This window comes from Engystomops pustulosus, chromosome 6, assembly GCF_040894005.1.
Source record: "Engystomops pustulosus chromosome 6, aEngPut4.maternal, whole genome shotgun sequence".
In the NCBI taxonomy this organism is placed as follows: Eukaryota; Metazoa; Chordata; class Amphibia; order Anura; family Leptodactylidae; genus Engystomops; species Engystomops pustulosus.
Window position 1 is genome coordinate 84,102,798 of NC_092416.1, and position 144,179 is coordinate 84,246,976.

Here is a 144,179-nt window from a genome sequence, read left to right on the forward strand (position 1 = left end):
AAGACATTTTAAGACAAGGATAAATTTTAAGACAAAACTTCTGCATGGGGGCCCTTTCCCATTAAAAAAATATACATATTTGTAAAATCACACACATTTATATACTTATATACGCACACAAAGTTCTATACTCATAAACATATTACAAACACTTTTACACATACATACATGTATAAACTCATACCCACACATTTATGTACTCATATATACACTCACCGGCCACTTTATTAGGTACACCATGCTAGTAACGGGTTGGACCCCCTTTTGCCTTCAGAACTGCCTCAATTCTTCGTGGCATAGATTCAACAAGGTGCTGGAAGCATTCCTCAGAGATTTTGGTCCATATTGACATGATGGCATCACACAGTTGCCGCAGATTTGTCGGCTGCACATCCATGATGCGAATCTCCCGTTCCACCACATCGCAAAGATGCTCTATTGGATTGAGATCTGGTGACTGTGGAGGCCATTTGAGTACATTGAACTCATTGTCATGTTCAAGAAACCAGTCTGAGATGATTCCAGCTTTATGACATTGGGCATTATCCTGCTGAAAGTAGCCATCAGATGTTGGGTACATTGTGGTCATAAATGGATGGACATGGTCAGCAACAATACTCAGGTAGGCTGTGGCGTTGCAACAATGCTCAATTGGTACCAAGAGGCCCAAAGAGTGCAAAGAAAATATTCCCCACACCATGACACCACCACCACCAGCCTCAACCGTTGATACAAGGCAAAATGGATCAATGCTTTCATGTTGTTGACGCCAAATTCTGACCCTACCATCCGAATGTCGCAGCAGAAATCGAGACTCATCACACCAGGCAACGTTTTTCCAATCTTCTACTGTCCAATTTCGATGAGCTTGTGCAAATTGTAGCCTCAGTTTCCTGTTCTTAGCTGAAAGGAGTGGCACCCGGTGTGGTCTTCTGCTGCTGTAGCCCATCTGCCTCAAAGTTCGACGTACTGTGCGTTCAGAGATGCTCTTCTGCCTACCTTGGTACCTTGGGTGGTGATTTGAGTCACTGTTGCCTTTCTATCAGCTCAAACCAGTCTGCCCATTCTCCTCTGACCTCTGGCATCAACAAGGCATTTCCGCCCACAGAACTGCCGCTCACTGGATGTTTTTTCTTTTTCGGACCATTCTCTGTAAACCCCGGAGATGGTTGTACGTGAAAATCCCAGTAGATCAGCAGTTTCTGAAATACTCAGACCAGCCCTTCTGGCACCAACTACCATGCCACGTTCAAAGGCACTCAAATCACCTTTCTTCCCCATACTGATGCTCAGTTTGAACTGCAGGAGATTGTCTTGACCATGTCTACATGCCTAAATGCATTGAGTTGCCGCCATGTGATTGGCTGATTAGAAATGAAGTGTTAACGAGCAGTTGGACAGGTGTACCTAATAAAGTGGCCGGTGAGTGTACATTTATGCATACATTTTATACAAACTGATAAAGTAAATACAAACACAGTGGCCCAGATTTATAAAACTAGCTGCAAGAGGTTTTTGGACATAGTTTACACATAAATACATGTGCAAACTGCTTGCAAGTGTATTTATGAAGTGTTTGCACCAGTTTTGTGTCAGGGTTAGAGATGAGCGAGCACTAAAATGCTTGGGTACTCGTTATTCGAGACGAACTTTTCCCGATGCTCGAGTGCTCGTCTCGAATAACGAGCCCCATTGAAGTCAATGGGAGACTCGAGCATTTTTCAAGGGGACCAAGGCTCTGCACAGGGAAGCTTGGCCAAACACCTGGGAACCTCAGAAAAGGATGGAAACACCACGGAAATGGACAGGAAACAGCAGGGGCAGCATGCATGGATGCCTCTGAGGCTGCTTAATCGCACCATTATGCCAAAACTATGGGCAACAGCATGGCCATGACAGAGTGACAGAATGAAGCTAGATAGCATCTAAAACATCCAATAATTGACACTGACACTATAGGGGACGGCATGCAGAGGCAGCGGCAGCAGCGGCAGGCTAGAGAGTGGCATGGCGACATACCCTAAATGGACTCAGGCTTCAAACCAATGGGTGGCAGAGAGGAACCAAAGGAGGTGAGCAAGAAGCGCTCAAATAATATCGGTACATGATAAAAGTTTGCCAGTATATTTTGTGGATTACACAGCAGGGTGGCGACAAAGTTAACATGGAAGCCATGAAAACAACCCAAAATTCTGCCTGACACAGCTCGTTTGATAAGGGGACCATGTATGGAGGCAGTGAACTAGTAGTAGATTAAAGGTGCTGCAGTTAAAACTATGTTAGTTGGATCTTGGCATGGAGCTGGCGCTCCGCTGCCAGGCGAGCTTTCGCCAATCCAAGCCCGTGTCTCTAGGCTACTCCCCAAACAGCACTTCTAAGAACCTTTTGTATAAGATCAAGTGTAGTAGCGTTCTTATAAGTTTAGGATATGGCGGGTGAGGGGAATGTAAACAGAAGCGCAAGAAGCGCTGAAATAATATTGGTAAATGATAAAAGTTTGCCAGTATATTTTGTGGATAACACAGCTGGGTGGCGACAAAGTTAACAACTTTGATGTGGAATCCATGAAAACAACCCAAATTTCTGCCTGACACACCTCGTTTGATAAAGGGACGATGTATGGAGGCAGCTATATGGACGACTTTTGGAGGTAGCAATGGAGACAACGTGTGGAGGCTGCTATGGAGACAATTTAATTTGGATAGTGCCTGTATGTGGCAGTCCAAAAAAGTTTTCAAACCAGAGGAGCAGGTAGGTGGCCCTCCAGAAAAATGAAATAGATTGAGTGCCTGTATGTGGCAGTCCAAAAAAGTTTTCAAACCAGAGGAGCAGGTAGGTGGCCCTCCAGAAAAATGGAATAGATTGAGTGCCTGTATGTGGCAGTCCAAAAAAGTTTTCAAACCAGAGGAGCAGGTAGGTGGCCCTCCAGAAAAATGGAATAGATTGAGTGCCTGTATGTGGCAGTCCAAAAAAGTTTTCAAACCAGAGGAGCAGGTAGGTGGCCCTCCAGAAAAATGGAATAGATTGAGTGCCTGTATGTGGCAGTCCAAAAAAGTTTTCAAACCAGAGGAGCAGGTAGGTGGCCCTCCAGAAAAATTGAATAGATTGAGTGCCTGTATGTGGCAGTCCAAAAAAGTTTTCAAACCAGAGGAGCAGGTAGGTGGCCCTCCAGAAAAATGAAATAGATTGAGTGCCTGTATGTGGCAGTCCAAAAAAGTTTTCAAACCAGAGGAGCAGGTAGGTGGCCCTCCAGAAAAATTGAATAGATTGAGTGCCTGTATGTGGCACTCCCAAAAATTGTTTAAAACAGAGGACCGGGTCGGTGGCCCTCCAGAAAAATTAAATGCATAAAGTACTATAGCTAGAGCCAGTGGGCCCTGTCAAAAAATAGCCAGTTTCCTCTGCTTTACTGTACAAAGAGGAGGAGAAGGAGGAAAATGAGGAGGAGGAGGAGTGGATAAATTATTCAGGTTGAGCTTCCTTCACCTGGTGGAGATTGGAAATTATGAGAAATCCAGGCTTTATTCATCTTAATAAGCGTCAGCCTGTCAGCGCTGTCAGTCGACAGGCGTGTACGCTTATCGGTGATGATGCCACCAGCTGCACTGAAAACCCGCTCGGACAAGACGCTAGCGGCAGGGCAGGCAAGAACCTCCAAGGCGTACAGCGCCAGTTCGTGCCACATGTCCAGCTTTGAAACCCAGTAGTTGTAGGGAGCTGTATGATCATTTAGGACGATGGTATGGTCAGCTACGTACTCCCTCACCATCTTTCTGTAAAGATCAGCCCTACTCTGCCGAGACTGGGGACAGGTGACAGTGTCTTGCTGGGGTGACATAAAGCTGGCAAAAGCCTTGTAAAGCGTACCCTTGCCAGTGCTGGACAAGCTGCCTGCTCGCCTACTCTCCCTCGCTACTTGTCCCGCAGAACTACGCACTCTGCCGCTAGCGCTGTCAGAAGGGAAATACTGTTTCAGCTTGTGCACCAGGGCCTGCTGGTATTCTTGCATTCTCACACTCCTTTCCTCTCCAGGGATGAGAGTGGAAAGATTTTGCTTGTACCGTGGGTCCAGGAGAGTGAACACCCAGTAATCGGTGCTGGAATAAATTCTTTGAACGCGAGGGTCACGGGATAGGCAGCCTAGCATGAAATCTGCCATATGCGCCAGAGTACCAACGCGTAAGAATTCACTCCCCTCACTGGCCTGACTGTCCATTTCCTCCTCCTCCAACTCCTCCAACTCCTCTTCTTCTGCCCATACACGCTGAACAGTGAAGGACTCAACAATGGTCCCCTCTTGTGTCTCGCCAACATTCTCCTCCTCTTCCTCCTCATCCTCCTCCACCTCCACCTCCTCCGATATGCGCTGAGAAACAGACCTAAGGGTGCTTTTGGAATCTTCTTCCCCCGTCTCTTGTGACGAGCGCAAAGCTTCCGACTTCATGCTGATCAGAGAGTTTTTCAACAGGCCAAGCAGCGGGATGGTGAGGCTGATGATGGCGGCATCGCCACTGACCATCTGTGTTGACTCCTCAAAGTTACTCAGCACCTGACAGATATCAGACATCCACGTCCACTCCTCATTGTAGACTTGAGGAAGCTGACTGACCTGACTACCAGTTCTGGTGGAAGTTGACATCTGGCAGTCTACAATCGCTCGGCGCTGCTGGTAAACTCTGGATAACATGGTCAGTGTTGAATTCCACCTCGTGGGCACGTCGCACAACAGTCGGTGAGCGGGCAGTTGGAGGCGGCGCTGCGCTGCCCTGAGAGTGGCAGCATCTGTGCTGGACTTCCTGAAATGCGCACAGATGCGGCGCACCTTCGTGAGCAAATCAGACAGATTGGGGTATGTCTTGAGGAAACGCTGAACTATCAGATTTAACACATGGGCCAGGCATGGCTCATGTGTCAGTCTGCCGAGTTGCAGAATCGCCACCAGGTTACGGCCGTTGTCACACACAACCATGCCTGGCTTCAGGTTCAGCGGTGCCAGCCACAGATCAGTCTGCGCCGTGATGCCCTGTAATAGTTCTTGGGCGGTGTGCCTTTTATCGCCTAGGCTCAGCAGTTTGAGCACCACCTGCTGTCGCTTAGCGACGGCACTGCTGCTGTGCCTAGAGCTACCGACTGATGGCGCCATGCCCACGGATGGTAGTTCGGAGGAGGAGGTGGAGGAGGGGTGGGAGGAGGAGGAGGCATAGTAGGCCTGAAACACCTGGACTGAGGTAGGCCCCGCAATCCTCGGCGTCGGCAGTATATGACCAGCCGCAGGGTCAGACTCGGTCCCAGCCTCCACCAAGTTAACCCAATGTGCCGTCAGCAATATATAGTGGCCCTGCCCGGCATCACTCGTCCACGTGTCCGTGGTCAGGTGGACCTTGTCAGAAACGGCGTTGGTCAGGGCACGGATGATGTTGTCTGACACGTGCTGGTGCAGGGCTGGGACGGCACATCGGGAAAAGTAGTGGCGGCTGGGGACCGAATACCGAGGGGCGGCCGCCGCCATGAGGTTGCGAAAGGCCTCGGTCTCTACTAGCCTATAGGGCAGCATCTCCAGGCTAAGCAATCTGGAGATGTGGACATTAAGGGCTTGGGCGTGCGGGTGGGTTGCACTATATTTGCGTTTCCGCTCCAGCGTCTGGGGTATGGAGAGCTGAACGCTGGTGGATGCTGTGGAGGATCGTGGAGGCGACAATGGGGTTTTTGTGGCAGGGTCCTGGGCAGGGGGCTGACTATCAGCTGACACAGGGGAAGGAGCAGTGGTGTGCACGGCCGGAGGTGAACGGGCTTGTTGCCACTGAGTGGGGTGTTTAGCATTCATATGCCTGCGCATACTGGTGGTAGTTAAGCTATTAGTGGTGGAACCCCTGCTGATCCTGGTTTGGCAAATGTTGCACACCACAGTCCGTCGGTCATCCGGTGTTTCCTTAAAGAACCTCCAGACTTCTGAAAATCTAGCCCTCGCCGCAGGAGCCCTCGCCACGGGAGCTTCACTAGTTGACACATTTGGCGCTGATGCACCAGCTCTGGCCCTGCCTCTCCGTCTGGCCCCACCACTGCCTCTTCCAACCTGTTCTGGTCGAGGACTCTCCTCCGTCTCAGAAGCACTGTGTTCACCCGGCCTCTCAACCCAGCTTGGGTCTGTCACCTCATCATCCTCCGATCCCTCAGTCTGCTCCCCCCTCGGACTTCCTGCCCTGACAACAACTTCCCCACTGTCTGACAACCGTGTCTCCTCATCGTCGGACACCTCTTTACACACTTCTTCCACTACGTCAAGAAGGTCATCATCACCCACAGACTGCGACTGGTGGAAAACCTGGGCATCGGAAAATTGCTCAGCAGCAACCGGACAAGTGGTTTGTGACTGTGGGAAGGGTCCAGAAAACAGTTCCTCAGAGTATGCCGGTTCAAATGCCAAATTTTCCTGGGAGGGGGCAGACTGGGGGGGAGGAGGCTGAGGTGCAGGAGCTGGAGGAGTGCCGATTTCGGTGACATGGGTGGACTGCGTGGAAGACTGACTGGGGGACAAATTGCTCGAAGCATTGTCGGCAATCCACGACATCACCTGTTCTCACTGTTCTGGCCTCAACAGTGCTCTACCACGAGTCCCAGTAACTTCAGACATGAACCTAGGGAGTGTAGCTCTGCGGCGTTCCCCTGCTCCCTCATAAGCAGGTGGTGTCTCACCCCGCCCAGGACCACGGCCTCTGACCCCTGCAGTAGTTGGACGCCCACGTCCCCGCCCTCGTCCTCTACCCCTAGCCCTCGGGTTAAACATTTTGAAAATGAGAGTTATAACTTTAATTTTTTTTTAACTTTTTTTTGTGTTTTTTGTTTTTTTTTGTGTTTTTTAGTTTTTAAAACCAAACGATGCTATCCTATTGCTATGGCTATTTTCTAGCCAAGTATGAAAGCACACTGCTATGCCAGATGAGATGACGCTGAGTTATTAAAAAAATAAACGTAAAATAAAAAAGGAAATGGCAGACTGTGCCTAATTGAAATCCAACCCCTAATAAATTTTCCCACTTCGGTCTTTGCGATGGATATGTGCGTCACTAAGCGCAAAACACAGCGGTCGCAAGTCTCACTACAAATTGCTCACAATTTGCTAGTAGATGCACTGCAGCAAGGACAGCCACCAGCAGATCAACCAGAAATCAAATATATATAACGCTACTGTAGGCGTAAGTAAGCCGTTTGGATTCTCCGATGGCTATTTTCTAGCCAAGTATGAAAGCACACTGCTATGCCAGATGAGATGACGCTGAGTTATTAAAAAAATAAACGTAAAATAAAAAAGGAAATGGCAGACTGTGCCTAATTGAAATCCAACCCCTAATAAATTTTCCCACTTCGGTCTTTGCGATGGATATGTGCGTCACTAAGCGCAAAACACAGTGGTCGCAAGTCTCACTACAAATTGCTCACAATTTGCTAGTAGATGCACTGCAGCAAGTACAGCCACCAGCAGATCAACCAGAAATCAAATATATATAACGCTACTGTAGGCGTAAGTAAGCCGTTTGGATTCTCCTATGGCTATTTTCTAGCCAAGTATGAAAGCACACTGCTATGCCAGATGAGATGACACTGAGTTATTAAAAAAATAAACGTAAAATAAAAAGTAAATGGCAGACTGTGCCTAATTGAAATCAAACCACTAATTAATTTTCCCACTTTGGTGTTTGAGGTGGATATGTGTGTCACTAAGAGCTAAACACAACGGTAGCAAGTCCCCCTGCAAATTCCTCACAATATGGTACTAGCTGCACTACTAGTGCCAGCAAGCCCAGCCACAAGCAAACAAAAAAAAAAAAGTATAACGTTATTGTAGCCCTAAGAAGGGCTGTTGGGTTCTTGTTAAATCACTCCTGCCTAACACTATTCTAATAGAACACCCTAACGCTTTCCCTGACCAGCAGCAGCTCTCTCCCTAGCGGCATCCAGACACAGAATGATCCGAGCAGCGCGGGCAGCGGCTAGTCTATCCCAGGGTCACCTGATCTGGCCAGCCAACCACTGCTATCGACGTGTAAGGGTACCACGTCATGCTGGGTGGAGTGCAGAGTCTCCTGGCTTGTGATTGGCTCTGTTTCTGGCCGCCAAAAAGCAAAACGGCGGGAGCTGCCATTTTCTCGAGCGGGCGAAGTATTCGTCCGAGCAACGAGCAGTTTCGAGTACGCTAATGCTCGAACGAGCATCAAGCTCGGACGAGTATGTTCGCTCATCTCTAGTCAGGGTTGCATTATATGCATAAACACACATATACAGCATATACAAAACACATGTACACACTGATAACACCATAACTTGCCAGAACATGTGTCCTTTCTGGCTCTGCATTGGTGCTCTTCGTCTGCCCAGTGCTCCACATGTCATCACTGATGTTGTGTCCATGGGTTGAGCCTCGTGACCAGATGGCAGGCGGACGAGTTGGGCGCGGACGGGGGAGAATGAGGTGAATGAGAAAGTGGGCCATGACACTGGGGCAGTGATATACAAAGGCAGGGCAGGACAATATTAATAATAGAATGCTCCCACTTTTCTCTGGGGGAGTGCTGCCAGGCCTGCTATTCACTAGGGCAGGGCCCAAGCGCATTCTCCTCTTTGCCGGGCAGTGGGCATGTAATGAAGTTGCACCGCAGCCCAGCACATGAAAATAATTTGCCTGTGTGCCACAGGGCCCTGGACCTTGCGGGCCCCATAGCACTGCTACGGCTGTAGTTACATGCTCTTTTAAAAAGCATATACCTTTCTTCACCAGATCTCAATAATAATTTTTAAAAATTCCTTTTGTGTGTGGTATGGTTATTGAGAGCTAGATTATTCATGCAATGCTGTTGTATTGTGTGCCCTTCAAGTATGCCTATGTATACAGAGATAGGGGCACCTCGCAAGAACAGTTCTTATTAAAAGCATAAGGGAATAGGCCAAACTTAATATTTTAATTTCCAAATGTTGACCTAAGGGAAATGTTTTATGAAGTACTATTGTCATTGCAGAATTAAAAATGATTTGGTTGAGATTTATCTTTAAAAACAAGTATGATTAAAATGCTTAAAAAAGGTTAAAAGAAGGAGAAGAAAAAAAATCACGTTGAAAATCCCCTCCGTCTGTTTTCCATTTTGGTGCTTAGCCAGGGGCGAGAAGCTGGCCCCATTCCAACCCTCTGGAAGCTGACATACAATCACACTACGAGAAAATCTCTTTCTTAGTACTGGTAACTAACATTATGAATGTTCATAGATCTTTGGAGTATTTTTTTGTTTAGTTTTATAACAGGATTGAGCAATTTGTTTTGGTTACATAATTTGGATTTAAACTCTCTGTTATAACAATAATATAACAAAGAGGTTGCTGGGTCATGTGTTTTATCTTAAAGAAACCAGCACCAATAATAAAGTAAATGTTTTTGTGGTATATACATCAATTTCAGTTTCACATACATTACCTTGTGTCAATTATGGTATATTAAATATACTCTACATTATATATGCTGCTTCATACAATAGTCATCTTCTGTTATCAAAGTATGTCTAAAAGGCTGCTGTAAAGAATTTCAGAATTTGCAGGGCATCTATTCTGAGCTTAAATCTTACAGCATTCCCTGCTTGTTCAGTATTGCACATTTACTAAGAACAGTGCAAAGTGTGCAGGGTGCACCAGATTCATGATTTGTGTCTCACATTCTTCATGAATCTGGCACCCCCTGCACTGCTCCGACAGAGGGGCACCATTTTATTTTCTGGTGCACCTTTAACATGGGCCGTGCAACACATTTCTGTCAGACTTTTCATGTTAAATGAGGTGCATGGTCTGACTGAGCACCGGAACGCCCCCTTCACTGCAGAAATTTATGTTGCATGAAGAGTAGTGAAGCTGCGCCATAAAGTGACGCAATTGTGTCATATGCGCCACAAATGTGTCTCAGACACTTCTTAACTACCTGTTCAAGCAGTTTGCACTGAAAAAAACATGCAAAGTCTGATATTAGTAAATGTGGGCCAGTGTCTCTATAAATCTTATATTTCTAAATTTGCATTTTGGAAGGAGTATTGCAATAATCATTTCAGAAACAAAGAAACAGCGCTTTATTGCAGCTATACTGTTAGGTGATTAATCTGTCAATAATTTTTTTTCCAGGAGCCAGCCATAGAGTATATGAAGTTCTGGTAATGCATCACTGTATTGAGTTTCTGTACTAGGTAAAAAATAAAATGTATTTAAAAGTTGATGCAGATGTATTTTTACCTACAGCTGTAAATGGGACGAATCCGTCTCATTTGCAGACCATGTAGTTACCATGAAGTATGCTTTATGGATTCAAAATGCAGCTCCTTGTAAAACACCGCCTCAGATATGCAGATATTTTTTTTGCTTGATGGGTGTTCAACCACAAAAAGTCATCATGTCTGCCAATCACCAAAACTCATGAGGGGTAGTCTGCTTTTTCCCTCTATTTCATATGCCCCCTGATATCATAACCGTCATATCAAATATTATACTGAAAATCCTATACCACTAAAATAAGCAGTGCATAAACAAGATAAATAACTCCCATCCACAGTGCTACTTGACCAACAAAGAAAAAGCAACATCCATGGAGCAGGCTACTAACTAAAGCCTGCCTGTTGTAGGTTAGTAAGGGTACACCCCACATTATTGATACAGATGCTGTACAGTTCTACTACTAGAGGCATTGCAAATGCAAATGGATTAAGCATTAAGCATGCTTCTGCTGCCTGCACCTAAAAAAGATTTCTAGAATCCGTCCTTTCTTGACCATGGTCCATGGACTTTTCTTGACCTCTAAAACTCTAATTGTCACACTGATTCACTCTTGTTTTGATTACTGTAACTCTCTACTAATCAGTCTTGAACTTATTAAACTCTCTCCTCTACAATCTATTCTTAATGCAGCAGCCAGAATGGTCTATCAATCCTGATGGTACAAGGATCACCTTCTATATTAAATTAAAATTAATTACCCTCATCCACAAAGCTCTGTACAGTGCTACACCTCCCTACCTTTCTGCCCTCATCTTAGTCTTTCTCCCGTGCTCTCCAGGGTCCCTCCTGGCGTCCAGTGCTGCTATCTCTTTGGTTTGTGCCCCATGTAAACAAACAGGGGCATGGAAGCTTCGGCCGGCCTGTTTGTTTACATGGGGCACGGACTGGAGAGATAGCACCACTGGATGCTGTTATTTTTATATATTTGTTATTTCTTTAAACCCACCCCATCAGGGCCACCCAAGGGGTTTTTTGTAGACAACCCCTTTAACTGAATATTATCAGAATGTTAACATTCTGATAACATTGCCCTTATCCCTCAATGGTTCCATCACCATCAGTGAATCCTGTATATTAAATTTTACTTGCATTGCCCGGTCTCCTAGTTTTTATTGACATGTCTCACTACTAGTACATATTGTTGTGTGGAAAACTCGAGACAATTTGCATTGACTCGAACAGTCCTCGAGCAGGCGAAATACTCCTCCAAGAAACAAACCGCTTCGAGTACGCTAATACTCGTCCGAGCTTGATGCTCGTTCGAGTATTAGCGTACTCGAAGCGGTTCGTTGCTCGGACGAGTATTTCGCCCGCTCGAGGACTGCTCGAGTCACTGCAAATTGTCTTTTGATAAGTTAGCAAATATTGCCAATGGAAACATCTGCAATGTGTTCTTCACTGAAGAACACATCGCAGATGTTTCCGTACATCTTCTAACTTATCAGAAGACACGAGTGCAGAACGGTGTTCTTCACAATACTGTGTGAAGAACAATATATGTGAAGAATCTTATGTGTGAAGAATCTTCACACATATTGTTCTTCACATACAATTGTGAAGAACACCGTTCTGCACTCGTGTATTCTCATAAGTTAGCAGATGTACGGAAACATCTGCTACGTGTTCTTCAGTGATGTTTCCATACATCTGCTAACTTATCAGAAGACATTATTTCTCAATAAAATGACACATTGAAAAATGCTCGAGTCTCGCATTGACTTCAATGGGGCTCGTTATTCGAAACGAGCAATCGAGCATCGGCAAAAGTTTGTCTCGAATAACGAGCACTCGAGCATTTTAGTGCTCGCTCACTTCTATTCTTTACATCTTTGGGGACTTCATGTCACGTGACTAAGGTGAGGTAATTTATGTTCCTTTAACCCAGTTACATTTGCAACATCTACCCCATGTATGTATGTATATGATCACATGAAATTACAGCATGGAGAATGAGGAGGAGAAAAAGTCAATGGAGACATACTGCAATTTCATATGATCAGATACATATTGCATATTATGGGATAGGACCTAGTTGACATCACCCTGGTCACATGACATGGACCAGTGCTGAATTTTCAGGGGAAGGGTAAGGGAAAAAAATTGATTTATGGGGATATAAGGGAAACAATTGTTATAAAAAGAAATGATGGTGAAAGGTTTCCTTTAACCTTGTAACAAACGCAATAGTAAAAGAGCTATTACCAAAGATCTGCTATGTTCTGTCAACTAATTTCATCTAGCCTCATGTATTGAAATGTATCAATGTTTCACCAATAGGGCCCCTTTTGTAAAACTTGTATTCTGCATACATTCTTTTTTTTGGTGGTGCACTTCTGTATTTAGGGCCCATGTATAGCAGCCAAAGGATCACTATTTTCTCAGACCCAGCATGTGCACTTAACCCAATACACTATTATACACAATACCCAATACATTAGTATTTTTTCTGTTATAAATGTGTAACATGTTGCTGCTCTTTAATACATAGAAAAGTATAAAATAATGTGTATGTCTTAAATGTGTTATTACGTAAAGCTTTGTTGATATTGGCATCAATTAAAGTGTTACTGAGGCCCTCTGCTGGCTAGTTTGTTTATTCAGAAGAAAGACCTTCCACATAATCAGCATTCATAAATCAATACTATCGGACATCCATCAGTAATCTGTCAGTCTACAGCAACCCAGATATAATAATCATATTTTAAAATCTCCTACTCGACAGCATATTTTAAATTACTGCCTAGAAATCATCCAATAAATAAGTTGGAGCAGCTTCAGACCTGTTTTATTAGATCATCTAGAAAGAGACATAATATACAACTAGATGCAGACAGTGATTACAATATGCTGACTTGCATTATATATGTATAGTAATGTTCCTAGAGATATACACTCTTAGTACTTGAGACTCGAAACAATGAATTCAGGAAAGTATTTCATCATAAATCATAAAATCTATGTGAAATTGAGCTTATTATAACATAAAAGGTTAAACCTTTATGAACTTTAGTTGAGAATTATAACTTTTTTTGTTTCATGCAGACTACAAATAGAATTGAGCGGACCCAATGTTGCTGTTCAGGTTCAGCCTCGTGACCCCGACATATTGGCCAGGGTCTTCCCTGGCCAATCATAGCCATGGCTAGTTGTTAGAGGAGTCAATTTGCCAGATTAGCTGTTTTGCCGTTAATCCGGCAATATGTCTGGGTTGCATGTCCAGTTCCGCTTATCTCTAAACCTTTGTGGTCTTATCCTTCAGTATAATCTTGTTGCTCCATAGCGTGACTATGGAACTGATGGAGAGTGGTCTTATTGTCATTTAAGCTTTTTCTAGTTACATTTCTCACCTGCTCTGGTTTGGGATAAGCATCAAGTGCCAGAGGTTTATTTATATTTTATTGATTTTTTTTTATTTGTACACATAAATTCTGAAGTTAATCAAAAGTACAGTATTCTTTACACTCTCTACAATCATTTATCTCAAGTGAAGTCAGCAGTGTATGACTTTTTTAAAAAGAAGACTGCATTCTCACAGCTTCTGTTCCTAGTAGGAAAACTCCTATGGGAATCCATCAGATATCCAACACTCTTCAAGAGTCTCTTTTAAGATTAAGTAGAATTCTTTAACGTAATTGTTCTTTCTAAATGAGGTTTGTACTTTGGATTTGGATATAAAATCTAAGGTATTGTGCATTTGTCCAGTGGAGGTGGATGTCAGTGCAGAGAGACATATTTTATTACATGTTCGCCCTCTCTATCAGTCCGCCATTAAGAAGTTCTATTGTTTATTATATATAGTTGTACAATGGAGAGTTTGCCAATTAAGGTTGCCTTATAGCTTGGCAGTTTTAATATTCCATTAGTTGCAGCACATCATATAAAGTCATCAGCTGCCTGAAAAATCTTGTCTCCGGCAGTATCTGTCACTGTGCATGTCAGCCTATACATCTGCATAACCCCTATCAAGCTTCCATAGAAGAGCACACATATAGACCTCAATCGATAAATAAATCAAAATCTTTATTATAATTACAATCGACAGTATATTACAGCACATACATAAATATTAAAAACCCCATTAAAAAAGGACATCTAAAAACAAACGCAAATACGGACTCTGTGGGAAAACTGGAGGGGTACACTATTACATGTATATACAACGCTGGTGTTGGCCAAACACTATCCAGGCCAATGTAACACTATATCACAGGTACTGCTATTGCGACATAACCCAATTCAGAAAAATAAAATTGTGCAACGTACTAACACATATTCAAACATATGTCACAACCACAAAAGTATTAACCAGTACCCACCAGACGCCATGACAACCCTACCAGTACACACTGTCCGACAACCCAATGCACGTTTCGCACCCTGCTTTGTCAGGGGGTGTGTGGTCAGTGTGTAACGCTCAACCTTAAATCTAAAGTGGACAGATGAAATACATACCGCAATTAGTGCTAAATCGGCACATGTATGGAGACCGCGGGCGTCCCACCTCCAGCCGTCAGCATCACAGAACCTGCGACCCCAGGAAGGTATTGCGAGGTCTGCGAGGTTATTTCGATGTTTTTGGGGCTTTCCTACTTTTTTGAGTGGAGATATTTGATTAGATAGTGATTTATTCTTGCAGTTAAAGATTTTTCGGTTTTCATATACATCTGCATAGGCTGCCATAGTGTATTCATTATAATCAAGCGATCAGATAATCGCTTGTTCAAGTCCCAAAGTGGGGCACTAAAAAGTGTGAAACAATTATAGATTCTCTCCAGGGTCTCTCTGTAGAGGAAGAATGGTGGGTCCAGCAGGATGACCTCCAAAGATATTGCAGTTCTGTCAAAAACTTCTCAACTTTTCCGCAGTTCCAAACAGCCAATGAATTGTCGCTTTAAAATAGCACTGAGAGCAGCATCTCTTAAGCTCCCTGGGACTGCAGGAAGTTTTGGTGGATTTGGTCCTATTTGTTGAACTCTGTCCTGGGACAATGGTCTGAGTGCCCACAGAAATAGCTCTGAGTGCCACTTCTGGCGCCCATGCAATAGGTTTGACACCACTGCTATAGGGAATATTTTCTTCTTTAACCCATTCTATAAGTAAAAATTTGAGAGACAAAGCAACATTTTTTTATTATGAGGAAATGTTAATACTTTCTTGATAAAACATTATGGTGGGAGCATGAATTCACGCCTCTTACATGACATCACCTCCCTCTCCTTGCATGTGAAAGGAAGCTGCAGGGGTGTGCATCATTAGCAGCCTGGAGAGGTGGACCTCTTGTCCCTGTGCTGTGTGCTGCTAATTATAACTTTCTTTTCTAGGTGTTCCCGGTATATAAAGAATAGTGACAGACAGTGCCGGGATCAAGGTGAAGAGGAGTGGAGATGAGTATTTCTTGACTTTTTTGGTTTTGTCTGTTTTTTTTTCTGCAGACTGTAACTGAACTGCTGGTTGCTGTACTGAAATTGCCTGGTAACTCCTCAGGACTATTGGAAGGCTTCCCTTATATAAATTAATGCTTTTCTACTGTCTAGTGAATTCATACAAGACAATTTACGAACATTTAACCAAACATAAAACATCACATAAGGGGCTCAAAAGTAGTGATCCAAAATGGCTCCATGGTAGGCGGCTGCCTGTACTTGTGCTCCAGCATTTACCCCGAAATCAAGTCCGCAATCCCCATGTGTATGTGTGTTTTTTGTATTCCCCTCTTGCATGACACCCAAATGTAATGTAACTAGTAAAAGACTGATTTGGCAAGCTCTATGCAGTGCTGCGTAATCTGTGTGCGCTATATAAATTATTATAAATATATAGGAATTATTATTATTACAGGCAGTCCCCGGGTTACATACAAGATAGGGTCTGTAGGTTTGTTCTTAATTTGAGTTTGTATGTAAGTCGGAACTGTATATTTTATCATTGTAATCCCAGCCAGAACTTTTTTGGTCTCTGTGACAATTGGATTTTAAAAATGTTGGGTTGTCATAAGAATCAATATTAACACTAAAGCTTCATTACAGACACATTTGATAACTGTTACAGCTGATTATTGTAGCCTAGGACTAAAGTACAATAAATTACCTATATCCAGAGGTCCGTTTGTAACTATGGGTTGTATGTAAGTCGAGTGTTCTTAAGTAGGGGACCGCCTGTATTACAGTACGTGTCACTTCCAAATGCATGTAATGTAAGCCTGCAACATATGACCGGACACTATGTACAAAGTAATTTCCCCATGGGATTTATTGTATCCTAATTCTGAAGGGTATTGGAACACTGTACTTAATTCAATTGATAGAAGCATTACAGCAGGATTGTAGAGCCGGCAACCCTAAAGCTGCATGTACATGTCTGCACTGCCACAACCTTGTGACAAGCAGCATTGCTAATACTAATCATTGATTGCTTCTATTAGTGATGGAAATACTTGTTGATACCGGAGTCTGTGGTAGTACCGAGTATGCCTAGCAAAATAAGCAGGGGACCTGTCAGCAGAAATTGACCTAATAGTCCACTACCAGTATGTTTTCAGGCAGCCGAACACCTTCCAGATCATGTTTCTTTCTTGACCCAGTATGGTGGCATCATCCAGATAATCTTCTTTAAAGTGTGATGTAAATTGATTGTTTAATGTCAAGGCAGAGATATTGATGCTAAAGTCAAGCTCTTTTTTCCTCAGAAAACTCCCTTCACTGTTGATGATTCTGCATCAAACCACATCACTAACCAGATCTCCTGAAGTCCAATGCATGATGTCAATCACAGAGGAGGAGGCGTTCAGCACTCCCCACCTTGACTTTAGTGTTAAACTCTCCGCCAACTTGACTTAACACAACAAATTTACAGCTCACTTCAGAGTTAATTTTCTGGATGATGCCACCACACTGGGCCAGGAAAGAAACAATAACTAGAGATTGTTGCGCTGCTTGACAATATTCTGGTAGTGGTTTATAAGGTCAATTGCTGATGGGAGGTTTGCTTTAAACATACAAACGCTATCAGGTTGCACCACTAATTGTAAAGCAATGGTGGAGGCTGGATCCAAGGAGGGGTGAGTATTAATTTTATTTTTGTGTCTAAGTTTTTTTAATATAATGAACTGTTAATGTGTTGTTTGTTATTATGCATTGGATATTGTATGAAATAGTATTATTTTCCAAACCTGGAATCTGTATTATTATTAAATGTTTGATCTGGGATCCAGGGAAATGTGCAAGTATGTTTTCCAGGATGGAATAAATAAAACATTGCCTCTAGCTACCTTCAAAGGTCTGCATCACTATTTATTTGGTTTACTGTATGGATTATATTTTGTCTACATTGAGGTTCTTCTGTGGTATTCAGCAATTATAGGGTGATATTAAGTGCTGCTAGTATTTGTCTTTTTGGGATGTATTTTGTATCCAAATGTGGCTGTTGATGTTTCTAGATTGCACTTATCACCCCCAATCACTTGCATATAAATGACAATATAGACCAAAAGTTAGTTGTGCACCTCTGTGTTGGAGGAATAGAAAAAAATAGTGGTGCTGTTGTATGTTCTCTTTAAATAGATGGAGCCATTAGTCTGTACTTTGGAACTAGTTTTCATAGAAATGGTTCCAATATTACAACATTTTATATACATCACTCAGGTAATGCTTACATTTACATAAGTTGAAAAAAGATCCAAATCCATCAATGCAGCTGGTTATATTCCTGTGATTTAATTGCCAATTTGTCCTCTCTGTAGGTGGGAATATTCCTGGACCAGCCATCCATGTAAATGTGATCTTAATCTTTTAACTGGCAAATGTATCACTTGACAGAAGGAATTCAAAGCCATTTATGTTATTTTCATGATTTTTATATCACACCCTCTAGTAACAGATCGTTCCATAGCATTACCTGCATGTACCCCTTCATGTTGCATTGTAAAAAAACTGTTTGTCTTCCCTTTTGTTATGGTAACAGAGATAAATCAAAAAACATACCTAGAATGTTCAAGTATTAACTTGGAATATCTTTATTTGTGGTATATAGTATATGTCATGTACTCAGTTATATGGCCAGCTTTGTAGCTGTTTTGTTGTGCCGCTTTCTCAGCAGGAGAGTTTCTCTGCCTCTAGATGCTGACGTTGTCTTCTTGCTGCTCTGGCTTCAATACCTGACATTATTAGCATCTAGAGGCAGGGCAACTCTCCTGCTGAGAGCACGGCACAGTGCCTTTCACTAACAGATGTGAGATAGCTGATGTTCACACCATACTCTCTACAGCAGAGTTGACCATCTTTTGGATGCTGACGCTGTCTGATTGCTGCTGTGTCTTCACTACCTGACAGCATCAGCATTCAGAGGCAGGGCAACTCTCCTGCTGAGAGCACGGAACAGTGCCCTTCACTAACAGAGGTAAGATAACTGCTGTTCACACTGTACTGCTGACGCTGTCTGCTTGCTGCTCTGGCTTCACTACTTGAGACTATCAGCATCCGCATGCGAGGAAACTCTCCTTCTTTATACGGGTATGTGAACGATGGCCGTCTTACCTGTTAGGCCCCGATAACATTAACTTTTTTGCAGTCTGTTTTCTCATACCAGTTTTTGCAGGTAACTTGGTAAGTTAGGTCTCTATTTTATATAATGGATTCATTATAGTTTTTTCCCTAGTGCTGTGTTTGGTTTTCTGTAATCTCAGGTCCTGTACTATTTTACCTTTTTTATAGCACCTTCCCATTGAAGTCTATGGGTCTCACATTTTAAGGTTTGCATGTTTTTGAGAGCTGTATTTGCGTTCTGTTGATTAAATGCAACACACGTGTCCAAAAAAATCATTATATGACCAAGTTTATATAGATTCGATAGGGGATATCTATCATATCATACGAGGACATGAACACCCCACACCGGCCCACTGGAACATCTGGCCACGCTCCTTTCCCATGGCGGAAAAGGGAAAATAATCACAAGTGCTAGGGATAGACTAGCATTTGCAAACATTTCTGGACTTAAAGTGGCGTAGAAGTCCCGACAATTACCCCACAAAAAGTCTAAGACTTTATTTAAGCCAGACTCCCATTTTGCATATCAAAACAAGAAAAGAGAACAAAATGTCAGGTGTCTGTTTAGGAGAATCCCTGAAGACCCTGTGCGATACGCTACTTGCACAGTATCCCTATGTATTAGACTCCACATAATTTGTAGCAGCATAATGGTGGATGACACATCACAAGCCTAAGCTACTACTTAATAAGTGCCATCCCCAACATCAGTAAGCTTGCATCATGGCCTCGATAACCCCAATAATTGCTTACCACTCTACTGACTATTCTTCTCTATTTAGTGATACTTACACCATGCAGGTAGAAGGCAGTGTATACTCAAACAGTGTGGAGACCTTAACACTATGACATGGCATGACCTTACCGCTCTAAATAGCTTAGGACAAAATGCAGACCTGAGATGTGTTTATACATATTTTGCTGACATATTTGTTGCCATTATGTTCCAATGTTATGACCATTATTGGTGGCCAAGGTCATAACCTCCAAGCAGTAAATCCCCTCTACTATTTAACTTGTCAATCTAAATCTCCCCACTCCTATTACTGATAGCCTCCAGGCATTCTTTATAGGGAACAGAAAAAGTAAAGTTCTTCATTGTTTGAAAAGTTTTACAAAGTCACATAATATACAGACTCTGATAGTCTGATAACTGCATGAATACAATGGCCCACATTTATCAAGCAATGGATCAATGCACATGTATTTATGACGTTTTTGCACCAGTATTGAGTCACGGGTGCACTATGAACACCACAACACAATACTGTACACATAAAGGGGCGTTCCGGTACTTATTCTGTGAACTCAGTCCATGCACTTTGGGCGCCCGCTGGAGCGCCAGATTTGTGAAGACCATGCTCCTAGTGCTGTTTGCCTTACTGATAATAAATATGGCCAATATATATTGCCTCATGAAAGACTCTGCATTAAATCTGGGACACATAGGGGCATATGTATCGTAGTTTGGTCTCTCTGAATTTTAGAGACTTTTGGCGGCTAGCTTTTGCACCTTATGTATGATCCTGTCTTTTTACTTGTGATACACATGTGTATATGAGTGTAGAACTTTATGTAAATATATATAAGTATATAAATGAGTGTGATTTTACAAATATTTATATATTTTTTTAAGAGGAAGGGGGGCCCCATGCAGAATTCTGTTATGGGGTCCAGCCTCCCCTAATTACGCCCCTGGCCATACTGAAATGCTAGATTTCATGAAAATTAAAGTGACCAATCATGCAGCACTCAATGCGGAGAATAATATAGCTGGACAAAACTGCAACAAGTTGCTACTCGGGAGTTCAAGTCCAGAGACTTACATATACATAATGCAGAATGCATTTACCCAGCTTTATCTGCCTTCTTGTCACTGCGGATCATGCAGATATCTCTATGGTTACTTAATTTCCTTCCTATAAGTACAGTATATGTTATTTGTGTGACATTCCCCAATAGTGAGTGTGTATAGGATGCAGCTGTTCCCTACATAACATATCCAAATTGTAAATATGATGCATTAATATAATTCCAACTATTTATAAACATACATTTCTAGGATGCCGTGGGAAAATACAGAATTGTGTCCTATACCTTAGAGCAGGGATCTCCAACCTCAAGCTCTCCAGCAGCCAATAACATAGCTATATGGTTTGCACTTCTAAACTCCTCATGCTCAGGCAGTCTTTGCTTCAGTGGGTGATTCTTCCATCCTCATCCTCCTTGTCACCATACAGAGCAAACATCCACACTGGTACCACTGCCACATGCCACACTGGACTGGGCAATTACAACTTGAGCATGTTATGCTGTGGGAATTGATATTTTGGCAGGAGGACACTGTCTCTTATAGGAATCGAAAGACATTGTTACATATGGTAGCAAACAGGAGGGCTATTACCTATTTGGGACTGAAAACACAGACCTTGGGTAGATAGAGGGACTTTAATGCGGTGATTCCATTGGGAAAAATATAGGGGTTTTCCTGTCTTTTGTTATTTTTCCCTTGGCCTCCTTCTGCTTATTCGAAAACCCTAGTGGTTTTGCTGTACCTTTAAAGAGAACCCGTCATGCAAAATAACCCCTCTAATCTAAATAGATTTTCATAAACTACCATTACCAACTCTATCCCTTCATTGTCCCTCTATCTGCCTGTAAACCTAAGCAATGAGGTTCTAAAGCTGTATGCAAATGTGACCAGCCTCATTTACATAATAAAGAAATGATGATTTTACAATGATTAATGTATGAAGTGACTAGATAAAGGCTGGGATGGATCCTTGTGAACTGCTCCAACAGGTAGTAGTGACAGAAATAGTGACAGAGACCTGATGACAAGTGTCCTTTAAGTACCATTGATAGGAACCAATGACCTGGCCATAACAAACACATAGGTCACTGATGTTTGTAGAGTTACATAGAAATGAAGTGAGAACATTAACAACCAATCATTCTTCCCCATGCAGTTTATAGATGAGGGGGTGAGTGCTGCAGTGTTTTTCCTGCCTGCATAAAGGAGATCAAAGTCAGACAAATGACCAAGACCCAGAGAGTTGATCAGAGATGGATCTGTCTCTGGTTTGGCTGGGTGTATGGATGAGAACTAATTTACCCACGCAAAGCTCTTTTTGAGACATACTGAGCCAAAATGGTTTCTTTATGCCTAAATTTACTTCAAAGACCTTCATTTAAGGAATTTTATTATTCCTGTATGTCTTAAAATTTCTTTTTTTTAAAAATGCATATCTCTAAATATCCTGGAAAGTTTGTCTACAGGATATATATTGACCTTCTATGTGCTCTTGTTCCCAGATGTACAGTCTCTTTCATTTGATATCCTATTCACTTCCTCTTGAGTCATGTTTTTTTAACAGAAAGCTATCTCTTCACATCTGGGAAAGTTCTCCCTGGATATTAAGAGTTTCTCCAGGCAAACCTTAAGGTCTTTAATCACCACCTACACAAAATCTTAATTTTAATATATCTTTGGGAATTAATTTCCATAGACAGGAAAGAGAAACAAATAGATAAAAGTACTATGTTAGCATTATTATGAATGGGCCTGGTGAGCTGGCCAGTTTATTTTGGGTACCCTGTTGGTACTACTGTTTTGTAAGACACCTTCTATTAAATGAGAAATATGGTGGAATTCAAAGGTAAACTTTAAAGTAGTCTGAGATTTGGCATAGATCTACCAAATAGTTATATATTTGCAACTTCCCAACAACTCCCTTTTTCCATTGTTGCATCTATATTTTTTACTCCTCATAACATTTTTATTTTTCACAGGTGAATGAGGACTGTTTTTCTGTGGGACAAATTGTACTATCTAGTGCCAATGTGACTATGATTTTGTACTTACTTTGCATTATTGCACTAGTATGAATGCATCTCTATTTCACTCCAGGCTGTCTAAATGGAATTCACCTCAGTAGTTTGAAGTACCCGTTGCTCTACACATCATTGATGAAGTAACAGGAGCGAGAAGGTCCTCCTACCTTCCACCTGATTGGACAAAACAGAGGACAGGAGTTTCCTCTCAGGTCCGACCAGCGTTTTTTGCCTGGATGGGTGTGATCGTAAATGACATACCCAGCTTTTTGTTCTTTATTTATCTTCCTTTTAGAAGAATTTGTTTATGTGTGTTGTATAGAAATGCCTTAGGGCACCACCATATCACTTAAAGAGGACCTGTCACCCATAATTTCGGCACTATAAGCTGGTTACTAAAGTCAGCAGCTCCTAGTTCTTATACAAACGCCGGAGTGTTAGAAGGATAGCGTTACCGGAAACCTCCGGTAACACTATCTAACACTGCGACAGAGTACAATGTAATCGTCGGAGCATTCGCAAAGCGGTCCGATGTATTCATGAGGGTGCGGGGTTGGGGCGTGGTTAGGGGTGGTGGCTGCCGCATGACGCGTGGAAGTCACCGCCACCCTATGGAGCTACTTACTTTAGTAAGCAGCTCCTAGTGCCGAAATTATGGGTGACAGGTCCTCTTTAAGGTACACACCTGTAAGCGATATGAGGCAAGAAGAAGTGCTCAGTGTAGAGCTAAACGAGTCGTTCTGCATACAATATATTTCCCGGCTCTTTATATCCCTCCGTGTGTTGCATGAATGTTTTTTTATGAAGACTTAAATAAAGACAAGTTTTTACTAATGGTAAGTGCCAACTTTGTCTCTCTAAATCATTATATCACCTCACCAGTCTGTTTCTTGCTGCTTTTCTCTAGATTGCCTTTTAAGAGAGTTGTGATGGGAAGATGCTTTCCCCATTCACATTTCTACCCTACTGGTCTGTTTTCTGTTTGGGTTAGATTTTAGGGAGGATCACATCTGGAGTGGCACTCTGATATCTCATAAGAAGTTCATTTGTGCTTTTCCTAGTGCTTGCTATAAGTCTTCTCTGAAGCTTGCTAGCATATTGTTTACTGTTTAGTTCAGGTTTTTTGATCTTTGATTACTTCTTTACTGTCCATTTGATTCTTTTCTTGTTCTGCTTAGTCTTTATGTTTCACCATTTTGTTTGATCATCCTTATGTATTTAGTTTTTTCCTTTTTTGTCTGGGTGTTACACTTTTGCACAGGAATGGAATGTCACTGTTACGGGTGCTCCCGCAACCCATGTCTTGGGTCGCAGGCTCACCCGTCCTCGCTACTGCTTCAAGTCCCAGAAGGTTTAAAGGGCCAGCACGCCGTTAAATGGCACTGGCCTTACACAGAATCTTATTTAACTCAGCCTCTCCTGCCGGATCTTTGTGCTCTATGCCGTTGAGAAAGCTTATGTCCATGCCTTGCACTTGTTTATCGATTTCCAATTGTGACCCCGGTTCCGTGTTTCACCTCAATCCTGTTCCGCCTGCTCTGCCCTCCCCTGCTACATCCCGACTCTGATTCTGTGCTGCCCGTCCTGACCTCCTGCCTGTCCCCGACTACAATTCTGTTTGACATCTATGTACCCTGCCTTGGTGGACACCGCTGACATAGTCGCACCTGTGGAACGACCTGGTGGTACCTTGCTTTAGCAAGTCCAACCCGGCAGGCTCTTGTGAAAACCGGGTACCACTTTGATTTCGGTCCCAGGTGTTGGCATCATCGTCCGCGTGGTCCATGGGAGCCCTGGAGCCTGAGTGACTGTCAGGCTCCACAACCCCTGTAGTCTGACAGTCACCCAGTTATCGCCTACCGTCTAGGTTTGGATCACAAAGTAGTTAGGGACAGCTAGATTGGTTTCAATCTCTGTGTTTTCCCCTAATTTTTCCCTTGATTCTGGGTCCCCTATCAGCTGCTTCACAGTGGTCCAAATTATACTTAAAATTTTCTATTCTTTGAGTCAGTATGATCACATAGATACCTAATTTATATAGCTTTTGTTATGTTTTAATGCTTTTCTAATATGTAAATGTTATGAAAAAACATTTCTAAACAGATCATCATTGGTGATCTGATAACAGATGAAATATGTCCCGTACAACTATTGTTAGTGTCAATATATTTTTTGTTTAACAAAATTTTATAAACAAATATTGCATTTTTATGTAAAACCTAATAAATCTGTTCAAGTAAATGTCAGTGAAGTAGAAACATATCAGCTTGGCTAATCCTACTTAGAATAAAACGTTATGGAAAGCAGTTTATATAGTAGATTCTGTCACATGTTTAAAGCCAGAGAAGCCATGTTGGAAACATCTGCGATTGTGCTGCCTGGCAACATTTTATCTGTAAACATTCAGATAAACATAATTTTTATTTATGCTTTTATTTACGCTCCTACAAGATGTACAGTAAAACTGTAGCTTAAAGAAAATCTACCATCAAAATCCATCATGATTTTACTTACTCTTCACTATTTCCCATCACCATGACTGTGGTAATCTTCTTATATTTGTTATCTATTGCCTCTTTCCCTATAAGATCAACTTTTAAATTATGCTAATCAGTTAGAAGGGTTCTAGGAGCATTAAGAGAGACCCTTCATGCTGTAGCTTCACAGGCTGTTATGCTGTACTGGAGCACTTCCCCCCTACCACTGTGTGAAATTAACGCAGCTAGATGGAGGAGAGGTGCTGAGGGAGCAGGGGGAGGGTGAAATAGTTTAACAGTCTATGAAGCTACAACTTGGAAAGACTTTGGTAAAACCACCAGAGCCCTTAAGGCTCATTAGCATAACCTTACAAGTAGGAAGCAAGGAGGGCGTGGATAATAAATAATAGAAGATTACCAAAGTCACTGTATCGGAATATATGAGTAAGTGGTTTATCATGCTTAATTTTGATGGTTGCTTTCATTTAAACCCCTCTTATCTCTGGGGTCTTATTACCTATTATTGAACACTTGCTCATAGTAACAGTAAGTTGTAGACGGTAGATGATAAAGTACACAGGTACACCTCACTCTTTCAGAGTGAGACAGAGAAATTATATGTACTTTAGAGTACACAGGTAAGGAACCAGACTTTTCAGAGCCATTGAGTCATTGTATAGACAGTGAGTATGTACTTTTTGTCCTGGGTCACTGAAAAGTTATTAGTCTCCTCCTGGGTAATCATAGGTAACACCAAACTACTGTAAAGAAACAATAAACAACCTTTAGTATTATAATACATTGGGGATCATTCACTAAGGGTCATGCGCTGCACTTTTGTCTGACTGTTCCCCTTTTTCGGGGCTAAAACGGCTTGCACAGGTATTTAATCAGTGTGTGCGCTGGGATTGTGGTGCACGGGACCCTTTTGTGGCGCAGCTGCACTGGCTTCCATGTGACACAAATTAATGGACGTGCCGTTGTATGGTCCGACTGAGCACAGTATTTAACTTTTAAATTGTGTTGCAAGCCCAAAAACTTAGATGCACTACTAAAAAGATGGTGAACTCTGCCGGACCTGAGCAGGAAGCGACACATTGATGATTTCTAGCTCGCAAGCTGCATTATAGTCGGACGATGCACTTTCTGTGAACTCCAGTGACCGGGTATGTAAATGCCCCTTTTTGTTATTTATATAGCAATGTGGACATTAAGATCAAAGTTTGAGTTTCTAGTCATGTCTCTTCAAAGTTTGGTAAAGTAATAAAACAGTAAAGCAGAAACAAGGGTAATAATCAGAAGGATATGTTATCATATTTGGACATGTTACATTTAGTTCTGTTTTCTTCTGCATAGCTACAATTCTTGGCAGTGTGGAAGGAAATGGTTGTGGTAAGGTTACTGTTATCAAGGGCATACTTGTGGCTGCCAGAACTGACTGGTGTTTCAAATACTGCAAGAAACAGCCTTTATTTTTACCAACAGTCTTGAAGATGCTAAAATCCCAGTTAAATTCTAATGGAACTAAAATAACATTGCTAAGAGTAACTAAGATATACATACTAAGGAATAGTTTCCTAACATATTGGCACACATTTATCAAAAGTGACGCAAACTAATCTATGTGCTTTACTAATGGGCCGACTGTACCAGAATATTGAATACTGGCATACAGTCTTCAATAATTTGGCACACCTTGCACATGCCGATCATGCCAATGCTGCACTCAGTATCAGCACCGGAAAAAATCTGCCTCAGTACAAGGTATAAACATGAAAATTAGGTTATCAGGCAGACGACATACAATCACTCACTCATTCACACCTCACACATACGGATCTATCCCTCCTCCTGTCTTGAAGCAGTCTGGGCTGTTACCCACACATCCCAGATTGAAGAGAAACGATCCGGAGTACCTCTAGCTATGTACGTGAGTTTTTACCTCAGAGGTTCCATGTTAATAAGCGAGATCCATTTGATTGAGCCCTCTCAAATTTAGCCTGAAGAATGTCCCCCACCAGGCCCAGAAGACACACCTGAGGGAAGAAGACACCCGGAAGAGCCAGACACTCGTTGATGTAGGAATGACTGTCCATCCAATAATCCTGAATGGATGGGCATTCCAAATCATGTGGAAGAAGGTACCCGTACCCTACCCGCATCTAAAACACAAGTCTGAGGGGAGTCTACGCATCTGAAGCAAGCGCAAAGGGGTCAGGTACACTTGGTAAAGACACATTACTCTTATCAACTGCATGACATCTCTTACTGTGTTAGAATGTGGGCCAGTGCAACCAGGGGCATGACTAGGAGAGGCTGTCCCCCATAGCAGATTTCTTCCCCTTCATAAAATATAAATAACACACACATTTAAATACTTACAGCTGCACACAAAGTTCTACTCTTATATTAATACACTCTTACACATACATACATGTATAAACTTGTATATATATATTGGGCGAGGTTAATGAGCAGTTGGGCCGCGAGACTGGGGCAGTGACATACAAAGGCAGGGACCTGGCAGGATAATAATAATACAATGTACCCTCCTCCTCTATGGGGGAGCGCTGCCAGTCCTGTTAATCACTGGGACAGGGCCCGGACACCTCCTCCTCTCTGCCGGGCCTGCGATTCATTGGGGCAGGGCCTGGGCTCCTCCCTTCTGCCGGGCCTGCTATTCACTGCAACCCCGTCCTCACTGCACCAAAGATATACAAGTTTTCTTGCAGGTCACCTCTGCAGCCTGTGAGATTAGTTGGGTCTTTGGTGATGGTTGCCAAGTGTACATTTGTAAGGTAATAATGTAGAATTATATAATATAGAATTAATGGGTTGGGCTTGATGGTCTGATGTCTTTTGCTAACCTAATTTATTATGATGCTATTAATAACTCTTTCCAACCATCCCAAATCCAGCGGGACAGCCTTGAATTTCGGTCTCTGGGCTGCTCAATGGGAGTTATGGGAACATCAACTTGGACGCCGATAGAGTAGGATGCACTGTCATGGTCATACAGACAGCCGTCAGCTGTGTCTGTGTACAGTAGAGCCTGGCAGGTGCATTGACGTAATCACAATGCTCCTGCCGGGCAATGCTGCACTCAGACGTGGTAGAGGAGGATGCAGGACTTCATAATAGGAGGGTAAGCAGAGAGGGGTCCCATAATAAGATGGGGAACAGAGAAAGGGACTACAATAAGAGGGGGAGCAGAGAGGTGAGGTACACAGAGAGGGGGAGGGGGAATGCGATATTGTACAGGGTGGAGACATATGAAAATATGTGTGAGCCACTTTAAAGAGTCATTATACAGTGTAAATATATAGTGGAGCCCTATATATATATAGTGTAGGAATACTTGTGGGATGTTATAAGGGGCAGGACAAAGTTTATGGTTTATTGTGCAAAAACAAAAGTTTGTGGCACGCTACACCACTCTTTTTGGCCCTCTTACTTCAAGCCAAAAATTGGGAGTTATGCAGTGTCTGTAGAATACGGGTGTTAGCTGCTACAAGACATGCACTGATATCCAGACTGTAAAAACATTGCATTATTTTCTTTTTTAACTTTTTGTTCTCAAGTGCTAGTAGCTTTTATTTACTAGAAACCCTCATTGTTTATTTCCAGTGAATAGAAAATATGTACTGCTTCACAATATGACAATATGTGATTATCAGAGCCCTCCCCACTGAGCGGGATCATGCATTTTGGGACATGAGAACCAACCTGGGAAGTAACCACAACCCTAATAAGAAACGTCTGCTTCCTGATTCAGTTTCCATCTTTGTTTCATGACTGAATGAAAGCTAACATCATCCTATGACTGACTTTGAAGCTTGGTATCTACGTAGGTGTGGAGTTTTTTATGGCGGTGACACATTACACTTTGACCTTCAGAATGTTTGTAGTAAAATTGTGCAATAACTTTTAAAGGCATAGTGGTAGGGAGATGAGGGAGGACCAGTACATAAACCTGTCACATAAAAGCATTGCAAGTTTATGCCATCCTCCAACACACATTATTTTTTTATAGTTTTTACAGTTTTTCATTATCGGTCTTTTTCATTTCCCACCTACCATCACTTTACAGTTATTTTTCAACTATGATTTTAGCTAAAAATTTGTTTTGGCAATTTATCTGGCAACTATTACCCCCTCCTACATCGACCACAAGGATGTGTACATATTTTCAGGGGATAATAAATACATTGATGTATTTGTATGATCAATTACAATAATGGGGGTCATTTACTAAGGGCCCGAATCACATTTTTCCAGCGGGTTACCCGAATTTTTCCGTTTTGCGCCGATTTTCCCTGAATTGTCCCGGGGTTTTAGTGCACGTGATCGGATTGTGGCGCATCGGCGCCGGCATGCACGCGACGGAAATTGGGGGGCAAGGCCGTCCGAAAACCCAATGGATTCGGGAAAAACCGCCACATTAAAAAAAAAAAAATTTATTCATAAGATTGAGGGTCAGAGGTCTTAGCGAGAACATCCAAAACTATATATGTTAGAGATTAAAGAAAAGAGCGGATGTCCATGTACAAATAACTGTAACATTTTATTAGTTCATATAAATACACAAAGTATAAACATAAAAACAATTAAAAAGCACTGAACGTGCATACAAAGTACCCTAGTCCCCAGTGCACAATAATAGATGGATATGAAGAGGTTAATACAGGTTATGAAGCGTCAAACATGGTAATCTGAATAAATAGTGTGAAACATAATATAGTTCATATAAAATCCATAATATATAACCTGTAAATTACCTGGGTAAGGAGTATCAAATAGTGACACTGGGGGCACAAATCCCCACGCGTTTCGCCTGGACCTCCAGGCTTCCTCAGGGGTAGGTCCAGGCGAAACGCTCTTTTCTTTAATCTCTAACATAAAAAAAAAAAAAACTGTCGCTTGACACGCACTTACCTGCACCCGGCCTAGCTTGGTGAACTTCAGTGCACTCCGATGTAATTCAGCGCAGCAGCGACACCTAGTGGACATTGGGGGAACTACCTTAGTGAATCGCTGGAAGACACGAATCCTCCACACAGAATGCGCCGCTGGATCGCGACAGGACCGGGTAAGTAAATCTGCCCCATTGTGTTAGAATAAATCTAGTCTTTCATAATCAGGCTAACACTTTAGGCACTATGTTATATGGTTGCCTGTATAAATAAGGTATTGTTGACTCTCTACACTTTAGATTAAAGATTAACTTTTCTGTATGCAGAGCTGTGTCCCTAGTCCCATGGGAGTGGCCAGTGAGCAGCGGTTCCTCCTACCCTCGGGTAATCACTTTGTCTTGCATCAATTTCAAATAAAAAAACCTACCATGTCCCCTATATCTTATCTCGCTTCTCCGAGTCGCTCCCCCCCCCCCCCTCAGGGCGTCATACATGTCTACCCCATTCATCAGTGTTATGGGAGACACAATTCTGCATACAGAAAAATAAACTTTGATCTAATGCTGTGGTGGCGATCCTATGGCACGGGTGCCAGAGGTGGCACTCAGAGCCCTTTCTGTGGGCACCCGGGCCATCGCCCCAGCACACCAGACAGGGCTCAAAGAACCTTCCTGCAGTTCCAAGCAACTTAAAAGATGCTGCTTTCAGACATATTTTGATACTTGCTTTTCTAATTAGAACTGTAGAAAGAGAGAGAATGAGTAGACAGGGCCGAAATTATCTTTGGAGGATCTTCTGCAGGCCCCACGATTCTCTGTGTACAGAGGGTCACAGGAAAGAAGCTAAAGTGATGCAAATTTTCCATCTTTCTACTGTGTTGCTGTCCTCAGGAGGCCAATCTGATTGAAAGTTGTTGAAGAAAAGGGAGTAGTTATAACGTACTGCTTTAATTTTTGGTTGCCACCTCAAAATAAATAAGGGGCGTTTGGGTTGCAGTTTGGGCATTTGGTCGCTAAAAGGTTCGCCATCACAGGACAGTTTTACTATAAAAACTCTTTGGCATTGTGTACACTATTCTCTTTGGGGACATGGGGTAGCTTCTGATGACAGGTTGCCTATAAGGCAGTAAAATATATCAATTAAATCAACAGTCATAAAAATGTGCAAAAAATATCTAAATATTTAGCTTATTATATCTCCTCCTTTGTATCAGTATTGCTCAGGGTGCTCCCCCAGGTGAAATGACAAGATATGTTTAAGCTAAACAGTTGTGATAAAAGAGATAATTCAGGTTCTTGTGCTGCTGACAGTGTGCCTTGAAGCAGTCTCTTAAAAGTATTATCTCCAGAACACTTTCTCAAGTTAAATCCAATTATTATAGGTGTGCTATTTACCCAAGCTCTCAGCTCTGTGTGTTTCCATTGTTTCACAGACAATGCTTTTACTATTACCTTCCCGATCTTTGTACTTGTAGTGACATTGGCTAATACCCATGGAGAACAGTCATGTCCTAGACTTCCGTGAATAAACAGCCCAACAACAGTTATGCCTGTATGAATTTTTATTGACAGACAAAAGTTTGAGAACACTGTAGAATAGAGATCCAATGAGTAACAAGGCTCTAGTCAGTTATCGTGACAATGAACTTTCTGTCTGTGCTGTAAATGCTGGCAGTTGCGGAAGCCACTCCAATCCCCTGGAGTGCACTGAGGACCACAAATATATTCAACAACAGAAGCAAAATGCAACAGTGATCAGCCAAAAACATCATAACAACAGCCAAGCTATATCCTAAGTCAGACAAAATGCCATACTTTTATGTCTTCAATCACATCTAGGTCCCCTGCTGACGGTCTATTAACATATCACCTCCTGCTTCATAAGTAAATTCACAGTAAGTCATTGAGGAAATAATAATATCGCTTTCAGTGGGTCCTTATATAATATGACTATTCAACTTCCTTCATAAGTGGTTCAAAGGTCTTTCAGATTGCATCTACTACTGGATATAATGTGGATATTCCAATGTACATGGGAGTGAATGTCTGAAAAGTGGTAGAGAAGAGTGTCTGCCAGGTACCTCTGATACTCCCTATCGTGGGTAAACACAAGACCTAAAATCTATTTAACTTTTCTCCCATTATGATTAGGGACACAGGCAACCGATCAGCCAGAGGAATGGAAAGCATGTAGGTAAAAGGATAATTGCTAAAGTTAGCTTAAAATATGTTAAACAAATCGACCAAATACTTCAGAAATTATATCTACAAATGAATTTTAAACTTTAAAAGTGGCTACATTCAAACATATTGTAATAAGCTGGGAAACAAAGAAAATGTTAATATAATATAATAAATACATGACAGAACTTGCACATAAAGACAATACAGTGACATGTGGGCCAGATACAGGTTTAGAGAAAAAACTTTAGTATAACATGGGTAAAAGCCCAATTCCCATTGATAGAAAGTGGAATTCGAAATTTATTTTGCCATAATAGTGGTGGAGCTTTAGTATTACCATAATACAGTGCTTATATACTATGGCCACAAGGTGGACACATAATACCATCATAACAGTGCTCAAATCACAGTGCTATAGACTTCCTAATAACAGCTGTAACAATGGCATAAATGGTAAAACAAATTATCATGGACCATCCACAATGGAAAATGGTCCAATTTATACCCCTGCTATAATATGACCTTGAATATTGTCTTTGACCACATACTGCTCCTCCTCTTCGCTGATCCATATCTTAATCTACTCAGCCAGTTTGGTGAATAGCTGGTCAGCGTGATACTTGCCGCTTTAACTTTTTAATGACATCTTTCAGATGTTTTAACATACTTGCCTATTTCATTCCAATTACTGTCCAGATAAAGCAAACAACAAATACAAAAAGCAGCCCAGTTACAAATGTGACATAAGTAAACATGCAGGGTGTCGGAGACGCTGTTCTTTGTTTTCTTTGCGGTAAGGTTGAAGGAGGCCAGCAGAAGACTCATCCAGACCCTGTTATGGGAATATAAACAATGAGGACACATTTATTTACAGCAGCAGAACAAATTGCTGACATTCATTTTCAAGCCTGTATTCTAGAAGATATAGGCCCACATTTATCAAAACTACAGTCTGCACTATGTGTAGTTTGTCTGTGGAGTGTGCGCAGAGTGCAGCAGATTCATAAAAACTGGCACACGTTCTTCCTTAATCTGGCACCCCCTGCACTGCTTGGGAAGTGTGCACCATTTTTCTTTGGTGCACTTTGTTCATGCAGCAGAATTGTGGCACAGACAGAATTGTGGTGCATGGCAGAAATAAATAAGGGGCAAACTCTGACTAAGCACCAACACACCACTTTAGGTTCCCCTTTTTTTTGTCTAATCGAACACAGTGCAGCCACGAAATAAAACGTGTGCAGACACTTTATAAATAGATGTTGTAATATATTATGGGTTATAATGCACCCTCTATCGCCCTCTGCACCTCTCCATTATAAGATAAAATAATTAGCAACTAGTCACTAAGCAAATAGCCAGCACAAATGTGCTGGGCGTATCTTCTTCTCAGGAGACCCATGGAGGAAGATATGACATAAAGAGTTTCTTGGGGGCTCTCTATTTAGTCCTTTCACCATTCTTTCTGAATGACACCTCTCCTTTATTCCTAGGTTTGTACGATCATGGGGATACCGAATACATATACGCCAGAGGTATTTAAATGGTTAACACCCATGATTGGTGCCAGCAACACCCAACCCCATATTTAGAGGACTTTGCCTGGGAATATAAAAGGATTTATATAAAATGGGAAGGGGGGTGGATGTAAAAACAATTAACCTCTTATATTCCTCTTTCTCTGTGTTTACTGTGTATCTATTCTATTACCACTGGCTCCTTAGCAGAGAGCTGCAGGGATGTAAAATCTCAGCTTCAACTCATTTTTGGAGGGGCGCCTTCCTTCTGGCATGTAGGAGAGTTTTACAGCCAGCTGGCTTGAGGTGTTGGGTTAGTAACATGGCTTGTTAATCCATGCTGGCCACAAGATCATACACTTTGGAGAAGTCATCATTATACACATTTGCACAGGATACTTACTGTCATTTTTCATCCAATAACTAGAGGCATCTTTACTGGGGAACTACAAGAAATAAAAGTGAACAGCTGTTAGATATAAACAATTTTTTTTCTTAAACAATTTCATTTCAGTTTTTTCGGCCAGAAGATAACATTGCACTTTACTTAGAAGAAATCATTCCTTAAAGGGCTTTTCCAGGAATTCTGGCTTACTAATGGAGGGCCAGGGGAGGATAGGTAAAAAAGTAAGGGGTGTTTACCATGCTTCAGCTCCAGGGTTGAAAATCATGGTTTCCGACTCCTGGGACTCCAGGAAGGGCCACAAAGCAGTGGTCATGGGACACACTACAGCCCATCAGTGTTCTCAGTGGGTGACTTGTTCTACTGACTGGCCATAGTAGGCACGTGTGACTTGGCAGGGAATGCCATGGAGCAGAATATTGCCATGATGTAGTTGTAGTCGGAGCAGGGTAACTACATTTGATTTGAATTTTTCTCCCTATGACCAGGCCCAGAAGGTGTTTCTGGTATAACCAGAAAGCCCTCGTAATGACACCAGTATGCAACTATTATACCCCGTACCCTATTTGTGTTTGTGTCTCTACGGTCTACAACTGTAAATATCTGTCTGAGCCCAATGAGTAGAATATGAGGTTTGGCATTGACTGAAAAAAGAAATCACATGGAACATCTTGATGTAATTGATATGTTATTTGAGACACAGGACTGAAAGATTACATAAAAGACACTCAATACATATGTAGACTCTGGGATGATGTTAAATTTAGTGGACACACTTTAAAGCAGAAATAACTAAATTTCAAATAAATGGAAGTTCACTGTGGATTCGACATATGGGGCACATGTACTTACCTCCGATTTGTGTCGCATGTAAGCTGGCGCGATTGTGACTAAATCCGATCACGTGCGACACAATCACCTACTAAATACCTGTCCCAGAGGCGCGATACCTGAAAACGTCGGAAAACCCGACTGAAATGTGGCCGTGGGACCCTTAGTAAGTAAGCCCCAGTGTGTCCTGGCATAAGAATTACCACTTCTCATGCCAAGATGCTGTGCCCACTATTTAAATAATATCAAGTGCAGTTAAAGCCTAAAAATGTGTTTAACTCCACAAGAAAACATTGTATATGGACGGAATGTGTAAAAGGGTATATACCATCTTGGGCATCCTTAATGCACTTCTGCAGTGGAAACATTTTTCACTCATTGCTATCATTTGACTGTCCAAGTTGCCAGAACTCCCTTATAATTTTGGTCCCACTGCTGCTATACTAGTAATTACACCCTTGCTTTACTCTTTCTACATATCCGTCACAAAAATCTGTCTAGCACTTGCCTCCCTCTGAGTTCCTCCTGTACATTCAGGAAGATCTACAGTATAACAATATGTTGACGTGCAATAGTCGGCAGGATCCAATAGTTCAGCATCACATTACTATTGTGGAATCTACATTACCACAATTTGGGTGTAAAAGATTGTGCAGAGATTTTGAGCATTGCTGTGTATCTGTTAGGTCACTGCACACATTTTGTGTTAATCCCATTCTGCTGCATAAAGGGGTTCACATGCTTATGCATTAAATGCATCACTGAACAAAAACAGCTTCAAACAGAAACTTGTCTGAGTAATCTCTGCCTGAACTACTCTCATCAACAGGGATTACACAGTGTCCCACTGAGACATAGTGTGGTTCACAACTATTGCCACAAGATGGTGCAGTGAACACGGATTCTTTGTATGCACTGTGTCTCTGAGGTCCTCTGGCACTGTGGTAGCCTAGAACATTATATCCCTAAATCATGCTTAGCAGTACACACGTTATGTTATTAATAATCACACCAGAAGATTGTCACTTCTTTTCATGAACAGGATGTTCTTGAGTCACAGTTGCATCTAATGGGCTGAATACAAAATCTTAGGAATTACTTATGTTGTGATTACTCTCATAGGCTAAGCTCTTGCGAGCAGGGACCTCACTCCTCCTCAGTCTTTTCCATTTCACATGTTAACCCCTTGCTGCCACAGACCTTTTTCTTATAGATGATGTCTTGTTTTTTTGTGGGACAAATGGTACCTCTTAGTGGACCTCCAACAAGATCGTGCGCCAGATATAAAAAATGTGTCGCCTGCCCACACAGGTCCGACAGAGTTCACCATCTTTTTTGTGCTGCATCATTAACATAGGGCGTGCGACATTTAAAATTTATATACTGCGGTCTGTCCAAATCAGTTTGATCCTCCGACGGCACGCCCCCTAATATGTGTTGACTTTCATCGGACTGTGCGCCTTTTTCAGGATTTGCACGGCTTTGACAGGTATTTAACATGTGTCTGCGCTGGGGTTGTGCCGCACACGATCAGTTTTGGTGCAGCTGTGCTGGCTTCCTTGCAACACAAATTGGGGGGCATGCCGTCGGACGATATGACTGATTCAGACTAAGCGCGGTATTTAACTTTTAAATTGTGTCACAAGACAATGCACTTAGATGCAAAGATGGTGAACTCTGTCGTACCTCAGTGGGGAAGTGACACATGCACGATATTGGGCTCACAAAGCATTATCACAGTGCAATATCCTCAGACAATGCACGTTCGGTGAACTCCGTCGGACAGGTAAGTAAATGTGCCCCAATATCAGAGGCTTGCAACAATTTCTTTAACTGTCTATATCTCTGTAGATCACAGAACCACAATCCCGATGTTTTCTGAAAGCTGAGAATCTTATCTTTAACATGTCATGTTTCTTGATACTATAGAACTGAAGATAGGAGCACCTGAAGTGACTCTCCCCCTGCAGCCTCTAAACTTGACTCATTTCAGGCAAAATATGACTTTTCACAGCACTTGTATTTCACTTTTTTTAGTGAAAAAGTCCACTCTTGGTCTTTCCAAAATGGATTTTGACTAAAATGCCCAATATTCAGTGTCCTCCAATCAGATTCGGCCCAGATTATAGAATATGTTTCTGCTCAAATTTATTGTAATAATTTTCTCTTTGGAAAAGCTGTGGCAAAAGAGGCTGTGTTACTTCGCCCAAATGCAAAATTAGAGATTACATTTGGATAATTGATGCCCAAGTCAAGTCAAAACTGTAGCATGGTCCAAACTGCTTACAATCTTCCCTATTCATGGATTAAGACATTTTGCTGTCAATAATTTCCAAATAATCCTTTTTCCAGCCTAAAAACCTAGTCAACAATATATATCATTTACACAGTGTACAGTACAATTCCAAATGATATTCACAAGTATTAACAGCTGCTATAATGTACATTTACAGAACACTGTCCTACCTCTGACTTCCAGTTTGCAGTCAACTTCAGCCACTCCCAGGTCATTAATTGCTTTGCATGTGTAGGTTCCACCATCAAATGGGCTGGGTTTGCGGATATTCAGTGTAAGGACACCCTGATTATGCTTCATGATGAATTTTGGATCATCTCTGATTTCCATTTTATTTTTCATCCATATAACTTTAGGCTGTAGAATTAAAAAGGTATGAGAACCTATGTAACAGAATCAACTAATGGTAAGATCAGTTACCTCGATCATCGGCAAAGTACAGTATAAATTTCAGTTAAAGGTGCTGCATATGGCTTTTATTTAATAACACCTGTTCTGTTTGTATTATAATTTTCTAAGTGATAGGAATAATTATTATGCTGCATTACTGATTTCATGCAGCATAATTTTTTGGAAAAACTCCCAAGAAACTAAGACTTAAAGGGGTATTCCAGGAATAAGCATAATTCATATACAAATGGGTACTCAAAATATAAGCTAATGTGTAATTAGTTGATATTTAAAATTTTGCTCCCCTTAGCAGAAAATGCTGGTGACATAGACTGTAATGATGCAACAATCAGAACAAGAAAAAAGTTGGATGCGTACAGGAAATCACATAACCAAAAAATCCATTTATTGATACAAACAGTAATAATAGCAAGACAACAAATATAAAAACACTTAAAACATACACCCAGTGGGTGTATAAAGCTTCCAAGGATAGTAGTCCCTTACACTCCCCATCCACGATCAGTAATTCAAACAGATAGACAATTATTTATAGGTAAATTACCATAGTCGGTCCTAGAAAAACCTCTAGATGGCGGCAATACAGTAAAGTGCTCTGTGCAAAACAATAAAGTGTGGAGTAAAACCTGGTAAACCCTCAACCTGCTCATACAATACCCAATTGTAGAAGAGACATGTGGTGTCTAGTACTGGGATGAAAGCCAGGGAGGCAGGTCAGTTGGATGGGGAGTGGAGCAAGCCCCACGCGTATTGTCACCGTGTTGGTGACTTCCTCTGGGGTAAGTGATGACTGTAATGAAGAATTAAAACGCTACTGGCCCTTTAATCAGCCCGTTAATTTCCTCCGCGCTGTCCGTTGCAGAGCAGACACAGGACACAAGATGGCCACTGGTCACATGTCCACATTACATGTCCTGCACCTGCCTGGGCAGGTCATGTGATCACCACTGGCTTTAGTCGGTTGTTTGAAGTGCATCCATTATGGCCAGTGTTGTGGTGATGGCAGTTACACATCATTACTATGGTAACAGAGCAGCACAGTCTGTTACATCAACACTAGGAGCAGAGCATAAGAGGTAGGAGGAGTTACTGAGAACTTAAGGATCATGGAACTTCTAGTTTCCAGTGGCGGCCATCTTAGTGATAGCTCCACCTACTTTAGAGAGGCCATAAATTTTGTAAATCATAAAATCAAAGCATTTAAGCTTCGTTTTGTGACTAATGACATTGAATATTGTTGTATTCATTTATTTATATCATCATGGGTTTTTGTGTCAGACGTTCATATTCTCGGAATACCCCTTTAACTATTTACTCACATACATAGTATAAACTTTATAAGCAGCGTGTAGAAGTATTAATATCCAAGTTTATTTTTTGAGGTAATTCTTATAAAACCCCTTTATAAGAACTTTAACTACTTAAAGTATGCAAGGAAAGTAAAGATGACAACTTATCAGAATATTTTGTGCTTCAATTTCTTATTTTACATTTTTGCTTTTTTTTCTACTTCCTGCGATTCACAAGTATTTAGTTTATTTTTTGCCCATAGAAGGCTTTTCTTTCATGGACAATTTGGGCTTTTTAAAGGGAACCTGTCACCAGATTTTTTACTACTAAACCACAGGTTTCCCACACTGTTTTTAGCTAAAAAAATGTTAAAAAAAGCATACTTTCTATCCAAAGAAAATGAACTTTAGAAGCCTAAAGAAGCCTAATGAACTTTAGAAACCAGAAGGAGCTGCGAGTCATAAGGGACATTCGTTATTCATGCAAACCAGTGTGTGTCTCCTGCATCTTGCTCTTCCCCCTCTCTTCAACAAAGCAGAGGATGATGACAGCCAAAGGAAGGAAAAATTAGGGAAATGCGAGAGATGTGGACCGAGTCATACAGTGGCTTTCTTTTTCTGGGGATACAAAGTTAGCATTTTCTCTTGCTAAACAGTGGGGACACCATAGTGCTTTGAGGTGACAGGTTTCCTTTAAAGGAATTGCAATTGAACCATGTTTTTTACAGGTACGAGCCCATAGAAAGGTATGCTAGCTATTACATTAACCACTACATGCATCAAAAATGAACATTCATGTGCATGGAGCCATAGTCTGTAGATATGCATGCCAGATCATGCCATAATCATAATCATAATCAGAATAAAAAACTGTTTATGTATCTGTATTTTTCTATTTAATTGATATAATTTTTATAGTGCGTGATGTTGCAATTGCAGCCATCAAACTAGTTCCCTTTTTTTAAGACAAGCTTAAAAGGTTATAAACATTTAAAATGAATACATAAAATATATCATATTCTGGCTGTAGAAAAGATAAAGCTTGCAATGTATATTATGGACCTGTACACTGAAAAAGGTGATTTCATTTGAACATAAAGGTCCTTATTAGAGATGAGCGAACATGCTCGTCCGAGCTTGATGCTCGTTCGAGTATTAAGGTACTCGAGACGGCTCGTTGCTCGGACGAGTATTTCCCCTGCTCGAGATCGAGCATTTAATTAAAAAAACACAGTGAAGAACAATGAAGAATAGAATAAAAACAGTGAACACAGTGAACACAGGATCATTTAAGTGAAAAACACAGTGAAGAACACAGTGAAGAATAGATTACAGATGTTCGGCACATCTGCTTACTTGTCGGAAGATACGCGCGGAACGGTGCGAACAAAATAGTATGTGAAGAACAATATATATGTGTGAAGAACACATTGAAGAACACGGTGAGCAGGACAGAGACAACGGGGAGCAGCACAGAGACACCGGGGAGCAGCACGGAGACACCGGGGAGCAGCACGGAGACATCGGGCAGCGGCAGCACAGAGACATGGGGCAGCGGCAGCACGGAGACATGGGGCACGGAGACATGGGGCACGGAGACATGGGGCACGGAGACATGGGCACGGAGAGCAGCGGGGCACGGAGACATGGGGCACGGAGACAGCGGGGCACGGAGAGCAGCGGGGCACGGAGACATGGGGCACGGAGACATGGGCACGGAGAGCAGCGGGGCACGGAGACATGGGGCACGGAGACATGGGCACGGAGAGCAGCGGGGCACGGAGACATGGGGCACGGAGACATGGGCACGGAGAGCAGCGGGCACGGAGAGCAGCGGGGCACGGAGACATGGGGCACGGAGACATGGGGCACGGAGACATGGGCACGGAGAGCAGCGGGGCACGGAGACATGGGGCACGGAGACATGGGCACGGAGAGCAGCGGGGCACGGAGAGCAGCGGGGCACGGAGAGCAGCGGGGCACGGAGAGCAGCGGGGCACGGAGACATGGGGCACGGAGACATGGGGCACGGAGACATGGGCACGGAGAGCAGCGGGGCACGGAGAGCAGCGGGGCACGGAGAGCAGTGGGGCACGGAGAGCAGCGGGGCACGGAGAGCAGCGGGGCACGGGACAGCGTATCTCCCGACAAGTAAGCAGATGTGCAGAACATCTGTAATCTATTCTTCACTGTGTTTTTCACTTAAATGATCTTGTGTTCACTGTTTTTATTCTATTCCTCACTGTTCTTCACATCTGTTAACTTGTCGGGAGATAATATACGCGCGGAACAGTGAAGAATAGATTGCAGATGTTTGCATACATCTGCTAACTTATCAGAAGACATTCTTTTTCAATTAATTAACACATTTTATTCCCGAACCATGGTCCCTTTGAAAAATGCTCGAGTCTCCCATTGACTTCAATGGGGCTCGTTATTCGAGACGAGCACTCGAGCATCTGGAAAAGTTCGTCTCGAATAACGAGCACTCGAGCATTTTAGTGCTCGCTCATCTCTAGTCCTTATCTCTTAGTCAGTTAGCGCATAAAATTCCACCTGTAAAGATTCCACCTGTAAAGATTCCACCTGTAAAGATTCCACCTGGGAAGATGATCAGGGCGTAGACCCAAAGATTGCAGGCCTTACCCACTGAGATAGAAGCCAAAGGCAAACAAAAATGGGCACAAGACCCTTGTGTAATACATTCTAGTGGTTGGTGTCGATAGTGATAAAACTCCAAATGGACTCTCTAATTGGACTTTCGATAGAAAGTACTTGGAATGGGTATGTATCCCTCAACAGTACTTGTGGTTCAGGACACAAGAAACTAATCTCTGAAACAGAATCTCTGGCCCAGTTAAGTTGAGATGTGGTGTCCAGCACCTAAGGTAGAATTGCCATGGAGTCAAGTCTTTCCTAACCGCCGGATCACAGCTTCACTTTATCAGAGATCTGTTTTCAAGATTCCATCTTGCCATTGAAATATGTGATAGAGTAATCTCCTCCACTACCTAGAGCTGAAAACTCTGATAAAAACCTCATAGAATCATGCGTGTGAGAAAATTACAAACAGACCCATATGTCATCATACAGTTGAAACCAGAAGTTTACATACAATGTATAAAAAGACACATATACATGTTTCTCTCACTATCTGACATGAAAGCAGAATAATTCGGATTACCAAAATTAGTTATATTTGCCAAATGCCAGAATAATGAGGAAGAGAGAATTTCAAGACATTTTTATTACTTTCTGTAAAGTCAAAAGTTTACATACATTTTATTAGTATTCACCACTGTATGACTTATGTCAAACGTTTTGGATATCCTTCAACAAGCTTCTCACAATAGTTGGTAGGAATTTGGGATCATTCCTCCTGACAGAACTGGAATAACTGAGCCATATTTTTCATCTTTGCCCATTGAGATTGAGATAGGGGCTTTGTGATAGTCAACCCCAAAAATGTACTTTTTTCTATCCATAAGCCACTATGTAACCAGTTTGGCAGTAACTGAGTCATTGTTTATTTGGATGACCCATTTGTGCCCAAGCTTTAACCTGATGTCTTGAGATGTAGCTTCAGTATTGCCACATAATGTTCTTTCCTCATGATGTCATCTAGATGGTGAAGTGCACCAGACCCTACTGCAGCAAAACAACCCAACAAGGTGCTGCCAACCGCATACTTCACAGTTGTTATAGTGCTCTCAGGCTTCTTCCTTTTTCCTCCAAGCGTAACAAAGGTCATTATGGTCAAAAAGTAAAATTTTAGTTTTGTCAGACCACAAGACATGTCTCCAAAAATACAGGTCTTTGTTCATTTGTGCATTTGCAAACATTAATCTGGCTTTTTTTTACTGACTAATGGCTTCTTAAAGGGAACCCGTCACCACTATTTTCACAAATACAGGTGACAGTGACAGGTTCCTATAGAGCTCTAATGACTATCTGACACCCTGCTTGTAGCTAAAAATTATTCCCCTGAGATTCCCATATATTGAACTTTATAGTTTTACCTGGTAACTAAGCATGGTTACAGCGAGTCCAGGTGGGCGTGGCCACCTCAGAGTCCAGCAGCTTCTCTCCATCTCGATTGCTGTTTGCTGCTATAATGTCATGTGACCAGGGGGACATCATCGTAGGTCCTATAGCTTTTGTAGCATTAGGAACTGTACACTAAGCATATATGTCATGAAATCACATATTTTATCACATGAAATCACAGCAGCCTGCATGAAGAGGAGTAGAAGTCCATGGAGACTGCTGTGATTGTTTTATGTGGTCAGATATGTACATGGGGTATAATTTTCATATTACATAGCTTAAGGACCTTTGATGATGTCACCCTGGTCACATGACATTAGGCCACGCCCCCTGGACTCACTCCAAAGCTGCATAGATACCAGGCAAGATTATAACTCTGATTTTATGGGGATCTGAGGGAAACTACTTTTAGCTACAAGCAGGGTGTCAGATAGTTACTAGAGCTCTATAGGAACCTGCCCCTACCTGTATTTGTGAAAATAGTGGTGATGGTTCCCTTTAATGGCAGAGTGGCCTTTCAACCCAGGTCAATACAGTACCAGTTTCACTATGCAAAAAGTCATGTGTTTCAAGTGCCCTTTAAAATACATGGACAATAAAATGCATAGTAATCTGATTGTATGTAAACTTTTGACTTTGCAGAAAGTAATACAAATACCTTCTCATTAAAAATAAAAAAATTTCTCTCATTATTCTGGCATTTGCCGAATATAAATAATTTTGGAAATCCTAATTGACTGGTAGAGGTATATTCTTGTATGTTCTCTCCGTGTTTGCCCAGGTCCTCTGGTTTCCTCCCACACTCCAAAACATACTGCTAGGTTGATTAGATTGTGAGCCCCATGGGGACAGGGACTGATCTGGCGAACTCTGTCTAGTGCGCTATATAAATAAAGAATTATTATTATTCTGATTTCATGTCAGATAGTGGGAAAAACATACATATGTGTTGTTTTATATAGCGTATGTAAACCTCTGGCTTAAGCTGTACATGCGGATGAACCTCTACCACTGAAACTGCAGCATTGAGATAAAATATGCCTTGTAACAGGCCCTTCTAGAGCAAATTAGCTATAAGAGTTGTATATAATTTTAAATTATTAAAGCTACACCAGAAATGTCATAATACATTGGACACTTTTGGGTAAGTATCTGCATTTAAATTTTTGCTACTGGGTGTATATATTTTAAACTGTATATGTAGAGCACATAGTTTAGCAGTGGCATTGTTCTTAGTCCTATTAGCATACTCTATCAAAGATACCATATTTTTCGGATTATAAGGCGCACCATCTATAAATTGCAATAAAATTGATTCAACATAAAACGTCTAGGTTCATATAACAAGGCGCACTGGATTATAAGGCACACCTGATTATAAGGATGAATGACCAGCAGGTGGCAGACCTGTGCACAGTTCAAGGCAACTGTTGTTTGTAAGTGTGGTACATATATAAGGTGCACTGGATTATAAGGCACACCTTTAATTTCTGAGGAACTCAAAGGATTTTTTGTGCGCCTTATAGTCCGAAAAATACGGTAAATGTATTTATATATCTGTTTTGTGTCAATACATTTATATATTCAAATGTTATATTATGCTTATATAATAAATATTATTTGAAAAAATGTATACCTTTGGATTGCCTCTTACAGCACAATTCAAGGCTGTGCTGTAACCTGCTATTACAGTCCGGTCTATGAGCGGTGTTAGGAACTTGGGAGGCATGCTGACATCTCGTTCTTTGTAGTCATGTGGCTTGTGCACAATTCCTGTGAAGATATCAAAGTTTGATCAGAAGGGTTGTTTTTAATTTAAAATTTAAAGGGTCAAAATGGCTTCTAACATGAATGCCCTGCCTCATATGGTGACTCGCTAAGTGATTATATTTATTTATATCGAGAAGGAACATTGAAGGTGTACTTTGGTCTCCACCGATCAAGAGAATGGAAAATGTTCTAATGATTGGTAGTGTCTATGTATTTGCTTCTTCAATGATGAGATTGTTATCCCCTATCCTGAAAAATTGGAGAAACCCCTTTTAACAGAAACTTGCGTTGAACGTGTGAAGTGTTTGAAAAAGGGCAGTGGGGATTCTGAGTTTGTTAATTTTCTTTTTTGAGCTATAAATCACCTGTAAACCTGTAAATCAAATATTACAGGTTGAACAACTCCCCATGAAACCCCCTTGTACTGTAAACTGCATGTCCAATTTCAGATATATATTGCAGTGCTCTATTTAAAACCTAGTGATAGCATCTGTTTACTGATATATATTTAGGTTTCTTATGAGACTAGTTGGCTGAGGGTGATGACTTCCATGATTTTAGAGTAGGTCTGCAGATCTAAAGAATAGTGCTCGTTATTTCTACCAACTATGCAAAAACATACACCTTTGGCCATGTCTTTTTGGACAGGGTGACAAAACCTTTGAGTCATTGATCCCTTCTCCCTTCAAAGTGCTTTTATATAATCTGATACCTCAGTGAGCTTCAGCAAGACGGCTACCAAGATGGAAATCAGCCCAGATATCAGAGTGAGAAGGAGATTAGAAAAGAAGTGTCAAGAGGATAACAGCTTTGAAGCAACTTTTTTCAAATAAAGATGTATTTCTAAGTTTCCTGTGGTCAATTGTACTACTGATTTATGCAAAAATTTTTGGAAAATATTGAAAATACAGTAATAAAATATATGAATGACAGTAAATGTTATATAACTAATATATCAATGATGGGTTTGTGCAGGATTTCACATGTAACCTTTTCATCAGGATCCCTGAGTCCATTGACCAATAAATATGTATATTACTACTATATATTTTTTTATAAATACAAACTGTAAACAATTAAATATTACTAATATGTGATTTTACAGTTACCTGTTTTTTGGATGACTGCAGTGTTCTTGGTAATGCCAGGGTTCTCACTAAGACCACAGATGTTCTCACTATAAACTCTGAAGTAGTATTCATTACCCATGATAAGGTCAGAAACTGTACATTGGGTTTTTCTGTTGTGTTCAAATACAGTAAACCATTCCTATTGTAAATGAAAATCACACACAATTGGTGAGGATAATATCATAGGATTGCAGCTAAGAAGGCTGGGTACAAGTTATGGTCAAAGCAAATATTGGGGTATTATTAATGTAAATGTAAATAAAGTGTAAGAAATGTATTTGAACATTATGTAAGGTATTATTTTGTGTATGGTTTACCATACTTTATGCCATTTGAAACTTACTATAAGTAAATTTAATAACGATTCTGACCATTTCAAAGCAATCATGGTGCTGGGTTCAGAGGTCACAGGCACAATGAGGCCAATGTATCATGCCTTGCACATCAGTTTTTGTGACTTTTTTGCAGAGCTTGCAAAAACAGTGGGTGGGGCAGTTAAGAAGACAGGGTAGGGGCACCTTGACCAGAAAAATTTACTATAACCAACACCTGAATACTGGTATAGGGCATTGCTGAAATCCAAACCATCCCTTTTATAGGAATCTAATGGTACACTTTTACTGACCAGACTCATATTTGCCTGATGGTTCTTAGTAATACAAAGCTCAATATATTGGTTTCTGAGTTGTAGTCATGCCTCTAGCCTCTCAGTATCACCTCAGGCAAAGATAAGTCAGGCTAAGAGGCTGAATTGGAAATGTGACATTAGAAGCCTACAGTATGCCTTAGGTTCTATAGCAGCTAGAACCATGACTCTGGTATCAGATTAAAGGAAATCTACCACCAGGATAAAGAATTGTAAACCAACCACACAGACATACTGGTGAGTGCCCCCTCTGGTAGGTTCTGCTTTTCTTTTAGCTTCTTAGGACCTTATTTATATAAGAAAAAGGTTTCACGAATTATGAAAATGAGCCTTCGGGGCTCCAGACTCTATAGATGTCAATGAAGCTTGGAGCAGGCTCATCTGCATAATTTGTGAAACCTTTTTCTTATAAAAATAAGGTCATAAGAAGCTAAAAGAAAAACAGAACCTACCAGAGGAGACACTCACCAGTATGTCAGTGTGCTTGGTTTACAATCCTTCATCCTGGTGGTAGATTTCCTTTAAGGTTCCTTGCACATGGCAATGTGACCGCCCAGACTAGATCCCAGGCGTAGCACACAGCCAGCTGGAGAAAGGAGGGGGAGTGATCGCTCCTCCCCCTCCCTCTCATTTGAAAGCCATGTCCTATATTTAGCATTGCAGCTGCCTGGATAGGTCGTGGTGCGGTGAGACATTGTGTGCTCACAGCATCATGACCAAGTGTGACCTCATAGGGGCTGTGATATGTCTTCAAATTAGGGGGTTGTATCACGGGCCCTTATATGGTCACGTGCATGAGACCTAAAGTAGAGAATTCCCAACTTTGAATTTTCCTGCCCATGACTCTGGTCCTAAAGATTACAGGACCATAAGCCTCATGGCTTTTTCAGATCCCTTTTTCACATGACTTTGGAGGAGATTTTTTTTATAGGTCAACAGAAAATAGTTCACATAAAAGAGGGAATTCTAGAACATTTCATACCCAACCTGAGGGGACTAGGAGTTTAAAGTGGATGACTTTTTGTCTACCATTCCATCACAATTGATTAACCGCAGAAAGCTGCGTCCTTTCTAAATTAGAGAAGGGGTTACCTATTTTTGTGAATTTTACAAAAAGTGTTTCAGTCTGTACTGCAAATGTGATATGATCTGAATGGCCTTTAAATGTATTTATTCTGCTGGTGTCAATACATGCGGCTTATTAGAAATGAAATGTGGAAATATATATTATGGCTTTATATTACCCACCCTCTACCTTATAGCATGGATATGATCAATGGATACACTGTAAAACAATAGAACATTCATAGTTACCATTGTTTTCTTGTCTGCTTTTTGTATCGTGTAGCCTGTAATTTCTGAGTTCCCGTTGTCTTTTGGAGGTAACCACTCAACGAAAGCATTAAAACCCCAGACCTCTTTGACGACTACTGCTTGAGGAGGACCAGGTTTTTCTAGAAACATAATAAAACATCATTGATAGAATCCACAAATAAGTGAAAACAGTACCTTTTCTACATTTCTCCTGAATTTATTCAATGTACATAGAAATCTATAATTCATGTCTATGAAGCAAATTAAATGCAATCATGATGTTTGTTTATTAGGGTCCATTGGAGGAAATAACAATAGCGTTATAGGAATGGTTACATAATGGCGATGTTAAAAAATGTAAAGTCTGGCCACTTTTGGAACATGGCAATGAAAAAAAAAATAAAGGCTGCTGAGAATTTTGGCATAAGCTCCAAGATATTCTACATATGTTTTTACCAATCTATATACCAGGGGTATAAAGGACTTGGGTAATAATCACTATTATATTCTGAAATGCTCTTCCAGTCTAACATACATAATTAGTTGTGACAGATTTTTTACACTTCATTTTACTCAGTTATTATATAAGCAAAAAAGCAAATAACCACAAAAACAAAGATAAAAAACACTAATGGCATCAATATATGAACATTCCAGCATAAAGTCGGATATAACCTCTTGACAGGTGATGAAATGATAACCTAGTGTACGAGATTGTCAGTGCCTTACTGGCCAGATGATGAAATAGCACCAGCAGGCAACAGCAATAAAGTAACTCGGGGGCCTTGCCAAGTTCCCAGAAGAGCAGAAGCGCTTCATGACCATTTCAGGACTGGTAAATTCACACTTTCAACTCTGAATTAGGAGGGATTAAAATAAACCTTCTCTCACATTCTGTAGCTTGTGATGGGTCTGGATCTGGATCAGGCAGCACTGGATATGGTCCAGCAGGATGAGATAAATATAGGTGATGCCATGTGGGTATTCCTCTCACATGAACTTTAAATGTTGTGGTGTCAGAATTTGGGAGATTGTATCATGAACACAGCGTAAATGAATTTTTTGGAGCTGCAGTATAATGGCATATTTAAAATAAATGCATATAAAAGTATACCCGCACGTTTCAAGGGTATTTGCCAATGTTGTGTTGGGAAAGACAATGGACAATTCATGTTCAGACTAAAAGAATTATTCAAAAACTAGAAAGACAAAAAAGATACTGGATGGATGGAGGAAGAAGTGGAGAACTTGTATATCTTTGACAAGTGTGCTCACCAGCTACTACCACTGAATGGATCTAAGCAGTTCTGCTGATTATAATAATCTACTGTTGCAGCTTAATATTACAGGGAATGGCATGTGCTCTCCTACTCTGCCGAGTGTTTTAGATGATGAAAGGACGGAAGGAAAAGTTACTGTAAAGCAATTGTCATTTAAAACGCTCAGATGATAAACTTCCTGTGAATATATATAAAGTCTCAGGTATATATATTCAAGAGACCTGTTCAAGCCCTAAAATGTTGAATACAGTAAATCTTTTAATTTATAATCTAACAATATTAATAAAAATAATAATTACAGTTTGTTCTACTACATTTACCAACCAAGACATGTATAGAAAAGAAGTAACTCCTGAAAGGTATTAACTGGATTGGATCAATGTTGACCATAGACATTATAGTTTGCTAGCAGTGGAATCCACCAATAAGCTATAGCCCTGGTGGTCTGTCAGAAAGCCACATAATATCATTTATTTGAGGTTAGAAAAACCTCGGTTTTCAAGGTAGGTCTACATTAAACTTAATGGCAGAATAGCATATAGACTGGCACAATGTGGTATTTACCAAAATTCTGGCTAATAGGACAGATTAAAGAATACAACTGACACAGTTATGATTCTCAAATATACATAAGAAATCATTTAGAAGATACTCATTACCCAAAATGTAAATAAAAAAAAAAAAAAATATATATATACATATAGTTTTGGCCCATATTTGCTTGCAAGTTGCAAAACCTACCCACAATGCGAATGTTGATATTTGCTGTGTCTTCCATGTTTTCAATTTGTACAGTGAGGCTATATTTTCCAGAGTGTCCCCTTTCAGCTGATCTTATAAAGAGGATGGTGTCTACCTCAGAAGTTCTTACACTAACTTGTTTTGGATCTAGAGGCTGTCCTTCTTTGCTCCATGTCACCTTTGGTCTTGGTTTTCCCTGTTTGTTTTTCAGGACAGAAAGATTCATAGAATTAAATCTTAGCCAGTTATTGCATATAAAAATATTAGTGTACTTACTTTTTATATGATGTAGTTTATCCTAACATTCTATGTATAAGTGGCATTTTAAAGGGGCTGTCCGAGACTTTATAAAAAAAACAAATGTGGCCAGGAGGGGGCTGCTTAAAAAAATAAACATGTACTTACCTCCGGGGGCCCTCCGGGTGTCCTGAGCTGCTATCGCTCCAGTCCATGCTCCATGTAAACAAACATGGCCGCGGAAGCAGCACTGCATTCAACTTCTAGCCAGACCCAACACCACCTGCCCTGCATATACAATGCTGAGAATAGGGATGGGTGGGCATGGCCAACCACCTCGGCCATCTGGAAGATGAATGCAGTGCTGCTTCTTTGGCCATGTTTGTTTACATGGGGCATATTTACATGGGGACCGAAGCAATAGCAGTGCTGGACAACCATAGAGTGTCGGGAGGTAAGTGCATGTTTATTTCTTAAAGCAGCCCCCTCCCTGCCACCTTTGCTTTTATAAAGTCTCTGACAACGCCTTTAAGCTAGATTTACATTTCTTCATAAGCTCACAAATAAGCAAGGAAAGCTACGGATGTATATGCTGAATGTATTCATAGACATACATTTTTAGGAAGAGGCATCCTTTTTGCCTTTGTCTGCACAATATACATTGTATACTGTGGATACATTAAGCTTCCACCCGCTTAGCAAGATATACACTCAGCTGAGGCTGCTGAACGCAATGGATGACAGATGCAACAGGGAACTTTGAGATTCTGGGAGATACTATGTCATATTTATATTCCACTTACAAGACATATTTCACATCAAACTCAAACAATAGGAATGGCAAAGGCATAGCAAGGGGTTCAACATAAGGGGAGGGGGCAAACCCACCCAACTCAGGTGTACCAGTATTCTACAATACAGTGACCATATAGTAGTAGATATCGGTTATCATAAGTACTCCTTATTAATTATCATAGAATATAACAATGTAGTCACTCTTTTCTCATACACATTCCCAGTCTCTTCCGTATGACCAGTGCCGCTTCTACCATTGGGATCTTGGATTTGTTAAAACCTGTCAGGTAGATTTTGGACATTAAACAGCCCACATGTCCTTATGGGGTGTTTTTTCTCCTCTGGAGCTCTCGGCGCCTGCTTTTTTAATTCTTCAGTAAACTGGAATACTTCGGCTTCATAGTGCATGCTGCATACCTACAGTGCTTGTTCAGTGAAGCCTGGGTGTACTCTGGCTTTATAGTGCACGCTGTGTACCTACAGCACTTGTGCTGTGAAGTAAGTGTAATCATAGTAATTTGGAACACTGAACCACCAGTCAATAAGGAGTCATGGGTGGTCTAGTGTCCCAAATGCACCTGACATGTTCTCTTTAAGTTTATGACAACATATATTTATTGGAAGCCGTTACATTCATGTTACAGTGCTGTCCATGATGACAGATATGAAAGGAAAATCTTTGATTTATATCCAACAACCTATCTTTATCATTACTAGTATTGAGCTGTGCCCATATATACAGGATAGAAGTAGTAGTACTGAGCTGTGCATATGTATATAGAATAAGGTAGTAGTATACCCATATATACAGGTATACAGGATAGGAATAGTAGTGCTCTGCTGTGCCCATATGTGTACATGATAGGAGTAGCAGTTCAGTGCTATCCTTATATATATACAGGATAGAAGTAGTAGTGCAGTGCATATGTGTCAGAAGCCGGCACACATGTATTATGATACAAAGTATAGCAGGGCTGCGTGAGTCCCTGCATATAACTCTATATAGGGACATAGATAGATCTGAATGCTCCTCAGTGGGCGTCTCAAAGTCTGGGCCCCTGAAGCAAGCCACAACTCCCCCAATTCCCCCCCCCCCCCCCAGTAGCTATTCCTCTTGGATGAGATCCTTCCTTGCAAATGTTTACAATCTATGTGAAAGAAGGTGTAGTGTATAGTTGATAAACTAACTAAATAAATAATGCTGCATGTGTAATGTCCCTCTGCAAGGTCATCACTAAATTTAGCTCCGGTTAGTTTCCTGGTCAGCTGAAGAGGGTCTGGCCAGCTCTCCCATGCCAATGTTAACCTTCTATCACCTTTAAGGCTGGAGTTCCTTGGTTTGACAAGTAATCCTTGCTATAGCTATCCTTTGCTGCCATTTACTTCTCAAAAGTAGTGTTAATACATGAAGTATATCATGCCTGCCACTGAAGGATTAAAATGTGATATTTATGTTATGTTGAAACATTAGTTATTTTTCCTGCAGAATCACAGGCTGCAATTGGTTGGCATCTCTGCACGCTTTGGAATGAGCTCTGCAAGAATCTATAAATAGGGGTTCATTCCAAGGTGCCATCTTTATCATAAGATTTTTTGTGTTTGTTCTTTCTTCCCTGAGACTAGTGTCTTCTTTTTGAGCTTCCTACAGAGTTATTTATCTCTTCTTCTAGAGCAGTGGTGGCAAACCTATGGCAGAGCCCTTTCTGTGGGCACCCGTGCCATTGCCCCAGCACACCAGACAAGACTCAAAGAATCTTCCTGCAGTTCCAAGCAACTTAAAAGATGCTGCTTTCAGTCATATTTTCATACTTACTTTTCTACATGGGACTGTAGGAATAGGAAGAATGAATAGACATGGCCGAATTATCTTTGGAGGACCTCTTGCCAACCCCTACAGGTCTACAGAGGGACACTGGAAAGCAGCTAAAATGATGCAAATTTTCCATCTTGCTACTGTGTTGCTGCCCTCAGGAGGCCAATATGATTAAAAGTTGTTGAAGAACAGGGAACAATAAGTTACTGCTTTAATTTTTCGTTGGCACCTCACGATAAATAAGGGGGGTTTTGGGTTGAACTTTGGGCACTCGGCTGCTTAAGAGTTCGCCATCACTGTTCTAGAGAGATCAACTAGCCACCCTTCTAACCAATGGATCAAGGCTGAGGTGCTCCTAAATTCTTGCTCCACTTCCATAGCCAACCAATCCTCCGCCTTTTGTGCCTTGGTTACCTGCTAGGGTGTGGACTCTGTCTGCCATTATAGAAACGGAGATCCCTGTTGTCCAGTGTAATTCCTGGGCTGCCACTAACATCACAGGCCTTCTGTGAGAGATATCATATTTCTCTCCAGAGGCCATTTTGTCATCTTGTTTTAGCCGGAGGCCATGTTGTCTACTGTCAGCCATGTCATGATTCAGACAAAATCTTATATAATCTGCTAGCTTAGATATATTTTGTCCTTCACTTCTGTGCAGCCTGTTTTCTTCTCTTTATATTATTTTGATGACCGAGGAGGCTTTGAAACCTACTTCTCAGGATATTTAGTGAAAACATTCTGTTTCCGTGGGGACCAGTGCTTAGCATAAGAAATAATATGCAGAGTTTATCTGCACGTTTTGGGAAAGGGAAGGTTCTGGGAGTATATTCAGGCTAGCCTATAGCATTATAGTATTCTATTACCTTTCCACGCCCCAATGCAAAATATGTGCATATGTGTTTTCTATTGCAGCTGTGTGCGCGCTAATAAAGTTGTGAGTTGCATTTTCTAAGAGACTGGAGTCTGTGTCTTGGTTTTGCTCTCATCCCAGTACTGGCAACCATTTTGTTCCCAGTTATAGCACTTAATTTGGAAATCACTTTACAACTGTGAAGGGTTGTGGGAGCCCTAAGAATCTCTAACACCTTCCCTTAACCATCTGCCTGGGGATCTCTTACCAGACACACAACGGGAGTACTTCAGGAAGATTCCTTAACTATATTGCACCCTCCCCATCCTGGCACATTTTGGTGCTAGGCCACAACTCCGGGCCCTGGGAATCCAGCTGCCCCCTCACTGCGGTCAGGTCCCGGTGGGGTAACGTTGCACATAAACCAATCATTCAGTAATACAAATGTAAACAAAAACCTTTATACTATATGATATCAGAGTAGAGTGCTTATTTGTCCACTTACTTTGGTTCATCATCCTCTCTCCTTCCCACCTCTACATTTCACTCATTCAAAAATTTTTGCTCAATTCTTGGTAAAAATAATTAGCAGAAGCTCGCTGAGATGTTTTATGATGTGGAAGCTCTATGGAGCAGGGGTAAATGAAACACAGGAGGGAGTCCCCTCCTAGAACCTAGGAGAGAACTTCAAACTCATAGAAAGACACTAGACAGATAAGAACTGCTGGAAAATGAAAATTTACCTGGAAGGGGATAACCAGATTCACTTGTTCTCCTACTTTTTTAATATAAGTTTGCCTCAAGTGTCTAGGTAAACGAATCTTTGGTTGCTCTGTAAAATCAAAAGCATGAAGTAAGAATATAGATATTTATTTTCAATATTTTATAGGCATACATATGTGTATGTATATTATGTTTTATGTATAACTGATTCAATGAGTCATTTGCAGTTTCGCTGTAACAAGTAGCACATTGATATAGTCGTACAGAATGAAATTGTATCATTCACATTAAGGTAATAGACAATATCTTCCTGTGACTTACGGACAATCTCCCGGATAGTCACTGGCTGTGACAATAATGCTGGTTCACTTTTTCCTGCGATATTTACAGCAATTACGCGGAATTCAATCTTTTCTCCTGTAGGAAGATCCTTTACTGTGTGCCCACATCTTTCTACCAATTCAGTGTTGCCGGCTTTCCATTCAGTATCTGTAAATATTTGAAGCAGATAATGTATGACAGCAATGAAAGTCATTAAATTAATACGAATATATACCCTCAATGAAAACCTTGATTTTTTAATATTTTACTTTTTCCTTTAAAGCACAATTTTTATATTGTGTCTGGGAGGATAAAGTGAACATTTTACTAATACACTTTATTATTAATAAATTCTGCTCAGTTTGTAGAGATGTGTGTTCAAGCCTGTACAGTGTGGATGTTGCATGAGCTCAAATATAATCTCCCTGTGTTTGGCTAAATAGCTCTGGCAGTGAGCTTTAACCCCTTTAATTTCAGATTGATGTTTGAAAATAATACTCATAGCATAATGCAGCCAGGGCGAGAGAAGAAAGAGTTAACACTTACTGCTGTGTAACAAATAGGAGAGGAGAGGTCTGTCTTCAATGTGGTAGACAGATTTGCCCTAGCAACATAGATGTAACATTGTAACTAAGGGACACGTTGCAGCCTGTTACTTTACTAAACAGAATTTGTTAACAAAGTATTTTAGAAAAATAATCAGAACTGCCCCTCCCCACAATATAAAAAATCATCTGAAATGACGGTTCCTCTTTAACAAAACATCAAATGAAATCTACATCAAAATAAAGCACGATAACCACTTACTCATAGACTGCGACCATTGTAATCTTCTTATATTTGTACCTTTTTAGTAAAAAAATATATTACACATACATTACAAAATATTACACTCACCTCCCTCTTTGCGGTACTCAATGAGGTAACCATCAATGCCTCCAGCTCCAATACGGTCTGGTGGTCTCCACTTCAGGGTGCAGGTTGTGTCTGTGACGTCCTCAACAGTTAAGTGCAGAGGTTCACTAGTTGGAGCTGAAAAGAAAGATATTTGCTGTCATAAAATTTCTGCACCACCTTAACCACTATTGTGATCATTTTGGCAGTAGTGGATTGTTAATAGTAGGGAAAATTTAAATCTAAGAAAAAAAGAAAAGTACTTTCCAAAAATAGAAAATTTTTAAGTCAAAATGGTTGGTTCAGTTATGAATTTCTGGAGATTATTGGAGTTTAGGATAACCTAACAATAGTATATTACAGTATTTCTACATTCTCAATGAAGTGATATGCCTGGATTAACATAATATATTGGATATTGTAGAGTATGTATTGAAAATCAATGCTTATCTTATATTCTAGGCAGCCTTAGCATTGACCATTGTGCCCATACATATAGTGCCGAAGTATAGATGCATGCCTTACGTGCTACAGTTAATCCTGCCGACCCTACCCTTAAAGAAGAATGCTAGGTTTAGCAAAGTGTGCATGTATTTCTAATGAGGACAGGTCACTCTGATAAACCTCTATCAAAAGGGGAAAAAAGGATTTGGCGTGATTAATTACATTCAATTGTGTCTTGGAGTCCATCTTATAAACAAAATATGCTTACTTTTTTGTTTTATAAGCCCAAATCAATTTCTTCTACAGAGGCTAACTTCTTCCCACTGCTCAGTTTCCAGCCATTCACAGGCCTCAACAGTGACATCAGCACATATAGCAGGAGACTAACTGGCTTCAGCAGTGATGTGCTATTTGTGCAAGTGTCACCAATGAGGCCTCTGATTCTGGCCGGTGCAGGTTTTATACTTATGCTACAAAAGGACAAGTTATTTTAATAGATGGGAAAAGTGCTGCATTAATGTACTTTGTATAGTTGTACAGAATGGAACTGAATTGTTCCATCCACATAAGTACTTACCTATTGGCATAAATGGTTTTGATGTGTTGGCTTGCTGAGATATACCGATGGTATTCACTGCAAACACCCTAATTTCATACATGATGCCTTCAATCATCTTTACAGATTGATAGGAAGTCTCTGGGTAGACTTCAAAGTTCATCTTCATCCATCTCTGACTGCCCTTCTTTTTCCTTTCAATAAGGTATCCTAAAAGATGTCAAAAGTCCAATTAATTACAAACAGAAGCGACACACAAAAAAACTAGATAGAATAGCACATTGTGAAAAACCAAACCATCCACATTAATAGCTTTTTATGTGAAAAGCTATTTAGAAATGCACAAAAGTGTACCTAGAAATATTTTTGTAACTTTTTATTAGATTTTGCTCACCTGTTACCTCTTTTCCACCATCGTACAATGGGGGGTCCCATACAACACTGGCCCAGTCCTCACCAACACTGGTGATGCGAACGTTCTCTGGAGGGTCTGGCACATCTAAAATATGGAAATTAATGAATGAACCAAGTTAGAAAGCCAAATTAAGACTTCCCACAAATATTGTTAATTAGCAATAATAAAGTTTAGTTACCGACAACTTTGATGAATAGGGTGGCCTTGTCTTCTCCAACAGGATTGGTCACCACAATGTTATAGGAGCCTTCATCAGACCTTTCAGCCCCTTCAATTACTAAGCTGCTTAGCTCTGTTCTAAGCTCAATGTGCACCCGTCCTTCTTTGTCACTAAACTCCTGTTGGAAAATAAATCAATAAATAACTTGTATGAACATCTCCCATAATCTATACAAAAGCTACATCCTATATCTAGCAGCACAATTTAGAGATGAAGCCCTCCTTGGAAAGTTTAGCTATAGGTGTGCGGTGATGTGATATAAGAAAAAATAATTTCCCCACTGCAATATAGTTGGTGTTAAAGGGAACCTGTCAGGGCAAACTGGGACACTAAACCACCCACAGGACCTTATGGATTGGTGGTTTTGTGTTCCAAATCAGTCTTTAGCAAGTTCTTAAATTCACAATATAGACTGTGGCTTCATTGCGCAAGCCTCATAAACACAGCACTTGCACAATGAAACTGGGGTGCCCTGCTTTGGCTTCTTTTCTTTTAATAGTGTCCATGGGGGGACTTGCCGTCTGGTCTAAATCTTTACCTTCATTAATACCATAAGTTTGCCCCAGTGTATTTGCACTGTTGTAAAAAGTTGGCCATTGAGAGTTTGGGGGAGCTTTATTCGAAGTGTCTGAGAGCAGAACTGTTCCTGTAGCCCATGGAAACCAATCAGAGCTCAGCTTTTATGAACAGCTGTGGCCAAATGAAACGTGAGCACTGATTGGCTGCCATGGGCAACTAGAACAGTTCTACTCTCAGACATTTTTGATAAATCTCCCCAATTTGTATAGATAACCTGTACAATTGTGTACAAATGTAAAAGATAGATCAACTTCATAATTGACAACCCCTTTCAATAATCAGGGTTTGAACCAGAAGTCAACAGAAACTGAATAATGACACAACCCAATTAATTTGTTTTCATGGGAAATCCTTTTTACAAAAAACTATAGTTCTCACATGGTTATTTCTTCTAATATTGTGTTTACTTTACATATCATGGACTGGCATGAATTGTTCTGAAGTAAAGAGTAGAGAGAAAAAAAAATCAAAATATTTTACACCTTTTATGAGGTTACTCATAGATCAAGGCACTGTGACGGTGGTAATCTTCTTATATTTCTTATCCATCCATCTCCTCTTGTCTTAAATTTACTTTTATAAATATGCAAACGAGCCAGAAAGGCTCTGGGGGGTGTTACCACAGTCCCACCATGCTGCAGCTTCACATGCTGTTACACTGTGCAGGAGTTCTGCGAGAGCATAGTGGAGGAGGAGGCATGCTCCTACACAGTGTAACAGCCTATAAAGATACAGCATGGAGGGGCTCTGGTATTACCCCAACCCTTCTTGGTTATTAGCACAATTTTAAAAGTTGATTTTAGAAGGAAAAGGGCTATAAATAACAAGTATAAGAAGATTACCTCAGTCCAGGATCTATGAGTAAGTTTACCAAATTTATTATGCTTGATTTTGAGTGTTTGCTGGACCAAGCAGTCCTTCCTTATGAGTCTTGTGTCACATCTATTGTTCATTTAACAGTTCAGTCAATCGGTGTCCTCTGCAATCACATTTTGTTCATAAAGTTGTGATTTCTGAGGCCATGTGAATCTCTAGGTATGATCATGGGGGGCCTTTAGAAGGCGAGTAGGATTTTATTTAGCTGTAAAATGTTAAAAGATATCTCTATACACAGGCCTATTGGTGTATATGTTTTGCACCTTTAAAATGCATAATTGTAATGTCCTTATCTGTTTATTGCTTTTTTGATGATTATTAGTGTCTGATGCTATTTACTTGCCTTGTCTCCTCTGAACCAGGATACAGTTGGTGCAGGTTCTCCAGTGATAGGAACATCAAAACGCAATTTGTTCCCAGCCACAACAATGATGGTGTTGACTTGCTGACCACCAGAGCAATCAAGGTGGATTTTGGGGGGTTCTAAAGAAATATAAATCAGATTGTATGTGACTCCTCTCCGCCTGTAACTAGAAGATTTAGGTATTTATCTTGCTGTTACATACCTTGACGTGGGACATATTCAACTTTGATCTCTGGAAAGAAACCATAAAACAATTATTATCCAGTCATCATTTTGGCCAAATGCAAGAAGTTTTCATAGTTGCATGAAATTTGTGTGCCTTATCCAGCTCTTTCCCACTGAAAGTGTGATTGGTTTCTGTGTATAAACAGATCTATCCATACATCTGCCCAGTGAGGATGAGGGAAGAATGCAAATAAGTTTTCCAAGGTGTTAAATGGAAAACAATACTTCCTTTTGCTACCTTGAAAGGCAGCCCCATTAACATCAAGTATGACCTACAAGAAGTCTAAAAACATGATATGGGATTAAGCCAAATCAGTATCTCTATTCCATAAGGAACAGACTCCCAACTGTAGACAGCACTGTTTCGACCTGGTTGGGTCTCTTCAGTACAGCGTAGGGAACTGATTTGCGGTGAGGATGAGAGCAGAAGACTGAACCAATCATGAAAGAGGAGGTTGTGTCTTAGACCGCTTAAGATTTCTGGTAGGTTATTTAGCTAAGCTTTACACAGCAAGATATGAAGAAACTGCATAGCGAATAAACATCCCCTTTAAGTGCTAACTTAGGCTAATTTCATATCTGTGTTTAGCTTTCAGTTTTCTGATGGAACTGATGCAAACTGATAACAAACTGCCCACTGAAATCAATAGATGTTTCAAGATCTAAGAGATTCGGCTAAGCGATGGTCGGATTAACTGGACACTGTGCCAGGGACGGGAAATTAGGCATCATAATGATCTATGATGCAAAGCAGCAGCACCGGACTGATTACAGTTTGGCGCAGCTCTTATGCTGTTATACAAGGAAAAAATTAAGTGACTATGATGCTCAGAGTCTGGACCTCAGCACTGTGTGATTCACAGACCGATCAAGGTTATCTGTCTCTGGCCTAACTGATTTGTTTTTCTCTTCCTCTGATTGGCGCACGGGGAGGGGGACAAACGGAGGAAATATCGATTTGATCCATCTTGTAAGCACACAACTCAAGCACAGCCCCCTAAACTAATTTGTGTTATGCTGCATTTGTCCTGGACAGTCACTGTGTAAAGAAAGAGCACTAAAAGTTTTGTGTGGGTGTCGATGAAACGCAGATCTACTCTATAGTGTTCCATGAATCATACCCTAAATTAGAAACAACTCTATCTACAACTTATGTGTAAGCTATTGGCCTTCAAATGTGGCAAACTGCATTTAACAAGGGTCCTATGATACACCTATTAAAACATGTTAAGATACATATCAATTTACCAAGGAAATTAAGTTTAGCTGAAAGTGTCAAAGCGAACCCATCAGGAATAAAAGTGTAGTCAGCTTCATCCTCTGGCTTCACGTCGTCAATCACCAACTTGTGAATCCTGTAATGAGATATACATTACATTAGAACTTCACACATGGATTAAACAGTTAATAACTTTTTTTACAAACTCTGTGTAAAACAGTACAAGTGACTATAAGAAATTTTAGAATATATCTTATCTAAAGAAAGTGCTTATTTCTCCAGATATCTGTATTCAGTTTTATATAAATAAGCATGTATAATTAAACATGTTAAAAACATACAATATTGCTGCTTGAACAATATGTGATTAAATAGCAACCTCTTGTTGTTACAGATTTTGGCTGAAAATCTGTACAACTGATAATTCTCACAGCTTAGAGGTGGTTACAGTTGTACCTACATTAGACAATCGATAAGTGTTACTATTCGTACACAGTATTAGTAGACCGTGTTTAAGATTCCCATTGATAAGGGGAATAGTGATGACCAGTTTGTACATTTTCAGTCTGAGGAACATAATACCAAGTTCTCGGCAAAGCTTTCAATAAATTCTTAGGAAATACACAAGCAATATCCTTATAAAGTCATTTTGTATATATCCTTTACCTGCCCTTGTGAGTCATGGTGAAGCGCTTGCTTGGTCGGATCTCTACACCATTTTTATACCATTTACCAGTCACTTTCTCATCAGACACCTCACATTTGAAGACCGCTTGTTCTGTGGCCTTCACTGTTAAATCAGCAATGCCTTGGAGCACCTCCAGCTGTTTCTCTGGATTAAGAAATTTGAAAATGAAAGTATTTATGAAAAATGTAATCCAAAAAATATTTTCTAGTGGGTTTTCATGGGCTGCCCAGTTTGGTGATCACATATAGGTATAGGTTATATCATGCAGCTCTGATTACTCTCTGTGATACTAACGAGTTGTACACCTGTGTGACCATATTCAGATGTCTATAGAAGGACAGCAAACAGATATAGAAAACCAAAATTGTATTATTTTTCATCATACAAACAATAGAAATAATGTGCCAAAGTGGGAATACCCTTTTAAACCGTGGGGATATTGAATTTCCAATGTTTTCTCAGTAACTTCATTCTGTCGCCTCCCCTCTTAGGGTTAAACACCTGATATGGTTTAAATTATAGAGAGTTTATATATAATCTTTTCTAGCATACTTATATGCAGTTTATAAGTTTATATAGAAAAAAGTAAGATAACTATGGAGGACACGTATCTTTATTTCTGCTAGTAAAATTGTCTCAGTTTTGCGACTTTTGTCGAATTTGCGACTTTTCATTGCAACTTTTGTTGGCGTTTTTCAAGTACGCCTGGGTCTGCACCTTGTGCAGTGAGTCTTATGTATCTTTGTTTTCCAGATGTTCCGTGCTACTTTTCACTTATGTATCACTTTTTTTGCTTATTTTTGCGACTTTTTAGGCGCAATTCTGTACCTGGTCCAGGGCAGGTGCATAGGAAGGATTTTTTTCATGGACCCTGTTTTTTCACAGTAACCTCTTTTTTGAAAATTCAGAAACGTTTGTATTTACATTTTTTCTTAATTTACTGGTTACTTATAAGGGTGCAGTCACACTTGGCATTTTAATTGCATTTTGAAACACATTACAACAGCTGAGGAGAGGTGATTTGCCTAATTACATTACTGTTAACGTTTGCGTTTACAAAAAGCAATATAAATATGACATTAACGCATGCGTTAACACCGCTTTACTATGCGTTTTATAAATGCTTATGTTAACAGTAATGTAATTAGGCAAGTCACCTCTCCTCAGCTGTTGTAATGTGTTTCAAAACGCAATTAAAAGGCAATGGGTGACTGCACCCTTAGTACCAGGTGTGACTGCAGCCTCATAGATCGTCATCTCACTGGGGTATGACTAGAGCGCTTAAAAATGCAGGACACTACCTCAAATCCAAAATTATCAGTAGTGTCCACTCCTGTATATAACCCCTCACATGGCTTGTGTCCATGTGGATTTGAGACATTTGCAACAAAAAGTCTTAAAAAGAAGCCAAAATTTGCGCCTGCCAGGACAGGAAAACTGAACATGTCTCACGAGTAAAAAGACATGGTCATACATAAGGTGCAAAAAAGAGCTGCCAAATGTCTCAAAAATTCACCACTGAAAAAAAAACACTATGATACATGTCCCCCAATGTGTTTTTAAAGGAGGAGTGTTTGTAATGTAATGTAATGATTTAGCCTAGACAAAGAGTGCGTTCGCACTCGAAATGTGTTGCTGCTATTTATATGTTATGCACCTTGTAAACGATTTAATGAAACAATAAAGAGCAAGAATTTTTAAGACCTGCTGGATTCCTTTTGCTGTTTATTGGAATTTAGATAGTGCCCAAGCCAAAGGGCTTGGAATTTGCACTTACTAAATAGATGCAAGATATAAATATTACATTCATGTGTGGAGCATGGAGTAGGGTGATTCCGGTTAACTTCATTTCAGAGACAGGAAGTAAGAGTTCTCCTTTCAGAGACTGACAATTAAGGTCGCCATGTACGCATGTGGAGACTTATAGCCATGGATGCTCCACTAGGAGATTCTGGGAAAATATGCAAACAAGTTTTCTAGGATGGGATAAGGAAAACCACGTCTCTTTTAGCTACTTTGTAAGGCAGCTCCTTTGATATCAAGCATGACCTACAAGAGGCCTTATCGCATGATGCAGGATTAAAACCAAACCAGTATATCTATTCCAGAAGGAACGCCTTGTACTAAAGAGACCCATCCAGGTCCTTCTGGATTAGATATAATGGTTTGGTGTTAATCCTGCATCATGCCATAAGGCCTCTTGTAGGTCATGCTCGATATCAAGGGAGCTGCCTTACAAGGTAGCTAAAAGAGGCGTGGTTTTCCTTATCCCATCCTGGAAAACTTGTTTGCATATTTTATATACAACGCTTATTAGTGCTGTCAGAGTTGTTGTGTAGTGAACAGTGGATGTGTGCAGACCTCTATTGTGCAGACTGAATAGGATTGGCGACACCTAAAGCAGAAAATTGGCCTGCTCTGTTAGTTAGGACCAACCAGCAGTCCATGCTGTAAACCTGAGGTCCTAAGATCCTGTTTAACAATAAACTTTTACTTTTAGCCTTAGGACCTGCAGCATGTTGTGGCCTTACTTAAGGACTGCCAAAGTGTCCGGACTGGAGACATACCTGGTAGATAATTAATGGGTTTTACATTACTTTCTCAAAATAACCTGTATTGTGGGCTTAGGGAAGCACTGATGAATCATATACGGATTATACGCTATATATGCAATAGCCCCCTATGACCTTGCTATAATTAATAAAAGCTTTGTGCCTGTTAGAGGTTAAAGCTACTTATCTGCATGCCATTGGGAGAGTGAAACTGTCAAGCTGTGTATCTATTTGAGCATCTTTAGTAACTGCCAAGCATTATACCTTCTGTATCAGTAAATGTCAATTCAAGTTTAAATGGTTTTAGCGTTAACTGGTAGCAGGTCAGTGATTAGGTCATTAATAGTTTCGGCAAGAAATGCCCTTTAACTGTTGGAAAGTGAAAATGCATGTAGCAAAGATGTTGGAGTTTGACTCAGGATAAAAGGTATGTGCAATAATTGAAGCATATTAAAAAATGTGGAGTTGCTCTTAACACTTCCAATGCATAATTCATTACATGAGAAATTAAACCTTGTAATGCAACTATTCTCAAATGTCTTACATGTTTTTTCTGCCTTTACTTAAAATCATGGAGGAAGCCCTGTAATATTGCAATTTTAGCTCTCAAATAGCCTTCAACAATACCTTCAACATTAAGGTCAGCTTCACACTTTCCACCATTGGTCATTACTTGATAGCGTCCAGTATCTTCTATGGTAGATTCATTAATAATCAAAATATGTTTTTTCCCATCTTTCTTAAACCGATATTTGAAGGTTTCTTCCCGAGTCAGCTCAACTCCATCTTTCATCCTTTCAACAAAATGGATAAAGTAAAATAATGGTTTGTCCTGTATATGGCCTACTCAAATCTTTCCTTCATACGGAATACCGTTATTAAACAATTATATACTTATGTATTGATAACCTACTACATGGATCTGCAGGGCTGCCACAATGAATATTGGGGCCCCTGAATGGATTTTTGTGGGCCCCCTTTGGAGTTCATTTCCACATTGATACATAACATTGTGTACACAATTTTTTTTGACCAAAGTATTTTTAAGCCATGACAAGCAATAATCTGCATGTGCCACTCAGTATATAGAAAGTCCATGCATACTAAGTATATAGATAGCCCCTGCACGTACCCACTCAGTATATAGATAGCCCTTGCACGTGCCCACTCAGTATATAGATAGCCCCTGCATGTTCCCATTCAGTATATAGATTACCCTGAAGATGCCCACTCAGTATACAGAAAGTCCCTGTGCATGCCCAATCAGTATAAAGATAGCCCATGCACATGCCCACTCAGTATATACACTCACCGGCCACTTTATTAGGTACACCTGTCCAACTGCTCGTTAACACTTAATTTCTAATCAGCCAATCACATGGCGGCAACTCAGTGCATTTAGGCATGTAGACATGGTCAAGACAATCTCCTGCAGTTCAAACCGAGCATCAGTATGGGGAATAAAGGTGAGTGCCTTTGAACGTGGCATGGTTGTTGGTGCCAGAAGGGCTGGTCTGAGTATTTCAGAAACTGCTGATCTACTGGGATTTTCACGCACAACCATCTCTAGGGTTTACAGAGAATGGTCCGAAAAAGAAAAAACATCCAGTGAGCGGCAGTTCTGTGGGCAGAAATGCCTTGTTGATGCCAGAGGTCAGAGGAGAATGGGCAGACTGTTTCGAGCTGATAGAAAGGCAACAGTGACTCAAATCGCCACCCGTTACAACCAAGGTAGGCAGAAGAGCATCTCTGAACGCACAGTACGTCGAACTTTGAGGCAGATGGGCTACAGCAGCAGAAGACCACACCGGGTGCCACTCCTTTCAGCTAAGAACAGGAAACTGAGGCTACAATTTGCACAAGCTCATCGAAATTGGACAGTAGAAGATTGGAAAAACATTCGCCTGGTCTGATGAGTCTCGATTTCTGCTGCGACATTCGGATGGTTGGGTCAGAATTTGGTGTCAACAACATGAAAGCATGGATCCATCCTGCCTTGTATCAACGGTTCAGGCTGGTGGTGGTGGTGTCATGGTGTGGGGAATATTTTCTTGGCACTCTTTGGGCCCCTTGGTATCAATTGAGCATCGTTGCAACGCCACAGCCTACCTGAGTATTGTTGCTGACCATGTCCATCCCTTTATGACCACAATGTAGCCAACATCTGATGGCTACTTTCAGCAGGATAATGCGCCATGTCATAAAGCTGTGGTGGTACGGGAGATTCGCATCATGGATGTGCAGCCGACAAATCTGGGGCAACTGTGCGATGCCATCATGTCAATATGGACCAAAATCTCTGAGGAATGCTTTCAGCACCTTGTTGAATCTATGCCACAAAGAATTGAGGCAGTTCTGAAGGCAAAAGGGGGTCCAACCCGTTACTAGCATGGTGTACCTAATAAAGTGGCCGGTGAGTGTATATAGCCCCACCAGTCCGTAGTCAGTTCCCCCAATTAATGAAATGTCGACCCCAGATGCATCCCTTTTTATGAAGTGTCCGTTTCAGATGCTCCCCTGTATTAAAATGGCCTGCCAGATGCACCCTTTAATGAAATGTCTTCCCCAGATGCTCCCCTTTAATAAAATTTCCTGCCAGATGCCCCCTTTAATAAAGCATCCTGCCCGATGCCCCCCATCCCCTCTTGAAAAAATCTATTCTCACCCTCAGCTTCTTCTTCCCGAACCCGCGGCTCCGTCTTCTGCTCTTCCGACCTGGGCACATCACTATGACGCGGCAGTGTCATGTGCGTGTGACGTCATATTGTAAGAGTAAGGAAGAGCAGAAGACGGAGCCGCGGGGCTGGGGAGTCCCTCGGGCCCCCCTTTTCATGGGAAAACAGGGGGGGGGTTCCCTTGAACACAGTCCCACTAGACCTCCAATGATGGCAGCCCTGTGGATCTTTGTTCAACATTTCTGCTGAAAAGAATTTCCTTTATATGGAATACAGTAGATGCTTGTCATAGATGTTAATAAATTAAAACCATACCACATGACTACAGCACCTTCTTCTGATACTTCTACTTCTAATTCAACTTTGTCTCCCACAAAAACTTGCTGGTCCTCAAGTGGTTTTATAATTATCACCGGAGGTTCTAAAGACAAAATTTGAAAGCATTATTTATAAAACTCTTTTTGTGTTCCATTTATCTCTTATTTAGGCTGTACAAATTGAAACATTACTAAATAGACATCACCCTTGTATTCACAGTTGTTAATCACTGTATAGATCATAAAAGTGTAATTCCATAATTATAATGATTTCTCCAAATTGTCGTATGTGATACTCCCTTTTAAAACAAAATGATGCCCACATTGTGCTGCTCGCCCTTTTCTTGACAAAGTTATGCCATTTTCTTTTCTGAAAGTGTCTGACACAAATCTTTCTCACCAGAGATGAAGTGGGCGGAGACTAATCTCTTCCAATAGCTGCCCTGAAGCTGAGCCCAAATAATTCTATCCACAGTTCCAACGATACCTGTTCTCTCATTAAGTAATATAGCGGTTAATCCAGTGAGATTCCTACAGGTAAATCCACTGAGCAATGCACAGTGTACATAAAGGATGTATATAGTGATAAGCCTGGTAGTTTTCATCACATGGAGGAGCAGGGAACATGTAGTAGAAATCATAAGTAAAACAGTTACAAGTGTCTAAAAAAAAATGTTACTGTTGCGCAATTCTTCCCTGTGCAGCTGAGCTGCAGTATCAGCACTACTCTTGATCATGTGTAGTGCTATTTTTGTTAGAACGCAGCCATGTTTAAAACTCTGGACATAGCTATACTCTCCTTACTACATATGCATGTTTAACTGATGAATATATGTGTCCAGAACTGTTAGAAACCCTGTAGCTTATTTCTCCAAGTACAAAGCAATCAAGGGCTTTCAGGGAAAAGGGGAAAATATGAGAGGCCATTATACACAAAAGATATTTGGATGAACCTTTCAAAATCCACAGGTTCGGTCCATACACATATCTAGTTCTAGAGTATTGTTTTTTTTTTTTTATAACCATGACTAAGGTTGGACAACATGTTCACAGACATAGATATACAGCATTTTAAGGTGTATCACAAAATTAGGCTAAGACTTTAGTACTCTTACCTTTGACAAAGAGCTCTGTAGAACATTTCTCATCACCAATAATACACTCATACTGGGCATCATCTGCCAGGGTACATTTGTTAATAGTCAGTACTCTTTTCAGGCCAACATTTTCAAACACATATCTGAAAGATAGAGAAGTGGTTTGGTTTTTGTATACATGTCTATTTGGAAGCCTTATTTCAGCACAATACTTGTAAGTTTACAGCACGACATAGAATACTTTGCTAACTTTTAATATGTTTTAGCTCTTCTGTCACATCTGCTTTTGTATGTACTTGTACTTGTATGTATTCTTTATAAAAAAATAACTATTCTGGGGCATCTTCATCCGATAATTGTGAGGAACCTGTCCAGCAACAGTACAACCACAACTAGGCTTGGGGCTAGCTGTCAGACTAGGTAAGCGGTTGCAAACTCACCCTTCAACGTCCCTTCGGGCTAAGGCCATTCCTGCAGCAGATAAGCCACCCTGAAAAGGGCGAACCCGCTATCAGGAACCTAAATAACTGTCCCTGAGTGACCCTACAAGATGAAAGGGAAGGCTTACTTTGTCTGGCAGCTGCTGGAATGGGGAGCGGACAGGTAACAGGAATACTGAGATAGACCAGTGTTCCAACTGGTACACAGAAAACTAGCACAGAAGTCTGAGACAGGGAAAGTGGGATTACACTTGGAGATGCACTACAAGGAGGGACAAACAGCAGATACAGACAGACAAGCGGAGTCGGATAAACCGGGTCAAAACAAAGATGGCGGCAAAGGTACAGAATCGTGTACCAAATAGAATGGTCGGTAGGCAAAGCAGAAGTCAATACACAGAGCACTAGGGAACACAGGAGACCGAATAACCCGCAAGGTCTGATTGGAGAAGGCAGGTATATAAGGCTGTTCCTGAACATGTCTTCAGCAGCAGTTGTCCATCAAGCTAGTAACCCTTGCTGGACAGGGCACTGCAGAGAGCAGGGAATGGCTCAATAAATCCAAACACAGAAACCTAAGCCACTGTTCACACACAAAAGACATATTAACGCCACCTATTCCCCCTACTGTGAATAGAGGAATGTCTTGGCATGGACGTTACAATAATATTCCGAAACAATTATGGGTAAATTGACAAACTTTATAGTTCTATTTCTTAAAGGACACCTGTCATCAGGTCTCTGCCACTAGTCCTGTCACCTCTACCTGTTGGAGCAGCTCACAAGGATCCCATTCCAGCCTTTATCTAGTTATTTCATACATTATTCATTGTAAAATCATCTATTCTTTATCATGTAAATGAGGATGGTCACATGGTCAGAGGCAGTGATGTCACCCCTGTTCCCCCTCTCCTCCCCCTGCTCATGTCTGTGTGTAATGTATAGTAAAGCATGGCTAGTGTGTGTGCTGCATCTGCTGACATGCTGCATCCTCCTAATATACAGGTGAGAGACACAGACATGAGCTACACATGTACCTGACATGTTCTGCTATAACATGGCTGCCTGGAGCTGCTGTATCTCTCCTATACACACACATGCACACACAGGCTGCAGGGGGCGTGGCCACCAGCACCAGGAAGCACATCATTACACAGCCTCACATCATTATACAGGCTGTCAGTCAAGCACTGGGGGTGTGGCTGTGCCTCCCACTCATCAATAGAGTGGACAGCTTGAATATGCTAATGCTTCATTGGACATTTCACAGGTCATTTGCATACAGCTTTAGGACCTCATTGCTTAGGTTTACAGGCATGTAGAGGGACAATGAAGGGATAGAGGCAATGCTCTCTAATGGCAGTTTATGAAAATATATTTAGTTTAGGGGGGTTATTTTGCATGACGGGTTCTCTTTAAGTGAGTAAAAAAGTAGTTTGAGTAGGTTCAACAATAGGATGACGGAAATTAATGTATTAATGTTCATTAGATGAACTTTTGGTGCTTCATGGCCTTATGATAACAGTCTACTCTTTCAAACTACCCACAAACATACGATTAGTTTGTCCAACAATTCATGTTTTCTTTGATGGCAAGAGAGAGAAACTAACCTATCAACTGAAAAAAACTCATGGAGCATATTAAAACAGATAAGGCAGATAAGGAGAGGGTGGCGCAGCAGTGCCGACAGTGTATATTATGGCTGAGATAGCAGAGCTGAAAATGCCATTGTGTGTGAAATGCATCTCCTGGATCTCATCATCTCTCATTTCTGATCTGTCTCTTTTCTCTATATATGTGTCAGATACTAGTGAATGTTCTGAAGCTAAATGAAAGTGTATATAAACCTGCAATCTCATAATCTTACCACATTGTCAGCTCACAGCATCTCACAGCACTAGAGGGATCATATAATGGGGCAGATTTACTTACCCGGTCCATTCGCGATCCAGTGGCGCGTTCTCAGCGCTGGATTCGGGTCCGGCCGGGATTTATTAAGGCAGTTCCTCCGACGTCCACCAGGTGGCGCTGCTGCGCAGAAGTTCCCCGGAACGCACTGGAATACACCGAGCCGGGCTGAGTGAAGGTAAGTGCAAGCTCCGCGACTCTTTTTTTTTAAAAATGCGGCGTTTTTTCCGAATCCATCGGGTTTTCGTTCGGCCATGCCCCCCGGTTTCCGTCGCGTGCATGCCAGCGCCGATGAGCCACAATCCGATCGCTTGCGCCAAAATCCCGGGGCAATACAGGGGAAATCGTCGCAAATCGGAAATATTCGGGTAACACGTCGGGAAACCGCGAATCGGACCCTTAGTAAATGACCCCCAATGCTTAGAGCGACCTACCCACACTCCAGAATTTTGCACTGACCATCACTGAGTGATAGGAGCTAAAACAGCAATTAAACTGAGTAAAATTCTAAAGTAAGGGGTTAAAAATTAGCTTTAAAATATTTATATATAAACATCACTAGGAGATTGAGAATTTTCTTTCATGGGCAAAATCCTTTAATATGATGTGAATGGGTAGATACTTTCGCAACAAACTACTGCAAAAATTTTGTTTGACATAAGGCATCTATTTCATGTGTTTATTCAGGACATGACAATGATTTCGGTCGAAGAGGTAATTTATATTGGCACAAAGAACAAGGTCTCAATATCACTTACTTGGCACTTGGTTTTATTTCCTGGCCATTCTTGAACCATTTAATTGGAACATCAGGGTTTGAAACATCCACTGTCATTTTAATCCTATGGCCCTTGTCTATTGAATAACAGGGTTCCAGTTTCTTTGTAAATGCTAAAAAAAAAGTTAAATACACATTTTTTCAATCTTTTTGAAAAAATTAAGTACAACTTTACTGCTTCCATAGGGATTAAGAGGGTAATCTAACCAATTGTGCTTGATTAATGGATGAGAAAGTGTGACCAAATATTTTGGCAATTTGCATTAGAAATAATCAATTTGAAGCTCATTACTCCACAATGAGAAAGAGGCAGAGGCTCAATCCAAGTGAATGGTCCCTCAACAAGGACGCTTTGTTTCTGCTAACCCAAAAATGGGGTTATCCATTAGTCGACCTGTTTGCATCATGAAAGAATGCTCAGGTAGAAAGATTTTACTCCATATTTACCAAGGACAGCCCTACAGCACTGGATGCCCTTAGTAAACCATAAAACTGGCTCATGCTTTCCTACCCCTACCGTTAATACCCAAAGTTATTCTGATCGTTCCCACTTGGACCAAGAAGTCTAAGTTCCCAAATCTTCAGAGACTTGCAGTCTCAGGTCTCCTCTTACTACCAGTCAAAAAGGACCTTCTTCATCAAGGACCGCTTCTACATCACAATTTAGAATTTCTAAAACTATCTGCCTGACATCACTAGGCTTGTGTATGTTTAATAAGATACACATCTTTTGGATTTTCAAACTTTAAAGTGAAACTTTGTTGATCGCTGTTCAGACTTTACCTTCACTTTTTTTTATTTCCACTTTCACCTTCTTGAGACGTTTGAGCATGCCTCTAAGGTCTGTTACACCATACTGAAAGGCAATCTTTTCATACTCGCTTGGTTTTGCTTTCTTCAATATTTCCCATACATCAGGAGGAATTCCTTCTGGTTGTTCTTCCTCCTTTTTCTTTTCTTCCACTCTGGGAATAGAAAAATAGATATTGTAGTATGTCTTAATGCTAATAATCATAACATTAATATTAATAATGAAATATTATTATTACTTCTACAAATTGTGCATGTTACAGTAGCCAACGTGCATAAGATGCAATCACAAGCCATTTCCATGGAACATAGCTGCCAAAAATATTAGGAACTCCATGTTTACTATATTTTGAAGCCTTTTCTCAACAACATTGGAAGGAGAGAGGATTTACTGACAATGGCTATGCCTTGTTAGATTGCTGCATTTCCTATAAATAATATTCACTCGTCCACAGTTTTGGGCATCTCAGGCTCTGTTTAAAGTAATGTTGATGTTTTATTTAAAAAATAGCTTTTGTTTGAACCAAATTTTTAATGATATTGTTTATCACCCCAAATAAATTGAACTTTACATTTGTTGAATGGAATCTACATTGACCTGTGAAGAATTAGTACTTCTCACTACAACATTGCCATTGCTTCAAATAGATTTTTAGTGAGTATATCAGGTGTCAAATTCCCGATGATTTGATATTGATATTCAATTAATAAATCCAAGTATACCCTTTTAGTAATGTAAATAGGATTGAAATACACAACATCATACTATAGGATGCACTTCCATTAGCCTTTTGCTATCACTTCTCTTTTATCCCACAAAGTATCCTGGTTGGCTTTACCACATTACTTTTTAATCCATTTCATCCTCAGTGTCAGCCAGACAAATGATTCATGATTCAATAATTTATCTGCTGATGTTGCTGCCAACATGCTTGATACTTATGTCAGGAGAGATGATGTACTGTACATTGTTTGGCTTACATCAGGTCTATTACATCAAGGCTGGGCAGATGATCAAGTATCTGCTACATCATAGCGTTACCTTACTGAAGTACATAATAACTACAACCCTAATCACACCCTATAGCTATTCAGTACAGAAAAATACCATGAGGATTTAATACTGAAAGGTGCCTTTTAACCAGTTAAGGACCTGGCCCTTTCCTGTTTTTTCATGTCCATTTTTTACTCCCCACCTTCAAAAATCTATAACTTTTTTATTTTTACACGTAAAAAGCTGTGCGATGGCTTTTTTTCTGCTTAACAAATTGCACTTCATAGTGATGGTATTAAATATTTCATGTCGTGTACTCAGAAGCGGTAAAAAAATTCCAAATGCAGTGAAAATGGTGAAAAAACGCATTTGCGCCATTTTCTTGTGGGCTTGGATATTACGGCTTTCACTGAGCACCCCAAATGACATGTCTACTTTATTCTTTGGGTTGGTACGATTACGGGGATACCAAATTTGTATAGGTTTTATAATGTTTTCATACATTTACAAAAATTAAAACCTCCTGTACAAAATTATTTTTTTGATTTTGCCATCTTCTGGAGCTAATAACTTTTTTATACTTTGTTGTACAGAGCTGTGGGTGGTGTCATTTTTTGCGACATTTGATAATATTTTCAATTATATCATTTTTATGACTGTATGACCTTTTGATCACTTTTTATAGATTTTTTTTATATTTTTCAAAATGGCAAAAAAGTGCCATTTTCGAATTTGGGCGCTATTTTCCGTTACGGGGTTAAATGCATTGAAAAACCGTTAATATATTTTGATAGATCGGGCATTTTGGACGCGTCAATACCTAATGTGTTTATGATTTTTACTGTTTATTTAAAGGGGGGTGATTTGAATTTTTAGGTTTTTTTACTATAATTTTTTTTTTTATTTTTCTTTTTACTATTTTTCAGACTCCCTAGGGTACTTTAACCCTAGGTTGTCTAATCGATCCTATAATATACTGCCATACTGCGGTATGGCAGTATATGGGGATTTTCCTCCTCATTCATTACAATGTGCTATCGAGGCTACCATGCAGATGGATCGCCGCTCCCCGATCTAGGTAAGATAGCGGCGCCCATGCGCCGCCACCTTTTTGAGGCTGCCGGCAGCTTTGCCGGCAGCAATCGTGGTGATACCGGTAAGCCTTTGCTGCAATATGCAGCAAAGTCTTACCGGCTATGGAGAGGGCGCAGCCCGTGAGCCCTCTCCATGCAGCGGCACACGACCGCCGCCGTGAATACACGGCGGGCGGTCGTGAACCAGTTAATATGGACACTGGGGGACATTTAAATGTCTTGTATGCAGTTATCTGGCAGACAAGGCACGTAAAAAATCTTCTGTTGCATATGTGCATCCACGGACATTTGCTTTATGCATCTTTTTTACCTTTTCTTGAGCAGCCCACTAAAGTCCAGTTCTCCAGCATTATCATCTTTCTTTTGTTCACCTCTAGAAATGATTTTAGATAATAGAAAATACATTTACTATCAGCGAAATGAAGGTGTTTAATTAGATATAGGTAATTTGAAATATATAATGCACGGCATGCTTACGTCCTTTTGAAAGATTGCAGGATATTTGAGTCCTCTGTTGCCGAAGCTGAAAATAGATTTTTGGAAATAAGACTGTTAATAATTTATAAAGAGGTGCATAGCAAGTAAAGTAGGTGGGAGTTGGCTTCCTATGAAAAGTAACTTTTCATATTATGGATAAATACCTTCCACATCAATATTAAAAGAAACGCTGTCACATTTGTCCTTGGAAACCACTTCACATCTGTATCCACCTGCATCTGCTACAACTGCCTTCAGAATCTTCAGTTCAAAATGGTATATCTGTAAGAAGACATTACAGAAGTATTGCTATATCACAAGAAAAACAAGAAGGAAAATGTATTTTCCCTCATTTTAAGCTTCACAGGTAGTTCCGAGGCTGGGCACCAGCAACCCTTTGGAATTACTTGCCAGTCTTCCTCCCAACCAATCTGTTTCCTATGACCATTATCCATTAAACCTTCATCTCACCTTCTTCTCTTTATCAACAGTTTCTTTAAACTGGAATCGAGTTCCACTTTTGCTTCCCAGTTCCAGCCATTTGCCTTTAAACCATTTAATTGTTGGCTTCACGGTCAATTGGCTTGCATCAACGCTTGCATTTAGAAGTATATCCTTCCCTGCATGAAAAATAAAAAACAGTTTTAGAGGTCAGTCCCTGTTACAGTGGTCCGTCCAAGAATCATGAATTCTGCACTATATGCCTCATAGTGATACATGTGTCCTTATTACTTGTCTTATGTGTGCATTTTTATACATTGGGTTCAGCACCAATAATTCCTGACGTGTTTCAATATATTCTATTCTTCTAGAGACAAATAATTCACATATCAATAGTCCTAAATAGTCCTGTGCAGTGGTCACATGGATCTGGTAGACAATAAGCATTAAATGGCAGAGAGAAAGGCCAGCATAGAGTAACTATAGAGGCTATAGTGAAATATGCAGCAGCAAGAGTTACTGTATTATCTTTTAAAAGATTAAGGTTCTGCCATAACACTTGCTCTATATCAGAAGATAGATGATATTATTCAAAATTCATGCAGTAAAATTTTAAAATATAAACAAATCAACTTAAAAAATAATTATATAAAATTAAAAGCTTTGTCTGTCTATGGTCTGTCTCTGACCTATCTTTGAACATCTCTTTCAGTAACTGTCTCTTTCAGTGACTGTCTCTTTCAGTGACTGTCACTGACCATCATTGTCTCTGACCTTCTACGGCTTTGACCATCTCTGAGTTACTGCCTCTGACTGTCTCTTACTGTGACTGTCACTGACCATCTCTTTCAGTGACTGTCTCTGCCTGTCTCTTTCAGTGACTACCTCTGACCATATCTTTCAGTGACTGTCTCTAATTGTCTCTTTCAGTGACTGTCTCTTTCAGTGGCTAACTCTGACTGTCTCTTTCAGTGTCTGTCTCTGACCGTCCATTTTAGTGACTGTCTCTTACTGTCTCTTTCAGTGACTGTCTCTGACCGTCTCTTTCAGTGTCCGTCTCTGACCGTCTCTTTCAGTGTCTGTCTCTGACCGTCCATTTTAGTGACTGTCTCTAACCATCTCTTTCAGTGACTGTCTCTGAACGCCTCTTTTAGTGGCTGTCTCTGACCGTATCTTTCAGTGTCTGTCTCTGACCATCTCTTTAGTAACAAATCACAGCTCAGCTTCCAATTGCCACAGCAGCGGCAGCAGACAATGGCTCCTGTATATGGTGGTTAATAAGTGGACTTTGGAAAGCGCAGGGTGAAAATTTAGGCTCAAAACCTGTTCTTTTACATTCCCTGAGTCACAGAGAGCAGCTGTGCAAAAATGTGTGCGACTGTGCAGATTCCTATAGCAGAGATATATACATGCATACATACATACATACATACATACATAGAAACATACATCCTGCTTTATATTAGATTTGTAAGCTTATTTGCTTTTATTGTAAAATGTTACTGCATGTATTTTGAATACATCATCTATCTTCTGATATAGAGCAAGTGGTGTGGCAGAACCTTATGCCTCTACTTCAAATTTTTTTCCCTTCTGGGCATTGAAGCCTGGTCCTAGCACCCACTACTCTTTTGTATTACATTCATTCAATTATTCAGTAGATGGCTCCTCCTTTTTCCTGTATTCTTTTTAACTCCATTCTAATCACTCAGAGACATCACTGGATATAACTGGAGTGATGAGCCTCAATGAGTGCATGTACCCTGTTTCCCCTAAAATAGGACATCCCCCGAAAATAAGACCTAGTAGAATTTTGTTCAAGCTTAGAAATATAAGGCCTCCTCTGAAAATAAGACCTAGCAGCAGCCATTACAGCGGCTCCCCCCACGCCATACATTAGTATTAGTAGATCATATACATACCACAAGAGATTGTGACATGGGGGAAGAAATCATGGGATAAAATCTCTGAATGTTGCACTGCAAATGTGATATAAGCAGCTACCTGGACAAAAAGGCCAATGATTCCAATATAAATGGAGTCATAAGAATTTCCGCATGAAATAAGTTTGGAGATCTATAAGGATGTTAGAGAAGTTGATTATTTTGTCCAACAATAAATGTGAATAATTTTTCATGGAAATATAAGACATCCCCTGAAAATAAGACCTAGCACCTGTTTAGGAGCAAAAATTAATATAAGACACTGTCTTATTTTCGGGGAAACAGGGTAGTATGCAAACAATATTACAGAGGTTTAGAATGGAACAGCTGTATTTGAGCTGCCATTACATAGGCATTCAATTTAAATACATTTTTTTGGTAGTGAGGGTGACAAATATATTTGGGTCTCCGCTCCGAAAACCTTGTAATCAACCTGAATCAGCAGGACATGACTTGCATGAGGAAGAGTTGTGTAAGGGCCCAAGGGAAAATTTTGTCCTGGGGTCTATAAATCTTTAGTTACTCCCCTCTTAAAAAGGAACAAAATGGAAACTAAAGTAATCTTCTTACAAGTGTTTGTCTGTATGAGTTATACACTTATGCACGTTATAAACTTTTTAAAGCTTTTTTGTCATCAGCAATTGGCCTAATAAACCACTACAAATATATTAACAACATAATACCTTCTAGGTTTTGTATCTTTCATGGTTCAGTGTGGCATGGCATCATTTAGAAAATCAACTTTGAAGTGAGATGTAAATTGGTTCTATAACTCATAGAGATGGAGAAGCCAAGGTGGGGAACTCTAAATGCCTCCTCATCTGTGATTGACATCATGACTCAGCGATATTTCTAGATGCAGGACCATCAATTACATTAAAGGGGGCTTTCTGAGAAGGAGACATCATGACTTTGGTGTTAACTTCTCTGCCTCCTTTACTTTATACAACCAGTTTACATTTGCTGACAGGTTCCCTTTAAGATGTGTGATTGGGACATGACACAGGGATTGTTTATTATAAAACACAACATTATTTCAACCAAAGGATTATACTTACCATTTTCCACTACTACATTTTCTGGCGGTTTAATAAACAATCCTGTAAGTTCAGGAGCACGTTCTTCAGGATTTGTGTCTAGAAGTCAAGCAATAATAATATTATAACAAGGATCATTAAGATTCAGAATATCAAGAAATTTCACATATTCGAGAGTGTTAACCTCTGGTTGTTTTTCCTGCCCTCAAATGTATGTTTAATATTCTCTGATAACATAACTAACTAGAAAAGAAAAATATGACTGTCTACAAATAGTAACTTTATCATCAAACTATAAACCTATGAAATCTTCTCCAACACAATTTGGTATATCAGAGTTTTGGTAGGTTTTAGCTATTATCTATTGAGTACTGCCATATGCAGCCGCAGTGTTAATAATATAGAGTGTTAATTCGGGACTCTTTCCTACTTCTAAGATGGATCTTCACTGTATAATAAATACGTGAGGATGACTTATGATTTCTTCTGGATCCACTGGGTTTGCATATAGCATGCTGTGTAACTACTCGTATGTAGTACCGTTAAATTATTTTTGTGTATTTTAATTGTAGCTTAAATGTCCACAAAAACTTGGTTAATAATGTATTTTTTCTTGCAGCCTTCTTTTTTCATTGAAGTTGAAGTTCAACTTGTTTAATCCATTGTTTAATCCATTTTAATTCTACTGTAAGATAAAGAATGCAGTCTAGCTCTTTCTTCTTAGTTTGTTGCAGTTTCATTTTCTGTATCTGGATTAAAATCATAGTGTCCATATCTGTGATCAATGAACAGCCTTCAGTCTCTGAACTTCTTCAAGATTTGAATATCCAGGTTTTGAGATTATCGGAATCTCAAGTTGATTGTTTTGTCCTTGTAGTCAGTATCTTCAAAATATTCTTATTCTCAATTTCCTCCAGCTTTAATAGTTCTAGCTTTCTTCTGCTCTATGTGACGGTTTATGATATTTACCCTTATGAACAGCACTTACCATCAGGTGGAAGTTCTCCATCAAGGACTTCTGTAAATCAAAGAAGGAAAATTGACACAATAAATTATTATACCAATGAAATGAGAAAATTTCTTACCACATGTCCTATAGCATTAACTCCTGCATTTCCTGAAGATGGATCATGATGTTCAAGGAACAGATAGAAATAGACTAGGCCACTTTGAACTTTTCTGTCTTCCTGTCCTCCTTGATGACACTATTCATACCAAGCTTGAAAATGATTCTTCAAACTCCTCACCCAACCTGAGAAGCTCCGATGACCTCGATGACTTCATTGACGATAGTTTGAAAACTCTGACATGCAGTCATGCACATTCAGCACATATAACACAAACACACATGTAGTATTGAGACGTCACATAAACAACGATTAAATAATGACAGAATTTAATATATTACATACAATACATAGATTAACTGTGTCAGTTGAACTTTTCAGTATGAAACTTGTCACTAATTGCTGCACAGTTGTCATACCACAAATACAGAACAAGAATAGAGTTATGTTTTCAAATATTAGTCATTCCTACATATATTCTATGGCAAAAGATAATGCAGAACAGCTGCACTATTAAAGAGTTAATTAAAATACATTATTACAGGACTGGTTAAAGGTTTGTATAAATCTAAACATCAAGTAGTAGATGTATAACTAATGGATGCCCAGAGCTATGAGTAGTTGCTTGTCTATTATGATGCTAGAATTTACCTCCTACAGCAAGAGAACCGTATTTGCTTCCTCTTAGGACAATTCCCTTCCTCAACTGTCTCACTGTGAGGTTACCAGGAACATCTTTTAGATACAAGCATTTAAATAGGTTCTACCCTTCACCTTGTCTGTGTAAAATAGTGTTGCTGCACCTTTTCTATCAGAGCAGCCTGACAAAAACATGGCTGTGGTATATCTTTCTGGATTCTCAATGTCTAATGTCTAATAAAAATGTCCTCTGCTTGAAGTCTGCGGCTGCTCTGAGGTTCTTCTAGCTTGTTTTATAACTGATGATTTTGGGCTTTCTGGACAGTAGGAAAGTCTACACTGCCCCCAACACTGCCCATCTCTCCAGGAGAAATATAGCTGACCAGCTAGCTCTATTGCACATGCCTGACCTGACTGGGGGGAGGGGTCAATCAGAACTTATATTTGCTACATCTTATCATTTCAACAAAAAAAGTTGAAATGATAAAAATAATTTATAAGAGGGGTTATTAAATAAGAACTTATGCAATTTATGAATGTATGCAATAACCCCTGCCACTGTACTAAAAAACCTAAGAACCAGTAACTAATAGTCCCTGGATCCCAATTTTTCTTACATAAGGAAGATAGTAGAGGATCTTAAGTTGTTAATGTTCAGTGCATTTGCCCCTTTTTCTTGACCTGAAACCCAGCCCTGTTTTACTGTAATAAAACTAGATTGCACATTGATTTTAGATTTACTTGCAGCATCAATGGGGATATTAATAAAGACAGAATCCACAAATTAAGCAAATCATTTAATTTAGAAAGACTTAAAGTGTAGCCGTCATTCTGAACAAAAAAAATTAAAATACATAATTCTGCTCCAGGTGTCCCTGGGAATCATTCCTCAAAATATTTTGCCTCTTGGTCCTTATTTAGTATCTTTTTTGGCCCATAGCAACCAGGGTTTCCAGCTCTCAAAAAAACTACAATCACCAAGATGGAGGGGCGGAGCCTGCCTCCTGTCACCTCATCACAAGCACCGGCTGCTGACCAATGAGACCAGAGCTAACTATCTATCTCCTAACTATCTATCTACATATCAATTATCTATCTATCTATCTATCTATCTATCTATCTATCTATCTATCTATCTCATATCTATCTATCTATCTCATATCTATCTATTTATCTATCTATCTATCTATCTCATATATATCTATCTCCTATCTATCTATCTATCTATCATCTATCTATCTATCTATCTATCTATCTATCTATCTATCTATCTATCTATCTATCTATTATCTATCTATCTAACTATTTCATTGTGAGTAACAACAGCTGTTGTTACTCACTATGGAATAAAAGATTTACTACTTTTTTACAGCTTGGAGTGCTGCACATTTCTTCAAAAAAATTTGCATGGGACGACCTGAAGCTCAGTCCTAGGAAGCTTGCACCCACCTGTACCCTATTAAGGATAGTGCCGCTGGATCTTTCTATACGTATCTATCTAACAATTTATCTATCTCCTATATATCTATCAATCACCTATCTATCTATCAATCTATGTACCTACAATCTAAGTAACACTCCAGCACAGCACATGAGGGCACAGCTTGGAGTCTCTTCTCTCCTGCCACTTCCTTGTGTGAGGTGATGGAGGGGGGGGGGGGCTGCAGTTTCTGTCTGTGTGGATTACGTGTTGTACACAAGTGTAGAGAAAGCTGAGGAGAGAGAAGATGAAGGTGCTTGGTTATTACATTAGTCAGGGCTTCTCCCTGTACATGACTGCTGCAGCACTGAGCCATGAGGTAACGGCTGTGAGCAGGGATTGGGGGGGGGGGGGTCTCCTGTTCCGTAGTCTTCTTTATGAAGACGGAATGTCCATAGTAACAGCTATCTGAGCAGTCACTGCCATCTAGGGGAAGTCTGCAGAATACAAGAGGAAGGAGCAAGATTCGGGTAACTAATCCAATTGCAAAAGGGCTTAAAATTACCTGCCCTACAACATATCAAAAGTTCTTTGAAATGACGGTTACACTTTAAATCACTGCACATTTTATATTGGTATTGGTTAGATGTCATCTATCTTTGAGGCCATTTTCATAAATATCTACCATTGTGAGACGGTGGGGGACATGTATCATAGTTTTTTGTTTCCTTTGGTGCATTTTTGAGACATTTGGCAGCTCTTCTTTGCGCCTTATGTATGATCCTGACTTTTTACTTGCGAGACATGTTCAGTTTTGCTTATCCTGGCAGGCGCAAATTTTGTCTCAAATACGAATCCAGTGAAAAGTTGCAAAAATATTAAACTATTTGAAATAACTATCAGAAATAAAGACACATGTCCCCCCTGTCATCATCAATATATTTTTAGCCAATACCATTAGTTAGGCTAGCGTTTTCATCCCCGCAAAAAGTACATATTTCTAGATAAAAAGATTGAAATATTTTGTGTTATTGACACAATGGGAAGATTTATCATACACCCATGCTCGTATGAGTTTGTATATGATGCAGTTTCCACTCTTCCACTATTGTTGGAGCCTCTTGATGTATTTGGTGGGTCAGATGTACTCATTAGCTGGCTGCAACAAGTGCCCAGGCATGGGGCATGAAGGCCCTGTACTGGCCCACTCTGCCTCCAGGCACTGATAAATCTCCCGCAAGGTTTTATCATTGATGGTGATTGAGCTTTGACCTTATCTATTGCTCTACTGAGTGAATAAGCTAAGTTTCTCAAAAGATTTGGTTTTTCTAATAATGAGACTACAAACATAAAAAACAAACATGCCAATATTCAAAATAGACAAAATAGCTACCTAAAAACGAAACACAATAGAAGAGAACATACAAAGTCCCTTATGTAATTATTATATGTGAAATAGGTCAAAAGGAAGACCAAATTTAGACAAGTGCTGCGGTCAGGAACAGTGCACTACTGCCATATACTTGGACAAGGCTGAGTTTACGATACCTTGTGACCAGGAAATCTGACATCACAGGCTTGATATGGCGAAGTCACTAAATAATAAAATTTTTCTATTTTTAAAATTTTCATTCTTTTTTTTGGAGGGTGGAGCTATCAAACATTTTGATATTTAATAATGTAATAATAATTTTTTAGAAATATTTTATACTATTTTCCCCATGAGGTCATACATTTTCTATTTTATCAATGTTTTGGATTGCGCAGCTCCCCACTATAAGCGGGAAATCTATAAGAGCCCCAGTTACAGGGAGTAAAGGAGTGGTTTTGAGTCCCAACAGCGCTAAGCTACTGGGTGGCTAAGTGATCACCAGGTCCAGTAGAATAGCTGACTATGCCTCTCTACTCAATGCCTAGCATTGATTTAGCACCATCTATTAACAAATGCAGCAAAGACAAAAGACATTGCTGCCAATTTATAACATTGTTGATGTTTTAACTTTAGGTAAGCTGAGCGATAAATAATACTTTGATTTGGGACATATTCTGCAAAATCTTTTCATGTATAAGGCCACTGTATGGGGCCCTTTTAAAAAGATAAGTGGACAAATGTCAATAACTACGGAAACAATTTGCACATAACACCAATAACTTGAACATACTGGTTGACTACATAAGATACAATATACCAATACAGAAATGTCAACAATGGACACCTTTTGCATACTCAACTACATATAAATTACAACTGACAAATAAAAGACAAACCAAAGCATAGGCAGACATTACATTGACCAATAAAATCAGCAACACCATTATCTTTAGTTATATTTCAATACCAGTTTTATTAGATTTTTAAAAATATTTTATTCATTGTACAATCAATGTATTTCCTTTTTACTGAGATTGTAACTTAGTAAAATTTGTGGTTTATTTAGGGGAACTTCTTTCGTTAGCTTCATTATAAGATAACTTCTTTAGGAAATATGAATTCATTTACAATAATTCTATGTTCAATCAATAGTGAGTCATCTTTACTTGACTAAAATTTGCACTTTAATAAGAGCTGTCATGCTAGGATCTCAAATAATCTTACCTTTTGCCTCTTCCTTAGGGGCCTCTTGTGCTGGTTTTGCTGCTGGTTTAGCAGCTGGTTTTGCAGGACCAGGGCCTTTTTTAATCCCTTATACAAATTTGAAAAAGAAAACTTTATTGTTTATTGTTCTATATTGCATTATATTTATAAGTAAGTATTATGTTAGATTTATGTTTAGTTTTTCTTGATATTTCCCATAAAGACACAGTCTGTATTTGTTTCATGTATACAGATTTCTGACAAATTGTACTTTCTAGTGATAGTATTTCATATTCCATGCTGTGTACTGGGAAGCTGGAAAAAAATTCCAAATTCAGTGCAGATGATGAAAAAACACATTTGCGCCATTTTCTTATGGGCTCTGTTTTTATGACTTTAACTGTGCTCTCCAAATCATACCTCTCCTTTATTCTTTACATCACTATATCACATGGATACCAAATTTATATTGGTTTTTATTATGTTTAATAGTTTTTTAAAACATTAAAGCCTTTTGTGGAAAAAATGGCTTAATTTTTGCCATTTTCTGGCTTTAATAACTTTTGCATACTTCAGTGATACAGACCTACGTAAGGGTGTACATTTTTTGCAAGTCGAGAGGGAACTGTACAATTACTTTTTACTGAATTTTTTATGTTGCAAAATGGTGAAAATTGGTGATATTTTTGATTTTTGAGATATGCTGATAACATGTTTATAATTTTATTTGTGTATTTATTTCTCTATCAGTTCTAAATAAAATGTAAAAAAAACCTTAAAATTCAGACCCTCCCCTAAACATGTAATATCATAAACATATCAGGCATCACTGCATCCAAAAATGTCCAAAATATAAAAATATAAAAATAATTATCCCCTATGATGAACCCAGTAACGGAAAATAAAGCCTAAATGTCTTAATTGCCACATTTTGCGATCTTGCCTTCAATAAAAATTTGATAAAAATAAAAAGTAAGCAAAAGTTTGGAAAGTTTTCAAAATGGTATTTATGAAAATGTCATCTCATCCCTCAAACAATGACCCCTTACACAGCTCCACAGACTGAAATATAAAAAGGTAACAAGTGTCAGAATATGGCAGTGCAACTAATTGTTTTAATGCAAGGTTAATTTTTTTTAAAGGAATTAAGACATAACTAAACTATATAAATGTATTGCTGTAATTGCACCAATCCAATGAACAAAGGAGATGTTTCATTTCAACCCCACATTGAAAGACTTGAAAATAAAGCCCATCAGAATATGGCACTATCTATCTAACTTTTTTTTGCCAATTCCACCACAGTTGGATTTTTTTCCAACTTTCCTGTACATGGCACAGATTATTAAAAGGTGTCACTGGAGACTAAAACGTGTGTCGTAGATAACTAGACCTCATATAGCTTTGTAGATGAAAAAATCTAAATGATTTGGCTTGTGAAAAACAGAAACACAAAATAATGAAAAAACTTGGAAGGGGGTTAAATAATATTAATGCCCTCTAAAACATTTTATATGAACTTTTTTCTTTTATTTGCAATGGCAGGACTGGAACCAAAGAGTTAAATGGTACCAAGAATATGACCAAATCTTTCAAATAAAATCCAAAAATAGGAACCACTTCAAAAACTTTTAAAGAAAACAAATGAACAATTAAGTAAATAAAGCATCTTACTTTTTTCACCTTAAATATCAAATTTTAGAGTACAGCCTATTTTTAATTCATAGATAGATTTTTGGAGATTCTAACCTTCATTATTCCAAGTACTTACTTTTTATGGTTAGTGTAACTTATTATCCTTCAGAAATGGCACTTACATTTAGTGGCATCTTATAATACCTTGCTGTGTTACTTTAACAGTTCCTGCATTTGCATGACTGTACTACAAGTCATTCCCTATAAAAAGATATAGTAAATGTGCAAGTCTATTTAATTACATGGGGGCAGGTGATGGGAGTCTTTAAACCTCCCAGAAATCCTCTTAACCACTGGTAGAGAAGGAGAGAAAATTCTAAACAAAGCTGTCAAAAATGCAGCTTAGCAGTGACTTACCATGAAGAAAGTCACCGAGGAGTATTAGACTCCTTTGACAGGTGCTTAAGGGTGTAGTTGGGTCAATCAAAGGCCCAGAGCATTGCTAGCATTTTCTATGGTTTTAGCCCTATAGATTTCCATTACATTCCTTGATATGAATATTTCAGGGGATTTACAGAAAACAACTTTAGTGTAGTAGTATTTTTTTTTATTATACACATGGTATGACACTACCGCTCATATTTTATATACATGTATTACCAAAAATATCTAAAATACAAATGCGATACCTGTGCAAACAGAGAAAAATGGGATACACTTGAAAAACATACAGCCGCTATGGCTATGAGATACCTATGATTCTAAGCATGTAACTATACCTACATGACCATACAACAGAAGGTGCACTTACTGGTCGTTAGGTCAGGTGAAGTACTGTGTATATATGTAACAAGTTGGAATTTGCCCTACTGTACTTACCGTAGCTCAGTGACGTCACCACACAGAACTACCCAGGACTGTGTACGGAGGTTTAGCCACCGGCCGGGGTCTTTACTTCACGTGCAACTACCATCTTCAATCCTGGAAACTTTTCCATCTGTGTATTGTCTTTTGGATATAACAATTTGAAGGACTCTTGGGTGGATATACTAAAGAACTCTACACCCTCGGATCCCTAACACTATACCCTAGTTTGGATGAAGAGTTGGTCACAGCTTCAATACAGGTACTTTCACTTGCCTACATTGCACGTATATACAGTACCTTACCTGACCTAACGACCAGTAAGTGCACCTTCTGTTGTATGGTCATGTAGGTATAGTTACATGCTTAGAATCATAGGCATTTCACAGCCATAGTGTCTGTATGTTTTTCAAGTGTATCCCATTTTTCTCTGTTGGCGCAGGTATCGCATTTGTATTTTAGTCATTTATAGTGGTTTCCTTTATTGTGATCCATTAAGTTGTTTGGGTGCAGGTCACCATTCACTGATACTAGCGATACTACTAACACTCTTTAATATTTCTGGTAATTTGTGCCAAATCCGAAAAGCCCCTTTTATATATTAGCAACAATGGGGCAGATTTACATGTATCAAGTGTCTGAAAGTCAGAATATTTCCAGTTGCCCATGGCAACCAATCACAGCTCGGCTTTCATTTTACCAGTGCTCATGAATATTTTAAAGGGGAGCTGTGATTGGTTGCCATGGGCAACTAGAAATATTCTGACTTTAAAACAATTGATATGTCCCAATATGTTTGCCTTTTACATTTATATTTACAATTTAAAATACAGAAATTAATTTTGTAAGAACAAAGTTTTATCGACTTCTTATACCATCTTCTGATTACAGGGCTAAGACCAGGGCTGTATTTAGTGTTGAAGCGGCCAACAGCACTCTAATGGCTTGTGCCCCCTATTTATGCCGCCTCTGCCCATAACCCCTACATTTGTTACTAGAAGAGAGCAGTGCTGGACCAAGGAGGAGTCTCTCCAATGATCTACTCTTAGCATTAGATTCAAAAACTGCTTCAGGCTGCATTTACACGATGCATTTGCATTGTGTTTTGTAATGCATTGGACAAAATGCTTTGACAAATGTAAATGCATTAAAACATAAAATATGTATTGCTACTTACAAAAGGTGTAAAGGTTTGATGTGTTTTGCCTAATTTTTGCCCTACACAATTCCAGCACAGTGCAAAGGACTTTCTCCCAATCACATTTGCGTTTACAATGCGTCGCTTGCAATCGAGAGTGTGCACCTCATCTATTGCATTATGCACATTCAATTGGGAGATACTCCCCACTATGTATGAATCGTCACAGTCCTACCCACAGGCCTCAGTAGTCACAGTGCTGCTCCCATTAGCTAGTGCCTACCCCAATAGTACCAGTGCTGCCCCCACTAGTCAGTGCTTGCCCCCAGTTGTCACAGTGTTACCCCCAAACTAGCCAGAGTTCTGTCCCCAATCTAGCCACAGTGCTTCCCCCAAACTAGCCACAGTACTGCCCCCATAGAAGCCACAGTGCTGCCCCCAAGTGCCTAGGCATAAATATGGTCCTGGATAAGACCTACATAAATTTATAATCCGACTTGTAGCTTATGATATTGGATGTATTATGCTGTAATCTAGCTTGCTTGGGTTTACTGCAATGTTACCCATATTCATTATTATTTGCAGTGTAGCATGTTTTCAATATGGCAAGTTTTAATCTTCCCTTAGATTTATGTCATAAACCATAGATCAGATGTGAGTGACCTGTCAACCCCCCCCCCCAAAAGCACCCCCCCAAATATATCCCCCATAATCCTCCATCAGCCCTATTCTAGCAATGACATTTTAAAAAAAAATTTAGGTTGGCAAAGTTAGTTTTAATCGATCCGACCTCTTAACAAATAAAATGTTGGATGCCTGTATCCTGTCCCCTGGCATTCAGCCTTATTCATGAGGGGGCTGGGCGACACACCCCCTCCACGGGGGGCGGGCCCCCTCGTGAATAATGCTGAATGCCAGGGGACAGGATCCCAGGATCCAAACTCTTATTTGGTAAGAGGTTGGATCAATTAAAATTAACTTTGCCAACCAAAATGTAAAAAATAAATGTCATTGCTAGAATAGGGCTGGGGGAGGATTATGGGGGTCAATTTGGTGGGGGTCTTTGGGGGGGGGGCACAGGTCCTCTTTAATCAAAGAAGCCAATAAGTGCAATGTGCTGCCTGTGTTATTAGGCCGTGACATATTTAAGTGATTAAATGGTTTAGCCACTTTTGATAGGGGCTTCTAGCAAGAAAACAAAAGAGACTTCTCTGATGACATCTACAAGTAAAGTGACGTTACCAACTGGAGATTCCTCCCTGAATAGGCAGTCGGGTTCTGAAGTAAGAACAAAAGAGTAAGCACCATGAAATTACTTTTTAAAGTTATTTTCAAAAAACGTATACAGTATCTACATATAGAGCAAGATATGTATGATACAATTTTGATAAATATGGAAAAGTTGTTAATGTTACTAGTGACTTCAGTCACTAGTGAGGTGAATGATCATGCATAAATGTATACAAGTGAGTTAGGAGTTAAACTTAAGACTCCTCTCCTTATCTATCTGCTGGTTTTGGACTAGGGAACTACTTTCAAAACACTGCTAACTGCAGGAGAATAGGTTGTGCAGAATAACTGATCCCCAAAAGATAGAGATCTGTTATCTTGTTGTCAATAGGCAGCGAAGATTGTGGAGCTTTGACAAAAGATCAAGTGCTTGGGTCATGTGATCATTGTGACAGACTGTATGTGGTTAATAATAAAACTGGCTTAGTATATAAGACATTGGCCCCCTGTCTTAACTCTGAATACTGTAGACTGTTTACACTCTTAAAAATATCTAATAAACCCCTTTGTTTTTGGGGGTTTTATCATCACTGGATGTCTCATGTGTCAGTCCAGATTTTCCTGCATGGACGCATGATGAGCTGGATATGCTACGAAGCTCCCTTCAGATGTATTGTATATCAGGTCTGGTTTGGCGTAGAATTGAGCTATAATCCGCTATAGGAATCTAGTGCAGGCTATAGTAAATGTGTCACCTCTTGCCCCTCCAGCCCCATCACATCCATGATTCTGGCGCCCTCTGCACTATACACAGGAAAACTGCACATAGTGCACTGTATTTAGTAAATGTAGGCCATTGAGTCAAATAATATTGTTGATTACATGTCCATGCATAACAGTCTTTTACTAATATCTTGAATGGATGTTTGCCACTAATATATGCATCAAGGAAAGGTGAGAGGTAAAAGCCCACTCTTCTATATGTCGTTTTCGTTTAAGCATTGGGGGGAATCCTAGTACAAAGAAGTTGACTTTGTATTCCAGATACAGTTTAATGTTTCCTCCAGTTGTATAAAGGAAATATACAATAGATTTAGAGCTTTATTCACCTCCGTCTCTGTTCTGAAATCTTGCGGCAGCACAGAGCTGATATTAAGTGCTACCACAAGATTTTCGCAGACAGCGAGAGGAGGGAGGAAGCAGGGAGGCAATGGAGAAGTACTTCTGGGGGCATGTAATAGCCAGAGACCCCAGAGCCTTGCACTTGAACAAATAAGTGTAGAAGTACTAGAGAATGTTAGACCTAAACTACAGGAGCAGAGCTCCTAATAAACCTATAGCTGTATACACCCTGCTGTGAGCTAACCAACAGCATTAAGGGTGAATATGGCTATAAACCAGTGGTAGATTTCCTTTAATAAAGCAGCTTTTTTGTTTGCTTTTTATAGAGCCATAGATGAATGGTGAATGCAGAGGGATACTTAAGCCCATTTATGCCCTATAGGGAAATCAAAGTATGTCTTATTTCTGTCAAGTGATCTCTATTGACCAAAGCCCACAGTGCCACTTTTTGGTGCATAATTTGATGCAGGATCAGCTTTGATTTAATATAGAACATTTCTGAACTGTCAGATAGTAACAGCTCTCACTTCCAATAAGTGTCCTCATGTCCAATAAGACCCCCCCTTTTTACCTCATAGCACTTCATAGCATGTTTTAAATAAGCCTTGGAATGCCTGTGGAGCACTCGGGTTCCAGAAGCTTTGCATACAGTAAAGTGGATAGAGTTCCCTGCATGTCCTCTCGTGGTTCCTTATTTCTGCACTCTGAGATATCCAAGACCAGAGGCAGCTGCTGGTATTCCTGTGTGTGCTGAACCTAGACTGAACCATGTCCCACATGCTTCTCATTTCTAAACCACCACAGATTAAAGAGTGGAAGGCTGTTATGTTTAGAGGAAAAGAAAACCTTTCATCTACTTACAGAGGATAATCCGCTATAGCCCCATGTTTTCCTCAGTATCTATATATAAGGTACAATGTTATTTTTATCTTTTTTGTTTTTATCATCGATTTTCATATAATATAAGAACATAACCATAATATAATGTTGTAGTCAGTGTGATTATAAGATTCAGCAAACGCTTGACCTGGGTATTAGTTTACTAGTTGTTCATATCCCCCTTTAGCCTTTCAAATCCTTTCTTAACCCCATAACCAGTGGATGCATAATCGAGGGAGGCTGATGGATCCTTTGGTTTTGGAGAAAGTTAGTAACAACAGAAATATTAAAACTAAGAAAAGACCAATAAATGTTGTGCTAAATAAATAACCAATTTGGCGGTAATAGAATCATTCTTGGACATACAATTATCCATATGGTCCATAACCATACTCATTTTAGTCAACATTGTTTCAGTCATTCAGGCTGGACTTCAATTATCTTTGACTATTAGACACAGTTTCCACTATTTGGTAACAGAAAGGGAACTGGAACCTACTGAACACAGGTATGAACTGAGCCTAATATTACTAACTAATGTAGTGGTAAGATAATCCCTTGCTTAACAGGCTTGACATAAATATGTTGCAATCATACAGTTATAGTTTCAGTACTAGTGTGAGATCTTAAGTATAAAGATTGTTATATACAAAAGTTTTATTAGAGATGGTCTGTATGTAATGAAAAGTGAGTCTTTTTCACCATATTAAGTCATGAGAGGGATTCTCAAATAGCAAAGTGTTTATCCAGTATATTGGCCACTTACTAAAAACCCCAGACCACAATGCTTCAATTCCTTCAGTGAGCCCCCTCCTCTGTGACTACAACATGACCTTTTGATCCCCTTCTCAGATTGCTGCTGTTCTGGGTCCTTGCCTAATTGGGACAGAAAGGACTGGGCAACAGTCTGTTTATTAAACATGCAACCAAGATATAATTAGCTGTTTGCTTCATCTAATAAAATAAAATCTGCAATTTTCCATAGAAATTAAATATTGAAATAAAAAAACTGAATATTACATTATTTTAGTTTGAAGTGAAATCTCTAAATTTCAGCATGGCATCACAGCTGGAAGAACATATTTCTCCAGTATGCAACTCTTCTGCCAACAATATACAAATTGGATAACACATCACTTAGCAAAAGCAGAGTATTGCTTCAAAGAGTAACTCACTCTAGAGGACCCTGCATGACTCAAATATGCCATTGTGCAGTACATTATTTACCCTGTGGTGGCACTGCAGAACAATTGACCTTATTGCCACACATTGTGAAAAAATAGCAAAGAATGGACCCAAAGATAAAGAGTTGAAGCTGTATAGCTCAAAAATGATTACTTTTAATGATGCGTTAAAAGTTAAAATGCATATAAAAATAGATAATAAAATGATTTAAAAAATTATAAAGAGATAATAATAATATGTTCCTTTTGGCATCTATTGAGGAATTTGTATTCCACTATCTTTGGGTCCATTCTTTGGCAATTTTGCACAACGGGAAATATTTCACCAGCAAGGATGAGGCAGCATCCCATTTGCGATCCAACAGTGTTGTGCCTGCGCGCACAACTACGGAAAGTGAGCAGAATATGCACATAAAATGCAATTATTTTAAAAACCACATTTATTTGCACTAGGAAACGCCTGTGTCTTTTTTCTGTTTTTCTCTATCACATATTAGCACTGGTATCCAGCTGTGGATATTTCCTCAATTATAAAGGTTTGATAACATAGACTTATAACTTTATTCAGTCTTATATTTATTATGCTATAAAGGTTGGCAGTATTGGCAGCTTTTTTTTTATTATAAAATGTTATAAACAATTACAAAATTTAGAACTTGATCTGTCTGTCTCTGATTGTCTCTGTTTCTGACTCTTTCTGACTGTCTCTGACTGTTTCTGTCTCTGACTGTCTCTGACTGTCTCTGTCATTGAATGTCTTTTTCTCTGACCGTCTGTCAGTGACTGTCTCTCTGTGTCTGTTTGCCTCTTTTTCTATAAACCGTTTTTATTGAGTTTTTCACAATAACAATGATAAGAAGAAATAAAACAACTTCCTCAACTCACAGGCCAGACATAATCAAAGACAAATGAACAGAGATCAAAATATATGCTTTAATAATAATAAAAAAAACAATAACCCTGAGTCATATTTGCTTGTTATTGCTGTCCTTATTTATCCCACTGACTTCTCATGCCCCGTGTGTTCCGTATGAAGGGAATCAGGGCAATTTTACTCAGTGTGTACAAGGTCTAGTTCCCTGTAAGCACAGGAAATGTCAACTACCAATCATAAGTTAAACATAGGTTACTATATGGCCTCATGCAGGTTCTTTCACATATGCTCTATTCCTTAAAGTATGAGCTTTGTAACCATGGCTCCCATTGGGACTTAAATTTGTTGTACTTATTGGATTGCAAGGAGATAGCCTTCACATACTGGCATGTTCTATTTATTTGTGATATGACCTCACCTATCTTAGGGATTGCCTTTTTCTTCCAATGCCTGGCAATTATTAGCTTGGTGGAGATTAGTATGAATGCTGTTATAGCCCTCATTTTATGTGCAGGCCCATCAACATCCATCCGAAGTAAAGCCCTGGATGGCGCAAATGCTGTGGAAGAGATACCTTTACGTGTAAGAATATTATAGCTTTGACGCCACAACCTCTGAATATTTGGGCAGAATCAAATTTTGTGCACCAGCGTGCCTTTCTGCCGCAGCCTCTCCAACACCCCTCTCCAACACATCTTACACAGTCTAGAGGGAGTAAAGTACCATCTCATGTGCTTGCCCTAGTGAAAGAACTTTTTTGTGATTGGCTGGTAGTAAATTTGAGGTGCAGATCCATTTCCGACTGCCTCTGTCTTTTTTTCCAACTGTCTTTGTCTTCAACTGTCCCTGTTTCCGAGAGTCTCTGTTTCTGTCTCTGACTCTGCCTTCTCTGACTGTTTTTGCCTCTGACTGTCTCTGTCTTTGACCATCTCTGTCTCTGAGTGTCTCTGCCCTGTATCTGTCTGTCTCTGACTATATCTGTCTATCTTTGAGTCCAGTTTTGTCTGACTGTCTCTGTCTGACTGTCTTTGACTGCCTCTGTCTCTGGATGTCTCCGTCTCTGATTGTCTGTATGACTGTCACTTTGTCTGTGTGGTGATTTATCAGAATTGTCTAAGAGCAGAACTGTTTTAGTTGCCCATGCCAACCAATGAGAGCTCAAGTTTCTCCCTCTATCTTTCTATCTCTATCCATATTACCACAAACATAAGCTGTCTTTGCCTATCTTAACCAATCAAAGCTCAAAGCTCATATTAACCGCTTAACGCTCTGCGCCGTAGCTCTACGGCGCAGAGTTATAAGGAGTGTATTAAGAGGGCTCACGGGCTGAGTCCTCTTCATACAAAGGTGGGGGTTTTGCATTTTACAGAAAACCCCCACCGCTAATAACCGCGGTCAGTGCTTGCACCGATCGTGGCTATTAACCCTGTCATTGCCGCCGGCAAAGTCGCCGAAGGCGTATAAAAGACGGCAGTGCGCGGGCGCCGCCATCTTTTTTACGATCGCCGCGCCCCCGAACGTCATCGGGGGCCGGCGATCAGTTGCCATGGTAGCCTCGGGTCTTCTTTTGACACGAGGCGACATGGCTTCTGGAGATTCGTTACAATGAGCCAGTGGCTCATTGTAATGAATGACCTGCAAAAATGCCATATATTGCAATACAGAAGTATTGCAGTATATGGTAGGAGCGATCTGACCATCTAGGGTTAATGTACCCTAGATGGTCTAAGAAATAGTGGAAAAAAAAAAGAAAAAAAAAAAGTTTAAAAAATAAAAAAAATTTATAAAATATTAAAAATTCAAATCACCCCCCTTTCCCTAGAACTGATATAAAACATAATAAACAGTAAAAATCACAAACATATTAGGTATCGCCACATCCCAAAATGCCCGATCTATCAAAATATAAAAACGGTTACGGCAGGCGGTGACCTCTGAGGCGGGAAATGGCGCCCAAATGTCCGAAATGCAACTTTTAAACCTTTTTACATCACATAAAAATTAAATAACAAATGATCAAAATGCCGCACAGACCTCAAAATGGTAGCAATGAAAACGCCGCCTCATTTCTCAAAAAATGTCACCTCACACATCTCCGTACCCCAAAGTATGAAAAAGTTATTAGCGTCAGAAAATGGCAAAAAATGTTTTTCTTTTTTGTACACATTCGTTTAATTTTTGAAAATGTATTAAAACACAATAAAACCTATATAAATTTGGTATCACCGCGATCGCACCGAACCAAAGAAGAAAGCTGAGGTATTATTTTGAGTGCACAGTCAAAGTCGAAAAAACTGAGCCCACAATTTTTAAATTTTTCCACATTTGGAATTTTTTTTTCAGCTTCACAGTACACGGCATGTTAAAATAAATAACATCACGGGAAAGTACATTTTTTTACGCACAAAATAAGCCCTCACACAGGTCTGTACACGTAAAAATGAAAAAGTTATGGATTTTTGAAGTTGGAGAGCGAGAAATGAGCGGAAAAACCCTGCGTCCTTAAGGGGTTAATGACCTGTGGCTAAACAGCAAGCAATCATGGCTCAGCTGCTAACTGCGACAGCAGCAGCAGACAATGACTCCTGTATATGGTGGTTAATAAGTGTACTGTATTTTCGAAAGTGTGGGGTGGGCAGATTTCTTTAGTGGACATACACACATACACTCAGCTTTATATATGAGATGGCATCAACCTGGCATTGGAACTAGACAAACAAATATATATCTCTAGACCTGTAAATTTCTATTGGTACCATCATATTAATATTTTACATAATATTTTCTTTAACTATTTATATTGTATATTGCCATATGTACAGTTCTGCCTATGGCTGCATCACAACATTGACATTTTCATAATAAATATCTCCTTTCGTATCAGTAATGAAAATGTGCTGAGTGACATTTAACCTGCAATCATCACATACTCTTGACTCTGTCTATATACATCAGGTTAATGGCATCTGGAAATGGGAGATCTTGCTTGCACTAAAAAAAGATCATGTGACACCATACTAAGATTTCTATCACCACATATATCTTACTAGGGTCTGAAAAGAAAAGTATCAATTGCAGTGTTGGGTGTATATGGCCCTAGATAAATTAATTGTTAAGACATCACTAAGACCAAAAAAATGCAATTGAAATGCATTTAAAAAGAAACATTTCAAGCCCCTTATTAGAAGTCATTGGGGGGGTCTGTATCAGTAAGGATATTGTGACTTTCTCCCCATCTTGCCAACCTCACAACACTTTTTTTTTTAAAAAAATTGAAATTATGGGATATAGCACAGGAGGCTCCTAAATTTATTACACCAATACTGTATACTGGCGCATGTTAGAGCTGAAAATGTATGCCAGGCAACTTTCAGTGGGGCGCTGGAGTGACAAAAAGTAGAATTAGCAGGCAAATATAATCGAAAGGATTCTAATTGTTTTGTGGAATATTTCTTAACTGGTCCATGAGAGCCACAGACTGATAAGATGATGGCACCGGAAGGGCGGGGATTCCCCCTCTTCCCCCAAATATTTCATACAATATTTTCTTATTACTTCATCTGTCAATGTTCTATAGTAGGTAGGCTATGCCACTCATATTTTTGTCTATTTAACCTTTACCTATCTGTGGACAACCTGTCAGAAGCAGCCTTAAGAAATTAAAATAAAGTAGAAGCTAAAGGTCATGTCTAGTTGTCTACAAGTCAGTAAATCCCCTTGGTTGTTAGCTTGTTAAATGGTGTGTTACATGTCTATTAACACCAGCAGTACACAAGAACACAACTGCATTGCTGGCACTACAATTGCATTGCTCATTTTCCATCTATAGCATAAGGGGTCATAGAAAATCATGTTTACGGTATGTAAGGTTAATTGTGAGAACATTAGAAGATACATGGCTTATATCTAAATATATGATGAACTTTAAGATGTCTGAATACACTTTTAATAGGTTAATAATAAGTAGTGTTAGCTTATATAGATATACGTAAGCAGAATGTTTAGATGCTAACAAATTATTCATTTGACATCCTTGTCTTGTTCTTCCAAGATGTTTTGAGCATTCTTTAGTTAATACAGTTATTAATTACATATCATCCAGACTTCATACAAATATACAGTCCCAGTTTCCTCAATATCATCCCCTCATCCAGTTTTGTACTTACATAATTAAAACCATGGTGCACCATGTAACCAGTGTATTCTAAAATTAATCTCAATTTGGCAAACACTGGGCCTCGATGTGTCATAATATCTCCTTTTATTTTCTTTTACTGTAGAGGAAAAGATAGGGTCGCGGATCGCTCTTTAGCCGGACTGTGCACCTTTTTCGGGGATTTTTAACAAGTGTCTGTGCTGGGATTTAGGAGGTGTGCCGTCGGACGATCTGACTGATTCGGACTGAGTGTGAACTTTCAAATTTCAAATTGTGTCGCAAACCCAAGCACTTACATGCACCACTAAAAGTTGGTGAACTCTGTTGGACCTGAGCGTGGAAGTGACACATGCAGGATATCCGCGCACGATCGCCGGACAATACACTTTTGGTGAACTCCAGCGGCCGAGTAAGTAAATGTGCCCCAGTATGTTATGCTTCTAACGTGGACACTGTAAACCGGTATATCACAAGCTATAAATTTATTCTTACAATGTAAGTACTTCCAATCTGTACTTCTAATGGAAGTATAAATTCCGAAAGTTGCAAACAGACTCTAAGGAGGTCATTTATCTTTAGTGGGGACATTTGTGCGTATCTTTGCTTGTTTTTACCAACTTTTGGACTTTTTTGATTTATCTTAGAGGTTGATTGATCAAGCAGTTTTTTCTACATCCTGTCAGGACTGGAGTTTATTTGCAACTTTTTAACCTTCATTTGCGCCATTGAGATTTTTTCATATGTTCACATCTGGATTTTAAAGATCTATCAAACACAACACTTGTGTGGCTAGTTTTACTAAGCGACTGGAAAAGTCGCAAATTTAGATGCAAATATATCAAATGTGGCCAAAAAAAGTTTCAAAAAGAAAATAAAAAAAGGAGAAAATTCTAAGATAAATGACCCCCTAACACTCTAAGCATGTAATAAATGTTACACGTTAAACGTTTGCCAACAAATACATATTATTATGAAAATAAAAATGTTTTTGTTACAAAAGGTCTGTTTGCCTTCTTTACAACAAACTATGGGAGTTAGATTACTTGAGGGAAGCTTTGATCCATAGAATGTTCTGATTTCCAATTATATAGGATAATTGGTTCCTGTCCTTTAGGTTTTTTTGTTTTTCTCAACATCAATGCAGTAGAACTATAGGTTGAACTTCAAATTCTCAACCATACTATGGAACTAATATTTAACAATCAAAAAGATATTATTGATTTATGAGTGAAATTTCACATATATACACACACAAACGGAAAAGGTTAAGCAGCATTATAAAAAAGTAAAAGAAAAAAGTTGCAGTAAGCACTTTATATGCTCTTTATAAATGCACTATTACCTTGATGACCTTATTAAACAGTCATGTACTGTCATTTTTTATCTAATGTAATCCATCATTATTTTTAAGGTTTCATCATGTTTTGACATATGTATATGGGATGTGTGTGTATGAGGGATGTTTCATTTGATTATCTGACCCATTGAAACCCTATATAAACTCATCTGTATGTCAAATTAAATATGCTCTAAAAAAGAAATCACAACAAAATGTAGCAGACTATAGAATGAAGCACCACGATTTACTCTTTCTACCTCATTGCTCTGGAGTCTGCACCTCCTGGTCCAGTGACCATGTGATGTCCTGACACATAATATGTGAGCATTGCACCTAATCGCTGACAGTAAGCAATGCTGTTCTATAATTATATGCATGTTCACTGTTACAAACTTTTAATTAGTCCACCTTACTACACTAATCATATTATGGAGCAATTATCTGACCCTAAATATGAAATAAAAATTTAAATGAAATAAATTACATATATACAATAACCTCACATGTACATAAATCTTTTTGTGTTTTTTCATGAAGTGTGTACATTTTATTGACAATACCAAGTGTTCATTTGAAATACTGTATGGTATGAAAGCATAATCTCATAGGGAAAGAAGCCCAAGCCTGTGATGCTAAATACCAGTCATCTATAACATTGAGAACATAGGACTTTCCAATTATAAGTGTTACTTGATATGTCAGCACATAAACACCTACTTCAATATTTAACAGCTGTCACTGTATAACCTACATAATACTTCATGAAGACATTATAATGTTGGAGAATTGAGCCCTAATGTAGTAGCAAAATGTCTAATGACCTCAAGAGTTTAGAGGTTCCAAGAGTTTTATCAAACTAGGAAAATATTTGCCTTTTCTCTAAAGCAGTATGCTGCTTGTCTCTGAGATGCAGCCACATTCATGTGGGTGCTGCATGGATCCATGTGGACAAGCAATCATTTGAGAAAAAAAGAGACCCTATTTCTAATCTCATACAATTCTTTTATTAGTTGTGCAGAAACACTTTATTGATTTTATCCATTTTTTCCCCTAAAATATGTAAATGTAATACTATAAGATACAAATATAGATTTTTAGCCTGATATAAATGTTGTGTTTTGACACCTAAATGTTGCTGTAGACTATGTGGTTTGCTGTGTTGCTTTACTTTTTAAAGGGTTTTTCTTATGAAACAAGTGGCTAGGGCCTAACTTGCTGATCTGTGGGGGTCTCAGTGATGGGACTCCCACAGATCACTAGAGCGAGGGGTCTGATGGAGTCTGATGTACCCCAGTCAGACCCCTCTTCACTCCCTGAGATGAACATAGCAGCAGAACGTGTAAGTTCTGGATACCCTGTTCATCTCTATGGAGCTGATGGAGATTGCCAAATAAGGCGCTCGGAAATCTCTGTGTGCATGTGTTGTGGATACTTATATACAAGAGGCATGTGCTGTGGCTACTTATCTAATTGTGGGCATGTGCTGTGGCTACCTACATTCTAGGGGGCATATGCTGTTGCTACCTATATACTACTGGCCATGTGAAATGTATACCTATATACTGGTGGACATGTGCTGTGCTTACCTCTATACTAGGGAGCATGTGCTGTGGCTATCTATATGCTGGGGGGGCATGTGGTGTCGATACCTATTTACATGTGCTATGGTGGCTACCTACCTACTGTGAGGAATGTGCTAATAATAATCTTTATTTATATAGCGCAAACAAATTCCACAGCTCTTTAGAAATCATAGGGGATTTATACAAATATAATATTACAGAGTACAAACAGGATGAAGGGGGTGACACAGTAGGTATAATAGCTTGTATAATGGTCCAGCCATTCTTTATAAGGGAACAGTATAACATAATTTAATAAAAATTCTTCTGCTTGAACCAGCCATCAGCCCACATCTTATATACATTTCCATGGTGAAAATAACTGCAGAGAGGCATGGAGCCTGGTCTGGTGTTTTCCAGATAACCAATCGGAGGAGAACATAGGTTGGATTAGTATAGAGAGAGTTGACATTTCATGCAGTTAGCGAGTTTGATAGGCTTGCCTAAAATGATGGATTTTAAGAGCATGTTTAAAACTTTGCGTTGTTATTTAAAAAAAAAAATTACTTCCCTACCCCCAAGTAACGTCCCTCTGTTATCAAAAGATGCGGCCACCGCCACTCTTCAGCAGCGGTGGCCGCGAAGGGCGCTTAGAATGAGGCTTCTCTGAACCTGCCGGGAGTGTGTGAACGCATGCACAGTAGCTTCACAGAAGTGTTGGTCGATCAAGCCTTACTGCAGGACAGCTGTGTACTGCAGCAAGCCAGCACTACTAGATGAAGACAACTTACTAGTGCCGGCTTGATGCAGTACACAGCTGTCCCGCAGTAAGACTTGATCTATCAGGACTGCTGTGCAGCTACTGCGCATGCCCGGCAGCCGTCCTGATCGAGCAAGGTATATGTGAACTGTGCATGCACTAGCTATGCGCGTCCACACACTCGCGGCAGGTTCATAGAAGCCTCATTCTAAGCGTGTTCACCACTGCTGAAGAGCGGTGGTGGCCGCATCTAGTGATAACAGAGGGCCATTACTAGGGAGCAGGTAAGCCCCATTTACACTGTTATGGGAATAAAGGTAATTTAAAAAAAAATAACAATGCATTGAAGAAATGTTTTTTGGGGGGTAAGTGATTAAATAAACTTTAGTAGCTGAGGTGGGAATACCCCTTTAAGGTAAAGATTAATCTGGAAGATCGAAAAGCATGGGTTGGGCGATAGACTGAGATGAGAGAAGAAAGATAGAGAGGTGCAGCATCATGCAGAGCTTTGTGGATGAGTGTTATTATTTTAAACTGAATTCGAAAGTAGATGGGCAATCAATGCAGTGATTGGCACAAACTGGAGGCATCTGTGTAGTGTTTGGTCTGAAAGACAAGCCTGGGTGCTGCATTAAGAATAGATTGTAGTGGAGAGAGTTTACTGGGTGGAAGAACAATTAGTATTCTGGTCGGATTCTGGAGATGTTTTTGAAATACATGCGACAAGAGCAAGCAAGATTGAATTTGCGGTGCAAAGGAGAGGTCGGAGTCCAGCACAACCCCAAGACAGCGGGCCTGCTGCCTCAGTGCTATAGAGATCCCACAGAGATGGAGAAATTATTGTTGGGTCTGTTAGCAGATGGTGGAAAGACAAGTTCAGTCTTAGAAAGATTAAGTTTCAAGAAGAGAAAGAACATTGTGACAGTTGATGGTTTTTTTCTATTTTGTCACACGCATGCGCATGGTGCGCCGAGCGCGTACCACCGTGCAGTGAAGCTACTTCGTATATAAAGATTACTAAAGCGTTTAAACGCTTTAAAACTGTTTAAGAACATAACAAAGATAAGCGCCGGCACCAGTTCACCCTGAGCTGGTGCACGGCATTTGCTGCTTAGAAGCCCTATTGCAGTGTAAACCTATGGCACAGGTGCCAGAGGTGGCACTCGGAGCCCTCTTTTTGGGCACCCAAGCCATGAACATAGCACTCGACATAGAACTCAAAGAATCAACCTGCAGTCCCAGGCGACCCAAGAAATGCTGCTCTCAGTGCTATTTTAAAGCAACACATTCTTGATTGCTTGGGACTGCAGGAAAAGGTAGAACATGTGGAAAATGAAGGATTATCTTTAGAGCTCCTGTAGGTCCCACATTTCTTCCTGTACAGGGGGACAATAGCGACTAACATTAGTCAGACATTTTGTTCTTTCAACTGTTGTCCTCTAGAGGCCGATATGATTGAAAATTGTGGTAGAACAGATAGCAATAAATTACTACTTAAATTGCCGTGCTGGCACTTTGCAACAAATTAGTGTGTTTTGGTTGTAGTTTGGGCAACCGGCCTCTAAAAGGTTCGCCGTCACTGCCCTATTGGAAGTGGTAGGTTTCCTTTAAGAGAGGCTGTCACCCCTCTTGATGCAATTTATACATCATCTGTACATATATATCTAAGGTTATTGGGGTTCTCGATACAACTCAAAATATAATACATCATGGGGCAGATTTATCAAACTGTCTGAAAGTCAGAATATTTCCAGTTGCCCATGGAAACCAATCACAGCTTCCCTTTTAAAATATTCATGAGCACTGGTAAAATGAAAGATGAGCTGTGATTGGTTGCCATGGGCAACTAGAAATATTCTGACTTTCAGACAGCTTGATAAATCTGCCCCTTTATGTGTAAAACCCTGTCCTGTACTCACAGCTCACCAGTCTTTTAAGCAAGATGGCTCAGAAAATTGTACCTTTTGGATAATAAGTCAGTTATGTTTATATGAAATTGTACCCACTTTTTTGTGAGAAACAAATGGAATTAATCTGCATTGCTGCTAATAGAAATGGGCACTGTGCATTGCTAGTGTCATGAATTTCTTAAAATGTCTCCCTAATCATTTCCAAAAAGAGGGATTAAAACAAACTTAAGTAACATTCATTCAGATTTACGACCACCTAATACCACCAAAGGATTTTATTTCTTTTAAAGACTCATGCCAAGCCGCTTCCAAAACTCTTTGAGTACCCTTTGCACTATAAAGACTTTTCTTGTGGTTATGCCAACCACTCAAGATAATGTCATGCATATCCAATAACAGAGGGGGTAGTGATCAAATATGGTTCCCATCAGTGCTACTGCTACATGGGGTATAGAACATGAGATAGAAACAAAGACTTCATGGCTCACTAAATGAGCTTTACAAATTCAATACAAACAATAAATTTGGCCTAGAAAAAAATAACATTCACCTCCTTGATTTATCAAATATTTAAATCCATTCTGTAGGATCTACAGTGGAGCAGATTTCCATTGAACTACATCATGTGGTTTTTACTTATTTCCGTACTTCAATCGTTATTACTTAATACTTTCATTATTTATGTGCTGTATTGCTGTATTACCATTCAATACATTATTTGTTTCGATCCTTCTTAGTATAATACCAACCCACAGAACTCATCACAGTCACATTCATAAGTAGCTAGAATATGTTTGCCAACTGGCATCGCATAAATTGTTTTATGGATAGCCTGTGTAGTCTGTCAGGTCAAGACTTTAGCTCTAGTCACAAGTTTGTGTCTACAGCTGAAGACCATCCTGAGAAAACTCTAAGGCTGCATCCACACGTGCAGATTCTGAAGCTAAAAGCACATGTGGATCATAATGGGTGAGATCATATAACTGATAGATGCTATTGCTCCTCTTTTTTCACTTCACTCCTTGTTTCAACATCAAAAACTGCATCTGAAAACCTGAATGTACAGATGCAGCCTAGGGGTTTCTTTTCAGACCAAACACTAATACAGAATATGATGGCACTATATACATACAGATTATTATAATCACCCAATTATAAGGGAGTTTTGTGTTCAATATCTTTATTGAGGTCAAAAAGGGTTGTGAAGTGAAAGCATAGACAGTTCTCACTGTTTGCCCCTCTATGGATTATTACAATTTTGATTCCAGAATTCCTATTAGGATGACCCATAGCACAATACTAAGCCTCACATGCATCAGAGCAAAAATATATGGTAACTAAGATAATTGATAAGCATAGTTGACTGCCAACTAGGGCAGATGTTGTGCAAGGGTTTTTTTGTGGTTGTGTGGGAGTTCAGGGGAAAGAGGTCTGAGGCTTTGATTTGATTTTGGTAGACTAGGCACAGATATCTGTTAGCCAACAACTGATATATGAAAGTGACCAGGTTAGCATTTAATTGATGCTGTAGACAGTGCCAAGACTTATATTCCCTTTTCTTCCATTTAATATGTTATTATTTTTTGCAAAATAATTTTTATGCAAATTCTTAACCACTTTTCCTTTATCAAAGCTTATTTGCATGTACACCAAAGATAAACTAGTTTTGTAAACTACTTGCAGCTAGTTGTCACACTGATGACTATATCCTACTTGTTCATAGTGACAGCAGCTGTATATTGGCTTGACTGGTTGCAGTGCATGCAAACACATTACATACAGTACAGTTAGGTGGTACGTTTGGCACGAGGAGGTCATAGAAAAAGCTATAAAATAGGTAATTGAGAATCTGAATGCATAAAATAATTTCTTTATTCCCAATAAAAATATTTCTAATTATAACCATAACATACAAATGGTCCTGTGGCAGCTACTAAATATAATGTATTACGTACCATGAATTATTTTATCACAATTTGTAATCAAACTGGTAAAACGCACTTACATTTACATGTGGCAAATCAAGCTTTATGGTAGAGAAGTGAATGGTCCTATATTCCTCTACCTGGGTGTAGTCAGGGGTTGCAGAGACAACTGAATGTTTCTATTTTATTTCATATTTGTAACACTCACATATTAAAAAAAAAGTTGAATAGAGCTGAATATTTCTAAATTGGCCATACCTGGCTAAAATGGGATCACCTATTGTATTAGTTGTGGACAAACCAATGTTATTTCCCTGTAGCTTTGCAATTTGTGGCCATGGCAAATTTCAATGAGTTTTTGACTTTATCCTTTACATAACACCATAACAGCATTAAAAAGAGAATAAGTTATGTTTCACATCTAGCACCAGCCATCACTTCCAGCTCTGTAGCATCTGTTTCATTCAAGTGCTGGATTTAGATTTCTTAAGTTGCATCTTAAAAATGAATTCCTGGCTTATATTGCCCTGATTTTATTTCAAGGCTTGGTTACATAGAAATTGCAAATATGTGCAAGTATTAATTTTAATTTTAAGTAGGATCTGCTGATAATTGACTTTGTTTGCCTACAAACCCCTCAATACATCTTTCATATATAAAATAACAAGCATGTTCACTTGGTGGACAGAGTTATAATAAACCAGGTATAAGTAAATTGCTGTCCTATTTCCCAGATAGATAAATACACATGAGATATATAAAATTAGATAATAGAAATACATAAGATAGTGATTATGATTATGTTTGTAATATTTGCTAGTATGTGATGTTGATGATGTTGTATGTGATGAAGTTTTAACATGCTACTGTAGAACCAAGTGTCTAAGAATCCTGGAAAGTATCCCACTTTGATTATTCAAAGGAGCAATGAATTGTTAGAACTTGCCACACATTGTGGCAAATGTCTAGAAAAATGCAAATCCAAAAAACTTATCCAATAATATTTTTAAATAAGCTTCAACCAGACATCACAGAACCAAGACAATCCTACCAGGTTTTGCTGGTTCAGGCATGGTTGTGTCACCCTCTTCTTGGGTCCAGGCACAAACTCTCTCTTGAGGGCTCAACTTGTCTCTTTAAAGACGGTGTCTGCTCTCCTGGGAGACGTTGATAAATGTCACCTGACCCCATCAGCTGGTTGCCAAATTCCTAAGTCATTCCATAAACTTCCCTAAACCTCGTGAAGGGGGGATTGGTGGCCTGGCCTTAATAGTATCAAGCATTGGAGGGGAGAGGATCTGATTTTGTCAAAGCTCTCAAGACTCCCAAATGAACTGTACAGCTATAAGTGTGATAGAAGAACCAGCTGCTGCTACATGTAACCTTAGTGAGAGAGGAGAGTGAGGAGGGGGATGTGAACTAAAGCTAATCACTTTTCTGATGGGTCAAAACTAACCCGAATTGTAAATAACTGAATCTGGGGGAGGGAGAATTAAAGCAGACAATTCTTTTTTTTTTTTTTTTATAAGTGATAACGATGTAAATCTTTCAATCAGTTCAATCAGGGTTTGGTCAGAGTTCGTTCACCGTCTCACCGTTTTTCTTGCATGTTTTTTGGTGTTTCCAATGCATTTCCAATGTGTTTTTCAAGCGCCGATAGAGTGCATGAAAAAGACTCGGGACTGAGCTCTATCTTTTCTTTGACAATTGACCAGTGAAAAATGCATTGCACTTGTATTGGACTTGCATGTGTCTCAGAGTGCAATGTGTTTTTTATGCGTCTCCATAGACTTGTATGGTGTGTTTTTCACGCGCGTGACTTGCAAAAGTAGAGAATGCTGATAATTCAACTTGCACTAAAAAATGCACATGTGTGTGTGAAAAAAATGCAAGTCTGAAAAAACGCATTGAATACAATGGGTCAGAGTGCAATGCAAGTTCTGCATGTCAAAAGCATGCACAGAACACGGGGATGAAATGCAAGTGTGAAAGGGGCCTAAATGTAAGAAAAAAGAGATTGATATTTAATTTTACATGTAGGGACAGCATTTGACCTCAATATAGTCTTACATGGTGGTTGTTGTATCACTAAATATCCATAATTGTTTTACAAATCTTCAACGTCTTATGTGTAGACAATTGGGTAAGTGTAAACAGGCTCCAACTATAATGCTTATTTTATAGCACTGGTCTCCTCATATTGTCTAGGGCCCAAAGGCTAATACCTTCATATGTGCTTGTCAGCAGGTTTTCCTATTTTCAGAATTCTGAAGAGCTTGTAGTTTCTAGGTCCTAAAGCAATATCTAGAATGTGTCCCATATTTAGCATGTAGCACCTATAATACCTGTCTTATGAAGCAGAGAGCACCAGGGCTAGCATATGATTACTACCTTTGCAACTATCACTAAACCCCTGTGATTGTTAACTGTAAGATATGTGCTGTGGCATATATATGGTTAAAGGTTTTAGGCCGATTCCACACTTGCGAGTGTGATGCGATGAACTTGCATCACACTCGCAACGCATGCTGCTCGGATCGCACGGCCCGAACGCTGCAAACTGGAACTGAACTGACATGCTGAGTTCACTCCTGGTGTGCAGAGTTCGGGCCGTGCGATCCGAGCAGCATGCGTTGCGAGTGTGATGCGAGTTCATCGCATCACACTCGCAAGTGTGGAACCGGCCTAACAAAGATTTTTTTGGTTAATTTATACTATGCTTATAGTAATATTCCTGTCATGTAGGTTTGCTTTTTTCTTTATCTCATTAAATGTCCTCTTCAAACAAATGTGTAACTTTAAGTTCCATTTGTAACATTATGCAGGTTCTGCCTTTAATACTAGAATCTTATTGAGTGACAGAAGACACAGGGGCTAACATTTGTCTTCTACCTTTGTGCTGGCACTGATAAAGTTAAAATTGAACACAGCTGCTATTGGGAGGGTTGACTGCATTAAAATGTCGTTTAACTCTTTCCATTTCAGGGTAGTCACTTAAAGAAGTCAACCATATGTCATGGCTATTTTGGGTTAGCCTAAACATCATTATCCACTCAATGTCTAGGATGCTGTCAACATCTTTCAGCTCCGTTGTCCCATAATAGCAGACCCCACGTACACACAACAAACAGACTGAACACTGCAAGACAACTGCTATAAGGAATCAATACCCTCATTGTATCCAAATTCCTGTTATTTATTTTGCAGAGTAAGGCTACATGCACACTGCCGTTGCCTGCCGCACCGTGGCACGGCAGGCACACGGCAGCGCGCGGGGAGAGGAGGAGGGGGAGAGCGCTGCTCACCCTCGCCCTTCTCCATAGGGATAAATGGCGCACGGCGCCGTACTACGGGTAAAGATAGGACAGGTCCTATCTTTTCCCGGGCTACGGAGCGGTACCGTGCCGCACGTGCGGCACCGTACCACTCCCGTAGGGCGCAGTGAGCCCTTAGAAGTGTATGGGGGACGTATATCGGCCGTATATACGACGGCCGTATATACGTCCCCCATACATGTGTGTGAATGCAGCCTTAGCAGCATTTTGTTATGTTGCCATCACTGTTGATGCTGGCACATTCAAAAGTGTTTAGTGACTGTGATAACAAATTGTGCAGCTCTGCTAAATGCTTTACCTCCTTAGAGGAACTCTGTCCGTTAGGCAGCAGCCCAGGAGAATAGCGTAAACATATCTTTGTGTGTTGTGTTATTAGCAGCATTACTGTGGAGAATGCTTTTATATTTCAGGATTGTAGCTTAACTAAATGCAGTAGTACGCAAACCAAATAATGTGGGGATCAGTAGAGCTGCCTAAGGCCCCTGTGACCATATTGCCTCTATCACTGGAGGACCTGATCAACCGTACCGGGTATCACTACTACTGTAGTTACCGCCTTCCACCTTGACTGTGTGTTTAATGGCTGGGTCAACACACATTAGGGGAGATTTACTCACCATTAACTGGCGATTGCTCATGGACAGTTAGAGATCACATGACCCTCCAACTGCAGCCATTTTATGGTCAGGAATGTCTGGCTGATGAGGTAAAAGACAGGAGGCCTAAGTATCCTGCCCAAAAGTGACCAACCCTTTTTATCAATTTTAGATATAAAAAGGTTACTTTAAACATTATGCTAATATAAAGATCATTTAAAAAGACATTGTTAATTACAGTAGGAATCACAATGAACTACTTGTTCCTAAGTTCCAAGCATCTGCATGGAAATGGTAGTCATAGCCTTGTAAGATCATCTAGAGCAGAGGTGGCGAACCTATGGCACGGGTGCCAGTGGTGCCACTCAATGCCCTATTTGTGGACACCCAAGCCAGCCACACAGCACAGAGTCTCTAACCATCCAGACAGGACTCAAAGAATCATCCTGCAGTCTGAGGCAACTGCAGGAATGCTGCTCTCAGTGCTATTTTAAAGCAACACATTCTTGATTGCTTGGGACTGCAGGAAGAGGTAGAACATGTGGAAAGGGGCAATTTATCTTTAGAGTTCCTGCTGGCCACATGTTTCTTACTGTACTGGGGGAGCATGACAAGAAACTACAACAATTGTCCAAATTTGCCCCCCATTTTCCAACTGTATTGCTGTCCTAAAGAGGCTGATATGATTGAAAGTTATGGTAGTAGTTAGGGCACTCGGTCTCCAAAAGGTTCGCCTTCACTGATCTAGAGCATCCACCTGGACACACTACACTGCAATGCCACAAAGAAGTATTGGGTAATGAAGAGCCAGTTCACTAGGTAAAAAATTGTATTAAACTGTGCAAAGTAAAACTGACCTCCAAATGTTTACAAATGATAATAGATAACATTTAATAAAATAAAATATACAGTATTTATCGTTCAGATTAAATAATTGGAATTGTATGTGAAGGAAATAGCATCTGCTTCATTACATTACCAGAGTATGAGTGTACAACCTTACATCCTCAAACAGCAGAATTGCATCACACATGTCAACACAGCATGAAATTATGATTTGTATAACCTCTAACCCTTGGAGGAAACCCCTATACTAAAATTACCCACAGTAAACCCATAACGTCAACAGAAGATTTACACACAAAAATACCCTTAAATGGAGTCCATTACAAACTAGTTAATCACATAGATGCAAGATAAGTATATATTGGTGAAGTTCTAACGCATAGACACTTCAGTAGAAGTACAGTTTTGACACAAGAGTTTATTTCTACAAAAGATGCATGACTCAATGCTACTACTTATCAGGAGAGCAACCAACTAAAAACTCTGATGCTGACAAGTGATGATCGAACCCGAGCCACCACATTTGGGTCCGTACCAAATTTAGCAAGCTCAGCACCCACAAACCCAGAGACCAAGCAGCTTGCAGCCATGTAGTGACCACAGGCATGTCCTCTGTAGGCATTCCAGTGACTGGCCTTTACATGTGACTCTTCAGTATAAAAGCAGGGTCGTATGTATAGACACCAATACATATAATAGATAGAGCTAGGGAGGGCTTTCTGCTCATCATAGCATCAGTCAGACAAGCAGGGACTTCTGAAAAAACAGAAATTGCCATTTTGAGGGCACTTAGGTGTATAGAGAAGGCTGCTGTTATTAGGGGCAGGTGCAAATCTGAAATAATTGCCCTTCTTAGGACACTCTGAGGAACTGCATCAGGATACTCATAGACTGCTATTCTGTAGGGATACTCCTACTGATTATAGAGGATTACACAGCAATACTTGGAAAGACCAGACGGGAATACGAGCATTTGCTGCATCATATAGAAAGATCTTGAAGGACATGTTGCTGTATTGCTTTCAACTCCAGAAACAGTATAAATTACCATCAATCATACCATGATTGTAAAGTTGTTCGTGAATAGTGTCCAATAATACCTTGATTGTAAAGGTACTGTTGTCAGTGAATAACACACATTAATATGTAGATTATAAAAGCGCTGTAGCCCATAAATAATGCCCACTAACATCTAGATCATAAAGGTAGTGTGGTCTGTGAATAGCATCCAGTAATACCTTGATTATAAAGGTGATATTGTCAGTGAATAGTGCTCACTAATATGTACATCATAAACGTGCAGTTGTCAGTGAACAACTGAATCATAAAGGTGTGGTTATCTGTGAATAGCGCAAACTAATGCATAAGTCAAAGAAGCCCTCTTGTCAATGAACAGAGCACTAATACATAAAGTGGGTACAGAAAGTATTTGCAACATCCCCCACCGGGGCCTAGCCTTTTCTTGTTGGCCTGGAGGCAACCGGGGCTCAGAATACCAGAGTGGCTGGCTAGTGCGGACTTTGGCACGCTGAGGTCATGGTGCTTGGTATGGGGACCGGAGGGCTGTCCTACAGCCTGGCAGGTCTCCAGCAGGTGGTGTCTGCAAGAAGTGTGGAGGGAGAGGCTGATGCAATGGTTTCTCCTTGAGGTGTCTGTAGGTTGTATCCCTGGGTGATGGATGGGGAACCCCATGGTGGTAAGCAGCTTGGATCCAGGGATCAGATGGAGGCAATGTTGTGCAATTCAACGAGAACGACCAAACGATCAACAGTAGATTTGCAAGCTGGAAGAGTCATGGAGATCTCGTCCACAGGGAGGTTACACGCAGCCTGGTAGTAAATTCAGGCTGGGCTGATCCTGTGGTTCCTGGTATTAGGACACTGGCGGTGTCTCACGTGTGCTGCTCACTATCATTAGACTCTGCAGACAGACCATGTGCTTCTGCTCAGCAGGGGTTTATATACTCACCTGGTCAGGTGCTAGCACCCCACCAATCACCTTCCAGCTTGCTTTACAAGAACATTATTGGACATTAACATCTTACAGTGTTACAGCTGTGGCGACAGCTGTAAGTATTAAGTTTTCCAGTACTTCCTCCTAGAGAGGTGATCAGTCTCCCTAAGGCCCCTTCCACACTTGCATTTTTCACGCGCGTGTTCTGCGCGTGCTTTTGATGCACATTGCATTGCACTCTGACCCATTGTAATCAATGGGCTTTTTCACACTTTTTTTTAACGCACGTTTAAATCTCGACATGCTCTACTTAGGCCCCTTCCACACTTGCGTTGCAGATCACGTCAGAGTTTGATCAGGGTGCAATCAGGGTTTGGTCAGTGAAAAACTGACATTTTGCATCAGAGTGTAATCAGTTTTCAGTCAGAGTTTGTTCAGTGTCTCAGTTTTTCACGGGCATTTTCAATGGAATTTCAATGCAATTTCAATGCGTTTTTCACGCGCAGATAATGCGAGTCAAATGGACTCAGGACTGAGCTCTATCTTTTCTATGGCAATTGATGCTTGAAAAACGCATTGCACTTGCATTGTACTTGAAAGTGTCTCAGAGTGCAATGCGTTTTTGATGCATCTCCATAGACTTGTATGGTGCGTTTTTCACGTGCGCGACTTGCAAAAGTAGAGCATGTCGAGATTAAAACATGCGTTAAAAAAAAAAAACATGCGTGTGTGCGTGAAAAAAAATGCAAGTCTGAAAAAGCCCATTGATTACAATGGGTCAGGGTGCAATGCAAGTTCTGCGCGTCAAAAGCGTCAAAAACGCGCCTGAAAAACGCAAGTGTGAAAGGGGCCTTATGCAAGTCACACGTGTAGACGCATCAAAAACGCATTGCACTCTGAGACACATGCAAGTGCAATGCAAGTGCAATGCGTTTTTCACGCATCAATTGCCATAGAAAAGATAGAGCATGTAATATAGTTTGTTCTATACAGGTCTTTTAGGTCCCTAGTCAGTTTTACTCCCAAGTATGACAGTCCCTCCTTTGGCCACCTAAAGGGAAAGATATCTTCCAACATTTTAATCTCTTCCAAGGACATGGACACCGCGGTTGCCTTGGACTTAGAATAATTAATTTTAAAATTTGACAGGTAGTAATGTTCCTTAAATTGTCTCAAGAGATTAGGGACAGAGATCCTAGGCTTAGAGAAAAAAAAAACAATAGGTCGCCTGCTAATGCAGCCACTTTCACTTCTTCATTTTGTATTGCAATTCCTGAGATGTTCTGGTCTGTCCTAACATGTCTCAAAAAGGGTTCTAAAACTAAAACAAAAATTAAGGGAGAAAGTGGGCAACCCTGTCTTACCCCGTTCTTTATGGGCAGGTCTTTGGAGAGGATTCCATTTACCCTGACTTTTGCTGTGGGGTGAGTATAAAAAGCCAGAATCCACTGCATCATGTTATGTTTTAGACCGATTCCACGCAGCGTCTCAGCCTTGTATGACCAATTCACCCTGTCAAAGGCTTTCTCCGCATCAGTTGAGAGCAGAGCAACTGCCTTTTTTTGTACCCGGGCTAGGTGCATCAGATTAACTGCTTTTGTTGTGTTATCTCTGCCTTCTCAACCAGGAAGAAAGCCTGTTTGATCTAAATGTATGAGTTTACTTACTATTGGTGTCAGTCTTGGCTAGAGTTTTTGAATCCACATTGAGCAGGGAAATTGGTCTATAGCTGAGACACTGCATGGGGTTCTTTACCCGCCTTTGGTAGGACTGTGATATATGCCCTAAGTGAATCAGGTGGTGGAACCCATTTTCCGTCAGGGAGTTGAAAGTTCCCCCTGTAACAGTTTATAGTACTTTGTGGAAAACCCTTCGGGTCCTGGTGCCTTGCCCAAGGGTGAGTTCTTAATTGCTTTCCTTACCTCTTCTTCCGAAAGGGGTCTTTCTAAATCTTCTAAGTCTAATTCTGATATTTCCGCCATGCCTGATTCTCTTAAATATTTTTGGATCCGAAGTTTAAAATCTGAACTTAAGGTGCTATGATTTGTTCTATCCACTGAGTATAAAGAGGCATAATATTCACTAAAGGTTTCTGCCACCTTATCCAGCATAGAAACCTTATTTCCCTGTGCATTTATGACAGCGGGTACATATGTAGACACCCGTTGATCCTGTAGTGCTCTTGCTAATCCTCGGCTACATTTTTTACCGTGTTCATAATAAAATCGTCGACATTTTAGTAAGGTGTTTTTAGCTTTATACATCAAAAGGGAACGTGATTCTTCTCTCGCTTGGCTCAATTGTATTTTAAGATCAATGTCTAGGATCCTTTTATGCTGTATCTAGATTTTTTATTTGGTCCAGGAGGCTATTCAGGCGCCTATCCCTTTCCTTTTTCCTTCTTGCCCCATGCTTTATTAAAATTCCCCTCGTTACTATTTTATGGGCTTCCCATGTCATATATGGGTTAGTTATATTTTCTCGATTCGTCGAGAAATGTTCTAATAGAGCCTCCTTTATCTCTGCTACAATTTGTACGTCCTCTAGAAGTGACTCATTGGGGCAGATTTATCAAGTGTCTGAAAGTCAGAATATTTCTAGTTGCCTATGGCAACCAATCACAGCTCAGCTTTCAATTTACCAGTGCACATGAATATTTTATAGGGGAACTGTGATTGGTTGCCATGGGCAACTAGAAATATTCTGAATTTCAGACACTTGATAAATTTGCCCCATTAAGTCTCCATTGCCATTGTTTAACATTGGGGATGCCAAGATTCAAGGTCATATCTATTAACGTGTGACCCGAAAAAGATATGTTATCGATAGTTGCCTGTTGGAGCAAGCCAAGGTCATGGTGTTTTACGAAGAACATATCCAATCTTGAATATGTATTATGTGGGGTTGAATAAAAGGTATAATCTTTCTCATTTAGGTGCAATAAGCGCCAAGAATCAATATGCCTGTGTCTATGTAAAGTACGCCTTATCTGTCTCAGGGCAGCACCAGAATGTTGGGATACCCCAGAGGAGATGTCCCAACTAGGGTCGAGTGCGACATTAAAGTCCCCTCCCAGGACCACAATTCCCTCCTCAAAGTCAGCCAGACGATCCAAAAAATTAGACAGGGCTCTGCCCTGTCCACTGTTTGGAAGATACACTGAGGCAAATGTATATATCTGGGAAGCAATGCAACCTTTTACAAATATCATACGACCTTCTTCATCTGTGTTCATATCCATAAAAGCCCAAGGGATAGTGTTAGATATTAGTATGCTAGTCCCTTTGGATTTCGGATCGGTGGTTTAGCTATGATATGCATGTGGATATGCGATCCCTAAAAGGCGATATGGTTTACGAAGACACAGGTGTGTTACTTTTAAGAAGACCACCTGTAGCTTTTTCCTTCTCAACAAGTTCCACAGGATTGATCTTTTACCTGTGCTATGTAAGCCCTTCACATTCAGCGATCCTATTGAGATAGATGCATGTAGGGGAGACATTTCAATGATTTGTCCCTAGTTAATCGGTGTTGCCCCCGATGTCAGCAAGTCGGGCGGGAAAAGAGAAAGAGAAAAGAAAAAAAACAAAAAAAACACACTACAAAGGACAAGCACAAAAAGGACAAGAGTGGCCCACCCACTCAGTTTTAACGGGTTTTGTAGGAAACTTCTCGTCCTACTTAATACTGGGGTGTTAAAAAAACAAAATATAGGGCCAGCTCCGCATATTCTCAGGGCATATATAACAAAAAATCCATGGAAGAAGAGGAGGGGTTCTCACCCCTCCCTCCCCTCCTGTCTTCTATCACCAGACTTTCCCTAGAGGACTCCATCCCTTGTCCCTATAACCCTGCCGATATTACCAGAAAAGGAGGGGAAATAGATGAGGGACTTGTTCCCAAGATTAGTTCCAGAAAAATTCTGGGGTAGATAATTATAAAGAAAAAGGAAAAAAGGGGGGGGGGGGTCCCGACAGAAGGGCATAACTAAGCAAATCATATTTTATCACATTAGTCTGTATCCTTATATCTTTAAACATAGTTCCTATCCATCCGGGACCTTCATATCCAAATCTAGGCTGGCATATGATAGCAGGCGGGCAGACTATGGAGTATTTTGGAATGAGGAGAAGGGAAGAAGAAAAAAAAAAAGGGGGGGGGGGTTGGGTGGGAATTCCTCCCTTTACCTTAATGTACAGTTTTCATCTCTTAATCCCTCTAGCTTCTTACCCCATCATTTTTTCCTCTTTGTGGTTCTGTTACGTATATCTATTATTAAACTATTGTTCCTTTTACACACTACTATTCATCTCCAGTTAAAAAGTGTCCATACTTCTTATACCGTGTATTTCCCTTCATCCCCTCTATTACAAACATGTATCCATCCGTATGTTCTTATATGTGAGGAAAAAAAAAAAAGGTGACCATTTCTGTCTACCCCCCCCCCTCCCACTCAAAGCCCTATTCTCAACATTTTAATTTTGAAGAAATCCCATATACCTTATAGTGTAACAATAGATCACCCTTGTGACAATTTTTAGGGACCAATCAACTATAGCACCAGTGTCTGAGAAACTCCTAATAAGTATTTTAACCCAAAAACTTCCCCAACAAAGAATCCCCAGGATTAACCTGTTGCTCAGTTATATTTCGTAAGTGCTATTTTACCATTACACAAACTCCCCCCCCCCCATACCCCCACAACAATGCCTCAACAGCTTGCTCCTCATACCCCATCAAAGTTTTGTCATATTTCCATACCACTTAAGTCGGGGCCATCTATGAGTACCTAAAGAATTTTGAGGGTCCTGTGCCCATTATGACGTTCGTTACCCTTAAACCAATAATACAACAATGTCTCCACCTATGATTTATCATCCTATACATAGGAAGATTATTTTGAATAGTGTCTGTATCTGTTATGTAGCTGTTATTGTTAACTCCTTTCGCAAATACATAGGGAAATTATTTTGAGTAATATCTGTATCTATTATGCAACTGTTGCTAACTACTCAGATTACGACATTACTCCATTGATGATCCTGTCCCCTCTTACATTATACTCTGGAAAGGTCAAAATTGTGACCTCAAAACCCGGATCCAGGAACCAGACTTCCCCCACCCATGGTCCGTAGGTTTTAACATAAGTTTTTTAGGCTTCTTGAGGCAATGACACTGAGAGGTCGGGGAAATCATCTGTGTCAAATGGTACTCCAACATTTCAAAGAGCTGGCTGTATATGCTCTGTCTCTGCCCTCCTACTCCTCTCTCTGTGTCTTCCTGGAGGTCGCCTATACTGTCTTTGACCAAAGTCCACCCTCTGTTCCATAGGTTGAAGCCAATTCTCTACGTGGATTGGGGGTACATTAAGGAAAGCGAAAAGTCCCGTCAAGTCTCTTGGGTGGTGTACCACATATGTTTCATTTGTAAATTTGACCAAAAGGTGAAAGGGGTGCCCCCATTTGTATGATCCACCAGCCTCTTTGATTTTCACCAACACTGGTTGTAGTGTCCGTCGCATATATAATGTCCTTGCTGATACATCAGGAAGGTTTTTATCTGACTTCCTTCAAACGTAATGGACCCCCGCGACCAGGCAGCTTGCACAATTCTTTCTCTATCTTTAAAATAATATATCCTATAGAGTACGTCTCTTGGGATTCTCTTGAGAACCTTCCAGGTCTATATACCCGGTGGACCCTGTCCATTTCATAAACAGTCTCTAATGGATTACCAGTGACTAAATTAAAGATAGTCTTTATTTTTCCTGTAAGGTCTTCCCGTGGATCGTCTTCTGGGATCCCTTTAATCCGGACATTGCTCCTACAGCCTCTATTCTCATGGTCATCTATTTCAAGAGAAAGGGCCGGTATATGTTGCTGAGACTTTGCTAAACTTCTTTCCAGGTCCTCCACTCTACTAGCTATGGAATTAACCACTTGCTCGGTTTCTACTGTCTGTGTGGCTAGCTGCTCCACCTCTTGTCTAACTGAGTCCAAAGCTTGGTTTTGGGACTGTTCCAGCCTTGCAACCATCGAGTCTAGGTATTCCTTGTTAGGGAGAGATTTTATAATCTCCATTAATATTTTGAGTTCACTGGGTTGGTTGGCCAGGTTATCACAATAGGGCTCTATCCCATGTCCTCTAGTGCAACGGTTTCTCCTTGAGTTGTCTGTAGGTTGAATCCCTGGGTTATGGATGGGAAACCCCATGGTGGTAAGCAGCTTGGATCCAGGGAGCAGATGGAGGCAATGTTGTGCAATTCAACGAGAACGACCAAATGATCAACAGCAGATTCGCAAGCTAGAAGAGTCATGGAGATCTCGTCCACAGGGAGGTTACACGTAGCCTGGTAGTAAATTCAGACTGGGCTGATCCTGTGGTTCCTGGTATTAGGACACTGGCGGTGTCTCACATGTGCTGCTCACTATCACTAGACTCTGCAGACAGACCATGTACTTCTGCCCAGCAGGGGTTTATATACTCCCCTGGTCAGGTGGTAGCACCCCACCAATCACCTTCCAGCTTGCTTTACAAGAACATTATTGGACATTAACATCTTACAGTGTTACAGCTGTGGCGACTGCTGTAAGTATTAAGTTTTCCAGTACTTCCTCCTATAGAGGTGATCAGTCTCCCTAAGGCCCCTTCCACACTTGCGTTTTTCACGGGCTTGTTCTGGAGGCAACTTCAGACAACTTCAAATCAACAAGACGTATGCCTGCATACAGTTTGCGAAAAAACATATGAAGGACTCCCAGGCTATGAGAAATAAGATTCTCTGGTTCGATTTTGGTGTTAATTCTAAGTGGTATGTGTGGATAAAACCTGGCACTGGTCATCACCTGCCAAATACAATCCCAACAGTGACATATGGTGGTGGCAGCATCATGCTATGGGAGTATTTTTCAGCTGCAAGGACAGGGCGACAGTTTGCAATTGAAGGGAAGATAAATGCGGCCAAGAGATATCCTGGATGAAAACCTCTTGAGTGATATGGACTTCAGACTGGGCCGAATGTTGACCCTCCAACAAGACAATGACGCTAAGCACAAAGCTAAAATAATAAAGCAGCGGCTTCAGAACAACTCTGACCATTCTAACCCAATTGTGCATCTCTGGAGAGACTTGAAAATATATGTCCACCAACGTCTCCCATCCAGTCTGCAAGGAAGAACGGCAGAGCATCCCCTAATCAAGGTATGAAAAACCATGGTATATTCAAACCATGCAGTACTTTCTATTCATATAGTACAGGAAGGAAATGTGTAGTATCTACAAGACCACCCCAAAGCCAGTAAAATTTTGCACCCATTAGAGAAACGCTATGGTTAGCTGTGGGTTGACAATGAATATCTACTATTGCTGAGAAAACATTCAGGCTGCCTGTCATCACTGTCCATTCTCTGTCGCTAGTGTTAGATGTCCATCTGCACAATGCTGAAACTGAGCTGTGTCTCATTAGGATCAATTCGAAGGCGCCAGATAATGTTAGCAAGTGATTATGATGAAGATTATCTCTGGATTAGAAGGTCTTTTTCAGATACATAGCCGTTAACGAAGAATTAACACTATATTAGGTCATTATGCTTGAAGTAATCCATTGTAAGTTTCTTGCAGCCAATATTATGGCAATTATATTAGTTTAAAACATACATAATCGTTTGATTTTCGTGCATATGTTAAGATTTGGGAATTGAATTACTGACAGAACATAATTCCCATGATTTATCAAGATTATGGAGCTTATTTTCTAAGGGTCGTGGATCGCACTTTCGTCGGACTCTTCCTCATTTTTGGGATTTGCAGAGCTTTGACAGGTATTTAACAGGGATTTGCGGTGGGATTGTGTCTCACTCCATCGGATTGTGGTGCAGCTGTGTTGGCTTCCATGCGGCAGAAATCGGGGTTCTGCCGTCGGACGATCTTACTGATTCGGACTGAGCGCGGTATTTAACTTTGAAATTGTGCTGCAAGACAATGCACTTACATGCACCAGGAAGAAGAAGGGGAACTCCAGTGGACCTGAGTGGGGCAGTGACACATACAGGATATCGGGCACTTTGGGTGAACTCCATGGACTGGCTAAGTAAATGTGCCCCTATGTATCAAGATTTTGGTGCTTGTGTGCTATTTTTAATAATCAGTCCAGTCTCTGTGTGACAAGCTAAAATAATTAAGAGGCTCACAACCACATATTGCAAAAGGCCCAAGAAGTCATGCCAGAGTGCAAGAATCAGGGGCGTAACTTGAGGGGTTGCAGTTGCAACAGGGCCCAAGAGGCTTACAAGGCCCATAAGATGTCACTTGTCCAAATGAAAGGCAATCATTTTAGGATTGGGCCTAGTGCCGATTGCCTCTAGATGGACCCTGTGACTTTTGTGGCCCTGTGACTTGAGCGGCTGTGTTATTATTGGGGCCCTGTGACTATTACCCCCCAAGGGGTTCTGTGATGATGTACTGCAGAGGGGCACTTAATAATAGTGATCTCAAGGGAAACAAGAGAATATTATTCAGCTTGTGAAAGAAGGTGGAAGAGATGATGATGGATTAAGGAATCTAAAGTTCTGTGTTGCTAAATCTGCGGAAACGAGTTGTTGATGGAAGAATAAGAGATGGCAGCAAGGTAGAAGAATAAAATGAAAGAAGCTCCTCCTATCAAAGACTTCACCATATTTATGTTAAATCCTTGTATTATCCATGAGCTCATAATTAAGCCTAAGGCTGTTTAACTCTTCTTCAGTTCTGGCCCTGTGTGTATGTAGTAATCTTGGTTCCGTTGATGTATTTATATAGTAAGATTGGATCTTTTACTGTGCCCATGTAATATGTTTAGTTATGTACCAGTTATATACTGCAGGTTTTGTTATATTATTTTGTTTATGCACAGTGTCAGAGCATTTACAAACTGTAAACCATTGGGGAGGCCACAACCGCTTTACAGTCCAGGGCCCATGATAGTCTTAAAGCACAACTATAAAGTATTTTCTTTCATAAATCAAAAGCTCTTGGTATGAAGAAAACTTTGCTTATTATCTTTGTTACATATATCCAGCAGTTTCTTTGCTAAGTTCCTTGGTGTAGCGCAGTCCCTATTTAGTTGCTTCCCCTGCCTGTTCTGACAAGCCTTGTGAAACTGTCCTGTAAACAAATCTACAGACTCACAGATGGGAAGGCTGCTGCTTCCTACTTACAGAGGAGGAAGAATGGGGAGGTCATATGACTGAGCTCTCTTTGTGCATTTCGAATATGTTCAGGGTTTTGGATAGAAATGTCGCCTACACAGAATAGTGAGGTACAATATCTCCCCTCTTCCTTATCAGTCCTTCCATTCCAATCTGTGAATCTACAGAACTTTCTCTGTCTCTCTCTTCCCCTCATGCTGCATTTAGTGCAGTGTGCACCACTCTTAATAAATGTGCCCCATTGTGTACATTTTTGGGCACCAGTGTATATAAAGGATATAGTAGAACTGGAACAGGTGCAGAGGAGACCAACCAAGATTTTTAGGGGAATGGGGGGGGGGGGGGGCTAGACTACAATGACAGATTACAAAATTTGGGATTATTCAGTTTGGAGAAAAGACAATTGAGGGGAGACCTCATTACAATGTACAAATACCTGAACGGGCAGTACAAAGAACTCTCTAAAGATCTTTTTATACCCAGGCCTGTGACCAGGACAAGGCGGCATCCTCTACGCCTAGAGGAGAGGCGATTTTACCATCAACATAGACAAAGGTTCTTTACTGTAAGAGCAGTGAGACTGTGGAACTCTCTGCCGCATGATGTTGTAATGGCTGATAATTTGAACATGTTTAAGAGGGGCCTGGATGCCTTTCTAGAGAGCAATAATATCACATTGTATGGGAATAAAACTTGTTGTTATTAGTTTCTGTTGACCCAGGGAGTTTTTTTCTGACCGCCATGTAAGGGGCGGGCCAATTGTAATCAGCCTTGCTGGGTTTTTGCCTTCTGAATTAACGCAAGTCTGGTTCGACTTGATGAACTAATGTCTTTTTCTAATCTCTTTTACTATAATACTATGAAGAATTTAGCAAATAATAGCTAGAGATGAGCGAACATACTCGTCCGAGCTTGATGCTCGTTCGAGCATTAGCGTACTCGAAACTGCTTGTTGCTCGGACGAATACTTCGCCCGCTCGAGAAAATGGCAGCTCCCGCCGTTTTGCTTTTTGGCGGCCAGAAACAGAGCCAATCACAAGCCAGGAGACTCTGCACTCCACCCAGCATGACGTGGTACCCTTACACGTCGATAGCAGTGGTTGGCTGGCCAGATCAGGTGACTCTGGAATAGACTAGCCCCTGCCTGCGCTGCTCGGATCATTCTGTGTCTGGATGCCGCTAGGGAGAGAGCTGCTGCTGGTCAGGGAAAGCGTTAGGCTGTTCAATTAGAATAGTGTTAGGCAGGAGTGATTCTACAAGAACCCAACAGCCCTTCTTAGGGCTACAATAACGTTATACTTTTTTTTTTTTTATTTGCAGCTAGTACCATATTGTGAGGAATTTGCAGGGGGACTTGCTACCGTTGTGTTTAGCTCTTAGTGACACACATATCCACCTCAAACACCAAAGTGTGAAAATTTATTAGGGGTTGGATTTCAATTAGGCACAGTCTGCCATTTACTTTTTATTTTACGTTTATTTTTTCATAACTCAGCGTCATCTCATCTGGCATAGCAGTGTGCTTTCATACTTGGCTAGAAAATAGCCAAAGGAGAATCCAAACGGCTTACTTACGCCTACAATAGCGTTATATATATTTTATTTTTGGTTGATCTGCTGGTGGCTGTCCTTGCTGCAGTGCATCTACTACCAAATTGTGAGGAATTTGTAGTGAGACTTGCGACCGTTGTGTTTAGCGCTTAGTGACGCACATATCCATTGCAAAGACCGAAGTGGGAAAATTTATTAGGGGTTGGATTTCAATTAGGCACAGTCTGCCATTTCCTTTTTATTTTACGTTTATTTTTTCATAACTCAGCGTCATCTCATCTGGCATAGCAGTGTGCTTTCATACTTGGCTAGAAAATAGCCAAAGGAGAATCCAAACGGCTTACTTATGCCTACAATAGCGTTATATATATTTTATTTCTGGTTGATCTGCTGGTGGCTGTCCTTGCTGCAGTGCATCTACTACCAAATTGTGAGGAATTTGTAGTGAGACTTGCGACCTTTGTGTTTAGCGCTTAGTGACGCACATATCCATCGCAAAGACCGAAGTGGGAAAATTTATTAGGGGTTGGATTTCAATTAGGCACAGTCTGCCATTTCCTTTTTATTTTACGTTTATTTTTTCATAACTCAGCGTCATCTCATCTGGCATAGCAGTGTGCTTTCATACTTGGCTAGAAAATAGCCAAAGGAGAATCCAAACGGCTTACTTACGCCTACAATAGCGTTATATATATTTTATTTCTGGTTGATCTGCTGGTGGCTGTCCTTGCTGCAGTGCATCTACTACCAAATTGTGAGGAATTTGTAGTGAGACTTGCGACCTTTGAGTTTAGCGCTTAGTGACGCACATATCCATCGCAAAGACCGAAGTGGGAAAATTTATTAGGGGTTTGATTTCAATTAGGCACAGTCTGCCAGTTTCTTTTTATTTTACGTTTATTTTTTTAATAACTCAGCGTCATCTCATCTGGCATAGCAGTGTGCTTTCATACTTGGCTAGAAAATAGCCATAGCAATAGGATAGCATCGTTTGGTTTTAAAAACTAAAAAACACAAAAAACACAAAAAACACAAAAAAACACAAAAAAAAGTTTAAAAAAAATTAAAGTTATAACTTTCATTTTCAAAATGTTTAACCCGAGGGCTAGGGGTAGAGGACGAGGGCGGGGACGTGGGCGTCCAACTACTGCAGGGGTCAGAGGCCGTGGTCCTGGGCGGGGTGAGACACCACCTGCTGATGAGGGAGCAGGGGAACGCCGCAGAGCTACACTCCCTAGGTTCATGTCTGAAGTTACTGGGACTCGTGGTAGAGCACTGTTGAGGCCAGAACAGTGCGAACAGGTGATGTCATGGATTGCCGACAATGCTTCGAGCAATTTGTCCACCAGTCAGTCTTCCACGCAGTCCACCCATGTCACCGAAATCGGCACTCCTCCAGCTCCTGCACCTCAGCCTCCTCCCCCCCAGTCTGCCCCTCCCAGGAAAATTTGGCATTTGAACCGGCATACTCTGAGGAACTGTTTTCTGGACCCTTCCCACAGTCACAAACCACTTGTCCGGTTGCAGCTGAGCAATTTTCCGATGCCCAGGTTTTCCACCAGTCGCAGTCTGTGGGTGATGTTGACCTTCTTGACGTAGTGGAAGAAGTGTGTAAAGAGGTGTCCGACGATGAGGAGACACGGTTGTCAGACAGTGGTGAAGTTGTTGTCAGGGCAGGAAGTCCGAGGGGGGAGCAGACTGAGGGATCGGAGGACAGACCCAAGCTGGGTTGAGAGGCCGGGTGAACACAGTGCTTCTGAGACGGAGGAGAGTCCTCGACCAGAACAGGTTGGAAGAGGCAGTGGTGGGGCCAGACGGAGAGGCAGGGCCAGAGCAGGTGCATCAGCGCCAAATGTGTCACGTAGTGAAGCTCCCGTGGTGAGGGCTCCCGCGGCGAGGGCTAGATTTTCAGAAGTCTGGAGGTTCTTTAAGGAAACACCGGATGACCGACGGACTGTGGTGTGCAACCTTTGCCAAACCAGGATCAGCAGGGGTTCCACCACTACTAGCTTAACTACCACCAGTATGCGCAGGCATATGAATGCTAAACACCCCACTCAGTGGCACCAAGCCCGTTCACCTCCGGCCGTGCACACCACTGCTCCTTCCCCTGTGTCAGCTGATAGTCAGCCCCCTGCCCAGGACCCTGGCACAAAAACCCCATCGTCGCCTCCACGATCCACCACAGCATCCACCAGCGTTCAGCTCTCCATACCCCAGACGCTGGAGCGGAAACATAGTGCAACCCACCCGCACGCCCAAGCCCTTAATGTCCACATCTCCAGATTGCTTAGCCTGGAGATGCTGCCCTATAGGCTAGTAGAGACCGAGGCCTTTCGCAACCTCATGGCGGCGGCCGCCCCTCGGTATTCGGTCCCCAGCCGCCACTACTTTTCCCGATGTGCCGTCCCAGCCCTGCACCAGCACGTGTCAGACAACATAATCCGTGCCCTGACCAACGCCGTTTCTGACAAGGTCCACCTGACCACGGACACGTGGACGAGTGCTGCCGGGCAGGGCCACTATATATCGCTGACGGCACAATGGGTTAACTTCGTGGAGGCTGGGACCGAGTATGACCCTGCGGCTGGTCATATACTGCCGACGCCGAGGATTGCGGGGCCTACCTCGGTCCAGGTCTTTCAGGCCTACTATGCCTCCTCCTCCTCCCACCCCTCCTCCACCTCCTCCTCCGAACTACCATCCGTGGGCATGGCGCCATCAGTCGCTAGCTCTAGGCACAGCAGCAGTGCCGTCGCTAAGCGACAGCGGGCGGTGCTCAAACTGCTGAGCCAAAGCGATAAAAGGCACACCGCCCAAGAACTATTACAGGGCATCACGGCGCAGACTGATCTGTGGCTGGCACCGCTGAACCTGAAGCCAGGCATGGTTGTGTGTGACAACGGCTGTAACCTGGTGGCGGCTCTGCAACTCGGCAGACCGACACATGTGCCATGCCTGGCCCATGTGTTAAATCTGATAGTTCAGCGTTTCCTCAAGACATACCCCAATCTGTCTGATTTGCTCACGAAGGTGCGCCGCATCTGTGCGCATTTCAGGAAGTCCAGCACAGATGCTGCCACTCTCAGGGCAGCGCAGCGCCGCCTCCAACTGCCCGCTCACCGACTGTTTTGCGACGTGCCCACGAGGTGGAATTCAACATTAACCATGTTATCCAGAGTTTACCAGCAGCGCAGAGCGATTGTAGACTGCCCGATGTCAACTTCCACCAGAACTGGTAGTCAGGTCAGTCAGCTTCCTCAAGTCTACAATGAGGAGTGGACAAGGATGTCTGATATCTGTCAGGTGCTGAGTAACTTTGAGGAGTCAACACAGATGGTCAGTGGCGATGCCGCCATCATCAGCCTCACCATCCCGCTGCTTGGCCTGTTGAAAAACTCTCTGATCAGCATGAAGTCGGAAGCTTTGCGCTCGTCACAAGAGACGGGGGAAGAAGATTCCCTTGTTGATAGCCAAAGCACCCTTAGGTCTGTTTCTCAGCGCATATCAGAGGAGGTGGAGGTGGAGGAGGATGAGGAGGAAGAGGAGGAGAATGTTGGCGAGACACAAGAGGGGACCATTGTTCAGTCCTTCACTGTTCAGCGTGTATGGGCAGAAGAAGAGGAATTGGAGGAGTTGGAGGAGGAGGAAATGGACAGTCAGGCCAGTGAGGGGAGTGAATTCTTACGCATTGGTACTCTGGCGCATATGGCAGATTTCATGCTAGGCTGCCTATCCCGTGACCCTTGCGTTCAAAGAATTTATTCCAGCACCGATTACTGGGTATTCACTCTCCTGGACCCACGGTACAAGCAAAATCTTTCCACTCTCATCCCTGGAGAGGAAAGGAGTGTGAGAATGCATGAATACCAGCAGGCCCTGGTGCACAAGCTGAAACACTATTTCCCTTCTGACAGCACTAGCGGCAGAGTGCGTAGTTCTGCGGGACAAGTAGCGAGGGAGAGTAGGCGAGCAGGCAGCTTGTCCAGCACTGGCAAGGGTACGCTTTACAAGGCTTTTGCCAGCTTTATGTCACCCCAGCAAGACACTGTCACCTGTCCCCAGTCTCGGCAGAGTAGGGCTGATCTTTACAGAAAGATGGTGAGGGAGTACGTAGCTGACCATACCATCGTCCTAAATGATCACACAGCTCCCTACAACTACTGGGTTTCAAAGCTGGACATGTGGCACGAACTGGCGCTGTACGCCTTGGAGGTTCTTGCCTGCCCTGCCGCTAGCGTGTTGTCCGAGCGGGTTTTCAGTGCAGCTGGTGGCATCATCACCGATAAGCGTACACGCCTGTCGACTGACAGCGCTGACAGGCTGACGCTTATTAAGATGAATAAAGCCTGGATTTCTCATAATTTCCAATCTCCACCAGGTGAAGGAAGCTCAACCTGAATAATTTATGCACTCCTCCTCCTCCTCATTTTCCTCCTTCTCCTCCTCTTTGTACACTAAAGCAGAGGAAACTGGCTATTTTTTGACAGGGCCCACTGGCTCTAGCTATAGTACTTTATGCATTTAATTTTTCTGGAGGGCCACCTACCCGGTCCTCTGTTTTAAACAATTTTTGGGAGTGCCACATACAGGCACTCAATCTATTCAATTTTTCTGGAGGGCCACCTACCTGCTCCTCTGGTTTGAAAACTTTTTTGGACTGCCACATACAGGCACTCAATCTATTTCATTTTTCTGGAGGGCCACCTACCTGCTCCTCTGGTTTGAAAACTTTTTTGGACTGCCACATACAGGCACTCAATCTATTCCATTTTTCTGGAGGGCCACCTACCTGCTCCTCTGGTTTGAAAACTTTTTTGGACTGCCACATACAGGCACTCAATCTATTTCATTTTTCTGGAGGGCCACCTACCTGCTCCTCTGGTTTGAAAACTTTTTTGGACTGCCACATACAGGCACTATCCAAATTAAATTGTCTCCATAGCAGCCTCCACACGTTGTCTCCATTGCTACCTCCAAAAGTCGTCCATATAGCTGCCTCCATACATCGTCCCCTTATCAAACGAGGTGTGTCAGGCAGAAATTTGGGTTGTTTTCATGGATTCCACATAAAAGTTGTTAACTTTGTCGCCACCCTGCTGTGTTATCCACAAAATATACTGGCAAACTTTTACCATTTACGGATATTATTTCAGCGCTTCTTGCGCATCTGTTTACATTCCCCTTACCCGCCATATCCCAAACTTATAAGAACGCTACTACACTTAACTTGGTGCAGGCTGGGACCGAGTCTGACCCTGGGGATGGTCATATACTGCCGACGCAGAGGATTGCGGGGCCTACCTCGGTCCAGGTCTCAAAGGCCTACTATACCTCCTCCTGCTCCCACCCCTCCTCCACCTCCTCCTCCTCCGAATTACCATCCGTGGGCATGGCGCCATCAGTCGGTAGCTCTAGGCACAGCAGCAGTGCCGTCGCTAAGCGACAGCAGGCGGTGCTCAAACTGCTGAGCCTAGGCGATAAAAGGCACACCGCCCAAGAGCTATTACAGGGCATTCCACATCAAACTTGTTAACTTTGTCGCCACCCTGCTGTGTAATCCACAAAATATACTGGCAAACTTTTATCATTTACCGATATTATTTCAGCGCTTCTTGCGCATCTGTTTACATTCCCCTCACCCGCCATATCCTAAACTTATAAGAACGCTACTACACTTGATCTTATACAAAAGGTTCTTAGAAGTGCTGTTTGGGGAGTAGCCTAGAGATAGGGGCTTGGATTGGCGAAAGCTCGCCTGGCAGCGGAGCGCCAGCTCCATGCCAAGATCCAACTAACATAGTTTTAACTGCAGCACCTTTAATCTACTACTAGTTCACTGCCTCCATACATGGTCCCCTTATCAAACGAGCTGTGTCAGGCAGAATTTTGGGTTGTTTTCATGGCTTCCACATCAAACTTGTTAACTTTGTCACCACCCTGCTGTGTAATCCACAAAATATACTGGCAAACTTTTATCATTTACCAATATTATTTCAGCGCTTCTTGCGCATCTGTTTACATTCCCCTCACCCGCCATATCCTAAACTTATAAGAACGCTACTACACTTGATCTTATACAAAAGGTTCTTAGAAGTGCTGTTTGGGGAGTAGCCTAGAGACAGGGGCTTGGATTGGCGAAAGCTCGCCTGGCAGCGGAGCGCCAGCTCCATGCCAAGATCCAACTAACATAGTTTTAACTGCAGCACCTTTAATCTACTACTAGTTCACTGCCTCCATACATGGTCCCCTTATCAAACGAGCTGTGTCAGGCAGAATTTTGGGTTGTTTTCATGGCTTCCACATCAAACTTGTTTACTTTGTCGCCACCCTGCTGTGTAATCCACAAAATATACTGGCAAACTTTTATCATGTACCGATATTATTTGAGCGCTTCTTGCTCACCTCCTTTGGTTCCTCTCTGCCACCCATTGGTTTGAAGCCTGAGTCCATTTAGGGTATGTCGCCATGCCACTCTCTAGCCTGCCGCTGCTGCCGCTGCCTCTGCATGCCGTCCCCTATAGTGTCAGGGTCAATTATTGGATGTTTTAGATGCTATCTAGCTTCATTCTGTCACTCTGTCATGGCCATGCTGTTGCCCATAATTTTGGCATAATGGTGCATTTAAGCAGCCTCAGAGGCATCCATGCATGCTGCCCCTGCTGTTTCCTGTCCATTTCCGTGGTGTTTCCATCCTTTTCTGAGGTTCCCAGGTGTTTGGCCAAGCTTCCCTGTGCAGAGCCTTGGTCCCCTTGAAAAATGCTCGAGTCTCCCATTGACTTCAATGGGGCTCGTTATTCGAGACGAGCACTCGAGCATCGGGAAAAGTTCGTCTCGAATAACGAGTACCCGAGCATTTTAGTGCTCGCTCATCTCTAATAATAACCAAAAACATTATGTGGCAACTTTCTCTCAAATTATGTTTATCACACAGATTCTGTTAAATCTTGCATGGACAAGGTAGATCTGTACATTGTTAGCTGCAAGACAACGGTGTATATACAGGGCCAGGAAAGTGTCTGACTGCAAACAAAAGCCTATGGGGCAGATTTATCAAGCTGTCTGAAAGTCAGAAAATTTCTAGTTGCCCATGAAAACCAATCACAGCTCAGCTTTCATTTTACTAGTGCTCATGAATATTTTAAAGGGGAGCTGTGATTGGTTGCCATGGGCGACAAGAAATATTCTGCCTTTCAGACAGCTTGATAAATCTGCCATTATGTGCTTTCAGTATTTTTCTGGGGTATCCGCCGCATGGCCGCAGAGGCCCGCACCATTAGTGGATGAGTAACCACAGAGGAGGCTAATTTCATTGTTACTGCACATCCCATTTCTGCAACTTGTATATGGCTGTTCAGCACCCGGATCGTATTTTTGACGGTTTATCGTTGAATCTTCGGCCCCATCTTACATTTCAGGACTCCAACATGCGGTTCTCAGTTTCCCCGAAGAATGTCTCATTGTGAAATTTTTACAAAATATTTTTATTTTTGGGTTTAAAGAGATTCTAATTTTCCAAAAAAATTATACATTCAAAGGATAAAATGCACTGTAAAGTTTGTCACCCAATTTGTCCTGTGTTTGCCAGTACCCCATATATGGTGGTAACCTTTTATGTGGGGACATGGAAGGGCATTAAAGAGAAGAAACCCCATTTGGAGCCAATTTGCTTTGCTACATTATATAGGCCAATAGGTTTTAATTTTTTTAGTAGTGTGGACAGGGTTTAATTTTTGCGGGATGAGATGCACTTTATATGTACTTCAATTTGGAGCATCTATATCTTATTTATGAGAATGTATTATTTCTTTCTAGGTTTAGGAAATGTTTAGCTTATTTTTACATCGTATAGTGTACGATGAAAGTAATATGTCACATTTATTCTATGGCTAAGTATGATAACGGCAATACCTCATTTATAGTGTTTAATTTTATTAGCAAATTTTATTGAACTGAAACAAAAATTGAGGAGTTCTTATTTGTTTTAGTATAGCCATTTTTTCTGTTTTATTCAGTTGCAGAGAGCGTATTTTTTGTGAAAAGAGTTGTTCTATTAAGTTGTATCATTATGGGCCAGAAAACTTTCTTTTATCACTTTTTAGAACATTTTTTATAAAGGAATTTGATGAAAAATCAACACTTTTGGCATATTTTTGGGGTTTTATTTACATGTTTATTTTGTAAGTCCAATTATGATTCAGATTTATTGTATGTATTACTTACGAATGTGACGATGAGTTTTTACTTTATTAGGTATGAATGTGGGATTTCAACTTTATTAATTCTTCTTCAAATCACTGCACTGCATTACTATTTAAGGTTATGTAGGGTTGCCACATGAAATTTTGGGCCCCTGACTGTCAGATTTTGTTGCAGTTTTAACTGCAACATGTGACCGCACCCTAAGCGATTCTGCAGCAGCGCAGGTGTTTCTTATGAGGAGGTTCTGCAGAAACTCAGATGTGTCTTATGAGGTTCATGCAGTATCTGATGTTTGGGTCACGAGAATCTGAAGCCGCTCAGGTGTGTTTAATTAAGTTCTGCAGCAGCTCCTGGTTTGGACTTTGGAAACTGCATCTGAAAGACTGAACGTGTGGACGCACCCCACATACACTGCCAAATCTAAAAAATAAGGTGAAAAAAAACCACAGTAGAGGCTTTATCACACATCCAAAACCAGAATGCATGGACCAATTCAGCCAAACAGAAAAGGTCAAAAAAGAGATCAGCCAATGGGACAAAATCAGCCACATATGTATCCACATGACCTACACATTTAACACAAGGCATATGAGGGAACATGTATAGACATCGCATTGTAACCCCTCCCTCCCTGAGATACAAGCCCCACTACTGACTTTCCCAACTCACAACACGAACAAGCCCCCTCCCCTGCTCAAAATACGCACAAGCCAACTCTCTGCTCCACCACCAGACCCTATCCCCTACAGACATGCACAAGTCCCCATCCCCCATTCACAACATGCATGAGCCCCCTCTCCCCTGCACACAACACGCACCAGCCCCCCTCCCCCACACACAACACGCACCAGCCCCCCCCACAACACGCACCAGCCCCCCCACAACACGCACCAGTCCCCCCACACAACACACACCAGCCCCCCACACACACAACACACCCCAGCCTCTCCCACACACAACATGTACCAGCCCCCCCTCCCCCACACACAACATGCACCAGCCCCACACAACATGCACCAGCCCCCCCCTTCCTCCACCCCCACACAACATGTCTATACACTACAGGAGGCTAGCAGGTTATACACTACAGGGGGCTGGCAGGCTATACACTACTGGGGGCCTGCTGGCTATATACTACAGGGGCTGTAGTATATAGAGGCTTTATACTGGGGAGGCTGTGACCAAGGCATTTCCCACCCTCTGCTTATACTTGAGTCAATAGGTTTTTCCAGTTTTTTTGTATTAAAATTAGGGGTCTCAGCTTATACTCGGGTATATATAGTATATGAAAATTTTATTTTTTTTGGAAAATTGTAAATAAAGTATCAAAAAAAATCTATGATTATTGTTGAGTATTAACCTCTGGAAGGACTAGCACATATATAACCTGCAAAAGTAGTTGCCAAATAATTCATATTTATCACAGCAGCCACCCCAAAACCACAGAAGTCTCCAGAAATAATTTATATGTACCACAGCAGCACCATCCCCATATATTATACAGAGTGCTTCAGTGGAGAAAAAAGGGCCAATGAACCCAGGACCTGCTCTTCTGCACAGGTCTCTGGTGAAAGGTGCAAGCATTGCAATGTCCTGGTGTCGCCAGTGTAATTCACTATTTTTAGAGAGGACACTGGGTAGTACCATCCCCACTCCTGGGGACTTGCTGCCCTACCTATGCCCATTTCCCAGCAAGATGTGTCATATTCTGAAATACCACTCTACAGGGGTGTTCAGGATCCATTCAATGACCACACATCTGCCTGGAGCACATCTCTATTATACCATACCTCTAACAGAAAGCAAGTTTTGACAGCCTAATGTGCTGTTCTCTAGAATGTATTACATACCGCAACATACCAAACTATGTTGTTGTATATAATATAAGTAGTGCAGTGCATTAAATATGTGATCAAGTGATTAAGTAATTAGATAATGTTAAATGGGTTGTCTGGGATTTTAAAACATGTTACTGTATATATGGCTTGCGGGGGCATAACAACATTAAACCACTTGTACTCAACTCCTCTTCATCATGTGTAACATAAAACTTTTAAAAATGCCTAAATGCACACTAAAAATATTAAAAGTGATCAAAAAGCTTTATGAACCCCAAAGTTGTACAAATGGAAACATTAGGTCTTTAAACAAAATACAAGGCCTTATACGGCTTCATTGATTAAATAATGTCAGTAGTTTTGGCTCTTTTCCAATGGATTTTGTTGTGCAGATTTTGTACATTTGAAAAAAAACTAAAAAATATAAATATTATTATCGCTGTAGAAGTATTTACAGGATAGTAGTCTTGGGAATGGAGCAATGGGACTTCCTGTATTGTCACAGCGCTTTTACTGAAGATACACTAGAGAATGTTAGGTCCTGCCACTGCTGCCTCTTGGTTTCTAGTTTTGGGACTGAGATTGATCAAAGATTAAAATGGCTGGATTGTCTCCAGCTTTCACTTAGTAAAGAAAAAAAACAAGATAATCCTCGTTATCCTCATTTGACGTATATAACAACCATAAAGTCATATCAGTATCGGCTAGTAAAATAAATCAGACGTCACTCTGATTACAGGAAGAAAACAGGTGACAGGTGGCTGAAGACTGTGTGTGATGGAAGCCAAATATCATCACCCTTGGTATTCACTGGCCCTTGGGTCATCTCTGAGGAACTCACACTCTGTCTCTTTCAGTTACTTGAGATAGGTAGATCTACTTCTTCTATGGGGAATAAACAATTATCTTGCCAGTGTTTAATGATTAAAGAAAAATGTGTTTAACTGGTATATAAATATGTTGGTTTTACCAGTTAGCACTACTGGTCACAAACTGGACATTTATTTTGACGAAATATATAATTAAGGTATAATAATTAAACAATATACGGTGTTTACTGTACATAGGTAGTATGTACAAAATATATATATATATATATATATATATATATATATAATGTGTTTTCTATCAGAAACTGAGGTAGGATGGGTATCCGTATATATCCATATAGGTTACGTACAAGATTCTTGTAGGTCTGTTCTTAAGTTGAATTTGTATGTAGGTCAGAATTGTATATTTTATCATTGTATCCCCAGCCAAAGTATTTTTGGTCTCTGTGACAATTAAATTTTTAAAAATGTCGGGTTGTCATAAGAACCAGGATCAACAATAAAGCTTAATTACAGACACCTGTGATAACTGTTACAGCTGATTATTGTAGCCTAAGGCTAAAGTACAGTAAATTACCAACATCCAGAGTTCTGTTTCTAACTAGGGGTTGTCTGTAAGTCAAGTCGGGGGCGTGTATAAATGTGTAGTATGGTGCCAGTAATTTTCATAGAAAACAATACTGTATACAACAACAAAGTATACTATTTTTGTATAACCAACAATCCTGTCTAAAGTGATACAGCAGGCATTGTGGTGATATGTCATTAGGGAAGAACAGTCACACCTTCCCTTCCGCACAGCTGTCATACTTGTGACCGTCCCCTTTCAGGTATGCCTACAATCCAGAGTCTATTCCTTCTGGAGTGATCTCCAGATCATTGTTTTTGTCCCACCCTTCTGCCTTTCAGTAAAGTTTCTGTATAAGAGCTGGGAGCAGGGGCGTAACAGTCACGATCTGACCCGTGTGTTTGTTTAATATATAAGTGCCATGTTAAAATTGAGGTGCAATATTACTAATGGCTACTGTTGTGGGGTGGGAGGATATTACTAATGGCTACTGGTGTGGGGTGGGGGGGATATTACTAATGGCTACTTGGGGGGGATTATTACTAATGGCTACTTGGGGGGGGGGTTATTACTAATGGCTACTTAGAGGGGAATTATTACTAATGGCTACTTGGGGGGGGGGGGGGGATGAAGTCTGCGAAGAAGTACAGTTTCGAGAGTGTAAGCGGTCCTGCCTCTCAAACCTTGCACCAGGCACACTCCCTCTTCATTCTGTTGGTTCTATAAGGGGAAAGGATAGCACCCAGGATATTGGAGAGTGTCTGCCTGGGTCTGGGAGAAAAGTGCTTTCCAATGGGCCAGTAGTTCAAGATGATTTCTGCAGCGCGTAGGAGCCCTGCGGTATGTCGACCCTTGAGATCAGAATTAAGGGCAGAAGCCATTCAATCTGAGTGCTCATTCAGAAAGCTTGGTTCATCTGAGCAGGATGGGGGTTTTGTCTAATATGGAGGACCCATTTAACTTATCATATAATATTAGAATTAAGTCTGATTTTAAAATAAACTTTCCAGCAGAAACTTGAATTTCTACTATTGATGGTGTTATGATTACATATAATACTCCTAGGACAGACTGTATCTTGGTGTGATGTTCTTGCTAAATAATGCCATGTACTACAGTAATCCAACAGGAACATGTTGAATTACTAGACAGGATATTTCAGCAGCAGATGAGTAATAAGTATCCAAATAATGTGATGGATCTTTAACCTTTGACTTTTTTAATTAAATGCTGTCTGAGTAATGAAAAACAACATTTGTCAAAAGTTATACATCAGACACATAATTCTGGTATACAGGCTACGTACAAGATGGTTTCTGTAGGCTTGGTTTTTAAGTTGAAGAATCGGTATGTAAATTGGAACTGGTGTGTTTTGTAAGTATAACCCCAGACAAAGTATTTTTTGGTCCATGTGACAATAGGATTATAAAAATGGGTTGTCATAGGAACATGGATTAACAAAGCTTTATTGCAGACAACTTTGATAACTCTATAGTTCATCATTACAGCATGTGGCTAAAGTTCAGTAAATTACCAGCATCAGAGAGCTGTGGTTAAATAGGTCAGTTTATAACTAGGGGTCATCTGTAAGTCGGTGTTCTTAAAGGGGTTGGCCACTCTTTTACATAAATTGCCCATGGGCATTTATTGACTTTTTGGATAATCCCTGAATCAAGTGATTCAGCATTCCTGTTACTTACGTTTGTATTTTAAGCATTCACTCCATGGCTTAGCTCTGCTGAATAGGAGGAGCTGTAACAAAACAGTATGGCTCATCATGCTCCCTTTCCCTCCACTTTTCCTGTCTGTCAGTGAGGATGGACTGTGTGAAAAAAGAAACAGTGGGAGATGCCATAAGGACAGTCTAGAGCAGTGAGAGAGACGGCAGCTGTGTGTATATGCAGAGAACAGGGAAAAGTTGAACATTGCGAGAAGAGGGTAAGGTTGAATCTTTTAAAGACTGAAAAGTGACAAGTACATATACATGCAAAGACCTGTCTAATGGAAGAGATTTAGTGAAAAGTGACCTACCGCTTTAAGTTGGCGATTGCCTTTATATTAATGGGGAAACCATCCCAATTACCTCTCCTACTGCTATTCTGCAATGACTGACTGCTTATAATAACTGCATATGGCATGGCAGCGACAGTCACATTTTAGATCATAGAGCAGCTTATTGTATATGGTAAATGTAGGGCCTCTGGGACTTGAGTAAAATGTATTCAGATATAAACAGGTGTCCTACTATCCTCAGTACAGTAATACTCTGAACCATTTGCAGGATAAACTCTGGTCCTACTTCCATCATTTTGCAGTCCACCTTTTAGGGGATTCCTTTTGAGGCATTTTCTACATGGCAGGAATACTGACGTTATTTTCTAGCAACAACAAGGTTTATTATGACTGGAGGAACAATGAGGACCATTTAATGATTGGCTCATAATTATACTGGAACAGAGGTAATAAGCAGACCTGTGTCATTCATTGACATTGTGTCTTTCATTGTTTAATAAAAATTTTCTTTGCTAAACTCCTACTTGTATTACTGCAATATTCTTCTTTGTGGTCATATAGCTATGTTTCTAATGCCCCTCCAATCTATCTGTAACTCTGCTGCCCGCTAATCCATCTCTCTGCTCCTCTCTCATCTCATCCCTCTCCTCTCTACCAGTCTCTCCACAAATTCAATGCTATTAATGACATACAAAGCTGTCCACAACCTGTCCCCTTCATTTATCTCAGAACTAATCAACCAATACTGTCCCATGCGTAATCTCTGTTCCTCACAAGACCTTCTGGATCACACGATTTTCATAAACTCTTGCAACTGTCTCCATGACTTTTCCCATGCATCCTACATACTCTCTACCAAAATGTGTCAGACTTCTCCCCACTTTCCAAACCTTCAAGCATAGCCTTAAAACCCACCTATAGGATTGCCTTTAATAAACAAAAACTGCACTGCCCGGCCCCTGCCCTTGTGAAAGGGGTCCCCCAGTCACAGGGCCCGCGCTATGGGTAGGCAAAGTGGGCAATTGCCCAGAGCCCTCTGAAAGGGGATAATCTCTTTTTTCAAGTGACTTAAAAGCATTTTACCCAGTTTACAGACTTTGAGAAGAAGAGAGTTGTTTTGAAGAATTGTTTGTAATCTTGTCCATTCTGATCTAGCTGTAAGGAGGTGTTACAAGCAGGTGAGTACAGGCACATTACAGTAAAGGGCTTTGGAAGTCCCAGACAAACCACCAGTAGGATCGTTTGATACAAGACCCGACCGTCTCCACTTCCGTAGTCCACCATACAAACTCTGATGACACCTTCACTACACGACTCTGTTTCTGCTTGCACAAATTATAGGTGTTTAAAAGACTAAAATTTGTTGCAAGGTACTCATTTCATGTCCTGTCAGCGACAACCAAAGATCGTTGCCTTTGTTTGAAGTGCTATACAATCCAAATGGGTAAGATCTACAGCAGTATGTGCAATGTTGGTAACCAAATAATCTGCATGGTATGATTCATATATTTTACTTGACATCATACCCTTAGAAAGTAAACAAATACTAATCAAAAATATAAATATTGCATAGTAATACTATTGTTGTCTGTCACTTATTCAGTCATTACTTGATTCATTCCTAGTTGTATAACTAACATAAGATTTGTAAGCATGTCTTTTATTTCAGTGACCACTTGAAAAGTTTATTTAAAACCGCATTGGTCACTAAAACATGTTTTGGAAATTCTCTTAATTTGTGCTGGGTAGAAATAATAATTTTCTGTGGGACAAATAGATGGTTTGTTTGGCATTCTCAGGAAACGGCTTCACCCTATTCATGTTAAGACATCAGGTTCTGTTTATTATGTAAAAGCAATTGTTTTGGTTCAGAACATGGACCAATGTGGCCAGGCAACATACAGAATTATAAATTAGATCTCTTATATATACAATCATTTATGGGCACAGCCTGGGAAAACAAACATGGGAAGGGATAGGGGATCCAAGCTCACTATCTAGTATTTGAGGTGCACCTCCTTCCCCAGGTTATTTTCAAATTCTTTACAAATTTTCTAAATTTGTAAAATTGTTATAACCTAATATTTTAAAATCACAGTGAATTAAAAGCTGTTTACAGAATGATACCAAGATTAAGTAGAGAATTGGTATAATTGGAGATTTGGGTAGACAATTCAAGTGGCAAGACTTTTAATTTTCCAAATAAAAATTATAGTAAAATGTGTCCCAAAACACATTCAAAATCACTTTGGTACTTTAGGAAATGTGGCAAAAATTTACCTGAGATGGACATGACATAATAACTTGGTTAATAAGGTAATTTTCTGGTAACACCTTCCCTTAAAAGTGCTCCAAAGTTATGATACATGTCAAATTGATAAAATTAGGGTTAATCTACAAAGCAAAATGTGCTGGATCTTTAGGTGATTAATATAAGTTAAACCAACAAGATATTTAAATGGAAAACATTCATGATGTATTAAAATTAGAAGGTTTACCCCTTGATCTTTGGCAGCTCCTTTACATTACTTAGCATGTGACTTGCAAGACCTTGGCTTGTGGAAAACAGAACACAAAAGAATATGGTTGATGCAATATACACTGCATTACGTATGTGCAATGCAATGCAAAGTATGAAGGAAAGATGAGGATGCTAGATTATTTTTCATTGAGCCATATGACGTCTGGCTAAAATGGTCAGACAAGCGTACAGCAAGGTCAAAAGAATCTCTTACTGGATAACATGCTAAGCCCCATCATTAGTATGGAAGCTGAAAAAGTGTCAGGGCCAATGGTGGAAATACTCTTTAGACAAACAAATAGAGAGCAGACTTTACAGCTTACTCTGTTCACACTTATGCTGTTATTTCCATGTATTATGTATTCAAGTGTTAATATTGACACTCAATAAGCGGTATCAGTGCTTTCAGTGCCGCCGGCGACTTTGCTGGCGGCAAAGAAAAGGTTAACACCCGCAATCGGTGCAAGCACCGACCACAGGTGATAGCGATGGGTCTTTGCTGCGACATGCGGCAAAGCCCATCTCTGTATGAAGAGGGGTCAACCCGTGAGCCCTCTTCATATACCCTTCATAGCTCTACTGTGTGCCGTTTGGACCCTTCCTCCAACATCACTCAGAAGTCTGCCGGAGTTCACAGGGGTGTACTGCGAGCATGTCCAATGCTTTGCCGCAATGTGAATTCACACAATGTAGCATGGCCAGCTAGCGTAGAGTCACACTGCTCTAATATGGCGCATGTCCTGTGTGCCTGTGAAATCTGCTGGCAACTCTGGTGGGCTGCTGTGTGATGTCGAAGATAGAAGTAATGGTGGGTGTTCCAAATGGCGCACAGGAAGTGGGGGATGGTTGAGCTTGCTACAGAGGTGTCTCAGCCTAGGCATGGATCCTGGCCTGGTAAACAACACAGAAATGACAAAATACTCTACATGTAGGTGGCAGACAATCAGCCCATAAAAACAAGTAATCTTGAGAGCACTACATATGTACCGTACCTTATATGTGTACTTCTGCACCTGTTCCTCATATGTGTTTATATGACCCCGCTGCCTCCAGGAGGCATGCATATTCATGAGATAAGGCAATATGTCATCATTTGAGAAATATTACTTGATAATCAGTCAGCTTAAGTCCATCATATGCACAGATATTATTGCATTAGGATATTTTCATACTTGGGAGCATTACAATAAATTTACACTAGCTTCAAGGATAATCTATAGCCTTATCTCTAATCTGTGACTGGCAGCAGGATTGCTGTACTTAGTACAACAGAAAAAGTCATTTAAAAACTTTAATAGATTATGTGTCATCATACTGGTGTCTCCACATCTACACTTACTCCCTCTCATTGCTGCAATACACATATAACTATAGAAATATTCAATTAATAGTGATGTTTCTTCAGAAACTTTAGCCAAGATGTCTAATTATTAGAGATGAGCGAACACTAAAATGCTCGGGTACTCGTTATTCGAGACGAACTTTTCCCGATGCTCGAGTGCTCGTCTCGAATAACGAACCCCATTGAAGTCAATGGGAGACTCGAGCATTTTTCAAGGGGACCAAGGCTCTGCACAGGGAAGCTTGGCCAAACACCTGGGAACCTCAGAAAAGGATGGAAACACCACGGAAATGGACAGGAAACAGCAGGGGCAGCATGCATGGATGCCTCTGAGGCTGCTTAATCGCACCATTATGCCGAAATTATGGGCAACAGCATGGCCATGACAGAGTGACAGAATGAAGCTAGATAGCATGTAAAACATCCAATAATTGACCCTGACACTATAGGGGACGGCATGCAGAGGCAGAGGCAGCGGCAGCAGGCTAGAGAGTGGCATGGCGACATACCCTAATTGGACTCAGGCTTCAAACCAATGGGTGTCAGAGAGGAACCAAAGGAGGTGAGCAAGAAGCGCTCAAATAATATCGGTACATGATAAAAGTTTGCCAGTATATTTTGTGGATTACACAGCAGGGTGGCGACAAAGTTAACATGGAAGCCATGAAAACAACCCAAAATTCTGCCTGACACAGCTCGTTTGATAAGGGGACCATGTATGCTTACAGTTCATGCCAGTCGCTGCACTGGCTGCCAGTCTCCTTTCGAATACAGTTTAAAATAATAATAACCCTCATCCATAAAGCTCTGTATAATGCTGCACCCCCCTACCTCTCCTCTCTTATCTCAGTCTATCGCCCAACCCGTGCTCTTAGATCCGCCAGTGATCTTAGATTAACCTCTACCCTAGTGCGGACCTCCCACTCGCGTCTCCAAGACTTCTCTAGAGCTGCACCAATTCTATGGAATGCTCTGCCCTGGACTATCAGACTAATACCTAACCTCCAAAGTTTCAAACGTGCTCTTAAAACCCATTTCTTTAGGCAAGCCTATAACACTCATTAACTGCATGAAGTTTTAACTCTTCTACTAACCCGTCCTGTGTCGTCCTCCCATCTGTTATCCAGCAACCAACAGGCACCAGACTTCTCTGCAGTCCCATTCACCCTGGACCTGGTATATAAGATGACGGCTGAGTGGTTCAAGCGACAGCAATTCCATTTATTATATTTTTTTCTATTCCCTAAGAAGAATGGCTTGACCATTAAATATTCTTTTACCTCGTGTTACCCCATCATCTTCATAAACCGTAAGCTCTGGCGAGCAGGGACCTCACTCCTGTTGTTCCATACAAATGTTGTGCTCTGTTACATTACATTTGTATTTGTTTCCTATGATTTGTAAAGCGCTACAGAATATGATGACGCTATATAAATAAAGATTATTATTATTATTATTATGGAGGCAGTGAACTAGTAGTAGATTAAAGGTGCTGCAACTATGTTAGTTGGATCTTGGGATGGAGCTGGCGCTCTGCAGCCAGGCGAGCTTTTGCCAATCCAAGCCCCTGTCTCTAGGCTACTCCCCAAACAGCACTTCTAAGAACCTTTTGTATAAGATCAAGTGTAGTAGCGTTCTTATAAGTTTAGGATATGGCGGGTGAGGGGAATGTAAACAGATGCGCAAGAAGCGCTGAAATAATATCCCTAAATGGTAAAAGTTTGCAAGTATATTTTGTGGATTACACAGCAGGGTGGCGACAAAGTTAACAACTTTGATGTGGAATGCCCTGTAATAGCTCTTGGGCGGTGTGCCTTTTATCGCCTAGGCTCAGCAGTTTCAGCACCGCCTGCTGTCGCTTAGCGACGGCACTGCTGCTGTGCCTAGAGCTACCGACTGATGGCGCCATGCCCACGGATGGTAATTCGGAGAAGGAGGAGGGGTGGGAGGAGGTATAGTAGGCCTTTGAGACCTGGACCGAGGTAGGCCCCGCAATTCTCTGCGTCGGCAGTATATGACCAGCCCCAGGGTCAGACTCGGTCCCAGCCTGCACCAAGTTAAGTGTAGTAGCGTTCTTATAAGTTTGGGATATGGCGGGTGAGGGGAATGTAAACAGATGCGCAAGAAGCGCATGATGCGCATGGAGCTGGCGCTCCGCTGTCAGGCGAGCTTTCGCCAATTCAAGCCCCTGTCTCTAGGCTACTCCCCAAACAGCACTTCTAAGAACCTTTTGTATAAGATCAAGTGTAGTATCGTTCTTATAAGTTTAGGATATGCCGGGTGAGGGGAATGTAAACAGATGCGCAAGAAGCGCATGATGCGCATGGAGCTGGCGCTCCGCTGCCAGGCGAGCTTTCGCCAATTCAAGCCCCTGTCTCTAGGCTACTCCCCAAACAGCACTTCTAAGAACCTTTTGTATAAGATCAAGTGTAGTAGCGTTCTTATAAGTTTAGGATATGCCGGGTGAGGGGAATGTAAACAGATGCGCAAGAAGCGCTGAAATAATATCCCTAAATGGTAAAAGTTTGCCAGTATATTTTGTGGATAACACAGCAGGGTGGCGACAAAGTTAACAACTTTGATGTGGAATCCATGAAAACAACCCAAATTTCTGCCTGACACACCTCGTTTGATAAAGGGACGATGTATGGAGGCAGCTATATGGACGACTTTTGGAGGTAGCAATGGAGACAACGTGTGGAGGCTGCTATGGAGACAATTTAATTTGGATAGTGCCTGTATGTGGCAGTCCCAAACATTTTTCAAACCAGAGGAGCAGGTAGGTGGCCCTCCAGTAAAATGGAATAGATTGAGTGCCTGTATGTGGCAGTCCCAAAAATGTTTCAAACCAGAGGAGCAGGTAGGTGGCCCTGCAGTAAAATGGAATAGATTGAGTGCCTGTATGTGGCAGTCCCAAAAATTTTTCAAACCAGAGGAGCAGGTAGGTGGCCCTCCAGTAAAATGGAATAGATTGAGTGCCTGTATGTGGCAGTCACAAAAATGTTTCAAACCAGAGGAGCAGGTAGGTGGCCCTGCAGTAAAATGGAATAGATTGAGTGCCTGTATGTGGCACTCACAAAAATTGTTTCAAACAGAGGACCGGGTAGGTGGCCCTCCAGAAAAATTAAATGCATGAAGTACTATAGCAAGAGCCAGTGGGCCCTGTCAAAAAATAGCCATTTTCCTCTGCTTTACTGTACAAAGAGGAGGAGAAGGAGGAAAATGAGGAGGAGGAGGAGTGGATCAATTATTCAGGTTGAGCTTCCTTCACCTGGTGGAGATTGGAAATTCTGAGAAATCCAGCCTTTATTCATTTTAATAAGCGTCAGCCTGTCAGCGCTGTCAGTCGACAGGCGTGTACGCTTATCGGTGATGATGCCACCAGCTGCACTGAAAACCCGCTCGGACAAGACGCTAGCGGCAGGGCAGGCAAGAACCTCCAAGGCGTACAGCGCCAGTTCGTGCCACATGTCCAGCTTTGAAACCCAGTAGTTGTAGGGAGCTGTGTGATCATTTAGGACGATGGTATGGTCAGCTACGTACTCCCTCACCATCTTTCTGTAAAGATCAGCCCTACTCTGCCGAGACTGGGGACAGGTGACAGTGTCTTGCTGGGGTGACATAAAGCTGGCAAAAGCCTTGTAAAGCGTACCCTTGCCAGTGCTGGACAAGCTGCCTGCTCGCCTACTCTCCCTCGCTACTTGTCCCGCAGAACTACGCACTCTGCCGCTAGCGCTGTCAGAAGGGAAATACTGTTTCAGCTTGTGCACCAGGGCCTGCTGGTATTCATGCATTCTCACACTCCTTTCCTCTGCAGGGATGAGAGTGGAAAGATTTTGCTTGTACCGTGGGTCCAGGAGAGTGAACACCCAGTAATCGGTGCTGGAATAAATTCTTTGAACGCGAGGGTCACGGGATAGGCAGCCTAGCATGAAATCTGCCATATGCGCCAGAGTACCAACGCGTAAGAATTCACTCCCCTCACTGGCCTGACTGTCCATTTCCTCCTCCTCCAACTCCTCTTCTTCTGCCCATACACGCTGAACAGTAAAGGACTCAACAATGGTCCCCTCTTGTGTCTCACCAACATTCTCCTCCTCTTCCTCCTCATCCTCCTCCACCTCCACCTCCTCCGATATGCGCTGAGAAACAGACCTGAGGGTGCTTTGGCTATCAACAAGGGAATATTCTTCCCCTGTCTCTTGTGACGAGCGCAAAGCTTCCGACTTCATGCTGACCAGAGAGTTTTTCAACAGGCCAAGCAGCGGGATGGTGAGGCTGATGATGGCGGCATCGCCACTGACCATCTGTGTTGACTCCTCAAAGTTACTCAGCACCTGACAGATATCAGACATCCACGTCCACTCCTCATTGTAGACTTGAGGAAGCTGACTGACCTGACTACCAGTTCTGGTGGAAGTTGACATCTGGCAGTCTACAATCGCTCTGCGCTGCTGGTAAACTCTGGATAACATGGTCAGTGTTGAATTCCACCTCGTGGGCACGTCGCACAACAGTCGGTGAGCGGGCAGTTGGAGGCGGCGCTGCGCTGCCCTGAGAGTGGCAGCATCTGGGCTGGACTTCCTGAAATGCGCACAGATGCGGCGCACCTTCGTGAGCAAATCAGACAGATTGGGGTATGTCTTGAGGAAACGCTGAACTATCAGATTTAACACATGGGCCAGGCATGGCACATGTGTCAGTCTGCCGAGTTGCAGAGCCGCCACCAGGTTACGGCCGTTGTCACACACAACCATTCCCGGCTTGAGGTTCAGCGGTGCCAGCCACAGATCAGTCTGCGCCGTGATGCCCTGTAATAGCTCTTGGGCGGTGTGCCTTTTGTCGCCTAGGCTCAGCAGTTTGAGCACCGCCTGCTGTCGCTTAGCGACGGCACTGCTGCTGTGCCTAGAGCTACCGACTGATGGCGCCGTGCCCACGGATGGTAGTTCGGAGGAGGAGGTGGAGGAGGGGTGGGAGGAGGCATAGTAGGCCTGAAACACCTGGACCGAGGTAGGCCCCGCAATCCTCGGCGTCGGCAGTATATGAGCAGCCCCAGTGTCAGACTCGGTCCCAGCCTCCACCAAGTTAACCCAATGTGCCGTCAGCGATATATAGTGGCCCTGCCCGGCAGCACTCGTCCACGTGTCCGTGGTCAGGTGGACCTTGTCAGAAACGGCGTTGGTCAGGGCACGGATGATGTTGTCTGACACGTGCTGGTGCAGGGCTGGGACGGCACATCGGGAAAAGTAGTGGCGGCTGGGGACCGAATACCGAGGGGCGGCCGCCGCCATGAGGTTGCGAAAGGCCTCGGTCTCTACTAGCCTATAGGGCAGCATCTCCAGGCTAAGCAATCTGGAGATGTGCACATTAAGGGCTTGGGCGTGCGGGTGGGTTGCACTATATTTGCGTTTCCGCTC

The 144,179-nt window shown here is 41.0% G+C and overlaps 1 protein-coding gene across 2 annotated transcripts; it reads right to left on the minus strand.

Moving 5' to 3' along the window:
• Nucleotides 1–32,555: 32,555 nt before the first annotated feature.
• Nucleotides 32,556–105,239, minus strand: MYBPC2 (myosin binding protein C2). Of its 2 annotated transcripts, XM_072156862.1 has the most exons (30): nucleotides 105,034–105,239; nucleotides 83,426–83,512; nucleotides 78,692–78,721; nucleotides 77,725–77,802; nucleotides 74,754–74,902; nucleotides 74,447–74,564; nucleotides 74,283–74,328; nucleotides 74,116–74,178; nucleotides 71,691–71,872; nucleotides 70,888–71,020; nucleotides 67,800–67,924; nucleotides 66,683–66,788; nucleotides 64,320–64,486; nucleotides 61,119–61,284; nucleotides 60,482–60,588; nucleotides 59,211–59,240; nucleotides 58,988–59,127; nucleotides 57,148–57,307; nucleotides 56,949–57,053; nucleotides 56,576–56,764; nucleotides 55,558–55,692; nucleotides 54,661–54,828; nucleotides 54,360–54,448; nucleotides 49,922–50,117; nucleotides 47,901–48,040; nucleotides 45,920–46,079; nucleotides 44,677–44,813; nucleotides 37,464–37,650; nucleotides 34,167–34,209; nucleotides 32,556–33,081 (listed from the first exon to the last, which is right to left on the minus strand). In XM_072156862.1, the coding sequence occupies exons 1-29, from the start codon at nucleotides 105,053–105,055 to the stop codon at nucleotides 34,199–34,201; spliced, it is 3,426 nt and encodes a 1,141-aa protein (XP_072012963.1). In that variant the 5' UTR covers nucleotides 105,056–105,239; the 3' UTR covers nucleotides 32,556–33,081; nucleotides 34,167–34,198. The 2 variants fall into 2 exon arrangements, with proteins under 2 accessions (XP_072012963.1, XP_072012964.1); XM_072156863.1 differs by lacking the exon at nucleotides 78,692–78,721 and having other exon boundaries at nucleotides 105,034–105,238.
• Nucleotides 105,240–144,179: the final 38,940 nt, after the last annotated feature.

What these genes read in the sequence shown, in the direction of transcription:
- MYBPC2 (XM_072156862.1), bottom strand. Translation starts at nt 105,055, where the DNA reads ATGCCTGAACCAGCAAAACCTG. An exon ending in GAAGGTGCTGTAGTCATGTG is followed by an intron (nt 64,487 to 66,682) that starts GTATGGTTTTAA and finishes TTTTGTTGAAAG; the next exon opens with GATGAAAGATGGAGTTGAGC. An exon ending in GACTATCCGGGAGATTGTCC is followed by an intron (nt 54,449 to 54,660) that starts GTAAGTCACAGG and finishes TTGATTTTACAG; the next exon opens with AGCAACCAAAGATTCGTTTA.